General features: G+C 42.4%; 4 protein-coding genes and 1 pseudogene across 5 annotated transcripts; 4 read left to right on the top strand and 1 right to left on the bottom strand.

The window, feature by feature from the left end:
- Positions 1–2,007: 2,007 nt before the first annotated feature.
- On the top strand, positions 2,008–3,596 carry LOC120023828 (glutathione-specific gamma-glutamylcyclotransferase 1-like). Its single transcript, XM_038967946.1, has 3 exons — positions 2,008–2,518; positions 2,757–2,792; positions 2,979–3,596. Exons 1-3 carry the CDS (start codon positions 2,345–2,347, stop codon positions 3,342–3,344), a joined length of 576 nt encoding a protein of 191 aa, XP_038823874.1. The 5' UTR covers positions 2,008–2,344; the 3' UTR covers positions 3,345–3,596.
- A 25,819-nt stretch (positions 3,597–29,415) lies between these two features.
- Positions 29,416–32,486, top strand: LOC120023645 (rho-related GTP-binding protein RhoV-like). The gene is made up of 3 exons (XM_038967693.1): positions 29,416–31,188; positions 31,310–31,368; positions 31,487–32,486. The coding sequence occupies exons 1-3, from the start codon at positions 31,029–31,031 to the stop codon at positions 31,931–31,933; spliced, it is 666 nt and encodes a 221-aa protein (XP_038823621.1). The 5' UTR covers positions 29,416–31,028; the 3' UTR covers positions 31,934–32,486.
- A 902-nt stretch (positions 32,487–33,388) lies between these two features.
- Positions 33,389–43,474, top strand: LOC120023297 (annotated as a pseudogene).
- Positions 43,475–53,664: 10,190 nt separating this feature from the next.
- Positions 53,665–90,801, top strand: LOC120023450 (zinc finger protein DPF3-like). Of its 2 annotated transcripts, none has more exons than XM_038967471.1 (9): positions 53,665–53,746; positions 74,455–74,615; positions 74,925–75,032; positions 78,286–78,410; positions 84,329–84,424; positions 85,362–85,425; positions 87,007–87,132; positions 87,542–87,670; positions 87,775–90,801. In XM_038967471.1, the coding sequence occupies exons 1-9, from the start codon at positions 53,715–53,717 to the stop codon at positions 87,936–87,938; spliced, it is 1,005 nt and encodes a 334-aa protein (XP_038823399.1). In that variant the 5' UTR covers positions 53,665–53,714; the 3' UTR covers positions 87,939–90,801. The 2 variants fall into 2 exon arrangements, with proteins under 2 accessions (XP_038823399.1, XP_038823398.1); XM_038967470.1 differs by having other exon boundaries at positions 87,512–87,670.
- Positions 90,423–141,951, bottom strand: LOC120023449 (regulator of G-protein signaling 6-like). The gene is made up of 16 exons (XM_038967469.1): positions 141,862–141,951; positions 104,386–104,485; positions 102,119–102,169; positions 101,885–101,991; positions 99,462–99,513; positions 98,544–98,608; positions 98,041–98,117; positions 96,674–96,755; positions 96,272–96,346; positions 96,024–96,128; positions 95,692–95,864; positions 95,075–95,200; positions 94,632–94,818; positions 93,854–93,946; positions 93,244–93,303; positions 90,423–92,988 (listed from the first exon to the last, which is right to left on the bottom strand). The coding sequence occupies exons 1-16, from the start codon at positions 141,949–141,951 to the stop codon at positions 92,938–92,940; spliced, it is 1,494 nt and encodes a 497-aa protein (XP_038823397.1). The 3' UTR covers positions 90,423–92,937.
- Between the last annotated feature and the right edge of the window lie 2,228 nt (positions 141,952–144,179).

The following is a 144,179-nucleotide window of genomic DNA, read 5'->3' as shown; positions in this document are numbered from 1 at the left end:
AATGTTCTTAATTAACACCTGGGGGCAGTACACCATACATGGAAGGAAATTCAAAATGAGACAGACTGAAATTGACATTTTTACACACTTAAAACATTTAAAGTTACTTCCAAAATGTCTTTAAATACTTACAATGACAATTGGAATACTAGAGACTTTAAGAATCACAATGTCATAACAAACAATTTTGTAAAATAATAATGGCATCTGCAAAGCATGGGAAGGGAGTATTCTATATTTTATGATTTTGTGATGATATCAAATATAGTACATGGAATACCATTATCAGACTGTGTTGTCATTGGACCAAAACATAATTGTCCTAGCCAGAGGCCAATGAGGCTGAAGGTAAATCGCCTGCTTAAGAGTCATTCATTGACCATGTATGATACAAATGTATAGGGTGCTAGAGGCACCTACGAAGAGAACAGACATTTAGTGGGCTTTGCGAAGCTTGGATCTTTATGGCAACCCTATAAAGTCCACCTGGGGGCACTATAAAGCCCGTAATTTGTGGGCGGAGCAATACAATTGGCTGTCAGAAGTATAACAATGTAAATTTACTTTTAATCCGTCTGTCGGCATATTTCAAGGCATATGGTGGTGTAGTGAGATACCCGATGGGCTGGACGATTCTCTTCTCATCTTGAAAAAACGTATACTAAAAACGTGGAAATCAATCATTAACACAATGGAAAAATCTAATGATTTATTATTGAAATATTGAAATAGCATGGGTGGCCTAGTTAAATAAAGGTTAAATAATCAAATGTAATAAAGGTTACATAAAAAAATAAAGACCGAGAGAAACAAATTGATACAATTTAAGGCCAAGTGGAAACAATAATGCAGGCACTAAGGATGGGGGTGTGAGCATGCGGGTCTGGGCAGATGAGATGTAGTCATTGTGTGTGCGTCTGTAAATTGTTGCTCGTATGTATACGTTTGTATATGGAGTAAGAAAAAAAATGAATAAAAATATTACTTAAAAAAATACAATGCTTGGATCTTATTCTGAAAACTAATGCTTCTATTTATATCTAATTTCGTTAGCTGCTGCTGCTGCATTATCAGACTATATGACTCTAAATTATATAAAGGGAGATCCATTTTCACACAGGATTAAAATAGACAGGATTGCTGCTTTCCTTACTTTCCTGACCGTGCAGAGCAACAAGGCAAAACAGGATATACCAACAGTACTTCAAAGTGAGTAAACACAGATTTTTCACACACACTACTATCACCAACAACGTCCATGGAGGAATTGCAAGATCTCAAGCAAAGCATTTTTAAAGGATATACTTATTTCAACTCACAAGTTTGGACATTGGACAGCCAGTGAAACTGACAATCTACGTCTAAACCAGCGAGCATAATGTTCAAACATAAGGTTTCAACATCCTGTGAATGGGGCAAAAATAACTTGTCGTTTCTGATAATGTGGTACATACAATATCTTCTGACATACAATGAATGGATGGAAGAAGGAATGAATGAAGGAATGAATGAATTAATCTATTTTTCTGTCTCTTTTATGTGACTCATGATTATTAGACACCATTTTCAGTAAATCAAATACCTTCAAGATTGCATTTACAGTACATTGTACATTACTTCAAGTGGCACCTCAAGTGAAGACTAAATTACACACTTAATACATCCCCTTTCTTATCTGAACAGTTGATGCTCAAAATCAAAGTTGGCATATGTCCAGACAGTACAGATATCTCATATTGTATATTACTTCAAGTGGTGGTTGTAGTTGTCAGAGTCTGTTCAATCGTGAGATACAATGTCGCAACATTGTAACATTCATTCGAAAGTTGGATTCCTGAAAATGTTTTGCTCCCGAAAAGGATTCTGATTGGTCGGCTTGTACTCATAGTACGACCTATTATATGATATCATTGGTCAGAAACGTCTTGGTCTGACGTCCGGACACAACAAATACACGTGTCAGTAAACCAAGATAATGTAGCAGTAGGCTAGTACTTTAACGTTACATTGTCTGACACACCAAAACGTATTGTAGGCCTACTAATAGAAGTTGCACAGTGAGAGATACTAGGCCTATGCATCACTTCTTTCACATGTTATCGACACCTAGGGGTAGGCTATAATAGCTTATTATGCATCAGCAAGACTAGTCAACACTCCTAAGAAAAAAAGTCAAACGCGATGATAGGCTTTTATAGCGAATAGATTTGAAAAGTCTCATGCTTCGGAATGCATCTACAAAAAATGTGAGCTGCATCGGTAACATCTTAGAACAGTTATTTATTGACAGAAGAATATAGGCAACACTTTACATCTACTCTTACCTCAACCCTAACTAAACATAATGAAGCTTCTGGCTATTACCACATCAGAAAAATCCAGCCTGTGGATATTCGGATATGGCTCCTTAGTCTGGAAACCAGACTTCAAATACAAGAGGAGCAAAGTCGGTTATATCGAAGGATATAGTCGACGCTTCTGGCATGGGGACAATTTTCATCGAGGAGACAAAGACATGGTAAGTCTTTTCCTTCAGAAATGCAATTCATGTATTTGCTGTTGCTGTAGATTGACAAAATATTATCTTATCTCAGATCAAACTGTGGAGCTTCAGAAAGTGGGAAGTCCAATGAAAAGTCAAATACAAATCAAACTTTTTTAAGTCAAACTTTTTGGATATGGAAATGTCAGTGTAGTCTAACTGGAAATGAAATGGTTAAAAATGCTGACTGCATTTATCCTCATCCTGTCCACAGCCAGGTAGAGTGGTAACTTTGGTGGAAGATCATGATGTGAGTGGCCTTATTTCAAAACAACCCAGAACACACCTACAGCTCACATTTCTGTCTACCACGAATACGTTCTGTACTGTATGTTGCAAAATACATTGACACTGGTATAGTCCATCATGTTGATAAACAGAACTTGAAGTTGAAATCCTGTCCCAGTCTAATATCCACCTCTTCTTCTCGCTGCAGGCTTGCACTTGGGGGGTAGCCTACGAGGTCACTGACTCCCAGATGGAGGAGTCTCTGCAGTACCTGAATGTGAGAGAGGCTGTGCTGGGGGGCTATGTCACCAAGATGGTGGAGTTCACTCCCAGAGAGAAGTGCCAAGGGTCTCTGCTCGCCCTGGTCTACATCGCCACCTCTGACAACCCCATATACCTCGGGCCTGCCACTCCCACAGAGATAGCTGCTCAGATTGCCATCTGCAGAGGCAACACGGGACACAACATAGAGTACCTCCTCCGCCTGGCTGAGTTCATGAGGCTGTACTGTCCCGAGGTAGAGGACGACCATCTCTTCTCCATAGAGGCAGCCGCCCTGGCTCTGGTCATCTGAACTACCAGGGCCAGGGATACTCACATCTGACCACCGATACGACACTCAATCCTTACGACACTCGCTACGTTACTTGCTAATGTGAACAACGTGAAGACAATGACAATGTGAAGACATTGACAATGTGAAGACAGTGAGAGTCACTCCACCTCACAAAAAGGGTCAACATGTCATGATCACTGTTTGTTGTCCATTGTCAGTGAACGCCCATGACATTGACATTTTTTAAGCTGAAAGGGCAATGAGATTAGAATCAAGGTGCAGTATGCTTCTCTACAAGGTGTGTAAACATTCTAACTGTCTAATAAATATATTTCATTTATGGTAGCGGAAGAATAAATAATATTTTGGTTGTGTTTATGAAGGTCCTGGGTAACATTAGAATATGAAAAAGTCATTATATAAAATAACAAAATAGCATTTTAATTAGTTTGTGTTACTGTAGGCTATCTGTTGCCTCATGCTCAAGTGTGGAGCTCATGAAACAGTGGTTATTTAAGCAATAAGGCCCGAGTGGTTGTGGTATATGGCCAATATACCATGCCTAAGGGCTGTTCTTAAGGCCTGGACACAGCCCTTAGCCGTGTTATATTGGACATATACCACAAACCACCGAGGTGCCTTATTGCTATTATAAACTGGTTACCAATGTAATTAGAACAGTAAAAATACATGTTTTGTCAGACCCGTGGTATACGGTCTGATATACCACGGCTGTCACACAATCAGCATTCAGGGCTCAAACCACCCAGTTTATAATTTGAAATAGAGCACATCTCTTAAATTTTAAGTGTTATTTGGCAATGGAAACCTCAAAATGTGCTCTTACCTGCATGTGAAGCTGTAGGAGGATTTGACGTTTTGTGGCCTTGTTTATAATTTACTGTGTGTTGAGCTTGTGAGCTAGCTCGCGCTCCCGCTAGCGTTAGCTTGTGAGCTAGCTCGCGCTCCCGCTAGCGTTAGCACTACCGTTAGCATTTTGCATTGGAATGCATGACATTATAAATCAAATCACATTTTATTTGTCACATACACGTGTTTAGCGGATGTTACTGTGGGTGTAGCGAAATGCTTGTGTTTCTAGCTCCAATAGTGCAGTAATATCTAACAAGTAATATCTAACAATTCACAATACACACAAATCTAAAGTAAAGGAATTAAGAATATATAAATATTTGGACGAGCAATGTCAGAGTGCCATAGACTAAGATACAGTAGAATAGCATAGAATACAGTATATACATCTGAGATGAGTAATGCAAAACATTATTAAAGTGACTAGAGTTCCATTATTAAAGTGGCCAGTGATTTCAAGTCTATGTATATAGGGCAGCAGCCTCTAATGTGCTAGTGATGGCTATTTAGCAGTCTGATGGCCTAGAGATAGAGGCTGTTTTTCAGTCTCTCGGTCGCAGCTTTGATGTACCTGTACTGACCTCGCTTTCTGGATGATAGTGGGGTGAACAGGCAGTGGCTCGGGTGGTTGTTGTCCTTGATGATCTTTTTGGCCTTTCTGTGACATCGGGTGCTGTAGGTGTCCTGGAGGGCAGGTAGTTTGCCCACGGTGATGTGTTGGGAAGACCGCACCATCCTCTGCAGAGCCCTGCGGTTGCGGGCGGTGCAGTTTCCGTACCAGGCCGTGATACATCCCGACAGGATGCTCTCAATTGTGCATCTGTAAAATGTGTGAGGGTTTTAGGTGACAAGCCAAATTTCTTCAGCCTCCCGAGGTTGAAGAGGCGCTGTTGCGCCTTCTTCACCACACTGTCTGTGTAGGTGGACCATTTCAATTTGTCAGTGATGTGTACGCCGAGGAACTTGAAGCTTTCCACCTTCTCCACTGCGGTCCCATCGATGTGGATAGGGGGGTGCTCCCTCTGCGGTTTCCTGAAGCATGACTGTTAGCGATTAGCCATTTATTACCATTGCTCATTTATGGTGCTAGGCTATTTTCTATTCAATACACAGTACCAGTCAAAAGTTTGGACACACCTACTCATTCTAGGGTTTTTCTGTATTTATACTATTTTCTACATTGTAAAATAATAGTGAAGACATCAAAACTATGAAATAACACATATAGAATCATGTAGTAACCGAAAAAGTGTTAAACAAATCAAAATATATTTTATATTTGAGATTCTTCAAAGTAGCCACCCTTTGCCTTGATGACAGCTTTGCACACACTGGCATTCTATCAACCAGCTTCATGAGGTAGTCACCTGGAATGCATTTCAATTAACAGGTGTTCCTTGTTAAAAGTTAATTTGTGGAATTTCTTGCCTTCTTAATGCATTTGAGCCAGTCAGTTGTGTTATGACAAGGTAGTGGTGGTATACAGAAGATAGCCCTATTTGGTAAAAGACCAAGTCCATATTATGAACAGCTCATATAAGCAAAGAGAAATGATAGTCCATCATTACTTTAAGACATGAAGATATGTCAATATGGAAAATTTCAAGATCTTTAAAGTTTCTTCAAGTGCAGTCACAAAAACCATCAAGCGCTATGATGAAAGTGGCTCTTATGAGGACCGCCACAGGAAAGGAAGACCCAGAGTTACCTCTGCTGCAGAGGATAAGTTCCTTAGAGTTACCAGCCTCAGAAATTGCAGCCCAAATAAATGCTTCACAGAGTTCAAGTAACAGACACATGTCAACATCAACTGTTCAGAGGAGACTGCGTGAATCAGGCCTTCATGGTCGAATTTCTGCAAAGAAACCACTACTAGAGGACACCAATAATAAGAAGAGACTTGCTTGGGCCAAGAAACAAGAGCAATGGACTTTAGACCGGTGGAAATTTGGCCTTTGGTCTGGAGTTCAAATTGGAGATTTTTGTTTCCAACCTCTGTGTCTTTGTGAAACGCGGTGTGGGTGAACTGATGATCTCTCCATTCCCACCGTGAAGCATGGAGGAGGAGGTGTGATGGTGTGGGGGTGCTTTGCTGGTGACACTGTCAGTGATTTATTTAGAATTCAAGGCACACTGAATAAACATGGCTACCACAGCATTCTGCAGCAATACGCCATCCCATCTGGATTGCGCTTAGTGGGACTATCATTTGTTTTTCAACAGGACAATGACCCAACACACCTCCAGGCTGTGTAAGGGCTATTTGACCAAGAAGGAGAGTGATGGAGTGCTGCATCAGATTACCTTCTCTCCACAATCACCTGACCTCAATCCAATTTAGATGGTTTGGGATGAGTTGAACCGCAGAGTGAAGGAAAAGCAGCCAACAAGTGCTCAGTATATGTGGGAACTCCTTCAAGAATGTTGGAAAAGCATTCCAAGATAAGCTGGTTGAGAGAATGCCAAGAGTGTGCAAAGTTGTCATCAAGGCAAAGGGTGGCTACTTTGAAGATTCTCAAATATACAATATATTTTGATTTGTTTAACACTTTTTTGGTTACTACATGATTCCATATGCTATTTCATAGTTTTGACAAATAAAGAAAAACCCTTGAATGAATAGGGGTGTCCAAACTTTTGACTGGTACTGTATATCACTCATGCTCATTGTAATTATATTCATGTATACATTTCAACATTACTGTAATGTCTATTTGAGCACATTTGCCTGAGTTTCATGTACAGTATACAAGTCTAATAGGCTGTTTAGTCTATTGCCATGTGACTAGGCCTGATGCCTCCTGTAGTGTATAGCCCTTTCTGTTATATACGTACCTGTGCTAGCTTATACAGCCATGTCATTCATATTATAGCAGTGCAATAGCCTATGTTTTTTTTCTTCTCTTTCCTTTCAGGACCACATAGTTAATGTCAGTTCTCACTGGACATGATTCTCAGTTATCTGAACTGTGAGTGGTCAGATGTGTGTGTGAATGTGGACATCTTCTTCCATTAAACTCACCTTAACCTGGATATCCGCCTCATGCTTGTCCTGACCGGACATTCTGTAGTGATTGCTCCCGGCCTTAATAAGCCAGCACCTAAGATTTCTTATTACATTCATGGTCCTTCGATTCTTTACAACCCTACCCCTATTTTTCCATTCTCCTAATTTTAGTTTAGGTGACAAAGCAAGCAATGTACAGTATAGTGTAGAGAATCATTGTACCATCTAAGCCACTGTGAAATATCTTTTCATTAACCAAAAATATTGTATTTTCAGCTGTTTGAAGCTGGTGTACAAAACCTAAAGTACAAGATGCAAAAACTCAACTGAAGATCGGGAAGCATAGAAATAGCGCACATAGAAAAGATCTACCGCTTCTTAGACTTTCTTTCAATGAGAATGACAGATCTATAAGTCACATTTCTATGTAAATTTGGTTGGGTCACCCAAAAAGCTACATATTGCAGCTTTAATGTATACTTTGATTACAAAGCAGAAGTTAATCATACAGTTACCTTGCGTTGCAATAACGTTACTCCTAGGGTTTCTTACTATGAAGACAGAGGCTGGCTGATTGAAGAAAATATTAATAAAAAACAGAATATTTAACCTTTACCTGTTTCTGGTCTGACTTTAAAAACGGGTTTTGTTATAGATGAGTCATGCAAATAATTACACTGTGTGGAAATAAGATTATTGCATTGCTGAATGTATATACTATAGCCTTTCTATTTTTATATGAAGTCTATTTGCCTTTGTTGTTGAAGGAACAGGGATTTTTTATGCTTTTGTTTTTTAATCAACTGAACTAAATAGCATTGAACTTGAATTCTTACCAAGACACCCTGGTTCTTTCCAATTCAGTATGAGTATGTGATTGTGTCTCACGTGTTTCATTCTAATGGTAAAGGCTGCTTATTCAAAATCTATTCCAACTATGTAGATCATGTGCTGTTAAAGGATAGTGGGTTGGGTTAATAATCCCTTTTTCTCTCCTGATTTTCAATATATAAAGGCATCCCAATGCCTAAAGGTTATTGAATTCCTCAAGAGTATGTTTCCTTGTTATGTGCCAAAGCTCATAAACTCTTTTACTCTAGCACGCTTTTATATAACTTGGCCATATGCAGATATACACGCAGTTGTTAATGGTCTAGACCAGGGCTCTCCAACCCTGTTCCTGGAGAGCTACCGCCCTGTAGGTTTTCACTCCAACCGTGATGTAGTGCACCTGATTCTAATAATTAGCTAATTGATAAGCTGAATCCGGTTAGTTACAATTGGGGTTGGATTGAAAACCTACAGGAGAGGGGCACTCCAGGGACAGGCTTGGAGAACCCTGGTCTAGACTATTCTGTAGGAAAGGAGAGAAATGTGAGGTATTCTTTATTTCTATAATTCCAGTAAATAGTAAGCTCACAGGTCCATTAGAGTGCTTTTGGACTTCATTCAATCAAACCCACAATGCACAACAAAGTCAAACTGCATGGAGGAAAAGCACATTTTCACAAAAATCTTATTAGTTTCCCCCACTGAACATGTTCTGTCAGTCACATATTGCTGTCATTTTTGGTACAGAAACCATGTATTTTCTTATGTGAATGCACATCCTGACAATCCTGCAGTGCAGGTTTAATGGAGTTGCAGCTTAGATCACTCTATCTTGTGACCTGAACCGTTAACTTTAACAGCATACTCAAGGTTATGTAATACGTCAAATGTAGGTGTTTTACTGTAGGTCCATTAATCAGCTGTTAAATGGATGCCCAGAGTACCAGGGTTGGCAGGAATACTAAGATCTACATGGCACACTAGCCAGTCTTGTACAGTATGTAAACACTGTCTTAAAGCGACGAAAAACAACGACAAGGCATCCCTGCCACTTGTTTTGGTAAACAGCTGAGAGACGGGGCTAGGGAAATGTAACCCTTCTCAAATTCAGACAGCACTCCAGATGCAAGGACTGAGAGTGATGTCCACATGCCACATGAAGATATTGTTTGTTAAAAGTCTTGTTGAACAACAGAGTAATATAATAGGGTAAGCGCATGAGGGATTTATAAGTTACAGTATATTCTTCAAGAATCAGTGTGTATATCAAGAATTGAAAAGACCACTGTACAGATTCCCAGATCACAGACTGTAGCTTTAACATTTGGAGCACAGCATTACTGTTACCTAAACAGACCTGCCCTTTTTCTTATGCTCTAGCATTGTGAGGTGTCAGTGGCTACCAGGGTGCTATACAAATACACACCATGCCGGCAGTGTCAGTCAGTACATTCTGTTCCTGGGAGAGCCACTACACTCACTCACATGAGAAGTGCTGTCTGTGTGTTGAGAGTGAGACACAGGGGGCAGATGGGGTTCCCTTTCCCTGCATGTGGAGTTTGATCATGTTGTGAGAACACGTGCACACCCAACAGAGAGAGGTCTCGGCAGTACATATACATTTTGGGCTGAGCGACTTCAGTGGCACTCTGGTCAAGATTCCAAGAAAGCCCTCTCAAACTGGGTGAAAGGTTAGAGCTGTAAAAAAGGTGCTCTCTTCTAGGAAAGGCAAAGGCAGTTAAGATAGTATAAATGGAATTATAAACTGGGTGGTTCGAGCGCTGAATGCTGATTGGCTTACAGCCGTGATATATCAGACCGTATACCACGGGTATGACAAAACATTTATTTTTATTGCTCTAATTACATTGGTAACCAGTTTATAATAGCAATAAGGTACCTCTGGGGTTTGTGGTATATGGCCAATATACCACGGCTAAGGGCTGTATCCAGGCACTCCACATTGCGTTGTGCATAAGAACAGCCCTTAGCCGTGTTATATTGGCCATATACCACACCCCCTTGGACCTTATTGCTTAAGTATAGGCCTGTATGAAGAATTAGACAAATGGAAACTCAGTCAGCAGCAGCGTCTGATGAGACCTTATGTGACTGGACCCCTCTGCGTACCAATAGGCCTACACACTTCAAAACAGAGGCCAACAGCATATTCATATCAGAGTATGAAATCCTCTGCACTATTTTCAATCATAAGGCATAACTATCAGATGACTCAGGAAACAACAAAGCATGACATGAAAACCATTTGGGCTCTATTTACTAAGTGCAAAATGCAGTCGAGTTGACTCATAAATCCCCACCATAGTTCTAAACTGTTTTGAAAATATCCTCTGTAGTCAAAACACTTCAATTGGCTTTGGAAATAAAATAACCAGTTTGAACACCTGGATGTATGTGATACTTCCATGTTGTTATTGTAAAATACACTGCTCAAAAAAATAAAGGGAACACTTAAACAACACAATGTAACTCCAAGTCAATCACACTTCTGTGAAATCAAACTGTCCACTTAGGAAGCAACACTGATTGACAATAAATTTCACATGCTGTTGTGCAAATGGAATAGACAAAAGGTGGAAATTATAGGCAATTAGTAAGACACCCCCAAAAAAGGAATGGTTCTGCAGGTGGTGACCACACACCACTTCTCAGTTCCTATGCTTCCTGGCTGATGTTTTGGTCACTTTTGAATGCTGGCGGTGCTTTCACTCTAGTGGTAGCATGAGACGGAGTCTACAACCCACACAAGTGGCTCAGGTAGTGCAGCTCATCCAGGATGGCACATCAATGCGAGCTGTGGCAAGAATGTTTGCTGTGTCTGTCAGCGTAGTGTCCAGAGCATGGAGGCGCTACCAGGAGACAGGCCAGTACATCAGGAGACGTGGAGGAGGCTGTAGGAGGGCAACAACCCAGCAGCAGGACCGCTACCTCCGCCTTTGTGCAAGGAGGAGCACTGCCAGAGCCCTGCAAAATGACCTCCAACAGGCCACAAATGTGCATGTGTCTGCTCAAACGGTCAGAAACAGACTCCATGAGGGTGGTATGAGGGCCCGACGTCCACAGGTGGGGGTTGTGCTTACAGCCCAACACCGTGCAGGACGTTTGGCATTTGCCAGAGAACACCAAGATTGGCAAATTCGCCACTGGCGCCCTGTGCTCTTCACAGATGAAAGCAGGTTCACACTGAGCACATGAGCACATGTGACAGACGTGACAGAGTCTGGAGACGCCGTGGAGAACGTTCTGCTGCCTGCAACATCCTCCAGCATGACCGGTTTGGCGGTGGGTCAGTCATGGTGTGGGGTGGCATTTCTTTGGGGGGCCGCACAGCCCTCCATGTGCTCGCCAGAGGTAGCCTGACTGCCATTAGGTACCGAGATGAGATCCTCAGACCCCTTGTGAGACCATATGCTGACACATGCACATTTGTGGCCTGCTGGAGGTCATTTTGCAGGGCTCTGGCAGTGCACCTCCTTGCACAAAGGCGGAGGTAGCGGTCCTGCTGCTGGGTTGTTGCCCTCCTACGGCCTCCTCCACGTCTCCTGATGTACTGGCCTGTCTCCTGGTAGCGCCTCCATGCTCTGGACACTACGCTGACAGACACAACAAACCTTTTTGCCACAGCTCGCATTGATGTGCCATCCTGGATGAACTGCACTACCTGAGCCACTTGTGTGGGTTGTAGACTCCGTCTCATGCTACCACTAGAGTGAAAGCACCGCCAGCATTCAAAAGTGACCAAAACATCAGCCAGGAAGCATAGGAACTGAGAAGTGGTGTGTGGTCACCACCTGCAGAACCATTCCTTTTTTGGGGGTGTCTTACTAATTGCCTATAATTTCCACCTTTTGTCTATTCCATTTGCACAACAGCATGTGAAATTTATTGTCAATCAGTGTTGCTTCCTAAGTGGACAGTTTGATTTCACAGAAGTGTGATTGACTTGGAGTTACATTGTGTTGTTTAAGTGTTCCCTTTATTTTTTTGAGCAGTGTATAATGCGTCCTCAATAACCTACTTGTGTCCTCAATAACCTACTTGTGTCCTCAATAACCTACTCATGTTCTACTAATATGCAGTGGTGAAAAAAGTACCCAATTGTCATACTTGAGTAAAAGTATAGATACTTTAATAGAAAGTTACTCAAGTAAAAGTGAAAGTTACCCAGTAAAATACTACTTATGTAGGCCTCCCGAGTGGCACAGTGGTCAAAGGCACTGCATCACAGTGCTAGCTATGCCACTAGAGATTCTGGGTTCGAGTCCAGGCTCTGTTGTAGCCTTCCACGACCGGGTGACCCATGGGGTGATGCACACTTGGCCCAGCGTTGTCCGGGTTAGGGGAGGGTTTGGCTGGCAGGGATGTCCTTGTCCCATCGTGCACTAGCGACTAGTGCATTAGCCAGGCGCAGTGCACGCTGACACGGTAGCCAAGTGTACGGTGTTTCCTCCGACACATTGGTGCGGCCGGGTTAAGTGGGCATTGGATCAAGAAGCAGTGCGGCTTGGTTGGGTTGTGTTTTGGAGGACGCACGGCTCTCGACCTTCACCTCTCCCGAGTCCGTACAGGACTGGCAGCGATGAGACAAGACTGTAACTACCAATTGGATACCACAAAAAAGGGGTAAGAAAAAATTTAATAAATAATTAAAATACTTACTACTTGAGTAAAAGTCTAAAAGTATTTGGTTCTAAATATACTTAAGTATCATTTCAAATTCCTTATATTAAGCAAAGCAGATGGCACCATTTTCTTGTTTTTAAAATTTATGGATAGCCAGAGGCCCACTCCAATATTCAGACATAATTTACAAACAATGCATTTGTGTTTAGTGAGTCTGCCAGATCAGAAGCAGTAGGGATGACCACGTATTATCTTGATAAGTGCATACATTTTACAATTTTCCTGTCCTGCTAAGCATTCAAATTGTAACAAGTACTTTGGGTGTAAAGGTAAATGTAAGGAGTAAAAAGTACATTATTTTCTTTAGGAATGTAGTGAAGTAAAAGTAAAAGTAGTCAAAAATATAAATAGTAATGTAAGTACAGATACCCCCAAAAAACTACTTAAGTGGTACTTTGAAGTATTTCTACTTCAGTACTTTACAACACTACTAAATGTACCTACTAAAGGCAATATAAACACACTACACTAAAATATGAGAGTTTGTTTTCTAGTATTTAGTACCTTTATGCATCTGTTCTAAAGTCAAAACAGGACACTAAAAGGGCTAGTACAACAGGAATACAGTACAAGATGAATGTGTACATTCTCATGGACAGTAAACAGAGAGCAATTGCTCTGTTAGATCACTGATGAATCTTTACATGATGACCAGTTGGTTTTCCAGAATTGATTGAGCTGTCAAGCTAACAGCTCTTCGAAGACTTGATAATAAGGGATTACCAATCGATAGAGCTCTTACAAAACCTCCATGAGGGTTACTTGGAGGGGTAAAGGAGTGAAAACATGACCCAGGGGTCACTCAATTAGAACATAGGGATCAGGCATAGGCCATGTCATCATCCCTGACCATCTCCATTACATAACCACATGGCCCTAGCTCACTGTAAGTGGTCATTTAAGACAAAGTGAAAACCTAATCAAATCAAATAAAAAAATAATTGTTTAATGAGGGGCGGACATTTCTAGTTCTGAAACCCCTTTTTTTTGTCTAGCTTGATGTTCAATTGTTTCCCCTCTCACACCCAATGACTCCTGTTTTCCATTTTATGGTCATCTGACGTAGAAATATATGTCACACGTGCTCTGACCTGCGTGTGCATTGATTACAAAGAGCGTGCATTAAAAATGTTGAGGAGGAACAAAGAGCGTGCATTAAAAATGTTGAGGAGGAACAAAGAGCGTGCATTAAAAATGTTGAGGAGGAACAAAGAGCGTGCATTAAAAATGTTGAGGAGGAACAAAGAGCGTGCATTAAAAATGTTGAGGAGGAACAAAGAGCGTGCATTAAAAATGTTGAGGAGGAACAAAGAGCGTGCATTAAAAATGTTGAGGAGGAACAAAGGGCGAGGTCACACATACTGACAATAAAAACAGTCTGTTGGGTTCATTGTCTCTCAACGAGCAGGATAGGAGGCAAGCTCCAGAAACATTGTTCCTTGCCAATCATCCCCTCAGCCTCCACCTGCATGCAAATGTGTACTCTGGCTGAACCCCGACCCTTGACCGTCTGTGGTCAGCAGGATATTGAAGGTCACCCTGAGAGTGCTTTAAAGAGAAAGTGATTAGGGCACTAATAGAGTCTGGACACTTAAGAGCTACTGGTCCCCAATACTGGGGTAACCCCAAACCCCAAGGTCCCGACTAGTGTCCACTGAGGATCAACTGACCACACCACAGCCTGGTTCCACAGGACATGAGAGAAAAAACCCCACTAATCTAACACTTACAATGATGGCTAATGGGTTGGCAGAAAATCTGCAACCACCATATCAAAGCTAATGTGTTCATTCTTACTGAAAAGCTATATCAACCTTTTAGCTAACAGTACACAACATGCCCAAGCACACCAGAAAAAAGTCCAGCTCTCCTTTGTAACAGGGTCTGAGTCAGAACTTACAGTAAATCAAATCAAATCAAATTTTATTTGTCACATACACATGGTTAGCAGATGTTAATGCGAGTGTAGCGAAATGCTTGTGCTTCTAGTTCCGACAATGCAGTAATAACCAACGAGTGATCTAACCTAACAATTTCACAACAACTACCTTATACACACAAGTGTAAAGGAATGAAGAATATGTACATAAAAATGTACATAAAAATATATGAATGAGTGATGGTACAGAACGGCATAGGCAAGATGCAGCAGATGGTATCGAGATGGTATATGAGATGAGTAATGTAGGGTATGTAAACATATAAAAGTGGCTAGTGTTTAAAGTGGCTAGTGATACATGTATTACCTCAAGATGGCAAGATGCAGTAGATGGTATAGAGTACAGTACATAAGAGGGAGGCATGAATAAGAGAAAACAGAATGGAAAAAGAAGAGAGGTTGACATAGTACGTTGTCAGAGTACATTGAAGAGAGGGCAGATTATGGGTGACCTTTCCTGAAAGTCAAGAACATTCTATCTCCATTCTGGCATTCCTGGGTACCAACCCTTTGAGGACCACTGCCCACTTCTTATCCCACAGCAGAACTGAACGCTGGGAGAGGAAATAGTATTACCTTCAGTGGTCTTTCTGGCCACACATACAAGGTCTGGAACATTTCCCCTTTCAAGGGCCATCTCAAACTTGGAGAAATGCAGGCCTACGTGTTGTTGTTGATGGTTGATGCCTGATTGATGCCTGATTCTGCAAACAGAAACAAAAACCTAATAACAATCATCCATCATCACATGATAAAACCCAAACTTCAATCCATCCCATCCATCACACCTTCATACAGAGCACAGCACAACCTCTGGCTGTTATAATCCAATCTGTGGGGACCAGGGCTCTGGGGGCTGAGGCCTGTACCAGGAATGACCTGATTAGCCTACCAGCCAGACAGCCTCCCCCTGCTTCATTAACCCGACCCACCTCTGTGGAATGGTACTTTTACTGCTCTTAATTTCATTTCCCTAATCAAATTTTCACTCCGGCGCACCATGATCACCGCGTCTGGTTGAGGGGTGTTTTTGAGGCCTTCTAGTAAATAGCATTGTGAGATCATCTCTGGGAGGCCTTCTAGCTTTCACTGATAGATGGGGGGGAATCAAATCAATGTGTAGTAACCGAACAGTCTGAAGAGAGGGCTGATTGTGTGTTGGTAAACATTACAAAGACTACTGGACCATTTGGTACTCACTGAGTGACGCCCTATCATCAATATTGTGCAATGTTGGTTGTCAACACAAAGCAAACCACAGAGTGCTGACATGGAAAAAGTTTGAGTCTGCTTTTCCATACCACAGCTGGTTTGAGAGTTGTAATGGTAGACATCGGAAAATGTAGCACACACACACATATACTGTACATTCATGTTACACACACATCACAAATGCTGCTACTAGACTCTTATAATTATTGCTAAACACTGCACAATTTAAACAATTGCCCCCCAAAACATGTAAATATTGGACTATAAATTGTGGCTTCCTGTACAATACTTATGCTAAAATGTTTATTCTATTCTACTGAGCCATTTACTTTATGTTCATATTGTTATCTTTTAGAATGTATTTTTGTTGTTGCATTGTCGAGAAGGAAGCTGCAAGTAAGCATTTCGTTGGAAGGTGTATACCATGTGTATCCTGTACATACTGTATGACTAATAAAACTTGAAACTGGGGGAGGATGAGCTAACAGCTCATGAATAAGAGAAAAGAGGATGGAAAAAGAAGAGAGGTTGTCAGAGTACATTGAAGAGAGGGCAAAACATCCAGGGCCTTTTGATATTTGCTAAGTGAGTTTTGTACATAAGTGTTTACAGTGTGCATATGTCAGGGACATCTCTATCTATACCAAGAATCTTTGCCCTTTGGTGAACATAATTCAAGGGAAGTCAACCCCACATAGATATGAGTTATTGCTTGTAAATATTACGTAGAAGTACAATGTATGTTGCATTTCTCCTGAAGAGAGGGCAGATTATGGGTGACCTTTCCTGAAAGTCAAGAACATTCTATCTCCATTCTGGCATTCCTGGGTACCAATCCTTTGAGGACCACTGCCCACTTCTTATCCCACAGCAGAACTGAACGCTGGGAGAGGAAATAGTATTACCTTCAGTGGTCTTTCTGGCCACACATACAAGGTCTGGAACATTTCCCCTTTCAAGGGCCATCTCAAACTTGGAGAAATGCAACATACATTGTACTTCTACGTAATATTTACAAGCAATAAATAACATGTAATAACTCATATCTATGTGGGTTTGACTTCCCTTGAAAAACTCACTTAGCAAATATCAAAAGGCCCTGGATGTTTCCTGCCATTTTCTCTCAAAGAACAGGAAGCAGAGCCTAGTTTTCCCACAGACCAGCAGAGGTTGGATCTCAATGCCGTTCCACAGCGGTTCTATGTTGTACTTACAGAGGACAATAAAGGAGAAGCTAATCTATTGTGAGAGGGACTCTGTGCCGGGGTTTATTGACCTCCTAATTACATGTAAGGATCACAAAAGCCCTTTAACTGTAACTATGTCTGCAGATTGTTTCATTCATACCATGGGTTCAGTTCTTCAACAGCACATTTTCTATTTATCTAGCATAAAGCCTCACATCATTGGAAGCATAGAAAGTCAAACCACTGCAATTTGCAAGTGGTGTGGTTAGACAGTGGATTTGATATTGGCCAGAATTACTCTAATGCAAAAAAAGGATAGGCCGGGAAATGTAGCTTATTGTCAGCTAGGCATAGGCAAGGCACATCAGACTATTGACGGAGTTTCTTAGATTTAAACCAGGCTCATCTTTGCAGAGATTTAATGTTGGAACATTTCTGCACTTCAACAGTCATGACAGTTTATTCCTCCATAGCTGACAACATTTCCATAGTAATTCTGAATTTTTAAAGCTAATTTCCTGCAATTCTACACATATTGCATAGGTACATAGAGGAAAATGTACAGTTGTATAGCTAATCTCATTTATAGCTACTCTACACATTTTGCAATGAGGCTGAGATAATTTTGCCTTTTTAAAAGCTCATAGAGATCATATTAAATTACTAGAGGGGCTATGTCATAAAACTTTGACGGTCCAGAATGCAGTGAAATTGGCAGCTATATTAGTCAGGGAGACATCCAAACCAGTCTAATTGGAATGGCAGTAGAGGCATTATCACAATTGTACTTATGCAGGGAAAAAAAACAAAGGCATGTGAAATATCAGAAATAGTGAAACATAATTATTGTCAACCTAAAATATAGCCAATTACAGTGCATTCGGAAAGTTCTGAAGACTTTTTCCATGTTTTGTTACGTTACAGCCTTATTCTGAAATTGATTAAATAGTTTTTTTCCTTCATCAAATCTACACACAATACCCCATAATGACAGAACCAAAACAGGTTTTTAGATTTTTTTTCAAATGTATTCAAAATAAAAAACTGAAATATCACATTTACATAAGCAGTCAGACCCTTTACTCAGTACTTAGTTGAAGACTATTTAATTGGCAGCGATTACAGCCTTGATTCTTCTTGGGTATGACACTACAAGCTTTGCACACCTGTATTTGGGGAGTTTCTCCCGTTCTTCTCTACAGATCCTCTCAAGCTCTGTCAGGTTGGATGGGGAGTGTTGCTGCACAGCTATTTTCAGATCTCTCCAGAGATGTGAAATCAGGTTCAAGTCCGGGCTCTGACTGGGCCACTCATGGACATTCAGAGACTTGTCCCGAAGCCACTCCTGCGTTGTCTTGGCTGTGTGCTTAGGGGTCATTGTCCTGTTGGAAGGTGAACCTTTGCCCCAGGTCCTGAGCACTCTGGAGCAGGTTTTTATCAAGGATCTCTCTGTACTTTGCTCCGTTCATCTTTCCCTCGATCCTGACTAGTCTCCCATTCCCTGCCGCTGAAAAACATCCCCACAGCGTGATGCTGCTACCACCACCATGCTTCACTGTAGGGATGGTGCTAGGTTTCCTCCAGACGTGATGCTTGGCATTCAGGCCAAAGCGTTCAATCTCGGTTTCATCAGACCAGATAATCTTGTTTCTCATGGTCTGAGAGTCCTTTAGGTGCCTTTTGTCAAACTCCAAGCGGGCTGTCATGTGCCTTTTACTGAGGAGTGGCACCCGTCTGGCCACTACCATAAAGGCATGATTGGTGGAGTGCTGCAGAGATGGTTGTCCTTCTGGAAGGTTCTCCCATCTCCACAGAGGAACTCTGGAGCTCTGTCAGAGTGACCATCGGGTTCTTGTTCACCCTCCTGAACAAGGCACTTCTCCCCCGATTGCTCAGTTTGGCCAGGCGGCCAGCTCTAGGAGTCTTGGTGGTTCCGAACTTATTCCATTTAAGAATGATGGAGGCCACTGTGCTCTTGGGGACCTTTAATGCTGCATAATTTTTTTGGTGCCCTTCCCCAGACCGGACAATTCCTTCGACCTCATGGCTTGGTTTTTGCTCTAACATGCACTGTCAACTGTGGGACCTTATATAGACAGGTGTGTGCCTTTCCAAATCATGTCCAATCAATTGAATTTACCACAGCTGGACTCCAATCAAGTTGTAGAACCTTCTCAAGGATGATCAATGGAGACAGGATGCTCCTGAGCTCAATTTCGAGACTCATAACAAAGGGTCTGAATACTTATGTAAAAAAGGTATTTCTGTTATTTATTTTTTTAAACCTGTTTTATCTTTGTTATTATGGGGTATTGTGTGTAGATTAATGAGGGGAAAAAATGTTTTAATCAATTTCAGAATAAGGCTGTAACGTAACAAAATGTGGCAAAAATAGAAGCGGCCTAAATACTTTATGAATGCACTGTAATCATAAATGCAGTTTATTGGTTTTATACCAATTTTCTGTATAAATAGCCTCTAAAATATATGTAAACAGACCATAAATGTAAAAAAAAAAAAAAAAAAAGCTGAGAGTGCTATCATATGATACAATATCAGTACTTGTTGCATTAACAACTTGTCTAAGTCCTATCATCTACTGATTTCAGCCAGTGTATGACTGTGGATTGAGTGCCATTTTATGAACGGGAAGTTTGCGTATTAGCAGTTCATTTGAAAAATAATGTAGAATAATTTCTCTAAAACTGTCTGGCTAGTTGGCTAACAAACATATAGTGCAGATAAATTCTTCAAATTAATTATTTAACACAATATCTTATCACATCACTGGAAAACCATGGTTGACCAACTCCCTGACCGAAATGGCTGACCTTTGTCCCATCATAAGAAGGTTAATTTCAATTCTAGCATTGTAATTCCTAATTTTATTAGATCTGTTTTTGCAGGGAGTGTGTGGTACGCCAGTGCCTGGGTCATCTGTCACATGTCATTGGCTAGTGATCCAACATGCTGGGGTTCCTTTTTAACCCAACAGTCGTAGGAACCAGGCCAGCCATTGTATTGTTTTTCAATGTTTGCAAATAATATTCAGCCAACCTGACAACTACAGCTTGTTAAAACATGTACAAGCAACCTATTAAAGATTTAGCTTCCATTTTGAGGGTATTGGTTTGGCTTAACACCATGGGTTGTCTGGTGAGCTATGAGTGAAGCATAGTTTTCAGCATTAGATAGCTGAATTTGATAGAGCATCAACAATCTGTCTCCCTGACGATAAAAGCGTTCAAAGTGGGCTGCTTTGGTCCAACACTATCTTTTTCTCACAGGTCAAACAGTGATGCTAGATAATGCTGCGAAGACATCTGGTTCTCTATGTGGATTTCCCATTGATTTTCTGATCGTGTTTTAGCTTGGGTTCCTTAATCTATGCCCCATTCTCAGCCTCTGGAACCTTCTGATTCGGGTTCCTTGCCACGACTTTCATTCTTCACTTTTACCTAGCCAAAAAAACAGAGAGACATGTCTATGTCCAACGTTATCATTGCTGTGAGCTAACCTGTGCTTATCTCACTATCAATACCCCAGAGACCGAGATCTCACCCTTAACCCTGTAGGGCCTTGGCCAAATATTCTTGAGTCATTCTTGTTGAATTACAGAAAGCTATTTCCTGAAGTGATTAATGAAATCAGTCATCACTGAATTGCAGATATCAATTATGCATCTTATGTGTTTGTTTGGACTTCTTTATTCCTTTGAAAAGTAAAGTGCATGTTTTATAGTTTAAAGGTAATCAACAAATGTTGCCAGATTTTTCCTGTTGTTTTTATTGATGCTAATCATGCTTCAAAAGACCACATGTTGAAGCTTGGACTGATCTGACAGGGACAAATATAGATGTTTCAAAGGCCAAAATAATATTAGTTAAGTTTCACAAAATGCATCAGTTCAACAAATGTCCAATCTGATGTTGAGGCACTAATGACATGAAAAACTCTGGTCCCATGTGGATATTGTCACGCCCTGACCGTAGATTGCTTTGTATGTTTCTATTTTTTGTTTGGTCAGGGTGTGATGTGGGTGGGCATTCTATGTTTGTATGTCTAGGTTTTGTATTTCTATGTTTTGGCCTGGTATGGTTCCCAATCAGAGGCAGCTGTCTATCGTTGTCTCTGATTGAGAACCATACTTAGGTAGCCTGTTTTCCCACTGGTAGTTGTGGGTGGTTATTTTCTGTTTAGTGTTTGTTGCACCTGTCAGAACTGTTCCGGTTATTCCTTTTGTTATTTTGTATTCAGTGTTCAGTTTCGATTAAATAATATGCATCTTGGTCCTCACCTTCTTCCGATGAATGCCGTTACAGATATGTCATTGTACTGAGACTAACGTCACAACATTACTTTAATAAACCCGTTTTTGAAATCAAGGTCACTCTACTTCCAAATGTTGATATATAAAAAAATTGCAATGTGACATGATGGGGTATGATGGAGGGAAATATTAACCGAATAAGGGAAGGGGAAGACTGAAGACAGACCTCTGCCACCAGGGTCCCTCTCCTCTCCAGAGCTGACAGGCAGACAGACAGGGGTGGGATAGTGGATTCCTGGGGGATCCCAGAGAGCTGGACATCTGATCCACTGGGAGACAGGGATAAAACCAAACAATCTGGATTTCCCAACATAGGAAAAATCAAATGGAATTACATGGTCAGGCATGCATGTTAGGGAACATGCATTATGGGGACAAATGCTGTGGTGATGACAGGTAAGGACTATAGGTGCTTACATGTATGAAACTGGTTCCTTCCTTGGTGTTGTTGCAAGAACTACATTACATTTCACAATGGGCTTTACCACACAAAATCAGCTGACTAGCGCAACACCATTTAATATGACTAGTGCAGCAGACAGAGCTCACACTGTTAGACTTATGGTCGTAGAGGTGCTGACAGACAGAGGGAAGAGATTCAACTTCCCTCAGCTAAGAGAGGATCGCTCCAGCAGATCCAGGTGACTCGTGGGCCCAGAGTCCGACAGGAGAGACGCTCTAGAGTGTCATGTTCCAGGATATGCTAGGCTTGAGCTGGGAGACGCACCCACGAGGGGAACCAGCCCCCAGGACCCACTGAGCAAGACACTCCTCCACTCCCAAAGTGCTGACAGAGGACTGACAATGTTGCGGTCCAGAGATACTTTATGCCTACTGTGGTTTTGTTTCATTTGTTCAGATACAGTTTATTCTGTACAGTACAATATGATGGATGAGTTGTTTTTCATGATCCCTCACTAAGCAAGTGATCCAATATATTCCCATCTGAAACCTAACTCCACCAGCCTTAATACATTAAGGATGAAGCTACCTATGATATGGACCAAGCATGTAGGCAAATAGGCATTAATTTACCAACCTTCTAAATCTCCTATGGTCATCCAACAGGCAGAGTGATGAACATTAACCTTACTATTCGTTTTTTGACTGTTTTTTTGGATTAGGGAGTTTGTATTCGGGGACAGACCCCTGTGGCTTTCTCTTGAGGGCAAAGTGGGATTAGGGGACCTCCCTCCTCTTGGACCCCTGCCAAGGCTTAATGGAGATACACACAAGCTCGGGTGACCCCCAAATCAACACTTGGACTTTACTTAAACTGGGCCAACAAACAAGGAGGAATCATACTCTAGCGTGTGGGATTTACTATGAATAATTTCTGCTATTACTGGCGACATGTGAAGAATGTGAGCAACAGGGGAGATTCACAAAGGTCTTAATTCCCATGAATCAGTCCCGTTACTGAAGGAGCCAGGGAGGTGACCTGGGAAAGGGCTGTATCCTGTCTCCAGTGAGGGTGCAGAGGCAGACTAAGCCACTCTGGCCCTGTCAACATCTGGTACCTCTCTGCCTAACCATACACAGGATGTAATAGGCCTGAGTAACATACAGATATAGACCCTAACTGACAATTTAGTCTGGCTCTAAATATTCAGAACTACATTTGAATATTTTACTATTCAAGTGTAAAGTCTACCTTGGGTTTGGTCATGAAAAGTTCTGCCATGATCAAACACCCCTGGAGGAGTGCTATAGATCACGACACTCCTCCACTCCCCCCCTCTAGTTGGATGCCACTGGACCCAAACGGAAAGAGGATTCGCAAAAACATCATCACAGGGGGTCCCAGAAAAAGCTGTAATGGTAACCTATCTCCTTTGATGGAGGCGTGCTCTGCATATATTCAACATAGCACAGGCTTGAAGGGAACAGTTGCTTTCACTGATAGATTATTCAGGATAATGTACCCCACATATGCAAAGAGCTTATTTTCTACCCCATTTGACCCTATCTATGCCAGTGGAACGTTAATCTCCATTTTACGATATGTAATCTTTTAACACCTTTCTGATAGATATTCTATTGTGCTCCAATTCGGTCTAAGACGTGAACTTGGGTCAGTTACTGTGTTTACTATTTAACAGATTGTAAAGAATTGGTTCAAGTGTATTTAGGTTGGCTGACTGTTGTATATATTTTCTAAAGCTGCTTCACAGACCACAGCTTGGATAGCCCTGAGAATGGAGCCCTGTACACTACTGCACTGTAGGCTCTGTTATGGTGACCTGCAGATATCCATTCAGAGACCATTACTAAGCAGATTACTTCTTCAAATCTGTGTCAGGACATAGTTCCCATGTCTGGTGATGCTGATACAGAGCTGTGGAATACTAATGATTTTTATTTAACCTTTATTTTGACAGGGAAGACATATTGAGACCTAGGTCTCTTTTCCAAATGTGCCCTGTATAATACAATATAAAATACATATTAAACACAAAATATATACTGTATATATACATATAAGAATACAAAAACACAGTCATGGTAAGCACAAATAATACATCACATATCACCCAGAAAAACAGTTACATTCATCCATAAATATATCCCCAATCAATACTTTAAATTGCCCAAACGGCATCAGAATAGAAAGATGAAATGTATTTTGAATTTAGTTCCAGCAATATGGTGCATTAAAACTGAAAGCAGATTTACCTAGCCTGGTGGAGATCCTAGGAACCTCAAGAGAACCAATCCTGTGAACTGGTTAGGCAACTCAGGTGTCTATACTTCAACAGCAAACTTAGATAAGACGGAAGTTTGTAAACAAAAAGGTAGTAATGTAGAGATCTACGGGTCTTTAGCGAAGTCCAGTCAACCTTTTGATACAGGATGCAGTGATGAGTATCGAAGCTGCCGCCGGTAACAAAACGAAGGGCACTATGGTAGATGGCATCCAAAGGTTTAAGAGGAGTAGCAGGCAGCTACATTTCCTGCTGCTTAGAGAAAGGCAAGATTTGTTTCTGTAGAAAAAGCCAACTTTAAATCTTAGCTTTTTAACCAGCTCATCTGTATGTTTTTTAAACGTCAAATCCATATCAATTCACATGCCTAAGTATTTATATGCGGGAAAAGTTCCATCTGAGAACCATCTAATTTTTTATTTTACCTTTATTTAACTAAGCACACGTTTTAAATCAGCAAAGGATTCCTGCATAGCTATAAAACTGACTGTAGTTTTTACACAGCCAGATCAACAGTAGCATACAGTCGCAGCAGTATCATCCACATATAGATTAAGTTTACAATTTAAACCACACAGGAGGAATACAGAAAAGGTCAGTACAGTGTATCAAAAACATGTTTACAGTGACAGAGGCGTGGGAACTATAAACACGAAGCAGCTCTACACTGCAGTACAACGAAGCCTAACTGTCAAATCATCCTGAAAACAGAGTGCTGCTGACCCCTACAGCACAGGTCAGTATATGCAGCAAATAGCAATAAATAAGTGGACTCCATTTATACAAAAACTATTCTTTGTCACCAACTTCATGCAAGCTATATAATCACACTAAGCTTGCGGGCAGGTCAAAAATGTTAAGAGCAGCTATTTCAGAAAAGGGAAATTAGAAATCCAATGATAACGGTCTGTTTCCTGTGTATGGCAGCGTTACCTTGGATGTGGGAATGAGCCCTGTCAATCACTGATGGCAAAGTGCAGTATGGAGACTGGCTAACTGAGATTAGGAGACTGGTGATACCATGAAGAGATGTTGTCCTGCTACGGAGGGGAATACAATCCCTATCACTCACACTGCAGGTGGGAGAAAGAGAGGGGGAGAGAATGAGGAACAATGTCAAACAGGAAATAGAGAACTTACAACACAATGCTCCCAGAATTTCCTGCAGGCTTCAATAGATAAGGAAGTCCATCTAATTCAATATTTCCCCCCTAAATATATCCCTACTGTCCCAAGTCACATATTGTGCTTTCTGCACAGTAGGCATATACTAGGACATTGTGGTGAAACAACTTCATAAATACACAATTGTCCCTCACAGACTGAAAAGCCATCGTAGATATTCAATCAAATATGTGCATTCAAAATATATCTTATTCATTATTCTTATTAATTTATCATCAAATGATGTGAATCAGGTAAATCAAAATACTAAGAAGTTGTACTTGTAGTCTTTCATCAAGAGAATGATTGCATACACAACCTTGAGGGCTCTAACACATTTCAATCACCAGGCACAAGCGCAAGACCATGTAAACACCTGCAAGAGCTTGGTTTATGTGTACATCTGGTGCATGTATTTACGTTGTGTGCGTGTGCCTGGATCAAGTGATGAACAAACAGACCGTGAGAGTCACACACAGAGACCAGCGTTTTGAAGTCAGTTTAATAATACTTTCCTGTGGATATTTTGTCTCAAATTTCCAACAGCATAAGGATGAACCCAGTGGACCCCCAGCAGAGTAAGTACAAATGAAGTTCTGACTTGTAAAGGGACTGTTCGGCATTCTGGAATCTACATGTATATGTTAGAGACAAGTGTGAAGGCATTCGTGGAGGCTAACACAGGTGGTCCTCTATGTATCTGTCAGACTAGCAAATCACAACAGAGAAGATTCCACCACCGCAGTGGAACTTGGCACATGCTGCTGTAGCAGAGGATCCTGCGCCTGCATCTGACAGCTGTGCTGAGCAAAAAGCAACTGTCCAGCTGTTGACAGAGCCACAATGTCCACACAACTGAGCCATTTTTTTCAGAGGACAATCAGACCTGGGAGAGGAACCACAAACAGGTCTGGAACAGAGGGAGCAGGCCACACAAACAGGTCTGGAACAGAGGGAGCAGGCCACACAAACAGGTCTGGAACAGAGGGAGCAGGCCACACAAACAGGTCTGGAACAGAGGGAGCAGGCCACACAAACAGGGTTGGAGATGCAGAGATTATGGCTGACAGTGGAACAACACTGCCTTTTACGGAGACGGGTGACAGGCACACATTATAGGACTGCATGGCACAGTACATAGTCAAACTACAATAAGTAAATCAGTTGACATTATCATCTTGTAACAGGACAGTATGCACATCGAGTCATGTGAGCACCTTTCCAGTAAACTTTTAAACTGCATTCACAGGTCACCTAACAGGTGAAATATGTAGGCCTGGTTTAATAACTGTGGGATGCACTATGCGGAATAACAATAACAAAGATGCACTATGCGGAAATCGCTCCAGCATTACCTGATTGCTATAATTCTAATAGTTCGCCTAATTTCAGTTTATGTGACAAAACAAGCAAGTATAGTGCAGAGAATAATTGTACAATATAAAGCGCTGTGAAATATATTGTCCATAACCAAAAATATTGTATTTTCAGCTGTTTGAAGCTGGTGTACAAAACCGAAAGTAAAAATGAAACTTAAGAATGGGACGCATAGAAATAGCGCACATAGAACAGATCTACCGATTCTTAGACTTGCTTTCAATGAGAATGACATCTATAACTCACATTTCTATGTGAATCTGGTCAGGTCACCCAAAAAGTTACATATTGCAGCTTTAAAGGTTGTTGTTTTTATAGTTTGTTCTATTAGGACTTCAGCAACTAGAGCACATTGGATGTTGACCATAGAAATGTAAACAAACCATCTGTCCCAAAAAACCATCAGTATCATAGGTTGTAGCTAGATGGAGTAGGCCTACAGCTCCATCTAGTTATCGCGTCGGGGACAACAGTTGTTGACAACTGTAGCATTTTAGCTAAGCCTAACCCTTACTATTTTCCTAACCTTAACCTCATTCTCCTAACATGCCACGTTAATTATAATATCCTAACCTGCTACGCTAATTCTCCTAACCTGGTATGTAAACAAACCATCAGTCCTGAAAAACCATCAGTTCCTAACCTCCCTCTCCTAACCTGCTGTGCTAGTTCTCCTAACCTGCTACATCAGAGAGGAAGAGTTGAAGCGAGAGGCTCAACTCCGCCCACAATCTGCGATAAGCAGACCAAGTGGGATTGTTTGTATGGAGGTCTATGAGAGTGTCGATTTTGGTCAACACATTATGTTTTGGCTAATTTGCTACATGAGGCTTATTTGATCGAACAGAAGTATTATAATGCTTTGTAAACAACAGGTTTAGACAGTGAAATGCTTACTATGCTATAAATGTAGGCCTACTGATATAAGTGGACGCACGTGGCATTCCGGCAACGATTTTATATTCTTGATGGGCATTCCGAGTCTTTTCGGTGAGCCGGCACATTTGGATCTGTTCAGGTAAAAGAGACGACTAATTTGGCTCCCAAATGGCTTTTTGTTCAAAATGTTTAAAGATCGACCTAGAACCATGAAAAAAATCCACATCTCTAATGTAAAGCCCAAAAGGTAGCCTACAGTACCATTATGTCAGATTGTGAAACACGCCAAATTATTCGATGACCTGCAAAAAAATTCTAATAATTGTACTGAACAATCAGCGAGGACCTGATTGACGCACTCTCGCCACTATTTATTGTTTATGCGGTGAGGATTCACCCTCTTTAGATAATTATTTTGTCATTTATTTGCAGAAAAAAGTTGTTTTGAGCTAAAAAAGCAGCACTAGCATTATGCAAATCAGGGAGCCAAATGACGTCTCTTTCACCGATGTGATTCGGCTCCCGACGTTCACCAAAAAGATCAGTTCAAAATGAGCTGTTTTGTTCGCATCACTATTTTATAATGGAGTTTGGTCTGCTGTTTACACGCATATCTGACCTTTCATAAAATTGAATTCACCATTCATTTTCTGTATAGAGCCCCACAGCGGACATGTCATAATACCCATAAAACCTAGCAGTCAAACAGGGAAATGGTTCCAATTGTTTTTCCACCATTCATTTTTCCCACAGGGAATTTTAGAAACACTTTACACTAGTGTGACGTTTTGATAAACATGTAAATCTCTCTCGGACAAGATGACTTTTATCAATGTATTCACATCTATTTACTCTCAGATTCTAAAATGTTAATTAGTGTCAAAGTAGACTGCAAAACTACAAATCCCAGCAGGCTCCTGCACATCATCTCGAGCTGACACTTTTGTTAACAGGCATTGTGTCAATTTATAACTTGCACAAGACAGTTCACAGAATTGTCCTTTTAAATAAATGTACCCAATTTATTAATTTCTACATTTAACTAACTTTAGATAGTTAATCCTAAGATTCTTAACTTTGCCTCAATACAGCACTCATCCAGATCATCATGGCATTTGTAGTTCTTTATGATAGCTACATTAGCAGCTAATTAGTGTTACATTTTTTTTGGGGGGGGGGGGGGGGTAAATACAGACAAATATATTGATAAAATTCACCTTTTCCTAGAGAGATTTACAAGGTTATCAAAACGTCATGCCAGGGTAAACATACACAAAACACAGCCCTTATTTGAAATGTTTCTAAAAATCCCCTATGGGACAAATTAATGGTGGAAAAACGATTGGAACCATTTCTTGTTTGACCACTAGGTTTTATGGGTATTATGACTCTTATTGTTGTACCACAGATAGAACAACGAGACAGATATTTCACTAGATGTGTAATTGTGATTTCCACTCACTACCCAAATATGGTAGTGAGAGGAAGCCCACTGGAGGGCAGTTGGAGAAGATGGAACGAGATTTTGGTTGACATTCTGTACATTTTCTCATCAATTAAACATTTAATCTCAATAGTTTTCTGTTCCCAAAAATAAAATGTGTTATGAACAGAGTGGACTAAGTTTGTAGACTTTACCCGTGGCAAAAGTTTTTAAAAATCGCGCGGTTTAGGAGTGCAAAGGCAAATTGAGTTATTGCACATTGTACTTCAGAGTATGTTTTTACTAACGGAAATATGCAGATGTCTACTAGAACGCACCAATAGGATATCTCTAGCGTGCTTGGCTCTGCCCACCTCCTTGCTTCTTCTGCCCTCTATGACTCATTTGTTCCCATTTGAGACGACAAGCTATAGTCTATCTTGGTTTAGTTAGAAAACTATTTGGTCGTACTCAAACATCGTTTTAAGATTGGTTTTACTATTGACAGTTACAGCTGATTTTGGGGATGTATATCGATTTTATCTACTTAAATAGAAGTAATCTGATTCATTCGTTTCAGTCTTTGAATTGTTTCATCAAACTTTTCGCCGCCAGCTCCTGATATCAGGGCATAGAAACTACAATCGGTCTCCTGAATTAGCCTAGTGATGGCCCACATGCGCATTACGTTCGAACTCTTTTCTCCTCTTTCAATGGCTAAACTAGCTGGCTATGTTACTAACTATGCTAGTTTTCGTGCTTATTGTCAAACTTCATAAATACTGCACTCTCAACTTCAAACGCCATTGTTAGTTAAACAATAATGTAACCAATCAATTCGCCGCAAATAAACTTAAAATAAGTATTGTTTTGTTGAATAGTCATGACTTGTTCGAGGTATCTATTGCAAGACAACGGTGGCGAAGGACATCATTGCGTCTTGGCCGTAGGGTTAGCGTTAGGACGTTTCTGACTGGTCTTTGAACTGTGAGCCTCTCCCCGCTTCGTTCGATGGGATATGTAGTGATTTTGCTAACGCAGCCAGATATGTACAGTCTTGTATTCTTATTTTTTCCCCAACTGACTATCGTACTTGTTGATTAAAATTGACTTTATTAATTATGAGCAGTCCAGGAATGACACGAGAAAATAGCAACTCTACAGATCGCAGTGACTACAATGAATGGCTAAATTACTTCCGGACACTAAAGCTACTCCTCACCACTCTATTGGCTATAATGATCCCGCGTCCTCCCGCCTGCCTTCCGCCTTTGCAGACATGTATTTCCATTGTTAGAACGGTTAGTCGCCTATCTTATATCATAGATCATCTTTGGCTACGTTCATTCTCCTAACCTGCTATGTAAACAAACCATCAGTCCCGACAAACCATCAGTATCAGATATTAATCAAATGTTATTGGTCACATACCCATATTTATTTTAGAATACAATAGAACTCTCTCATTGGTAATTTGATTTGATGTGTTCACCTGACCTTGCAACTAATTTACCATCATTTTGTTTTGCGATTATAATTGGTCCCTGAACCCATAGGCTATTTCTGAAATATATAAAAGCCTCCTTCATTTATCTCTGTAAACTTCTAAAAATAGCCGAAACAATAAAGAAACCCTCATCAGCTTCCACTGGCCACTAAGAGTTGCTAAATTACCTTTTCACTTCAGTTTGTCTCAACTCATGCACCTTGGTCGGAGAGGTAGGTATGTGAACGATTTGATTTAGGTAGCCTTTCGCGCTGAAATTCATACAGTATCCAGGCCATCGATCCACAATGGCCCATATTTTGGTATTTTGTTAAGTGGCCGATGGCCGCTGTAGGAGTGACTATGCAAATCAAGCTTGTGAAAATAAGTTTGCGTTGAATTGAGGGCTGTAACTTGATTGGGCGGCATTGTTCGTTCAAACTGGAGGTGCCAAAGTATCCGCTACATTTGTTTCCACCATGTGCGCTTTGATGTAGGATGAGACAGTGATAGTTCTGTTGGATAAGAATTTAAACTTTTGCTGAAATTCCACCAGATAGTGAACGCAGTAGCGGAGATAAGATTATGCAGGCCCCTGATGATTTTCAAGAAAAGCACAATGAGCCAATCATTAGTTGTATGTTGGTTGGGGATGGTGCTGTGGGGAAAACCAGCATGATTATAAGTTACATCTCAAATGGATACCCAAACGAATACCGTCAGACGGCCTTTGACGTCTTCACCGGTGAGTTGCATTTTTGTGCATCCTTTAAATACTGTACCGTAACAATTTTCCTTTGGCAGTAATTTGGGCGAGTGAAAGAGGTTTCGAGAATGCATGTGGTGAAATGTGCTCTATTCTACAGGATTGGTTAGAATAGATGGGATTCCAGTACAAATCCAGTTGATGGACACTGCAGGACAGGTAACTAGGCCAATGCATGAGTAGGCCTACCAAATACATTATGGCAACACTAAATGTAGGCTACAGTGAATATATATTTATAACATGAATTAATCTGCCACTTCCTTGTTTTCTGCAGGAGGAGTTTGATAATTTTCGCTCCATGTGTTACAATCAAATAGATGTCTTCATCCTTTGCTTCAGTGTTGTCAACCCAGTGTCTTTCCACAACATCACTTCAAAATGGATCCCACAGATCCGCACCTTCAATTCTGCTTCACCCATCATTTTAGTGGGGACCCAGTCTGACCTCCGGCATGATGTTAGCATCCTTATCCATCTGGACCAGCTGAGGGTCAAGCCAGTGGTGAACTCCCAGGCCAGGCGTCTGGCAGAGAAGATCAGAGCCCACGACTATGTGGAGTGTTCCGCACTGACCCAGAAGAACCTCAAAGAAGCATTTGACTCTGCTATCTTTGCTGCCATCAAGCACAAGGCCTGTGAGAAAGCAAAGAAGCTCAAACTATTTGATCGTGCAAAGACTTTTTCTAGTGGGGGGTGGAAGAAGTTATTCTGCTTCATGTGATCCAATGGCATCACTACCTCAATACAGGACACAAAACCCTCTGCTGTTGAATATTAGGGGGTGGCAGTAGCAGTTGGATGGATTACTAAGAGTTAGTTATTCTGAACAAAAGTTGTCGGATATGTTGTGCTTATTGAAGCTCAAAAGCCAAAAGTTCCCACAGCAACCTGTGATAGCCTTCCACCATTGTATGCACTGTGGAAAGTCTTTCTTATTCACAGGATTCAGACAGCATTGTATTGCAGTTGGTGTCACGGCCTATTTGCGACCTGACTATCACTTTTCTAGCGTATACACTGCATAGTCAAGTATTTTGTTTGTAGGCTTTATAGAATGTGAATATCTTCTAGCCATATATGCTTCTTGTGGAAGCCACATGTTTCAAACAATGTTTGCTTTGTCGTTTTATGTCACGTTTACTTGTCTTGTTACACATTTCACTTTAAGTTTTAACTTTTTTGTTTATTTTAAGAAATTAGGAGTTTGTAAATGTGAAAATATAAAATCAAGAATGGGTTGGCAGGTAGCCTAGTGGTTAGAGCGTTGGGCCAGTAACCGAAAGGTTGCTGGATCGGATCCCCGAGCTGACAAGGTAAAAATCTGTTGTTCTGCCCCTGAACAAGGCCGTTAACCCACTGTTCCCCGGGAGGCCGCCATTGTAAATAAGAATTTATTCTTAACTGACTTGCATAGTTAAATAATGGTTCAATTTAAAAATATAAAGATAATGTAGATCAGCTTAGGGCCCTCATTAGAGTAGTTGTAGAAAATTATATTCACTAATGCCTTGGACCTTATATTAATTTACTGTTAACATGTGAGCTCCATTTTATGTTAAGGTCCATTGATCACTGAGGGAGGACAACAGTCTGAGGTAAATCCTCAAACGGAGGGAAAGACAGAGCTGAGAATATTCTCACCACAGAGTTTTGTTACCCAGCTCACAGACAAGGGACTACGGTCACCTGCTGTCACATTGAGGCTCCAATTTACAAGACAAAGCCTCTCCATTAAAGCTGTTCCCTTTGCCTTTGTAATATAGCAAATTGGTGTAAGCCTTGGAAAGAGGAAAGTCATAATAGATATATAATCGATTGCTGAGTACTACATCGACGTGCACAGTTGTTGGGTATTAGAAACCTTGTGCGTATTCATTTCGGAAACTGTTTAAGAACCAAACGAAACAGGGAGGGAACTACCTGAATTTGTCCAATAGAAACTTTTACGTTTGGAGTAAACTTCTGTTGCAAAACATTTTCGTTCCCTCCCTGTTTCGTTCCCTCCCTGTTTCTTTTTCGGCGTAATGATTACAGCCCTGGAAAAAAGCCAAAGTGCTTTGCTTAAGACGGAACATCTTTTTTATTTGTATGATAAGTGGTAAAATGAATGTGCTATAAAGGAGCCAACAATTGAACTACTGAGTGATTATACTATATAGCCTGCATACAAGGCCTAATGTGTCTACTGGATAAAGTTGTGTGTCATGTAAGGGTGGCTGTGTTCCTGGGGATCGGCAGTGTCCGGTGTGAGAGGGGCAGGTTAGTGTCCATGGTGTGAGAGGGGCAGGTTGAAGTGGTCAGAGTAGTGCAGAAGGTGTCCTATGCTGAGGCAGTGAAGAAATTTGAGGAGGGGTCAAGGGTGAAGGATCCTGAGAGGATCTAAGTGAGTAGTAGATTTGTGCCATCACAGAGGGGGATAGCCCAACGAGTGATACTGTATATGCTTCAGTAAGTTTGGTTTCTTAGCATTTTATAGCAATGGTTATCAACTGTACCGCAGAAATGGAACATAAATAACATAGATGTTGTGGAGGTAGCTGCAGAGAAGATTTTGGGTTTATGTGATTTGACTTCAGAAGAGTTACAGGGTGTGTTGAGTAGGGGTGTCTCCTGTCCTCCCAGGCCGTTTGCATGGGCAGGAGCAGATAAGATCAAAGTAGTGGAATGGAGAAGTGGGTTTTTAATGAGTATAGGTGGTAGCTGCAGATAAGTACCTGGGTGTAAGAGATTGTACTGCGGAAGTTATGTTTTGAGATGTTTATTTTTGTGAAATAGTGTGTGTGGTGCACATTTGTATCCCCCTGCCTTTTAAAAATGTTTATATAACACATGTAAAGTGATTGAACACACACTACCGCACAGTAGGTGGCGGCATGCATGAACAAAATGTGAGAATGCCATTATACCAAAGAAGTAATGCCGCTGCCTGAAGTTGTAATTTCTCTGAATTTTGTATTTCCTTAGCCTGCTGTGTTAACGAGACGTCTCATATATCCAATCTCTGGAGCCTGTCAAACTAGATAACTGCCTGCTGTCCTAGCACACTGCTGAGATCTGGGGTGTATTCATTATGCCTTGTAACTGAAACTATTTACACTTAAGAACCAAACGGAAGCAAACAGAGAAAACGGAACGCAACTGGGAGGGACCTACCTGAATCTGTCCAATGCAAACTCTCGTTTTCATTGTATAACATTTTCTGTTTGGAGTAAACTTTGTTGCAAAATGTTTTGCAACAGAATCGGCGTAATGAATACACCCTTGATGAACCTCTAACGTTTTCTGTTGGATCAATCAATCTGTCAATTCCTTAACATCGTCAAGGAGACCATTAACATGTATAGTGGGGTGAATCCCTGCTTTCTCTCCTAGGTAGTAATTAGCATTCTGATAACAATGGTTTCCTCACTCACAAAGGCTTCTCTAGTAGAAAACAATGTGGTGACTAGAAACTGTATCTGCAAAAGGAAAAATCATTATTTTGGAATATTAGTTATCAGTAAATATATATTTGATTATGGGAGATACTCCCGACACTTTTGTTTCCTTTAGGCTGTGTTGCGCACAAATCCAAATGATTCTGGTGGAATTGACTTGGAATGAAGGAGTGGTAAAATCTAGTACAAGTTAATCATCTTAGAAATGTCTGTGCTGAAATTCACATTCCCAGGACAAACATATCAACTTGATTTAAAAACAGCAAATCAAATGATGCCTCCATATGAAAAAGAGAACACACACACTTTTTGGGGTTAATCATAGCCTACTTTATTTTGGAGGGTAACCACAGCCACTAAGGTTAAGAAATATGGCTACGTTTACACAGGCAGCCGGATTCTGATCCATTTTTCCACATTGGTATTTTGACCAATCACAAAAGATCTCTTTCAGAGCTGATCTGATTGGTCAAAAGACCAATTTGTAAAGTGTTTGTGTGTATATATCAGAATTTGCATCATCTATTTGAAAGTGTATAATTCACTAAACTGTGCATGTGGGTTCGTGCTGCCAGAATTACATTATGGACATGTTCAAACCCACTGATATAATCAATCCATTGGAATTTCTTAAATTGAACCAAGGATTTGAACAATTAGTTATATACTGCCCTCTACAGGTGTGTTGATGTACTGAATCATACATACATTACTGAGTTTTTAGTAGTGCAAACATACACATTTTATAACAAATAGTTTTCGTGGTAATTCTGTCCACAGATTAACAATACATTCAGGTTGTGTAATCCAATATCTTAATGATAAAATCTGCACACTGCTGCTCATGCTCCCAGGTGATTTTATTTATAACATTTTGACCCTTTATCAGGCATCTATATCCCAGGTGGGGTTGGAAGGTCCTACATGTAGGGGAAGTACTCAGTGACATCACTTCCTGAAATGGAGGTAAAAAATATAAGGTTCACAGAATGAACATTTAATGTATCAAAATATATGATCATACACAAGGAATGTCAATATTTATAGTGCATTCGGAAAGTATTCAGACCCCTTGACTTTTTCCACATTTTGTTACGTTACAGCTTATTCTAAAATGGATTAAATTGCTTTATTTATTTTTCAAAAAAATGTAAAACTGAAATATCACATTTACATAACTATTCAGATTCTTTACTCAGTACTTTGAAGCACCTTTGGCAGCGATTACAGCCTCAAGTCTTCTTGGGTATGACGCTACAAGCGTGGCACACCTGTATTTGGGGAGTTTCTCAGATTTTTCTCTGCAGTTCCTCTCAAGCTCTGTCAGGTTGGATGGGGATCGTTGCTGCACAGCTATTTTCAGGTCTCTCCAGAGATGTTCGTTAGGGTTAATGTCCGAGCTCTGGCTGGGCCACTCGGTGACATTGAGACTTGTCCCAAAGCTACTCCTGAGTTGTCTTGGCTGTGTGCTTAGGATTGTTGTCCTGTTGGAAGGTGAACAGTTGCCCCAGTCTGAGGTCCTGAGCGCTCTGGAGCAGGTTTCCATCAAGGATCTCTCTGGACTTTGCTCCATTTATCTTTCCCTCGATCCTGACTAGTTCCCCAGTCCCTGCCGCTGAAAAACATCCCACAGCATAATGCTGTGGCATTAGTCCCTCTAAGCATTAGGGGGACGTTCATTGAGGTAAAACTTGAGGGCCGCCATGTTTTCCATGAGTTTGCCTACAACTCCAGCACCTGCGGAAAGTACCTGGATGTGCAAATGTTCTTCAGCTTTTATGTTTATTTATATTAATGCAAATAATATCAATTACAAATTTGATAGATTTATGACTACAACGCTAACTTGTTTTATTCAAAACAACTGATTTTCCCAGCATGCGCATTATACCCTCCCCTGACCCTCAACTCGAAATAATCTGATCAGCTGATTTTAACATGCAACAACATAGCACTCAGAAATCCGCAAGGAGTGGGCTGGTGATGAACTGAACAGAACAATGACAAAGCTAGGAATGATTTCAACGCAATAACATATTTTAAAGACTTCTGAAACGTATTGTGCAATTTTTCTTCTTGTAATGAAACAGCAGGGAGCAGGTCTCGAACCCTCAACCTTCTAGCCCAAATTCCAGCTCGCTATCGACTGTGCCGCAAAAGCATGCTCAAGCGGCAGAGTCGAAATCCACGCTTATAAACCCAGGGTCGTTACAGTATGTTTTATTTTGTTGACGGAACCGCTGTTATCCTAGCATTTGGCTATGGTTATTATTGACGTGTTTACCTGAACTGGCTAACTAGCTTGGATAACACAGCTAACTTGAGCTATTTCAGACAGGGCGATTCGGATTTGTGTAACTTTAAACATATTATTTAGTCCGACGAAACTTGTTATTGTTAGGTTGTGTCACATTGACGGAATAACGTTGTTTTAAACAACATATTGCTTTAAATGTCTAGCTACAGGCAGCTAGTTAATGTACTGTTATATTTTGCACAACTAACATTAAAGTAAGGCAGCTGTAAGCTAGCTAACGTCACCTAGGTTTTCTTTTCGAGCTAGCCAGCTACTGTAGCTAACACGGTTAGTGGTTTGTTTGATTCCTGCAAGTAAATTAGCTCAACAGCTGGCTAGTTCTTCCAACTGTGGTTTAAAATATTGGTGCCAGTTTGCACATTATGTATCAGGGAAGTTCTCTTGCCAAACACTTGCTTTATTGTGTAAATTTGAATTTTCTGCCTTACTCTGCTGTAAGAGTAATTGTAAAATATCTATTGTAAAATATCTATTTCTGGCACTTAAATTTGATTTAGGATGTGTTCGGGCGATCTTAAATTCAAAGCATTGTCAGATTGTCCGTTCTTTAAATTCAGAGTGTTTTCGTCTCGGAGCATTCAGAGCGCACGCTGGACGCTCAGGTGGATGATTAGGGTTGATCCGAGCGTTGTGACCTCACAACGGCAGTCAAGCACCCATGCTAACTGGCTAACGTTGGCTAGCTTGCTAGCTACTTCCAGACACAAACGAGAGAACACCTCACTCTAACCATTTTACTCGCCCTAGCAGAGCAGGTTAGGTTGTTTTCATGTCATCCAGTGCGTTGGTGACTTTCTGTGCTGCTGGAAACAATTTAATTACGCTTTTTTTGCCGACATTTACCGATACCGGCCATATTCGTTATTCTGCGCTCTGGCACACTCTGACGGGAGTGTTCTGAAATTGGAGTAGAGTGAATTTACTAACGCACCCATAATTTTTATGAAGCCAGTCATAAAGATAGTGTATTTTATTGTCAAGAGAAGGTTGACTTAAAATAGCCAGAACATATTCAACCAGATTGCCTCACTGTAATGTTACTGTGTTAGAAATTACATTATTTTGACATTATAATTGTGTTGTCTAATAAGCTTTGAAATTAGTAGTGGACCTGAACCTTTTTAAAGGTAAAAGGAGCACCATACAACCTTGTTAAGTCTACTTGCATCAAGTTGTCTATGTTCAAAGGATTGTGTAGCCTATATAGTGTAACAGTTTAACTTTAGTCCGTCCCCTCGCGCCCTGACTCGGGCGCGAACCAGGGACCCTCTGCACACATCAACAACAGTCACCCACGAAGCATCGTTACCAATCGCTCCACAAAAGCCGCGGGCCTTGCAGAGCAAGGGGAACCACTAATTCAAGGTCTCAGAGCAAGTGACGTCACCGATTGAAAGGCTATTAGCGCGCACCACCGCTAACTAGCTAGCCATTTCACATCCGTTACAATAGCACAAAATATGGTCATGTGTATTTATTTTTAAATGTAAACTTTATTTAACTAGGCAAGTCAGTTAAGAACAAATTCTTATTTATAATGACGGCCTACCTGGGAACAGTGGTTTAACTGCATTGTTCAGGGGCAGAACGACAGATTTTTACCTTGTCAGCTCGGGGATTCAATCTTGCAACCTTTACGGTTACTGGCCAAATGCTCTAACCACTAGGCTACCTGCCGCCCCGTTATCAATAAAACAAGTTGATTTAATATTTATTTTCACTCTGCTATTGGGAATATTTGCCACAGGTCTCTCATCAGCTGCCAGAACTGCAAACTCAGCTTGTGCCAACAGTGTCTGAAAAGCACCCACAATGGAGGTAACAAGAAGCACTAACTCTGCCTATCCTCCTCCACCCAAACCTACAGAGGTCTACTCCCTCCCTGTGCCGGAAACCATAGAGGTCAAATCAACCCCTCAATTTAAACCTGCAGAGATCAACTTAAGCCAAATGGTAGATGAGGCAGAAGTCCCGAAGGCAAAACTTCTGGAGAAAGTCTTCAGTTTTCTTCTGATTGACGCAAACGAGGCGATGCAGGTGGGTAGTGAAGGGAGTCAAAGGCCTTTGAGTTTTTGTGTCCTGTCAGTTTTGTATCCAACCAAAGGGTAATTTTATTTCAATCACTTTTTGACCACACCCCTTTTTTGATTTGAACATTTTCCACAGTGCATTCGGAAAGTATTCAGACCTTCACTTTTTCCACATTGTGTTACGTTACATCCTTAACTATTCATTTAATCTATTTTAGATTTTCTCGTCAATCTACACAAGTTTTTACAAATAACTGAAATACCTTATTTACATAAGTATTCAAACCCTTTGCTATGTGACTTGAAATTGAGCGCCAGTGCATCCTGTTTTCATTGATCATCCTTGAGATGTTTCTACAACTTGAAGAGAGTCCACCTGTGGTAAATTGATTGGGCATGATTTGGAAAGACACACACTTGTCTATATAAGGTCCCACAGTTGACAGTGCATGTCAGAGCAAAACCCAAGCCATGAGGTCGAAGGAATTGTCCGTAGAGCTCCGAGACAGGATTGTGTCGAGACACATTTCTACAGCATTGAAGGTCCCCAAGAACACAGTTGCCTCCATGAACATCTAATCAAATGGCTACCCAGACTATTTGCAATGCCCCCCCCCCCCCCCCCCCCCCTTTTTACGCCGATGCTGCTCTGTTATTATCTATGCATAGTCACTTTAATAACTCTACCTACATGTACATATTATCTCAATTACCTTGACTTAACGGTGTCCCCGCACATTGACTCTGTACCGGTACCCCCTGTTAATAGTTTCGCTATTGTTATTTTACTGCTGCTCTTTAATGACTTGTTCCTTTGATTTTGTATTTTTTCAACTGCATTGTTGGTTAGGGGCTTGTATGTAGGTCTACACCTGTTGTATTCGGCGCATGTGACTAAAATTTTATTTTATTTTGATCATTCTTAAATGGAAGAAGTTTGGAACCACCAAGAGTCTTCCTAGAGCTGGCCGCCCGGCCCAACTGAGCAATCGAGGAAGAAGGGCCTTGGTCAGGCAGGTGGTCAAGAACCCGATGGTCACTGTAACAGAGCTCCAGAGTTCCTCTGTGGAGATGGGAGAACCATCCAGAAGGATAACCATCTCTGCAGCACTCCACCAATCAGGTCTTTATGGTAGAGTAACCAGACAGAAGCCACTCCTCAGTAAAATGACAGACCGCTTGGAGTTTGCCAAAAGGCACCTAAAGGACTCTGACCATGAGAAACAAGTGTCTCTGGTCTGATGAAACCAAGTTTGAAACTCTTTGGCCTCCATGCAAAGCATCACGTCTGGAGGAAACCAGGTACCACTCATCACCTGGCCAATACCATCCCTATGGTGAAGAATAGTGGTGGCAACATCATGCTTGGGGATGTTTTTCAGCGGCAGGGACTGGGAGACTAGTCAGGATCAAGGGAAAGATGAACGGAGCAAAGTACAGAGATCCTTGATGAGAACCTGCTCCAGAGCGCTCAGGACCTCCGACTGGGGCGAAGGTTCACCTTCCAACAGGACAACGACCCTAATCGCACAGCCGAGACAACGCAGGAGTGGCTTAGGGACAAGTCTCTGAATGTCCTTGAGTGGCCCAGCCAGAGCCCGGACTTGAACCCGATCAAACATTTCTGGAGAGACCTGAAAATAGCTGTGCAGCGATGCTCCCCATCCAAGTTTGAGAGGATCTGCAGAGAAGAATGGGAGAAACTTCCCAAATACAGGTGTGTCAAGCTTGTAATGTCATACCCAAGACGACTTGAGGCTGTAATCGCTGGCAAAGGTGCTTCTGAGTAAAGGGTCTGAATACTTACGTAAATGTAATAAAACATTTTTTTTAAACAGTATTGCATGTAAAATTGAGTATTTTTTAAATCCATTTTAGATTAAGGCTGTAACGTAAGAAAATGTGGACAAAGTGATGGGGGTCTGAATACTTTCCGAATGCTCTGTTGACCCATTTAGCATACCCACCATACCATAAGACGTCCATGTTTTCATCACTGGAAAAGAGAAACTGTTACATTTTATATTGAAAACTTACACTCAGGATGGTAAAAAACAAATTAGGGGTACGTTTTAAATGTAGACTTATGTCAACCACCCTGTATTCAAGAGTATGCTGTTTCAACTGGAGACACATCTGAGGGCGGGCACAACACAAACACTTCAGATTATGTAAATTAGGGTCTAAACTACAACATACGAAAACCTTTATTATTTGATAAATACATGTTGGAAGAATTTATAGTATAGTTTGACAACCCTGATTTTAAGTTTTTAAATGATATCAAACCCAACTGTTAATATTTTCATTGATTAAGAAATTGATTTCTTATGCTATGGTTGGGTTTGCAAAATGGGTCAACTTTAAGCACCTCTTTCTCCTGAATATTTTGGTATTCAGGTCCAAAACGTCACTTTCTGACCACTTCTACCATGGGCAACTACAGTATGTATGGAAAGATTCGTTCAAATCAAAAAGGGGTGCAGCCAAAAAGTGATTGAATTAAAATGTAACGACCCTTTTGTGAAATGAATTCACCTCATCTGCCAACACTACTCCCTGTTTTTAGATAAAGGACGAAGGTGCGTCTGTGAAGATATTTAACTGCAAGCCCAACAAGCTGATCAAGGTGGTGTCCATCTTCGGCAACACAGGAGAAGGAAAATCCTACACTCTGAACCACACTTTCTTCATGGGCAGGGAGGTGTTCAAGACCTCCCCCCACGCAGGAGTCCTGCGCGGTGGGGGTGAGGGCGGCATTTGACCCCATCCACAAGGTGGTGGTCATCGATACAGAGGGCCTACTGGGTAACAGCTCCAACCAGGGCCACAGAACACGGCTCTTGCTCAAGATGCTAGCTATCTCCGACATCATCATATACCACGCCGACCGCCTCCATGACAACCTTTTCAAGTTCCTGGGCGACGGGTCGCACGCCTACCTGAAACATTTCACCAAGGAGCTGAAGGCCACTACTGCCCGCTGTAGCCTGGACGTGCCTCTGTCCACCCTAGGGCAGGCCATCATCATCTTCCATGAGAGCGTCCACACCAAGCTGCTGGGCTCAGGTCAGCGCTAAGAAATACTGTAATCAACACTGACCATAGTGTACACAAATCGAACATTGGTGTGGTTACTTTCTGCTCTCATCAGTCTCATTTTATTTCACCTTCCTTGACAGTGGAAACATTAGGGATACAGTATATTCATCCACATTGTCATGAGTGTTGCTACAGAAGATCATATTACATGTAATTTGATAATTTTGGGTGTAGAATCTCTACTCACCCTGCTGACCCTTTGACACGCTAAGACTAGTAATTGTCATTCCAACAGAGCTGTTTTGAAACGGTGTGACCAGTTAGTTGGCCAGTCAAGCAGTTTGAGTAATCTAGTATCATTTTCCTTTCAAAGTATGTGGCTGTTATACTGTACAAATTGATTTTCTATCCATTTAATGTTTCCCTTTAGAGTAAAATTTGACTTATGTCTTAGAAATCATTTTTGGTGAGGCACCTTCCATCTCAGTTTTGATTGATCTAGAAAAGGTTGAAGACCCCTGATCAAAGTGATCTGAAGTGAAATGTCCTTTTATGAGGGGTTATATATCAACTCAAAGTTAAGTCTGTCTTCTCATCCTATTCCATTTGATCACCTTTTTGTTCTCTCATTCTGACAGGAAACTCCTCAGTCTGTGGATTGGCTGCTGCTTGAGCGCTTCAGGAAGCTGGGCCGTTTCCCAGAGGTTTTCAGCTCCATCTTGTACCACGGCACGCGTACCTGTAGCCACCCAAAGGACTTTGGTGGCCTGCAGCACACCCTGGAGCAGCTGCTGGACAACAACTCCACCCGCTTCCCAGTCGTCTTCTTCAAAGCCCTGCAGGTAGTAGACATTATAGCTCAGTCATCTGGCTGTAAACTGGTTTCAAACATGCTCACATTTACATAAGGCAAACACTGAAACCATGACAGTCAAATAAGGGTGTCAAGCTGTGTTCAAGAATGGAATGTTTTAGCATTTCTGTCTACTGGAACATTTGATCTTCATTAAAGGGGTCTTAAACTCAAGCACATACAAAGTTACAAATGTTGCTATTCAATAGGTGACCGTTAGTTTTACTTTCACACTCTTTGAACAATCTAATCAGACTACATCAATGTAACTACTGATCTGTTGTTCTTCTCTGTCTATGGCCTAAGTGAGTGCTTCAATGGGGAGATTTCTGATGAGCTCATAGCCCACAACTGCTTCTTCCCTGATGAGTACTTCACCTGCTCCGGCCTCTGCCTCGTTTGCGGGTTAGTGCTCTGTTTCCTTCTCTTCAATTATTTAATTCTCTCCATCTCATGCCACTGACTATACGATGTACAAGTGACGTCATCCTACGTCATACTTCCGGGTCCTTCTACACTGTGTGCCTACTCTCTCTTCAGGCCTGGTGAAGGATGCTGCGCGTCTTGCCTACTGGGTGCCTGACCACATATCTTCTCCTGCCACATCTGCCATCGTGACTTCACTGCCAAGCTGTCAAAGCACCACTGTCGCGCCTGCGAGCAAGACGTGTGTGACGAATGCTCCCCAGAGCGTCGGCCGGTCCCCTTGCGGGGCTGGGACCACCGTGTCCGTGTTTGTGCAAACTGCAACCAGAAACCTGGCGACCTTTAATGGGACTGGCCCTCCTTCCTCAGAACACTGGACTGAAGGTTTGATTTGGGTATGCATGAACATCCATAGATCCCATTTTTAAACCGGTCTGTTTTTGTCAACATCAGGTTTAGATTTAGGATATTTGGTCTGCAAATAGCATTTCAGGTAACTGTTTCTGTGTAGACAACCTCTTTGGTATACATGGAGGTAATGGTTGTATGAAATTATGCTAGAAGACTGAATTCAGGATTTTAGATATGGAAAATAAACTTTTGTAGAAAACGTTTGTTCAGCTTGAAAGTCTGAGAGATGCATTGCCTTTGAGGTGTTGTGAGGTAGTCTGGGTACCAGTCTCTGTAACATTCCACTCCTTGTAAGTCATGTCATGAGCCAAATTGGCAAGTGACACGGCATACAAGGAGTGGAATGCAATAGCTGAACAGAGAACCCTGGGGAAAAAATCTGTACTTAACCTCATTATTTAATTCATAATGGATGGTATTTTTGTAATGTATCTGACCATTTCTGTTACTTGATGTGCATTATGCAACTAGAATTGAATTGAGTGGCAGTTACTTCCATTTGTTTGAATCTTGTTGAGCTTCTGTTTGTTGAACACGCAGATTCTCCTTTAACCCAGTTTAACATAACAAACGCAAGCCTACAGATCGCCATAAGCATAGGCTGATTGGACAATGAACTCAGCATTTCAGTTTCAACACATTTAATGATTTCTTTTGAGCCAATTGCTTCTGTGGCATTATTTGTCATCCACGCTAAAGACTGCATTGTCAAATAGATTGCATGTTTGTTCTTTCATATTTTGTGCTTTTTAGTCATTGAGATGTTATACCTCGTTAAGGGAGTTTTATGGGCTTTTCTGAATAACTTTTTGGTAATTTTATTAGCTTTTTTATTAGCTTTTTTTTTTACTGTAATCTGTTCTTTGCATACGACACTTGGATACGCACAGTCAGCTGGCATTTTTACCTGAACCATGTCACATCTTTGATGGTTATATGAATATGTGGCTGAAATGTAGTTAAAGCTTTAATTAATCAAATAACTTCTTTATATCCAGATCTATTGAAGTGTGTTTTGAAAGAGTAATTTTAAAAGTTCAACCAGGGGAACAGTTTTACCTGGATGCATGCTATGCATGACAGTAGACATTACCTTTACATTGGAGTTTGTAATAAAAAAATAAGTATAGACAAATAATAGTTGTCCTGTAAGAATTTGATATAATTGTCATTTTGGAGTGTTTTGTTTGAATTTTTTACTTTTGTCTAAGATGTAACCCTGTATAGAAATGACAATGAATCTGCATTGGCTGCTGTCAAAATGTTTATCTGGTTGAATGTCATTGTATAAAACTGATGTCTGTGTTGCACAGAATAATAGCCAGATAATGTAATTTGTCCCCAGCAAGTCCTGTTTCCAAAACCCATTACTTGAGATGAGACGCACCTTTGTGACAGAAATTAAGAAAATATACTGAATTCTTGTATCGACGCTCCTATTGTCGACATAAGAAAAGGTATGAAACACTATATTGTGCTCATATTAAGTGTGATAAAGTGTGGGTGTTTGCATATTCACAATGTCTGTTAGTGGTGGAATAACTTTAAGACTTCATATTATTATTAAAGTTGTATCAGCTCATGGCTGTTTATAATTATTGGGGGGGGGGGGGGGGGGGTTATTTAGTCAGGTTCAATTTCTAATGAGATGTTCCCTGCAATGTTTATATGTTGCATTGGGGGAAAGAAAGCACAATATCTTTGAGAAGTCTATAATTTACTCAGTTTTGAGCTCAATTGGTATCAAGAGACCTAACATGTTCCAGGAAAACCTTCTGCCTACATCACCAGCCTGTACCGTTGACACCAGGCAGGCTGCGTCCATGGACTCATGCTGCTTACGCCTAATCCTGGCTCAGGTACCGGGACCAGGCGATGTTTTTCCACTCAATTGTTCAGTGTTAGTGAACTGGTGCCGCTTCTTGTTTTTAGCTGATATGAGTAAAACTCAATGTGGTCGTCTGCTGCAATCTGCCATCATCCGTGATGAGCATGGTCTATTGCAACAGACAGATGTTTTTCTGCGCCGTTATTTGTCTGTTTGTGGCCCGCCTGTTAACTTGCAAGATTCTTGCCATTCTCCTTTGACCTCATCAAGTTTATTTCGCCCACCGGACTGCCGTTGACTGGATGTTTTGTTTGTACCACCATTCTTGGTAAACCCTAGACACTCGTGCGTGAATAGCCCAGGAGGCCGGCTGTTTCTGAGATACTGGAACCAGCGCGCCTGGCACCAATGATCATACCACACTCAGTCGCTAGAGACGCTTAGGTCACTCGTTTTGATCATTCTCACATTCAATCAAACAGTAACTGGATGCCTGTCTGAGTCGTGTGGCTTGCTATATAAAGCAGGCAGTCTGTAGGAGTGAACCATTTTCTTGAAGGGGGTGGTGTACCTAATAAACTGGTGTACATTGTCAGCATTCAATTTTCTATAATATACAGGGAGAACCCTAATCATTTTGACAGTTTACCCTATAGGCCACAGGTCCGTGTATGTTTCGTTATTTAGATTTCTAAGGCAAAACGGAGTGGAAAAACAGATTAGTTTTTCAAATTCAAAGATTAAAATCTGAAATCAACTCGTGTAAAAATTGGACATGGAATAATGGAAAACTAAATGTATACAACTTTTAGATTTGTTTTTTGTTCATACACGGAGTACACTCCCCCTCATAGAATATTCTCAGGGCTTAAGGGGGTTACAGCCTAAGTAGGCAGCACAAAGAAAGGAATAGACTATGAAAGTGACTGGAAGATAAAAAATAATGTTAGCTAACCCTTTTTTATTTTAGATCATTTGTTGGGCTGGAATTTCTCCTGTTGTCATTTCAATAAGTGTTTGAAAAATAAGAAAACAAAAGTAAAAGTTGTGATACAAACGTCTGACTGCCTCTTTATAATGCTTCGTGTTTGTGTTTAATACACTTGTCATCTGTAAATTCAAGGTTCTACTGTACATTCAAGTCTCAAATGGACTCCAGGGTTAACTCCTGTTCGCTACTGCTGTCCAGAGGACTTTAAGAGCTACTACATGCAATTGAATTAAATAGGCCTTTTTCTGAAATGTTAATATGAATGGCAAAAACCTTTGTTTATATCCATGAAAGGACACATTGAGGTTGTCAATACTGATTACTTTTAGGATTGCATAGGACAGGGCATGAAAATACATTTTTGGAATCATTTTGTGCTTTTTGGACCAAGAAACAGGTTTGAGGAGTCTGAATCAGAATGATATTCCCTATAATAAAATGTAGTCAATAGACACAATTCAACATTAAGACAATTGTGTCATTTCCACAATTACAAGTAACTTTTCATATAATGGGAAGTTGATCAGGTGTCTGGTCCTCAGTAGCTGCATCTGCTGACGACACAGAGGGACCAGATCAGTGATCCTAGATCAGCGATGCTACCCTGAGACACTCTGATCTTCCTTGATTTGTATGTGTGTAAGTAAGTGGGGCGGGGAGAGGAGTGTACTGTAGGTGTGTGTGGTGGCCTGGCTGGTCATTTGTTAGTGGGCTGTAGGCTCAGGCCTTTGCCTCTATTTAACATATGTCTGGCAGTAATTCTGAAAAATATTTATTTTATAGCAGAGCTTGGAACTCATAAAATATTTGGTTTTGGATCACAGGTAAAATGCTGCAATTACATTCACTTGTATTACTTATCTAGTGAAGGAAGGGAGGTAGGGGAAGGTTATTCTGCCAAACCCATCTACACCCATTTATCCACTCTCCACCCACGTTCCATCTATCAAACTTTTAGTAAAAAAACAAACACTTGAAGCAAATTTAAACATTGAATTAAACTGATTTAATCAAAGGGAAGTTGAAACAAGTGAGAAATGTTTAGTATGAGGGGAATAAAATAGTTGATTTGGCAGCCTGGCATTGGTGCTAGGGTTGGACAGTATCTAGATTTTCATACCCTCATACCGTGCCATCCCGGTGTCGTGTCTTTGCTATGCCGGATTAAGTGATGTGAAATGCTATTTTATAAAATAATTTCTCTAATTAATATTACCTGAATAAACTAATCATGTAAATGTAATTGTTACGAATCCCTTTGGCTCTACAGTCTAGGGGGGGGATGGCAACGAGACCCGTAACATAACTCATGCAAATTATAACAGTGAAAAAGTAACAGCGAGAACAAATAACCACAGACAACTTAAAATCTACCGTCAAACACTCATGGTTTATTTGTAAACACACGGTAATGGGGGAGCGGGAAAAGGGGCTGAGCTGGACCCAAGGAAAGAAATAATAAGCATTCAAAAACACCCCTAAGCTAGTCTACCTGCTTCAACAACAGCTAGCTAACTAACCAAAAATACAGAGGGTGGTCCACCCAGTTCTAACTAGTGTATTTAGACAAAGTTTACCTACGGGTAGTGTATGCCCATGGGCAACTTGTCTTGGTACCCCCTTTCCCACAATCAAACAAACAGTCAAACACCATAACCAAAACAATACTCACAGGTGGGACAAAGTGACCTGTAGGTGTAAAAACAAACGAGTGCTCAAAGAGAGATATTGCGAGATAGACACACAAAGAGATCGATCTCTAGAGAAAAAAAAACTGAATGGGTTTTTAAACCAAGGGAAAGGGGTTGTGATAGGGTAATGGAAACAGGAGGAGGTGTGTCTGATGACTGATTGGTGACTGATTGGGGATTGATGATTGCCACCTGTGAGGGGAGAAGGAGAGAAAAGAAACACACAGGATACACACACACAGGATACCTGTATCCGTAACAGTAATTAACTAGAAAGTCGGGGCACCACGGAATAATGTTTATAGAGCTGTTATCTTCTGAATAAACTCTTAAAGACCTGGTAATCGTTTATATCAATAACAGTCAATTATTAATCGTCACCTTATTCAGTCTCATCTGAACGTCGTAGAATTCTTGGTTATCTTCACGAACCCTGGCTAACAAGTTGAATCAGCAATACAACATTTGGTTTAATTATTTATTTACTAAATACCTAATTAATCACACAGAATTACATATACACAGGATGGATCATACATTGAGTACTAATTATGTCATAAAAGGAAACGTCACTAGCGCCAGAACCGATATGATGGCTGGTTACACAAAGAAAGGGGGTTCGGTTTGAATGAAAGTGCAGGAAGACTAAGGAACGAAAGGATTGGGTCTCTATCGGACCTTATGAAGCTATGCTATCGTAAATACAGAATCTTATGCATTCTAAATATCCGCCCATTTGGAAAAGGAAAATGCAAGAAATATTTACTCTGAACTGCGCTCCGATAGATTGGTCGTAGATGGAAGGCTGGGTTACCCAACAGAGATCTCTTGTCCTTTGAAGAATATGTCTGGTGGTAGAACGGATACGTTGTAGTACCGTCGTCGTGTGGTAGAACGGATACGTTGTAGTACCCTGTCTTTCTGAAGAGGTTGTCCGTCCTTTCCTAGCCACGCACATTTACAGCTGCTGCTGCTAACTCGACATCTGGGATGTATCACTTCTTTAGTGAATAAGAGTTCAAAGTTCATACCAAGTTGCCATACTATAAGCTCATGCTATATTCTGGCTGGTATAGTCGAAATTCATCCTTCCAGCATGTCGATCGTCACCTCCACGTTGAAATCGCCCTTTTTAATGTATGTACAGCAGTCCTCACGTCACCGGGAACACAATGCTAATTTCGTTAGGTTGTTGTCGTTCAACCTTTCGCAACCAGAGCTCACGCTGAGGTTGGCTTAGTTCTGTAGTTGATATTAGCCCTTTTAACGTACGGACAGCAGTCCTCACGTCGTCGGGAACATAAATTAACTTTCGTCAAGGGGCTTTTGTAGTGGTGGAGAGAAGGGCGTGTTTCATAGTTCACAACCAATGTCTGTTGGGCGGGGCCTTTGAGTGAGCAGAGTTTATTTTTATGAAAACAATTCTCTCATTTAGAAGCTAAAATTACATGTCATCTTTTCACAAATAGCTTCATATTTAAACATTTAAATTGCACAACAATTTCATGTGAATCTGATAACTAGAATGTGTAGACTTTCCAAGATACAGTTAATGTCATCCTGTCATTCGTAATAATGTCTCAGACAACAACTGATCTGACATCATATTCTTTAAGTACGAACGGATATTTTCAACTGGTTGGATTACCGAAATATGGTTCCGTTCCACACCCTTTTGATGTTACCAGACTCTTTCTATGTTAACAAAGGGCTTTCCAAGAGTCAAATCTGTATAGTAGAGAGAGGAAAGGGGGAAAGGTATTTATGGGGGTCATAAACCTCACCAACAGGGCAACGTCATGACAACGGGATATACGGTATTACTGGTAGTGCACTTAGCTAACATTAGCAAGTTAGCAAAACCCAGCAGGAGAGCGTCAGGGTCATCTATAGGCAATACCACACAACATGAGAGAAATGGAGAGACACACCTTGAGATCAGCATGCCTAACAGGAAGTGTAAAGAAGGAGCTTTCCTTGAAGGATGGGGAAGGAGAGTCTCAGCTGAAGTCCAAGAATTCTGATATGTTCTGTCCAGTTGTCCCTCAAACAGGCCTGCAGGTGCCAGCAACCAGCTTACATAGCATCTGTGAATGATCTGTGAGGATTGTCAAGACAGAGAGAAAGAGAGAGAGAGAGAGAATTAACAGTTGATTTGTGATTGTTTATTGCACTTGCTTTGGCAATGTTAACATATGTTTGCCATGCTAATAAAGCCCTTTTGAATTGAATTGAGAGAGAGTGATAATCACTGTTGAGCATTCAATTTAAAATAGTGTTAAACTGTTCTAGAGTCATATTGTCTCAGCACAGTAGAGTACAGCAGGGTTAGAGAAATATGCAGATTTACAGTCATGGGGACAGGATTATTGCTTCTCATCAGGGTGTGGTAGGAGGCGGTAGTGCATGACCTTGAGAGCATCATGTCCACTTGATAGAGCTGAGTGAATGGTCCTGTGTGTGTGTGTAATTGGTTTAATTATTTATTTACTAGCAAACTAAATGGTAACACAGGATAAACATACACCCTTAATACATTAGGGAAAGGTCCCTAGCGGAATGACACAACATATGGTGGCTTGTTACAAAGAAGATGAAGAGGGAGAGAGAGAGAGAGAGAAAGAGACACTTATCATTGATACATTTTAGGAACTATTCTCACAGTAATCATATACTTTGCACACAAACCGCCGCCCATTTGGAGTAAGAAATCATGAATGTGGGCTCCCGAGTGGCGCAGCGGTCTAAGGCACTGTATCTCAGTGCAAGATGTGTCACTACAGTACCTGGTTCGAATCCAGGCTGCATCACATCCGGCTGTGATTGGGAGTCCCATAGGGTGGTGCACAATTGGCCCAGCGTTGGCTGGAGTAGGCCGTCATTGTAAATAAGAATTTGTTCTTAACTGACTTGCCTAGTTACATTTTAAAAAAGTAATACATTTTTTATTTACGTTTAAATGCCTTCGTTCGCTGTGGATTTCTGTTGGAACCAGCCCTCAGGAAGGGTGTTGGGCCTTTCAGTGGCACGCTTGTAAGGCTCTGATTGTCCAAAAGGGGTCCCCCGTCTTCTACTGTTGTTTACTCTGGAAGATACTCCTTGGAAGGTAGGCTAGCCAGCCGTATCAACGGTTCCCATTGGTGATGAGGGTAGTAGAATACGTTGATTTGAGAAGAGTAGTAGAATAGGATGGTTTGAAGAGTAGTAGAATAGTCCCACGCTTTTCTAGATATTTTACTTAGGACAGCTAATCAGCCATACCGTGATTGTCCGGTAGGTGAGCTTTTCGCCTCTACCTCGCGTTGATATTCAGAGTTCGATCCACTTTGGATGTGAGCTACAGCTACACTGGTCTCAATGTTAATTTCTTTACCGATCCTTTCATGCACTCTTGTCGAGAGGGACGGTTCCGTCAGGCTGACACTCTCTCTGACCTCACTCTGGGCGTGGCTACTTACTGTGCAAAGTTTATAGGAGGCTAATTATCCCTTATGGCTCCTAAAATCATATTCCTGTCTAAACAAAAATACTTTAATTATTTTTCATATTTCATGCACAACGTAAAGGATGGAGACTTCATACTAGTGTTTAGAGCATTGGGCCAGTAACCGAATGGTTGCTGGATCGAATCCCCTAGCTGACAAGGTAAAAATCTGTCGTTCTGCCCCTGAGCAAGGCAGTTAACCCACTGTTCCCCGGGCGCCGAAGACATGGATGTCGATTATAGCAGCCCCCCGCACCTCTCTGATTCATAGAGGTTGGGTTTAATGCGGAAGACACATTTCCGTTGAATGCATTCAGTTGTACAGCTGACTAGGTATCCCCCTTTCCCTTACATGTAGTGTATATACTTTACAAGTTACACTATTTCCTTTATAACACTTTTAATGACATCACAAAATAACAACCCATATGACATTTTTATTCTTTAGCTCGCCTCTGACCATTCCCCACATTCTCTGTTAGGAATATTGTTTCAGTATTTGCTTTAGAACGTGTTAGAGCTTCGGCGGGAAAAGTCTCTGGAGACAAAGAAACATTCCTGTGTGAATTTGGAGAGGGATGTTCTCTCTCCTTGATTTATAACAGGGCATAAGGTGTCAACTCCTCCCCACCAGGTCCCTCCTCCCCCCCTCTGTGGGTGAGAGAGGGTCTGGTTACTGTCATCCATTGCCAAGCTGACCTGACCCATTCGGAACTTCACAGGACAGTCATGACAACCCATACCAATAAAAAGGCTTATTTTAACTTACTGTATAGGCAGATTAAACTACATGAAGTTCATGGTGATCAGCTAAAATACAGTACTGTGCTTTTCTCCTGCGGGAACAGTCAGATTTCACACACACACACACACACACACACACACACACACACACACACACACACACACACACACACACACACACACACACACACACACACACACACACACACACACACACACACACACACACACACACACACACACTATAGCTTAATTGGATATTGTTGTTTGTGTAAGCAATACAGATTTAGGATCTTAATTTGATCACTCTTTTGTTGCTGATAATTCTGCACAGTAGGTTATGCTAAATTGTAGTGTATTCAAGGCTTCAAAAGGCTTCTAAAGTTTGTAATTCCATTTTAAAATGCCAGACTTGAAAAATGTATCAACCCCTACAAAATGTTTTCATTAATTAATAATCTAAATTTCCTGTTGCTGCAGGATAATTTTTCTGCTGCAAACTGACTCAAACTAAGATCCTACATCTGTAGCTAAGTTATCTATGCAAAGTGCCAATTATTTCCAGTAACTGCTCTTCATTATTACTCTGTCAATAAACACCATCAGCTGACAGAAGATCTAGCTAAGTTAGCTACAGAAAGTAATGGAGAAATCTCACTTTTCTGCAGTAGCTCTGGTTGGGCAATGGGTAGCTCTGGCTAGCATGACTATAGCCAGTAACCAGTTAGGGCTAGCTGGCCACTGGCTAACTAGCCCTAGCCAGCCAGCTAATGCAAGACAACTTTATTCAGTTGTTGTTGAGTTTGTTATATTGGCATGCTAACTTCATAATACGTTCCTGTCACACTCACACAGTCTACTATTTTCTTTGTGCTGACAGCCGAGGCTGTAAACACAACCCCTAAGCATCATGAATATTCTATAAGGGGGCGTGTACTTCCAGGTGTGAACAAAACCAAAATCAGAAATGTAATAATAGATGTTGTTATTTGTTTTCCATTATTTAATGTCAAATTCTGACACTATATCTGAGAAAATAAGTTGATTTCCGATGTTCGTTTTTCTAATTCAGAAACGAAAAACACGAAAAACGAAATACAGATCTTTTTCGTTTTTTCATTCTCCGTTTTGCCTCGGAAATTAAAGTAACAAAACCTTCACGGACCCACCCCGAGCCCTGATTGGTTGGTTTTTCGTAGGTTTCACTCAGAACTGCAAGACGCTGATATTGCGTTACAGTTTAGCAAAATGGCGGCTGTCATTCAGAACCCACTTAAAGCGTAAGTAAATTAACAAATTGATTAAATTCTGTTGTGTTACTTTGTTGCCAATACTTGAATTACATGGAACCGTACTTTTAAGCAAATACAAGACGCGTGCAAATGAGGGAATAATGCTGTCGTAACAATTTGTGTATTTCTACTTGCTGAGCCGAATTAATGTGTCAGTGCTTTCACCGAAGTAGACTGCTTAGTTTATTAGACATTTCTGCATATTATGGTTTACAATCTTATGTGTGATATGCGGATTATCCCATGTGTCATACTAATTGCGTTTTAGGCCTGTAACCTCAACATGATCATTTATTGACTCATTTGAACCGATTCTTGAATATATCTGAACGTTACTTCAAAATTTAGCACAAAAGTGTTTCAACATGCACTCTGCTATTACGAGGACGAGTGAAAGACGATTGCAAGAATTTTCCATATTTCCGGAATAACATTGACATCCCGAGTCTTTTATAGTTGGTGTGTATTGTCGAGATGTCAACTTTGGCTGAGCGCAGACGTGACCAGGACCCGGTAGGTAGAGCAAGGCAGGAGGCATTTTACATTTGCATGCCTTTCCGCCCGAAAGCGAAGTGACAGCAATGCGAGCCCCGGAATTTCCGTTGGAGATAGCCCTATGCATTTTGTAAAGTGCCTGTGCAGTTAAGTTTTATCCTATCCTCTGTGTGCTCACTAATGAGTCAACAGTATTTATCCTGTTTTGTCCGTGACGCCATTTTTTTCTATTAGAGCTTATATTGTCAGATAATATATATATATTAGCCCCCCAAAAAAACAATTGCCAATTTAGAAGTTTTTAGGCAAGTTTGTATTGAGTGATGTTGCCACCTCATGTACATTTTCTCAGAGAAATACAAACAAGGCCTACTGGTAAGTCATTTCTTTGTTGCTACCCATGTTTGAGCACTGACAGACTGTTTGTAGGAGAGTTAAGGTATAACCAGACCTTTTGGAACGTGCATTAGAGATGGTGAGACTTTCTGGAGGTGAAGAACAAGGGATGTAACTTGACTGTGCCTTTAAGTGGAGGACTGGTGCAGATTAGCCAGGTCCATGATCCTGGGCCCATCTGTCAGGACATGCTCTGACCAGGAGGAAGTGTTGGGCACAGGCAGCAAGGCAGGAGACCATCTGCTCTTCTGTAGAGGTACCCTGGCACCCCCACGGGCCCTACAGGATCAGGGAAGCGTGCTCCTCGCCCACCACTTACGTATAGATGCATCATTATTTTACGCTTACGACTACATAAACGAGCTTGAAGAGCTCTACCACTGACGAGCATAAAGGATGGTCTTGTTTAATTTCATGGCTGTGGTGGTTCCCAGTTGGCACAAAGTAGCGTAGTTTGAGACTGTGCCATTTTTATCAATTTTGTGGGACTCATTTCCTTTAAACCACTTTACCCTTGTATCCAACAAGATCAACCTAATCATTCTACTTTGCCTGAATGGGCTGCTTCTTCATCTCCTAGAGGTTTTAACATGTATAATGTCTCCTCGCTATAAGCTGTGCTTAATGAAGTGTTTCAATCTGCTATAATTAGCTACTGTTTCGGGTTTCAGACTTCATCTCACACATTTGTCAGATTATAATTAGTCACACTTGACACTAATTGGATGTTGCTCATGTGGACCAGTTTGACCTTTTTTTAATCAAGAGTATTCTCCTTTGAGATGAGGCAAATGAATTGGAGTCTTCTTGGCTTTGTTATAGAGAAGGATATGGCAATCGTGGGTGTAGCCAAAGTGTTGCTCCTCCCACACTGTGTGTGTTATGCATGGGAGAGTGATGGAAAGGGACAAGGGGCTCTTCAACCTACTGATAAAATGGAACTCAAAATATTGAGTCTGTATGTGCACAGGCCATGTGTGTTATTGGTATTCTTTATCAAGATGACTGTGAAATGGCTTTCTTGCTAGAGTCGATGTGTTCGATAGGAAACAGTCTCTCTCTAGACCCTCCCCTCTTGCAGGGCTGCAGCAATGGCTTCCTGTAAAGCTCAGATGCACCTGCAAAGAGCGAAGACATTTGCCTGAACCGATCGCAAAAGGCAGAAGTATCTGAAGAAAATTGGTATTCTGAAAAATGTGTATTTTATTGCCCTTTGTCAGCCTGTAGAGTATCAAGGTAAAGACAACAAGATTGCTTCTAACTGTAACTCCAGCCCTCATAGGCCCTAAGCTAAAACTCTTGGGGTTCCTCAAATGTAGTGTAAAAGACAATGGAATTTATGTTCCGATTTAAGCTACTGCAGATCGCTTGCCTGGCCTCCTGAAAACTGTGGGTTGAGAGGTCATTCTCTTTTATGCAAAATGTGCGTTTATGTAATGCTCACACTAAGGGCTGGGCACAGATATGACACCCCAAACCGTTGACAGGAGCACACTGATAGAGGAGGCCCCAGCAGCCAAGAGATTTGCTTTTGGTTTCCCCCCCACTCACATCTGTAAGATAGTGTGTATGCTCTTGAGGTAGGCCTATCCTTACTGTAGCTCAGTTGCACACAGTGTCTGTCTGGTTAGCTGTGGTATGTCTTTTACAGTTGGAATAACCTTCCAACCACTTCAATGTCACAAAGGCCCTAAAAAACAAACAGTTGAAAAAAATAACTTATTCAAGAGGGGAAAAAAAGAGAGAGAGCAAAGACATGAGTAAGTGTTAGCAGGGCCTCGCTCACCTACTGTGCTCTCAGACGCTGATGCTCGTCACTCATTATGAGTGTTAGAGAGATCTCTCACCTAGGCCACCGCACCTGCTGCTCAGGGCACTGAGGGCAGTGCACTCGAATGAAAGAGGGCAGGAAACTGAGACAGTTAACACCTCATAACTGAGGGAGCTATCAACATTCCTTTCGCTGCTTGTTTTTCTATCCCCTGGCTGTTTTTTTTGTCAGACACATTATCCTCTACTGAAGCTTGACGGAAGTGATCTAGGTACAGCATTCAGATTCACATGACAAGATAATGGCTACTGTAATTTGTGGGGTAGTTTTAGGCCCATTTAGGGCCAGCACTTTTTAAGTAGTAGCCTAATGATTGTATTGTTAACAGGTACAACACACGTATGCCATACAGCAGTTACAATCTTGAAACATGATTGAGGTGCCATGACATGTTACAATTTCCTGTGCTGCTCAGAGGCTGTGTAGGGCCATAAGCAAACAAGAAAATGCTCATCCAGAGGAGGTGCTCCTAGTGCTCCTCCTTATTTTTCTCAGTTTTAATTTGATTTTTTATTCTTAATACAGACAGAACAGGTAGAGGGAAAAACACACATGTATCCCGTACCAGATCAAACCCACACCAACCCCCCATGCTCCACCCTAAATAAAGCAGGCATGATATAGAATTTGAGTACTACAAGAAACAAACAGAATATAATCAAACAAAAAGTAAAGAAGAGTAAAAATAGTGATACAAATTTTAATTTGTGTTGGTTTATGGAGTTGTGAAATTAGCTGGGTCCATGTCTTCTACAAAGGATATGAAAGGTAGCCAGCTATTATAAAATGTAATTGCAGATCCCCTAATGGAGCAGTGCATTTTCTCTAGCTTGAGGTGTTGCATGCCTTCCTTTATCCATTGGAAACTGATCCTTCCACTTAAATAGTATAAGACATCTAGCTAGAAGACTAGTAAATGACAGCATGTTTGCTATATAACTATTTAGAGGAGGTGCCACTTGTAAAATGATATACAGGCAGAAGGTTTCATAGGTCTCTCCAGTATCTTAGAAAACTTCTCAAATTGATATCCAGAAATCTTTAAATTTCTGGCATGTCCAAAACATGGCAGTAAAGTAGCAGGAGCCTGCTTACATCGGTCACAAGTGGAATCTATTTCTGGTCTAATCGTGGATAATTCTGCCTTTGACCAATGTTGTGGCCGGTGATTGTAATGCAGGGAAACACAACTCTAGATCACCTTTACTCCACACAGAAACACATACAAAGCTCTCCCTCCAATCTGACCATAACTCTATCCTCCTGATTCCTGCTTAAAAACTCACAGGAAGTACCAATACGGAAGTGGTTCGATGAAGCGGATGCTAAGCTACACAGACTGGAATATGTTCCTGGATTCATCCGATGTCATTGAGGAGTTTACCACATCAGTCACCGGTTTCATTAATAAGTGCATCGACTATGCCATTCTCACAGTGACCATACGTACATGTAGGGCTGGGCGGTATACCGTATTTTATGATATACTGGTATTGATGCACGGACCGGTTTGGGTTTTTACTTTACCTTCTATGATGGTATTTTAATGTTTGGTTTGTTAAATGTGTTACACCGTGTGTAACATCCATTTTTATAGTTTACTTCTCTACCTCAGTCATCTCTCTCCATGGCTTTCCACACAGACCTAGCCCCGCCCCCTGTCACTCAAGGAGCGCATTTGTTTTTCCTTGACCACAAGACACTTGCGTTCAGTCTGCATGGTCAATGCAGCAGATGGAACATTGTTGATGTCGACAATACTGTTTTCACTATGCTTCTTAATATAAATCCACTAGTGTTCTATAATTACACTATTAGTTTGTGTTTCTTACATCTTCAAACAGATAGTTTAGCAAGTTGGGCCTAAATGTTAGCTGCTAATCGCTAGTTAGCTGGCTGGCAAGCTAGCTAGCTAATAAATGTACTGAGTCAGAGCAAACATAATTAGCTATGCAGCCTGATTTAATACTAGTGATGGTGTAGACCTAAATCAGCATGTTGTTTATGCAACAGTGTCTTCTAAATCAAAGAGGAATATGCAAATTGTTCTCAACTGGCCTACCTGGTTAAATAAAGGTAAAATAAAAAAGGATTAATGTGTTAGCTATATGAAGTAGCTAAGAGAAAACAACATTTAATATAGCCAAAGATTATAGGGTCCCCTAGGAAACACTTACCAACACTTTGGTGCCTACTCTGTCACAATAATTCCTCCCTGGCATTTTCATTCGTTGTAATGTAAAACACTGTATTCAAAGTGGCCACTATTATATTCTAACTATAGAATTAGAATAATCATTCTATTTCCATGATTCCAACAGTTCACCCAAGTGTTTTGCTCTAAATCGCAAGTCAAATCTCAATTGCAACATTTGGTTAAAAATATGGCCTAGATTGTTTGCCTGTATCGTGCAGCCCTACGTGGCAGTGTGGAAATTATCTCAATTGAGTGCAGGAAATGCAGAAAATTATTTTTGGTTGAATTGAACAGTAGAAAACAATCAGAATGGAGAAAGCCATTGAAATCACTTCGAATGTATGTGTTTTTACCCTAGGGTCACGCACAAATCATGCCGCAAATTTAGAACTTAAAAATTCCATCATACTGTAAATTGTTATTATTATTTAATATTTTTAAATACCGTGATATATTTTGGTTATTTCACCGATGCCTACGTACATATTAGAGGTCGACCGATTATGATTTTTCAACACCGATACCAATTTATTGGAGGACCAAAAAAAGCTGATAACGATTTAATCGGCTGATTTTTATATATATATTTGTAATAATGACAATTACAACAATACTGAATGAACAATGAACACTTTTATTTTAACATATTATAATACATAAATAAAATCTATTTAGTCTCAAATAAATAATGAAACATGCTCAATTTGGTTTAAATAATGCAAAAACACAGTGTTGGAGAAGAAAGTATAAGTGCAATATGTGCCATGTAACGTTTAAGTTCTTTGCTCAGAACATATGAAAGCTGGTGGTTAAATATTCCCTGTTCTTCAATATTCCCAGTTAAGTTTTAAGTTGTAGTTACTATAGGAATTATGATGCGTCGACTATTTCTCTCTACTATTTGTATTTCATATACCTTTGACTTGGATGTTCAAATAGGCACTTTAGTATTGCCAGCCTAATCTCAGGAGTTGATAGACTTGAAGTCATAAACAGCGCAGTGCATCAAGTATTGCTGAGAGCTGCTGGCAAACGCAGTAAAGTTTGAATGAATGCTTACGAGCCTGCTGCTGCCTACCACTGCTCAGTCAGACGGCTCTTATCAAATATCAAATCATATACTTAAATATAATATAATAAACACAGAAATACGAGCCTTAGGTCATTAATATGGCCAAATCCGGAAACGATCATTTCAAAAACAAAATGTTTATTCTTTCAGTGAAATACGTAACCGTTCTGTATTTTATCGAACGGGTGGCAACCCTAAGTCTAAATATTGCTGTTACATTGCACAACCTTCAATGTTATGTCATAATTATGTAGAATTCTGGCAAATTAGTTCGCAACGAGCCAGGCGGCCCAAACTGTTGCATATATCCTGACTCTGCGTGCAATGAACGCAAGAGAAGTGACACAATTTCCCTAGATAATATTGCCTGCTAACATGAATTTCTTTTAATTAAATATGCAGGTTTAAAAAAATGTTACTTCTGTGTTTTGATTTTAAGAAATGCATTGTTTATGGTTAGGTACATTCGTGCAACGATTGTGCTTTTTCGCGAATGGGCTTTTGTTAAATCATCACCCGTTTGGCGAAGTAGGCTGTGATTCGATGATAAATTAACAGGCACCACATTGATTATATGCAACGCAGGACAAGCTAGTTAACCTAGTAATATCATCAACCATGTGTAGTTAAGTGATTATGTGAAGATTGGTTGTTTTTTACAAGATAAGTTTAATGCTAGCTAGCAACTTACCTTGGCTCCTTGCTGCACTCACATAACAGGTGATCAGCCTGCCATGCAGTTTCCTCGTTGGAATGCAATATAATCGGCATCCAAAAATGCCGATCACCGATTTGTTATGAAAACTTGAAATCGTCCCTAATTAATTGGCCAAGCCGATTAATCGGTCGACCTCCAGTACATATCCCAACCAGAAGCCATGGATTACATGCAACATCTGCACTGAGCTAAAGACGAGAGCTGCCGCTTTTTAAGAAGTAGGACTGTAGTCTAAACGCTTATAAGAAATTCCGCTACGACCTGGACTAGGATCGAATCCTACTACTCCAGCTCTGACGCTCATTGGATGTGGCAGGGATTGCAAACTATCATGGCGTAAGGTAGTGTGTACGCTTATTACTGTGAAATTATTAACGGTACCACTTGCTATAAGTTAGCAAGAAATTATAAAATAATTGTAACTAAGGCAATGCATTCTTGGAGACATATATTTTACAAAAACAAAGGAGATTTTATTTAGAAATAACCAGGGTAAAGCAATGAATGTACAGGATGAATGAATAATCAAGATTGTGATGGCAAAATTATGTACTAAAGAGAATAAATCACACAGTTATTATTGATATTTCAGAACGAAACTAGGCAGGGATTATATATGATAAGTATAGCTATTAATCATAAAAGTAATAGGTTGCACGCTCGCATTCAAATCGGAGAAAAGATTGCTGAGATTGATCTGGATACTCTTAAGTATATCCTGTCTGGAACCAACGGTCTTCAGCGAACTCTCCATGGTGTAGAGTCCAGACCAAACCATTTCAATAGTCCAGTATCTCAAGGTCCCTGCGCGTGGTAGTCCTTGGTGGTTCATAAATGACAGCAACCATACGGCTGGTCGCTGTCCGAACACAAGGATTGGTGTTCACACATTCAGAGGTGAGGCTCCCTGTCAGGAGAGCTCGGGTTGAGGGGATAGTTCCTGGGGCTGGGTCAGCCCCCATTCATTGCCTGCAATGTTCTGTGACTTATGCCAGGTCATGCGTTAATCAATTGTTCACATACAGTTGAAGTCGGAAGTTTACATACACTTAGTTTGGAGTCATTAAAACTAGTTTTTCAACCACTCCACAAATTTCTTGTTAACAAACTATAGTTTTGGCAAGTCGGTTAGGACAGCTACTTTGTGCATGACACAAGTAATTTTTCCAACAATTGTTTACAGACAGATTATTTCACTTATAATTCACTGTATCACAATTACAGTGTGTCAGAAGTTTACATACACTAAGTTGACTGTGCCTTTAAACAGCTTGGAAAATTCCAGAAAATTATGTTGTGGCTTTAGAAGCTTCTGATAGGCTAATTGACATAATTTGAGTCAATTGGAGGTGTACCTGTGGATGTATTTCCAGGCCCACCTTCAAACTCAGTGCCTCTTTGCATGACATCATGAGAAAATCAAAAGAAATCAGCCAAGACCTCCACAAGTCTGGTTCATCCTTGGGAGCAATTTCCAAATGCCTGAAGGTACCAGGTTCATATCTACAAGTAATAGTACACAAGTATAAACACCATGGGACCACACAACCGTCATACCGCTCAGGAAGGAGACGCCTTCTGTCTCCTAGAGATGAATGTACTTTGGTGGAAAAAGTGCAAATCAATCCCAGAACAGCAAAGGACCTTGTGTAGATGCTGGAGGAAACAGGTACAAAGTATCTATATCCACAGTAAAACGAGTCCTATATCGACATAACCTGACAGGCCGCTCAGCAAGGAAGAAGCCACTGCTCCAAAACCGCATAAAAAAGCCAGACTATGGTTTACAACTGCACTTGGGGACAAAGATCGTACTTTTTGGAGAAATGTCCTCTGGTCTTATGAAACAAAAATAGAACTGTTTGGCCATAATGACCATCGTTATGTTTGGAGGAAAAGGGAGGATGCTTGCAAGCTGAAGAACACCATCCCAACCGTGAAGCACGGGAGTGGCAGCATCATCTTGTGGGGGTGCTTTGCTGCAGGAGGGACTGGTGCACTTCACAAAATAGATGGCATCATGAGGATGGAAAAATGTGTGGATATATTGAAGCAACATCTCAAGACATCAGTCAGGAAGTTAAAGCATGGTCGCAAATGGATCTTCCAAATGGACAATAACCCCAAGCATACTTCCAAAGTTGTGGCAAAATGGCTTAAGCACAACAAAGTCAAGGTATTGGAGTGGCCATCACAAAGCCCTGACCTCAATCCTATAGAAAATTTGTGGGCAGAACTGAAAAAGCGTGTGCGAGCAAGGAGGCCTACAAACCTGACTCAGTTACACCAGCTCTGTCAGGAGGAATGGGCCAAAATTCACCCAACTTATTGTGGAAGGCTACCCAAAACGTTTGACGCAAGTTAAACAATTTAAAGGCAATGCTACCAAATACTAATTGAGTGTATGTAAACTTCTGACCCACTGGGAATGTGATGAAAGAAATCAAAGCTGAAATAAATAATTCTCTCAATCATTATTCTGACATTTTTCATTCTTAAAATAAAGTGGTGATCCTAACTGACCTAAGACAGGGAATTTTTTACTAGGATTAAATGTCAGGAATTGTGAAACTGAGTTTAAATGTGTTTGGCTATGGTGTATGTAAACTTCCGACTTCAACTGTAAATAGAGGATCCTTTGTACACTAATGTCTTCCACTGCCTGTTTGAAGACTGATCGCACAGATATCAAACCGTATACTGTTTGGGTGTAAGGGTAATGGCTGTTAATTGTCAGAAAAGCACACACATTAAAAAAAAAAAAATCATTACACACATCTCAACACATTTAGCCATGTTATTTTCAGTCTGTTTATGCAGTTTGCTTGAGGAAATAATTGTTTGTTCCACTTTTTCATGCAGTGTATTGTCCTCCAATGGAGAAGTTCTTTGGCTAAGTCTTTGTCATCATCACTCTTCGTCAGAACTTAGCTGTGTCCATGTCTCTGGCAGATGTCTGAGTACCCTTGTTGCTGATGGGAGGAGCTTTGATGTAGACTAGAGTTGTAAGATGAGCAGAAGAAGGGAAGGACGACTGCTGGGAGTGCTTCCCCTTTCCTTTGTTCTCTGGCCAGTGAAGAGGTCCATGTGTATTCTTATTGCAGATGTGTTAATTTGACCATCCTCTACAACTGATTTCAAATGAAAACCCAGCCGTGAGCCTACCAAATGAGCTAAATGCCTTCTATTCTGGCTTCGAGGCAAGCAACATTGAACCATGCGTGAGAGCACCAGCTGTTCCATACGACTGTCTGTTCATGTTCTCCGTAGCCGATGTGAGTAAGACCTTTTAAACAGATTAGCATTCACAAAGCCACAAGGCCAGACTAATTACCAGGACGCATACTTGGAGCACGTGCTGAACAGCTAGCAACTGTCTAGACTGACATTTTCAATCTCTCCCGGACCCAGTCTGTAATTACTACATGTTTCAAGCAGACCACCATAGTGCCTGTGCCCAAGAACGCAGTGGTAAGCTGTCTAAATGACTATCACCTCGTAGCCTAGAAATGTTTTGAAAGGCTGGTCATGGCTCACATCAACACCATCATCCCAGACACCCTGGACCCACTCCAAATCACATACCGCCCCAACAGATCCACATATGACGCAATCTCTATTGCAGTCCACACTGCCCTTTCCTACCTGGACAAGAGGAACACTTATGTGAGAATGCTGTTCATTGACTACAACTCACTGTTTAACACCATAGTGCCCTCCAAGCTCATCACTAAGCTAAGAACCCTGGGATTAAACACCTCCCTCTGCAACTGGATCCTGGACTTCCTGATGGACTGCCCCCCAGGTGTTGAGGGTAGACATCAACACATCCGCCACACTGACCCTCAATACGGGGACCCCTCGGGTGCGTGCTTAGTCTCCTCCTGTACTCCCTGTTCACCCACGACAGTGGTAGGCCTGATCACTGATGACTATCAGACAACCCATAGGGAGGAGGTCAGAGACCTGGCAGTGTGGTGCCAGGACAACAACCTCTCACTCAACGTCAGCAAAACAAAGAAGATGATCGTAGACTACAGGAAACGGAAGGTCGAGCACGCCCCCATTCAAATCAACGGGGCTGTAGAGGAGTGGATTTAGAGCTTCAAGTTCCTGTGTAAACATCACTAAGGATCTATCATGGTCCACACACACCAACACAGTCATAAAGTGAGCATGACAACGCCTCTTCCACCTTCAGGAGGCTGACAAGATTTGGTATGGGACGGGCCCTCAGATCCTCAAAGTTATACAGCTGCACCATTGAGAGCATCTTGACTGGCTGCATCAGCGCTTGGTATGGCAACTGCTTGTCATCCGACCTCAAGGCGCTACATAGGGTTGTGCGTACAACTCAGTAGATCACTGGGGCCGAGTTCCCTGCCATCCAGGACCTCTACACCAGGCGGTGTCAGAGGAAGACCCTAAAATTGTCAAAGCCTCTAGCCACCCAAGTCAGACTGTTCTCTCTACTACTGCACAGCAAGCATTACCAATGCACCAGGTCTGGAACCAACAGGACCCTGAACAGCTTCTACCCCCAAGCCATGAGACTGCTAAATAGTTCTTTAAATCTAGTCGATACTAGAACATACATTTTTGTACTTTCGGTACTTCTGTCAAATGTGTCTCACGGATCAACTATCAGTGCTGCTGATGTCCCCCTTATAGAGCAAAAGCACTGTGCCTGCTCCTCTTAGCCTTCACTGGGAGTCTGGGCTGCATCACGTCAGCTCCCCACTCATGCCGCACAGAAGTTAACACACTTAAATAATGTGATAAAGCATTTAGGAATGTTGAAACTGTTAAGGCCAGCATCCCGGAGTCACATCTTCACTGTTGACGTTGAGACTGGTGTTTTGCGGGTACTATTTAATGAAGCTGCCAGTTGAGGACTTGTGAGGCGTCTGTTTCTCAAACTAGACACTCTAATGTACTTGTCCTCTTGCTCAGTTGTGCACCGGGGCCTCACACTCGTTCTATTCTGGTTAGAGACAGTTTGCGTTGTTCCGTGACGGGAGTAGTACACAGCGTTGTACGGGATCTTCAGTTTCTTGGCAATTTCTCGTATGGAATAGCCTTCATTTCTCAGAACAAGAATAGACTGTCGAGTTTCAGAAGAAAGTCCTTTGTTTCTGGCCATTTTGAGTCTGTAATCGAACCCACAAATGCTGATGCTCCAGATACTCAAATCGTCTAAAGAAGGCCAGTTTTATTGCTTCTTTAATCAGAACAACAGTTTTCAGCTGTGCTAACATTATTGCAAAAGGGTTTTCTAATGATCAATTAGCCTTTTAAAATGATAAACTTGGATTAGCTAACACAACGTGCCATTGGAACACAGGAGTGATGGTTGCTGATAATGTGCCTCTGTACACCTATGTAGATATTCCAGTAAAAATCTGCTGTTTCTAGCTACTATAGTCATTTACAACATTAACAATTCTACTAGAGGTCGACCGATTCTGATTTTTCGATACCGATTATTGGAGCACCAAAAAAAGCCGATGCCGATTTTTAAAATTATTTTATTAATTTATTTATTTATAGTATATATATATATATATATATATATCACAAAAGTGAGTACACCCCTCACATTTTTGTAAATATTTGACTATATCTTTTCATGTGACAACACTGAAGAAATGACACTTTGCTACAATGTAAAGTAGTGAGTCTACAGCTTGTATAACAGTGTACATTTGCTGTCCCCTCAAAATAACTCAACACACAGCCATTAATGTCTAAACCGCTGGTAAACAAAAGTGAGTACACCCCTAAGTGAAAATGTCAAAATTGGGCCCAAAGTGTCAATATTTTGTGTGGCCACCATCATTTTCCAGCACTGCCTTAACCCTCTTGGGCATGGAGTTCACCAGAGCTTCACAGGTTTCCACTGGAGTCCTCTTCCACTCCTCCATGACGACATCACGGAGCTGGTGGATGTTAGAGACCTTGCACTCCTTCACCTTACGTTTGAGGATGCCCCACAGATGCTCAATAGGGTTTAGGTCTGGAGACATGCTTGGCCAGTCCATCACCTTTACCCTCAGCTTCTTTAGCAAGGCAGTGGTCGTCTTGGAGGTGTGGGTGAACAGGCAGTGGCTCGGGTGGATGTTGTCCTTTGATCTTTTTGGCCTTCCTGTTACATCGGATGCTGTAGGTGTCCTGGAGGGCAGGTAGTTTGCCCCCGGTGATGCGTTAGGCAGACTGCACCACCCTCTGGAGAGCTCTGCGTTTGCGGGTGGCACGGTTGCCGTACCAGGCAGTGATACAGCCCGACAGGATGCTCTCAATTGTGCATATGTAAAGGTTTGTCATCTGTATCCCAATTAAATCGGAAAAACAAGGTCTATAAGTCTATGCATGAATAGGCCTAGGCTACATCTTGATTTATCCAATTTATCAATAGAGATTTACTATTCAAATCAATTATTACTGTTATGTCGTTAGATTGATTAAAACAAACAAAAATTGATTGTATAATTCATTCATTAATGCATACTTGGCTGTCTCTGAAAAATGTTGATGTAAATATTTTTCAAATATAATGATATTAAACTCATAAAATGCCCCTACAATTGAGCAGTAGCTGACTTTATCTGTCTGGATCAAGTGCCATTTTGTGACTTTGGTTAATATGCCTTTTTTTGCAGTGGTATCGATTTGGTATCGAGTATTGTGATGGTATCGAGAATCGTGATACTAAACCTGGTATCAGTATCGAAGTCAAAATTCTGGTATTCTGACAACACTACTCGGTACTGATACCCATTGTCTATATAGACAATTTATCATTACTGATTGTGTATTTATTACTTTTATTATTATGTAATATTACTTTTCTTTCACTGCATTATTGGGAAGGGCCCCTAAGTAAGCATTTCACTGTTAGTCTACACATGTATACGAAGCATGTGACTAATAAAATTTGAGGCCAGGTTTATAACCTTTGAATGCACGTGTGATCTCACTGCTCTGACATTTCCACAAGGCCTAGAATAACATTAATAATGCCAATCACTACTCACTGACTTTGTTAGTTTATAACATGATGATTTTTCCAAGATGCCATCCTATCTGATGGTTAGGTTAGTCTTTAAGCTTCATTCTCTCTCTCTCGTGACTTCTCTTACGCTCTCTCATGCGCTCTCCTTGCCTTGTGTACCTGGGACTGTTTACTCTTCACAACCACACACGCAGGCTCTTTCCCAGAATCCTCAAACACTGTGGCTTTCTCGAACTGCGGAGCCTTCCTTTATGTGAGGGACAACATTCCAAGCATGTCTGTTTATTTGCTGGAAGCTGTCTAATCAGGGAATTAGGGAGAAAGAGGATAGGGTCGTAGGATAAGGAGAGAAGGCAGATTTTGGCTTTTTTGCTCGGCCTAAGCATGTCTCTTCTCTGATCAAGGCTGGGAGAGCTGCGACTAAAGCGCCTCCATTAAGTGTTTGTCTTATCAAAATGGCTGCCTGTGGGTATTGTAATTGAGAACATGTGGTGAAAATTAATTACAGCTATATGTGTTGTTGCCATGTTCAAGAAGCTGTCTGCCAGTGGCAGGCCCAACTAGGTAGACCTTTGCAGAGGCAAATGTTGCTGTCTTAGATTCAATATTCATCCTCATTTGATATAATCAAACCTGTCTGTGTGCTAGAGGCTCTGCTTTGATTAATTAAGCAGGATAATTACCGCATGTGGCAGAGACTGAAGGTTTGAATGTGAAATTTCCTCCTTTCACAGCAAATATTAACATTGACATCCTAAGGGGCTGCCAAACTATCACCGGCATTGATAAAAGCTTCTCAAACTACAGGGTCATTGATGATGATAGTACTGTCTATAAATCTGTATACGTTAGTCATGAGTCTTTGAACACATTCCTATTGTGATGCCCTAGCCTAACCCAATCATCCCCTTCATTGATTCAGCGCCCTAAATAGAAACCAAAGCTCACTACTGTGTAGAATGTCATGTGACCGTCCCAGCAGCCCAAAGGTCATGACGCTAGGCTATATGAAAGTCACTTCGGTCTCTGCAAAGAGCAATGTAAGCATCACACGGACGACGATATTCAGCTAAGTCACATTGTTTGTCCATGGTAGAGCCACTCCAATCAGTGAGTAAAGATCCTGAGAATAGTGTTTGTTTGATTCTTTGATTGACCCTGGTGATTAACATGATTAACGGTTGACTGTAATCATCATTTGCATTTCTGCTGGTTGCTAGGGGACAGCCCTTAATCCTCCATCCCTGATTGTATGCAGACCGATCAGGAGAGAGGGTGAAGAGGTGGAAGTATGCTTCCAGAATGTAGCCGATACCAACCCTGTAGTGTTTTCCACAAGCACATGGAGTAGCCAGTCAAATAGAAAAAGTAGCCAACCAGGCTCCACCCATTTTTTTTTTTTTTCCAGAACAAGCTCTATTTTGGTGGCCTTTGTTACATTCTGAATGTATTTTCAACAAACAACTATAAGGAAATGGCACTAATCAAATGTTTTCACACTTACTGTAGACTAGGTTTCCATCCAATTGGCAACAGATTTTCATGCGAATATTCTAAAACCTGCTTTTAAACAATATGCGTGTTTTCCCACCAGAGATGTTTCCAGCAAATTGCCACACTGTAGATAAAAGGCTGTGCTTGATGACGTTGTGCACATACCTTTTGCCTTTAAATTCCCATGTACCGAATAAAAAATAACTTAAATGAGTTTCCATCACATTTTGAAATCTCCTGATGGTTTTCTCACAAAAAAAATTGAGTTTATATAGCGAGTTTGCCCAATCTGGTATTGGCACGTGCGCTTTAGCCAATAGCGCTATCTACGTGATGAGATTATTATTATGGACAAAAGAGCAAGATTATTTTTCAAACGGCAGCCAAGTATCGACTATCATGTCACCAGAATAAGGCCCTCAATATTTATTGGAAAGGAGCATCAAACTAATCACCTTGTACTTTCACCACCCTGTGAAGTTAATTTATTTCATTTGTAGCCTAATAAACTGCATGCTTTCCTGATGAGTCGTAGTGGGAGGACCACACAACATCGCGTGACTCCACGTTTACTTTGATATGATGGTTATTTTATCAATATTTGCACATTTGTAGCATAATTAATTTTACAGACACCAAAATATCACACCTTGTCTAGTGTATTTTGTTATGTCGACATTCTGAAAGTGAACCAAAAATGTTTCTGTTTCCGTCAGGTCTCATGACATTTTCTTTCTCCGATGTACTTTACTTGCATAAAAAGGTGGGATGGAAACCTGGTTTGTATTACTTTCATCAGCTGTGGTACAATATGATATAAAACACAGGATAAACATATCTTAAAGAAAAATTTAAGCCTTTAAAGAATCCTGTATGTGTCTGCTGACTAACACAGGCTTGGAGCTTACTTTTTAAGAGGCATTTTGTCAGCTATCTGCAATACAGGTATGATTGAAGAATGAAACAGGTGTTAAACATTGGCTTTGCTACACAGAAAGCAGCTGTTCACTACTCCATTGTCAACACTTTGAAAATACTATATACAGTGCATTCTGGAAAGTATTCAGACCCCTTCAGTTTTCCACATTTACGTTACAGCATTATTCTAAAATTGACTAAATAGTATTTTCCCCCTCATCAACCTACACACGATACCCCATAATGACAAAGCAAAAACAGGTTTTTAGAAATGCTTGCAAATGTATTACAGAAAATGGAAATATTGCATTTACATAAGTATTCAGACCCTTTACTCAGTACTTTCTTGAAGCACCTTTGGCAGCGATTATAGCCTCGAGTCTTCTTGGGTATGACACTGCAAGCTTGGCACACCTGTATTTGGGGAGTTTCTCCCGTTCTTCTCTGCAGGTCCTCTCAAGCTATGTCAGGTTGGATGGGGAGCATCGCTGCACAGCTATATTCAGGTCTCTCCAGAGATGTTCGATCGGGTCCGGGCTCTGGCTGGGCCACTCAAGGACATTCAGAGACTTGTCCCGAAATCACTCCTACATTGACTTGGCTGTGTGCTTAGGGTCGTTGTCCTGTTAGAAGGTGAACCTTTGGCCCAGTCTGAGGTCCTGAGCGCTCTGGAGCAGGTTTTCATCAAGGATCTCTGTACTTTGCTCTGTTCATTTTTCCCTCGATCCTGACTAGTCTCCTAGTCTCTGCCGCTGAAAAACATTCCCACAGCATGATGCTGCCACCACTATGCTTCACCGTAGGGATTGTATTGGCCAGGTGATGAGTGGTGCCTGGTTTGCTCCAGTCCTGACGCTTGGCATTCAGGCCAAGGAGTTCAATATTGGTTTCATCAGACCAGAGAATCTTGTTTCTCATGGTTTGAGAGTCCTTTAGGTGCCTTTTGGCAAACTCCAAGTGGGCTGTTGTGCACCTTTTCTACTGTGGAGTGGCTTCTGTCTGGCCACTCCAACCTAAAGGCCTGATTGGTGGAGTACTGCAGATATGGTTATCCTTCTGGAAGGTTTTCCCATCTCTATAGTGGAACTCTGGAGCTCTGTCAGATTGACCATCAGGTTCTTGGTCACCTCGCTGGCCCATGCTCTTGTCTCCCTATTGCTCAGGTTGGCCCTGGCGGCCAGCTCTAGGAAGAGTCTTAGTGGTTCCAAACTTCTTCCATTTTAAGAATGATGGAGGTCGCTGTGTTCTTCAATGCTACAGAAATTTTTTGGTACCCTTCACCAGATCTGTGCCTTGACATAATCCTGTCTTGGAATTCTACGGACAATTCCTTCGACCTCATGGCTTAGTTGACCGTGCATGTCAGAGCAAAAACCGTGGGACCTTATATAGACAAGTGTGTGCCTTTCCAAATCATATCCAATCAATTGAATTTACCACCGGTGGACTCCAAGTTGTAGAAACATCTCAAGGATGATCAATGGAAACCGGATGCACCTGTCTCTAGTCTCATAGCAAAGAGTCTGAATACTTATGTAAATAAGGTATTTCTGATTTCTTTTAAATTTATTCTAAAAACCTGTTTTCTCCAATGATTCTGGGGCTTTGTGTGTAGATTGATGAGGGAAAACATGTATTTAATCTATTTTAGAATAAGGCTGTAACAAAACAAATGTGGAAAAGGGGAAAGGGTCTGAATACTTTCCGAGTGCACTGTAGGTCACGTGCTTGCAATGTTTCACGTAACGCAAGGGTTGAGGGAGTAGGTATTGTTTTTCTTAAAGAAACTAGGTATTTTGGTAACAACTTTTCAGTCAAACAAAATGGTTGTAATTATGTTGCAGCTTCAGGGCGGACAGCGCGATAAACACTTGCTGTGCTGTGGTGCCTGTTCACTGCAGCAGGGAGGAGAGCGAGACAAGTCACACAGGCACTCCCTGTCATTTGTAGTTTTTGTCTCATTTGTGTCTTAATTATTTAATCGAACAGTGCGCTTAAAGCATCAGACTAGCTCAGTGCGTTTACTGGATTTTATTCAAGCACATGGGGTGTGTCTATCTTTATGGGGCGGCAGCGTAACATAGTGGTTAGAGCGTTGGACTAGTAAACGAAAGGTTAAGTTCAAATCCCCGAGCTGACCAGGTACAAATCTGTCGTTCTGCCCCTGAACAAGGCAGTTAACCCACTGTTCCTAGGCCATCATTGAAAATAAGAATTTGTTCTTAACTGACTTGCCTAGTTAAATAAAGGTAAAATAAATATCTATGGAAAAATACATGTTAAAACATTTCGATCAATCAATTGGTCAAAAGAATAAAATAATTTTTGGGGGGGAACAACCCGAAAAACCTGTTGAAGGTTTACTTTTAAATCCCTTTCCCTAAGCTCAGCGAGTAGATTGATGGGCACTTATTTTTGCTTTGGACAGCTTGCGTGTGCTTGGTGAAGGCATCAACTCATGTACCTCTCGAAGTTGGAACTCGAGCGTGATTGTGCTTGAATGAACGGCTAATCATATTGCTCAAATACAAATAGCATGACATTTATGCATACAGTCTTCAGTGGTTGATTACGATAGAGGAGGTAAATGTTGAACTGGAATGCAGCAAAGCGCCAAAATGTTGCTGGCCCTTTTGAGCCAGTGACTGACGAGATCCACTGGCCCAGCACGTGTTTTTACTGGCCCAGGACCAACGGGCCATCATTAATGTCCGACCCTGCACGCGAAAGAAAATAAATTAATGTGCCAGAAAACAATAGGCTAAGTGGATTTCGAGTCTTCGTTACGACATTATGGGACGTGCAAATTCATGCTCTTTCCCTCCTTGTAAAATTTTTGGACTGCAACCACCACGCACACACCCAGGTACTGAGAGGCGGGACAGACAGCAGACTGTCAAACCAGCAGTGTTTTCCTGTCATCGCTCACTTTGACTGACAGGTGGTTGTCCTATAAATAGGTCACCAGAAGATGCAAATTGTTCGTTCTAGCAAGAGCGGGCTCGGTAAGATTTTGTCTGACTAGCAGCCTAGTTAAATGGTAAAAGTACCCGGCTGAAAATGGGTCTGTAATCGTTTGTATAGCCGACTGCCGGCGCTAGTGGAAAACACTGGTTTACATGGTTTATAATCTGTCTGATCAGAACCTTTATGCACATCTAGGGCTGGCACAATTACGTATACGAACAGCTGACTGAAGACACGGGGATGGCCGGGCATTCCATCGGTTGAGTCTGTTAAGAGTCCATGTTACCAAATAACAATGTGATAACTTTGTTGCTCCTTGCTGACACAAGCAAGGTGTTGCAGAAAATGAGCACACAAAGGTGCAAGTAAGGTGCAGCAGCAGAACACAGAAATATAAATTATTGTAGCACATGCAGAGGGGGAAAAAATGTCTGTCTATTAAAAAAAAAAAAGATATATGCTATTCAAACGGTTATTATGGAGACCGTGGTAATTTGACTGGCCGATTACTGTCATCCAAAATTCCATGACAGTCACAGCCCTATGCACTAGGGATGGGCATTTGAAATGATTTTCACTATTCTAATATAATTTTTTGGGGGGTATATCCAGACAGTCGAAATACATGTTTTATTTATATATAGAGATTTTTACTTCAATGGGGATTTGCTCCTGCGACTCAGGAGAGGTGGTGCACTGCTTGATGTTTCAGTACAGACGGGTGTGGGAGGGGCGCGAGAGGAGCAGGTGGCGGTGTGTCAGGCATGGAAGGGGAGAGCGAGTGAGAGCGGGGGAGCTAGAGAAAGTAGACAGACCGACCCGTACAAGTTAGAAAAACTTGTTGGTGCGATAGGTTATCATCTCATAAGGTAGTGTCTGTCTTGGCTGCATCTAATTGATGTAAAGACGCTAGCTAGCTACACTAGCCAGCTAAGTTAGTAAGCCTGCTTGCTAGCTAGCAAGGCTAATTTAATATTTTTATTTGTTCCCTGTGTCCTTGTCTACAACTCTATTCATATTAATCAACAAGCCTACCTGTTGGTTGATCATTGTAGCTTTCTCCTTCTCATTCCATATTTGTAATTCCATTTTCCATTGACTAGAAATCACCCACTTTACTTGCTACACATGGAGCCTCTGACAGTAGTGCTGCTTTGATTGGCTGACAATAACAAGCTACATGCGTGAAAAGTGTGGACTACTATTCAAATGACCGCGCCCATCCCTACCATGCACATCATTCCTCCATCTTATAGTTTGTATGTGTAAGGTTTATGTTTATGTAAGCTAGTCTCAATGGCGGAATTTGTGACAGTCACATGGAAACTTCTATCTTCCCCTGCTGAGTGTGTGTGTGTGTATATATATATATATATATATATATATATATATATATATATATATATATATATGGTGTGTAGTGATGTTTCCAGTAGTCCACGGTGGTCAGTGAGTCATGGCTAAAATGAATTGTCTGGTTAACCACTAATTTGGCCATTGGGCCTCTTTCAGTATCTTTACCAGCCGCATAACCAAATGCCTGTCAGTGCCAACCACAAGTGGTGTTGACCGGTCTGAATGGTCTCCCTGCTGCAGGTTGGGTGACCAGTTCTACAAGGATGCCATTGAGCAGTGCCGCAGCTACAATGCCCGCTTGTGTGCTGAGCGCAGCGTGCGCCTGCCCTTCCTGGACTCCCAGACCGGCGTGGCACAGAACAACTGCTACATCTGGATGGAGCGCCACCACCGCAGCCCTGGTGGGTAGAGATAGAAAAGCATGATGGCTGGCGCTCTGGTTTACTAAAACTATCATTCACTTGTTGAGGTTTAGTGGGTAATGTCATCTGTATCTAAATATGTCCCTCTGGCCACTACAGCTACAAACATGTCTATATAAGGATATCCAATAGTGTTTATGTTGCCTCCAGCGAGAACCCTTCATATATACAACTGCATAAGAATATTGAGTTCACTCTTTTAGGGTCGCTAAGCAACACATTATGTATCAGGCTGGGGGGGAGTGAGAACCGTGTGGTGTATTCTTCAGTTCCTGTCTGTTTTTATAGGGGTGGCTGCAGGTCAGATGTATACATACCCCGCCCGCTGCTGGAGGAAGAAGAGGCGGCTGCACACCTCCATGGACCCTCCGCTGCGCCTCTGTGGCCTCCAGCTAGGTAATAGAAATCCCCCCCCTCCCCTCACAAAACTCCTGCAACTCTCTGCTGTGTCTCATCACCAGTCAGTCCAGTGCGTTCATCTCCCATTCTATTATCTTGTTATTATTTATGATCTGGAATCATTTAACTGAAAGCTCATCATTCAATTTCAGTGTGGAAAGCAAACAGCCTGCTAGTCACTTTTTATCAAATGAGAAGTGCTCCGTTCAGTGAACGAGTAAACTTGTTTTGTGAGAACTAGAACATGTAATCAAATTTTAGCCTGCTCAGCTGGGAGGAGAAGGACAGGAATCACAACAGACTGCATTTAATAAATGTTACGAAAAATTTAGTTTTTCGCTACTCTTCATAAGTTCCTGAACATTTTCTCACAAACTCGCTCACTCTATCACCCACTTCTATTTATTTTTACCCATTCATTCCTACACTCCCACACATTAAGTCACTCTGCCCTACACTCACACTTCCTATTGTAATATTTTCACTGAGCCTCACTTTGCTCTTCTCTACCTGTCACTAAGACACCCTGCTCGAACAGTAACACTGTGTAACACACATTAAGTCACTCTGCCCTACACTGTGTAACATACCAGTGAATGTGATCTGTGCCCAATAGTGGGGCACTAGCTGGCTCTGCCTGGTTTCTCCAGACTCCACTGGGAGAGTGCCTTCTCCTGTAGCTGGGCAGAGGTAGCTATCGCTGCAGCCAGCCGGAGTTAGTGCTGCTTGCTGGCTGGCTGTCTGACTGGCGGTGATAGAGGGAAACTTGGGCTGCATGCAGAATCGGTTCCCTGCTGCAGGCTGCCTGCTCTATTTTTAGCCTGCAGCTCCCAGGGGGGAGGGGCTGTCTAGTCGCTGAGAGTTGAAAGTCAACATGTGCAGACACTGGTTAGGGGCTCCGGTGTGGATGAGCCCTCAGAGTTGCTAGCATATGGTAGTTAGAAGAGGGAGGCAGGCAGGGGTATGCACGATCTACTTAGATCCTCACCACTCATCAACTGCTGCATGTTAGCATTCAGCTCAGGGAGTGAGACTGCTAGGTGATTTCACTTGGTGAGATGAGTGTCTGAAGGTATGATTAAAAAGATTAAGTTGAGGCTTTGAAGTCTGTCCTCTTAACATCATGAGGCTACTGCTGAATGAAATACCCTTCAATGAAGAAAGTGTGAGTATGATCTCCAGGCTAGACTGACTACCAGCCAATGTTAGTCTTTTCTCTCATCCACACTGTTTTGACCTCTATCACAATACAAGAAGAGAACTCTATGGAACATTTACATTAAAGGGACAGTTCACCCAAATCACAAATGTACCTATATTTATTGACAGTTACAGCTTTGCATTAGCATTGAGTGTAAAAAAAAGGGCAGGTCGTCCCTATTTGCATGCTCCAAATAGCAAGCCCACATTAGCCTACCTTTGAAACACGGCAGTACACATTGGATTAAGCCATCTTTCATCAGCTGAATAGAAACATAAGCTATACAGAGAGAGTATCTCACCTCCCTAATGAAGGGATTTGGCGTTTATAGTGATGCTTTCAAAAATCAAGCAATTTGTATGTTCCCGGGAAAGACTAAATGCGGTGCTGCCTGTCAGTGTCTTTAGTTACTGCTATACAGTTGTGGCCAAAAGTTTTGAGAATGACACAAATATTAATTTCCACAAAGTTTGCTGCTTCAGTGTCTAGATATTTTTGTCAGATGTTACTATGGAATACTGAAGTATAATTACAAGCATTTCATAAGTGTCAAAGGCTTTTGACAATTACATGAAGTTGATGCAAAGAGTCAATATTTGCAGTGTTGACCCTTTTTCAAGACCTCTGCAATCCGCCCTGGCATGCTGTCAATTAACTTCTGGGCCACATCCTGACTGATGGCAGCCCATTCTTGCATAATCAATGCTTAGAGTTTGTCTGAATTTGTGGGTTTTTGTTTGTCCACCCGCCTTTTGAGGATTGACCACACGTTCTCAATGGGATTAAGGTCTGGGGAGTTTCCTGGCCATGGACCCAAAATATCGATGTTTTGTTCCCCGAGCCACTTAGTTATCACTTTTGCCTTATGGCAAGGTGCTCCATCATGCTGGAAAAGGCATTGTTCGTCACCAAACTGTTCCTGGATGGTTGGGAGAAGTTGCTCTCGGAGGATGTGTTGGTACCATTCTTTATTCATGGCTGTGTTCTTAGGCAAAATTGTGAGTGAGCCCACTCCCTTGGCTGCGAAGCAACCCCACAGATGAATGGTCTCCGGATGCTTTACTGTTGGCATGACACAGGACTGATGGTAGCGCTCACCTTGTCTTCTCAGGACAAGCTTTTTTCCGGATGCCCCAAACAATCGGAAAGGGGATTCATCAGAAAAAATGACTTTACCCCAGTCCTCAGCAGTCCAATCCCTGTACCTTTTGCAGAATATCAGTCTGTCCCTGATGTTTTTCCTGGAGAGAAGTGGCTTCTTTGCTGCCCTTCTTTACACCAGGCCATCCTCCAAAAGTCTTCGCCTCACTGTGCGTGCAGATGCACTCACACCTGCTGGCTGTCATTCCTGAGCAAGCTCTGTACTGGTGGTGTCCCGATTCCACAGCTGAATCAACTTTAGGAGATGGTCCTGGCGCTTGCTGGACTTTCTTGGGCGCCCTGAATCCTTCTTCACAACAATTGAACCGCTCTCCTTGAAGTTCTTGATGATCTGATAAATGGTTGATTTACGTGTAATCTTACTGGCAGCAATATCCTTGCCTGTGAAGCCCTTTTTGTGCAAAGCAATGATGACGGCACGTGTTTCCTTGCAGGTAACCATGGTTGACAGAGGAGAACAATGATTCCAAGCACCACCCTCCTTTTGAAGCTTCCAGTCTGTTATTCGAACTCAATCAGAATGACAGAGTGATCTCCAGCCTTGTTCTCGTCAACACTCACACCTGTGTTAACGAGAGAATCACTGACATGATGTCAGCTGGTCCTTTTGTGGCAGGGCTGAAATGCAGCGGAAATGTTTTTGGGGGGATTCGGTTCATTTGCGTGGCAAAGGGGGACTTTGCAATTAATTGCAATTCATCTGATCACTCTTCATAACATTCTGGAGTATATGCAAATTGCCATCATACAAACTGAGGCAGCAGACTTTGTGAAAAATCATATTTGTGTCATTCTCAAAACCTTTGGCAACGACTGTACTTTGATTGATGTGACGGGCGGCTCCCGGGTTTGTTTGATTTATTTGTGTGTTTATTCCTCTTTATCCAGATGGAGGACTCGCAGGCAAGGATGTGATTCCCACACAGGGCACCACGCTGGAGGCTCTTCTCAGAGGGGAGGGCTTAGACCAGAGGAACAACTCAAAGGACGAGGAGAGCCTCTTAGAGATCCAGGTGGGTTATAATGAAGTTTTAACCCAATGGCTTATGAGCATAACAGAACTCCCTGGAACAGTGTATAAGGGCTAGGGCTGTCCCCGACAAAAAAAGTTCTTGGTCATCCGAGAGTCGTCCTGTTCTTTCAACCAATCCATTGGTCGAAATTTTTAAACTTATTTTTCTATATATAGACAGACATACCCTATGTGTTTGAATAAAATAAACTACATATGCACTGAGCTTGTCTACTTAACCACACTGTTTGATTAAATAGTTAAGACACACAAATGACTCCAAAGAGCCCGATGGTCACACTGTATTAAAAAAATTATCCTCCCTACTGCAGCGAAAAGGCACCACAGCAGTGTTTTTTGCTAAGCTGCAACATAATTCCAGCCATTTAGTTTTTCATGTTTCTGACTGAAAAGTTATTTTACCGAAACCTCAAATTACTTTAGGAGAAACATTCCCTCAACCGTTGTTCTCTTTACGTGAAACATGTAAGCATCGCAGGCATGTGTCCAATATGGCCTGAGCTATAGCCTGTCATCATGTAAAAAAATTGGTTATAACAAACTCCGAACACAGTAATGTCGCCTGCAAAATGGATGTGGAGGACGTCGAAAACTGAATGTTTACTGGTTGCTCAGGAGGAAAAAGGGAAGTCAGATGTGTGGAAGACATTTGACTTAGTTGTGGGAACTACTACAGATCAAGAAAAAGGAGCATATTTGTGCAAACGTTGCTTTTAGATTACAATATTATACTTTATTCTGTCCATTTGAAACAGTGTACGCAACAATAAATAAGTGTACCAGAGAGTCTGCGAGCGTTGCAAAATATACATGTTATTCAATCATTGCACCCACACTGCTCGCGGGCGTCAGCGACTGTCTGCGTGGCTAGGCGCTAAAATAGAAGTCGGTTCTATTTGTGACACTCAACGCGCTGCAAATCCGGCGCCTTCCATCTCATTAGTTTTTAGAAGCATATACCCACGTGGGTGATTGAAAGATGAACTTAGGTCCACACTCCGGCAGGTTGTAGTAATGTTGGTTGCCAACCGCCATATTAAGTCCAAAATATGAATAAGAAGACGAAGCTTGAAGGAAGGAGGAGAACCTAATTACTGTTTTATCTGTGGAATTGTCGGAGTTGAGGACCTTGTGCATTTCAGGTAAAATAACAACCCAATGTCTATATCCCAGGACAAATTAGCTAGCAACAGCAAGCTAGCTAGCTAAATTGCCATAAATGTTTAATGCTTTTCGACCTGTCCCCAAATTAATATAATTCGTTCGGCGTTTGGTATTTTATTACGATCCCCATTAGCTGTTGCAAAAGCAGCCTGTGTGTCCTGATCGTGTCTGGTGTGGGGGAACAAAATCAACATGCGCGCGGTGGCGCACGCAGGCGGTTTGGTCAGCATGTAAGTAAGTTACGGTATTAAGACTAAACAGGATGCGCTCTTAGGCCTACAGCTCGATGGTGGTTATACAAGGATACTATACAAAGCCTACTAATGATAACAACATGACTTATTATTATAATGATGATCATAATTGTAATAACAATAAGGAGATCAAGAAAAAGGAGGGTATAGGAGTAAGAGCTGCACGCATATTATATAAATAAAAATGTATTTTAGGGGTGACAGGTAGCCTAGTGGTTAGAGCGTTGGACTAGTAACAGAAAGTTTGCAAGATTGAATCCCCGAGCTGACAAGGTAAAAATCTGTTGTTCTGCCCCTGAACAAGGCAGTAAGATTAAGAAATTGTTCTGAACTTCTTGACGCACGGATCCCTTTAGCGGGATCATTTTCATCAACAACCGCTGAATTGCAGAGCGCCAAATTCCCCAAAAATTGCTAAAAATATTTCTATTCATGAAATCACAAGTGCAATATAGCAAAACACAGCTTAGCTTGTTGTTAATCCACCTGTCGTGTCAGATTTTGAAAATATGCTTTACAGCAAAAGCAATCCAAGTGTTTGTGAGTTTATCGATCACTAGACAAAACATTAAGAACACCTAGCAGCAATGTATATTGGTCACGAAAGCCAGAAAAGCAATAAAATTAATCGCTTACCTTTGATCTTTGGATGTTTGTACTCACGAGACTCCCAGTTACACAATAAATGTTCCTTTTGTTCGATAAAGATTATTTTTATATCAAAAAACCTCAATTTGTTTGCCGCGTTATGTTCAGTATTCCACAGCCTTAGGCAGGTCATCAAGGCTTGACGAAAATTCCAAAAACTATCCGTAAAGTTCGTAGAAACATGTCAAACGTATTTACTAATTCAATACTCAGGTTGTTTTTAACATCAATAATCGATAATATTTAAACCGGACGGTAAACTATTCAATACTGGAGAGAAAGAAAATGTCGAGCAACCAGTGTCGAGCGCATGAACTAATGTAAGGACCTCCGTCTATCCACTGACGCGTTTTGATAAATCCCGCTCATTTTTCAGAATAAAAGCTTGAAACTATGTCTAAAGACTGTTCACACCCTGAGGAAGCCATTGGAAAAGGAATCTGGTTGATATCCCTTTTTAAATGGATGAAAGGCAAGCAATGGAACAGTGATTTTTCAAAATAAGAGTCACTTCCGGGTTGGATTTCCTCAGGTTTTAGCCTGCAAAAATCAGTTCTGTTATACTCACAGACAATATTTTGACAGTTTTGAAAACTTTAGAGTTTTCTATCCTACTCTGTCAATTATATGCATATTCTAGTATCTGGACCTGAGAAATAGGCAGCTTACATTGGGAACGTTATTTTTCCAAACATAAAAATTCTGCCCCCTAGCTTCAAGAGGTTAAAATCCTATTAGATTTATTAGTGTTGCACCATTATTTTTACATACAGTGCATTCGGAAAGTATTCAGACCCCTTCCCTTTTTCCACATTTTGTGACGTTACAGCCTTATACTAAAATTGATTTTTTTAAATTAAGACCCTATAATGAGTTTGCCAAAAGGCACCTAAAGGACTCTGACCATGAGAAACAAGATTCTCTGGTCTGATGAAACCAATATTGAACTCTTTTGCCTGAAGGCCAAGCACCACGTCTGGAGGAAACCTGGCACCATCCCTACGGTGAAGCATGGTGGCCCAGCCAGTGCCCGGAATTGAACCAGATCAAACTACTCCGAAAATACTGTGCAGCGATGCTCCCCATCCAACCTGATAGAGCTTGAGAAGATCTGCAGAGAAGAATGGAATGAACTCTCCAAATACAAATCAAGTGTAAAAAGAAAAGGGGGGGTCAATGTAGATGATCTGGGTGGTCATTTGATTAGTTGTTCAGCAGTCTTATGCTTGGGGGTAGAAGCTGTTAAAAGAGCCTTTTGGTCCTAGACTTGGCGCTCCAGTACTGCTTGCCGTGTGGTAGCAGAGAGAACAGTCTATGACTTGGGTGACTGGCGTCTTTGATACTTTTTTGGGCCTTCCTCTGACACCGCCTAGTATATAGGTCCTGGATGTCAGGAAGCTTGGCCCCAGTGATGTACTGGGCTGTACGCACTACCCTTTGTAGCACCTTATGGTCAGGTGCCGAGCAGCTGCCATACCAGGCAGTGATGCAACTGATCAGGATGCTCTCTGGTGCAGCTGTATAACTTTTTGAGGATCTGGGGACCCATGCCAAATCTTTGTCTTCTGAGGGGGAAAAGGTGTTGTCGTACCCTCTTCACAACTGTCTTGGTGTGTTTGGACCATGATAGTTTGTTGGTGATGTGGACATAGAGGAACTTGAAACTCTCGACCCGCTCCACTCCAGTCTCGTCGATGTTAAAGGGGGGCTGTTCGGCCCTCCTTTTCCTATAGTCCACAATCGGCTCCTTTTGTCTTGCTCACATTGAGAGAGAGTTGGTTGTCCTGGCACCACACTGCCAGGTCTCTGACCTCCCTATAGGCTGTCTCATCGTTGTCGGTGATCAGGCCGACCACTGTTGTCTACAAACTTAATGAGGGTGTTGGAGTTGTGCTTGGCCACGCAGTCATGGGTGGACAGGGAGTAGAGGACGGGACTAAGCACGCACCCCTGATGGGCCCCACTGTTGAGGATCAGCGTGGCAGATGTGTTGCCTACCCTTACCACCTGGGAAGTCCAGGATCCAGTTGCAGAGGGGTTTAGGCCCAGGGTCCTTAGCTTAGTGATGAGCTTTGTGGGCACTATGGTGTTGAGCACTGGGCTTTAGTCAAATAGGTGTTCATTTTGTCCAGGTAGGAAAGGGCAGTGTGGATTGCGATTGCATCATCTGCGGATATGTTGGGGTGGTATGCGAATTGGAGTGGGTCTAGGGTTTCTGGCATGATGGTGTTGATGTGAGCCATGACCAGCCTTTCAAAGCACTTCATGGCTGCCGACGTGAGCGCAGGTTACCTTCGATTTCTTGGGCACAGGGACTATGGTGGACTGTTTGAAACATGTAGTTATTACAGACACGGTCAGGGAGAGGTTGAAAATGTCAGTGAAGACACTTGCCAGTTGGTCCGCGCATGCTTTGAGTACACGTCCTAGTAATCCATCTGGCCCCACGGCTTTGTGAATGTTGACCTGTTTAAAGGTCTAGCTCATATCAGCTACGGAAAGCGTGATCACCCAGTCGTCTGGAACAGCTGGTGCTCTCATGCATGCTTCAGTGTTGCTTGCCTCGAAGCGAACACAAAAGGCATTTAGCTCATCTAGTAGGCTCGTGTCACTGGGCAGCTCGCGGCTGGGTTTCCCTTTGTAGTCCGTAGTAGTTTTTAAGCCCTGTCACATCCGAAGCGCGTCAGAGCCGGTGTAGCAGGATTCAGTCTTAGTCTTGTTTTGATGCTTTGCCTGTCTGATGGTTCTTCTGAGGGCATAGCGGGATTTCTTATAAGCGTCTGGATTAGTGTCCCGCTCCTTGAAAGCGGCAGCTCTAGCCTTTAGCTGGATGTTGCCTGTAATCCATGGCTTCTGGTTGGGGTATGTACGTACGATCCCTGTGGGGACGACGTCATCAATGCACTTATTGATGAAGCTGGTGACTGAGTTGGTAATACTCCTCAATGCCATTGGATGAATTCCGGAACATATTCCAGTCTGTGCTAGCAAAACTGTCCTGTAGCATGCGCGTCATCTGACCACTTCCATATTGAGCGAGTCACTGGTACTTCCTGCTTTAGGTTTTGCTTGTAAGCAGGAACCAGGAGGATAGAATTAGGGTCAGATTTGCCAAATAGAGGGCGAGGGAAAGCTTTGTATGCATCTCTGTGTGTGGAGTAAAGGTGGTCTAGAGTTTTATTTTGCTTTTTCCTCTGGTTGCACGTGACATGCTGGTAGAAATGAGGTAAAAAGGATTTACATTTCCCTGCATTAAAGTCCTCGGCCAATAGGAGTGCCGCCTCTGGATTAGCATTTTCTTTTTTGCTTATGGCCTTATACAGCTCATTGAGTGTGGTCTTAGTGCCAGTATCTTTTTGTGGTGGTAAATAGACGGCTAGAGTTACAATAGAGTTACATTGTGTTGTTTAAGTGTTCCCTTTATTTTTTTGAGCAGTGTACAATTTCAGTATCACATGTCTTAGGGTGATGAACTGTGCCATCCCCATGGCTTCTACAATGGATTTGTGCACTGAGACACCGCAAATCAGACAGAAAACCCCCCCCCAAAAAATGGACTGCTCCACTAAAGAAATCTCGGTTGACCAACAGCCTATCGACCAAACAATCGACCAGTCGGCTAAATGGGGTCAGCCCTTATAAGGGCATACTGTCATAACGTGCTCAAATATGCAAATAGCAAGTATCAGAGGTTTATAGCCTTATCATATTTTATTACAGCCATCTATCCTGGACACATTTTATTACCTTATTTTATACTTCCTCAGACAGTCAGGCAGTGTCTTTGCCCTCTAGACAAGAGGGAGATCTCTCTATTCCTTTTTCTCCACAGAGGGTCTTGGAGGCTGACGCAGCTGAAGATGCTTACCATGACGATGAGGACTATGACGTGGACACCCCCAAAAAAAGACACAGAGGAAAAAGCAGGGTAGGTGATCCACAGAGACATACTGTACTGTAGTGAACTACTCCTAATGCACATGACTACCCTAGTTAATAATTCATTAATGGATTCAGTCCCTCACTGGTACTATATTTGCATTCATTATCTGGGCATCTGTGCTGTGAGGACTTCCTGTTTTCTGAATACCACTCAGTGCTAGAGAATGATCTGAATCAATTCATTATAATGCATGAAATCATCTTGGTACCATGGCTAAGTGCGATTGTATTTATACTGACAGAATTACATTATAGATTAGTATTTTTTTCCCCATCACAATCCAGTCATAAGCTTTAAAAAATACCTGTCCTGAGAAACATTTCCTTTATACAGACTGTTACTATGACATTGATGACAATGGAAACAGACGACCTGTAGCTATGAACTACCATCTCACCTATTATCCTGCCAGCCAGTTGAATGCACCTGTAGAAATTTGCTTATCTGTTGGCTGCTTTCTTTGCAAGTGAAATTTCACTTACATTTATTTTATTTCCAAAATGTAAGTTATTTTACAAATCACCTTCCCCCTTTCTATTCTCTGTCATGTGTATCTTTCCACCAAAAAAAACTTTTAACAAATCATAGTTTCAACTAATGGGGTAGAAATATATCCTACCATATACAGTTGTTGGCTGGCAGGAAAGATGTCAGTTTGATTTCACAGGTATTAGTGTTTGCCTGTTAATATTCTCTTGATTGGGCTGGGTCTGCCTTTATGAGGTGGTAACTTATCGGTTGGACATTTTAGTTTAGTATGATATGGGATTATACTGTAGGTTTCCTTTTCAATTGCATGACACTTTGTTGTCATGTACTTCTGCTTGCCACTTTCCTTGAATCACTGAGTCTCTATGGCTTCTGCTGGCTTAGCACTGTGGTCTCCTTGGTCACCATGGTGATGGTGGTTTTGTCCCCACAGGGTCGGATTTCAGGCCGCAGGAGGACAGACATGGATGACCAGGACAAGCCATATAGCTGTGACAGTAAGTAAATAAGTCAAGTAATGATCAATCTCCCTCACATATCGTATCAAAAGGTGCATTATGATATCATCCAGTCATGAGACATTTGATCTCCATTTCAACTGGTTGGTTTTGTTAAAGACATTCTCCTGAAGAGAGCTGATGGTACTACCATGTCTCTGTAAGCTAGTTAAACAGTATATTTTAATCATAAAAATGGATATTGATTTCTCAGGTCTGGATGTCTTTCTACAAAGGGATTAGGTGCTGTGGTGCCCTCAGGACAGCATTTCAACCATCTAGCCATCAGGTCTTAACTCAAACTAAATGAAACCCTAACATTTCAACCATCTAGCCATCAGGTCTTAACTCAAACTAAATGAAACCCTAACATTTCAACCATCTAGCCATCAGCTCTTAACTCAAACTAAATGAAACCCTAACATTTCAACCATCTAGCCATCAGGTCTTAACTCAAACTAAATGAAACCCTAACATTTCAACCATCTAGCCATCAGCTCTCAACTCAAACTAAATGAAACCCTAACATTTCAACCATCTAGCCATCAGGTCTTAACTCAAACTAAATGAAACCCTAACATTTCAACCATCTAGCCATCAGGTCTTAACTCAAACTAAATGAAACCCTAACATTTCAGTACTATGTAGATAAGTCATTCAAATCCCCCTTGGAGAACTCACACATTTATCAGAGCCATGTGTGTTTCCACTTGCTTCTTACCAGAGATGAGAAGCACAGAGGAGACAGCGTTGTCACTGTCTCAGGTAGTCCAGTAGGCATGGCATTTGCATGTGGAGAACCTAGGCAGGAGTTCTGGATGTTCTGTTGTTGTGGTGACTTTCTGAGTCGGACATACTCATGCCATTTTTTTTATTTTATTTTTGCTTTGTGTTTTCTCTATTTCAGACAGATACAAACAAAAGCAGAAGTCAAAAACAGCGACCTCTGGTATCTGAACTTGTTGCCTTTTACTGGTATCTTAGTAAATTTGGATTTGTTTGTAGTTGATGAGTATTCTCAGTGATCTTAGTGGTGTACTCTATCCATTCTCTAAACAATGAGTCCATGTTGTGTGACTCTTGAAACACTTTTGTTCCCACATCAGGTTTATGTTTCTCCTGATTGTGTTCCGTATTACTGAGGTGTGAACCAGTTCCCTGTATTTTCATACTTTTCCCCAACAGATAAGCTAAGCTCCACAATTTGGATCCTATCAGTCTATTTACAGAACTCAACTTGTTGAAATTCTCGAGGCATGTTCTGTTAGGCTACAGATATGACCTTACTGAGCATACTTGAAGATGCGATAAAGCCATTGTGCAACAAAAATGACATGAATGCTCAAATTGGGAAAACATACTGACACTACCAGTGTACCTAATGTTGAAATGGATCCTAATGTTTTCAGTGCAGTGATGGGAACATTGTGATGTAAAGGTCTTTTTGAATTTTTACCAAATCCCTGTGTGTCTAGCTCTGAAAGTGGCACATAAATGCAATTCGTAATTTCTCTGTGTTGATAGACACGTTCTAAGAAGGGAAGAACTGAGTGTTTTTGTCTGTGTTTTGTGCTCTCTCAGTCTGCGGGAAGCGTTACATGCACCGTACAGGGCTGAGTTACCACTACACCCATTCCCACCTGGCAGAGGAGAGGGGGTCCGAGTCCTCCCGATCACCCTCCGCACAGCGCTCTGACCGACACAAACGTAAGGCACGCAAACTGATATTCATGGCCTCTAAAACGTGTCTCTTCTGGTTTCACCATCCACAGAAATAGAAATATACAGAGAGCCAATGTGTGTTTTTAAACATCATGGCTATTCCTAGTTTGCAGTTTGCATATTCATGTGAGCTTTGTTGCAGTCAATTAGCTAAAGTAGGGATAGCTATAGGTGTAACAGTGCATCAGGTTTACCTGCGCCTCATGGCTAACCACCTCCCCTGGGCTGTCAACATGTGATTTCTGTGTTCAGTGCAAGTTCACTAGCCCCATTTTTAACCAACAATGTACACAAATAATGTTTAGGTCAGCCCTGTCTGAAGACTTTGAAAACATATTTTTTCATGAATTTTGTTCATATCTAGTTGATCCAGCCTTCTGGTCATCCTCTGCAGGTCAGAAGGGTCCAGGTAGTACTGCCATTACCAATAACTACTGTGACTCATGCCGGTGCACCCCAGGCTCCAACAAGCAGAGGGGTAAATCTGGGGAGAGGGGTCCCTGCGCAGTCTGCCGGTGCTCCAGTGAGTACCCTGCTCTGCTACACAGCATCCAAAACCATGACTATGACTAAGCTGTACTGTAGCTGTTATGTGCTACCATCATCCTGTCATCTTGTTGTTGCCAGCTGGCCGCCCAGAAGAGAAGGAGGACAGCAGGCCGTTTGCTGGGGCAGAGGAACTGTTTGGCACCACCTCGGAGAGTGACACGTCCACGTTTCACGGCTTTGAGGACGATGAGCTTGAAGAGCCCTCGTCAAACGGCAAGGGGACGCCCAACCGATACAGATAGAGAAGAACTTTCTAGGTTTAAAGACTATTTTCAATATGGATAACCTCTGGCAAAAGTCTGCTGCTTCTTTTTAAATGTTTTTATTTAAAGTGATTATTTCAGGAGAGAAATGCAAGAAGTGTTATTTTGTTATCTACTGAACCTTGTTTAATAATTTATGAATGTGTTTTTTTACATTAACTTTGAAAGCAACTGAAGGTGTCTCTAGACAAATGACTTGCTCCCTATGTGAAATGGAAAGAAGAATTTATTGGATTATTTTTCCACTGGAGCGGAAAAGGCATATATGTTATGAAAAAACACTGGAACATGTGGATATAATTATGCTCTTTTTGAGATGATTTGCCAGAGAAAATAAAATCCAATAATTTAGTTAAATGACAATGTCTGGATGAAGAATGAATGTCAACGCAAACCCTTCCCTCGACTTGTTGATGTCACTAGAATCACCATGCAGTTTGGAAAGACTTCCACTGCTTCATCCTCTGGATTATAATAATGTGAAAATGCAGTGGTGTGAATTAGGGTTATACCAGAAGCAGGGCATGGCTAGCTGAAAGGTAAGCACCTAGGTCCTATTCAAACATAGTACAGTACTTTCTCATTTAAATACAAGGTATATTCTTATTCCATCAGTTCATGCCTTGCATTTGCCATCAACAAAGATAAAAACAACTGTTGGTTTTATGCCAGCTATTTTGGAGAGTGTGACTCCACGATCTGACCCATTTGTCTCTGTTGTAGGAGTACCATGGCATGAGGACCCAGGGGGCTTTGCAGCCAGTGAGGGGAGAGGTTCAGGACCCTCACCTGGGCCTCCACACACCCCTTCACTGGGCCCAAAGACCCTATCCATCTGACAGTCAGCCACCAAACAGCCATCCGTCCGACAGCTATAATGCCAGCCTGCCAGCGACCACATAACTTAATCCTCCCTAACTCAGATATTTTCTCTTTTTGAAGAAATTTCCCCCCCTGAGAATATGTATTGTTTTCGTCCTCTACGGCTGTGGCCACCATGCCCAGCCGGCGGGATCCAATGTGACACTGAGACGTCATTAACTTCATCACTGTGCCAGCCTGCGACCCAGGCAAGAAACCAGCTCTGACAGCCATGATGACCCAGTGACCTCACTGGAACCACCCTGAACTTTAACCTCTGCCCCTGTCATAGCGGCGGTGCTGGACTTCCTCTGTCACTTATACAACAAAACCTCTGGACTACTTAGACATTCTCTTACTCTTTTTAATGTCACTTGAGCGGGCCAAACAAATCAAGAGCTTGCTTGAATCCCTTTCATCCTGAAGTTAGAATCATGCTATGTTCCTTTTGTTTTGAACACGATATTGACAGATTGGGTTGTTGGTGTCATTTTGGTGAGAGGTGGATATTTTATTATTCTGTTTGTTCTGGCTTTGTTTATACCTCTGTCTTTCTACAATACCTACTTCTACTCAGGCGTATGATTTGTACTGCTGTTGATTGTTCTTCTCTGCATCATGATGCATTCATTGTCAGCCACTGTCCCCTGCCTGCCTCATGTGATTGTATCCCTATGGTTTAGTCATCACAATAACACGTTTAGTGAAATCAGCTTTAACAAATCACAGTATTCTGAACTGTGCCCAACCAAGTTCATGGGCACATTACTCCATATTTTCTCCTTCCTCTGACTCGCTTGTCAAACGCTTTTGTCCAGAATCACTTACATGGCATGTGTGCATAATGCAAGGATAGTTGCTTACAATTGCAGAAGGAGTCTTTAAGCTGTAAAACAATGTTATTTTTGACATTTGCTTTTAAGTGCTATATAGCTACGTTTACACAGGCAGCCCAATTCAGATCTTTTTTCTACTTATTGTCTTTTGACCAATCACATCAGATCATTTCCTATCAGATATTTTGTGTCTTAAATGTTGACTAGACACTCACTCACATAAACATTCTTAACACTGAATGCCCTCAGGGACCCTTTCATCCACAGTTTCTAGGACTTCTATGGAGAATTATTTTGGTAATCAACAACAACCTCCCCATCAATTACTGAGTTTCCATGGTAATCTCAAAGGTCTTAGGTTGTCGTTTAATATGACTAACTTGGTTGCTATTATGGTCATTGTTTTCTCTCACTGGTGACGTCCTCGAACAAACAGCATGATACAGTATACTTCCAAACAACACTTCATGGAAGTCAGTGATGTCTGTCTGTATAGAAACAAGTGTCATCACCACCAATCATGTAATGGTGCATAGCTTGTATACCTCATCAAAGAGTCAAAGACACAGCAATAACCCCAGAGCTCTTAGCAAGCCTTCCTGAGTTAGGAAGCACAGGGGTCGGAATGGAGCCAAGAGATTAAATGGACTTGACCAGTCATTTTATCTTCAACTGTAAATAACTCAAATCGAGAGAATTAAGTCTTTGTTAAACTATTTTTATTGTATTGAAAGAAAATAAAGAATGAGACTCTGCCCCCTCTGGATATTTGGAGATGTTTTTCTGCGGTCCTATGTAACACTATTGTAGTAATTACAATGTTACTACCTAGTTATCACATACTGTAAATGAGAGGTCACCATGTAGACAGAGGTCCAAAGGTTTTATTATTTGGTGCCCACAAGATACCAGGTGCATGGGTATTTTACATTGATAATAGTCATCTTGCTGTTTGAGAAACTAGAAGCACAAATTCCCTGGATATGTTACATGCATAGTAATGTGCCCATACCATAAAATGTGCTTTTAGATAATGGAAATCTATAGAGTCAATTTATATACAATGCACTCTGTACATACACTATTGTGTTTGTGCCGACAATATTCTTAAACACTGACTCAATAAATTAAGCATCTCTACCTTACAGTCGAGGTTATCAGTTTATGATAATCATAAATATTAACCAGTACAGTGCATTGCAGCAACTCTAATTGAAACAATTATTGAAATAATTATCTCAGTATTTCAAGAACTTGGGACTATAACGTTCTATCTGAAAAAAATATGTTTCTGATATAATTGGCTTTAAAGTTCCGAACCCTTTGGTCTCAGCAATTTTTTATTTTTTATTATTTTTAACTTCACATGAATTGGGGTATTTAGATCACTATATAGATAGAGAACGCTGAACAGAACTATGTCAATAACTGAATTTTGACAATGCAGATTGAACATTATAGTACCAAGCTCTCGATTTGTCTTTCATAATATTGTCTATGGCATAACTGTGTACGCAACCAATAAACTTTGATCTGAGTTGATCATGTGTGTGTCCCCCCCCCCCCCTCACCACACGAGGGAGTTGTTGTTGTGCTGTGAATGATACCCTCTTCTAGCTCAGGTCTTTGGGAGGGTAGAAGAGGTATCATGTACTGTATGATCCAGTTCCAGGGGTGGATGTGGATGCAATATATCAGTCAGGTGTATCTCATGAGTTTGTCCTTTCAGCAGTGATACTCCTGTTCTGTTCAGTGGTGGGGATCGAGGGCACTTCCCTTTTGTTTGTGTTTGAAGATAGAAGAAGAACCAAGTAGCCTGCTGGGTCTCTGTTCACGTGACTTTTACTCCCCAGCTCAGACTCCCTAAACTCCATTTCGCCAGAGCATTTTCCCTAACAAGCATGCACACTGTTTGGCAAATATAACAATGGCTTGCAACATATGATGAGCACATACACATCTCTCTGACCCAAAAACTGGACTATGGATAAATGACTGAGCATGTAGGTAATGGTTTACATTGACACTCATGCAACAGAAAGGCTAGTACTGAATAAAACTGAATTTCTTGGGCTGTTAAACGTTATACTGTAGGACACCTATGATTGCGGGGTAAAATGAGGCCCTGGTCTCAATGGGTTCCCCTGGTTAATAAATTATTTTACATAAATAAATATTCCTGCCACACCTGTTAGGGCAGGCCACCATGTTCCACAGAGGTTGTGCATGGTGTTTACTCTCCATTAGATGGTAGTGATGCAGGGCTATTTTCATTAGGGGCCTGTAAGGCATGTGAATGTCACTTAAGTATCTGACTGATCAGATGTGGCACTTATTTGGCATGAATAGGTCCAGAATCATATTTAAACCACACGATGCCGTGTAAAATACTAAATAAGGCTGAAATCACAAATTTATAAACTCATCGACATTATTGACATTTTCCATAAGGGATAGGGTTTTGTAACATTAAAGCTATCTATATTGATTGAATCAAATGGTAGGTGTTCTAGAGTGTATGATCGTCTATGTAAAATACTAGAGCTTTCTTGTCCAGGTCTCCTTTGAAGAATAAGCCATTGACCTCAATTGGACTTCATGATTTCAATCAGTAAAAATACAACCCCAGCATGAATTCTAAACAAACAAAATGTTTTGATGAAACATGCAATGATTCATTGTAGATTCTCTATCAAGGCCTTATACCTACTCTTGGAATGTAATGAAGCATGGAGAATTTCCCTCAAAGTTTCTTAACCGGTCTTCTATAATAACAATTATAATACCTTAGATTTATGGGCAAATAAAAAATATATTCCCAATCACTGCAAAAATAATAGGTTTTAAGTTTCCATCAGTAAACAGGATTATACGGTCTACTGTATAAGAAAAAATATGATATAGATTTAGATAGATTTTAAAAAGAGATTTGTTATCCTGCTGTCTTTATTGCTGACTGCCTAGTGAGGGCAGATGGAACTGTATATTTATATATGTATATACCCCACTATGACTCTTTGAGCTTGTATGTAGCCCCACTGTAACCGTGTGTGTCTGTGTGTGCTTGTACTGTATGCATGCCATGTAGTGAGTGGGTCAAGGCCCGCCCTGGCTGGCATGATCCATTCCTCTGTGGTTCTGTGAGTATTCCTAACCCCAGTTCTGCATGGTACTGTCTGTAACCCTTCAGAACAGAGCCTCCTGCCCCAGCACGCCCCTCTCCCCACATGGTCATGACCCCTCCAGGGGTGTCTCTCTATGCCCCTCCTGTCCAGGCAGTGTCAGGATGACTGCATCAGCCCTGTCAGCCGCTTGCCCGTCAAAGACTTACCCTGGAAGATGGAAACAAACTTTACTGGCTGGGTTTCTGAAAAATCATGCAGTCTGTGTACATTGCTGTGCCAAGAAAGTACTTAGACTAGCTATCCCTGCCAACATGTTGAGCACTTACCTGTCCTTTTCAGAATTTTTAAAGAAATGCAAGTCAAAGACCTCTGTACTACTAGCCGTCACAATCATTTTGACCTTGAAAAAGGTCTTCGTTGGGTCGCGTGCCTGTGTTCCAGCCCTAGTTTCTAGTAACTTACCACACTGCGGGTGAACTTCTCCAGGGAGGTACGGCGGCCCTGCTCACTCTCTGTTTGTGACTAGAGGCAGGGTGGTGTGGAGGTTGGGTGGGGGTGAGAAACGGTGAGAGACACGGGGAGGGGAGGAGATGAGGCAAGGTTAGAAGCGTTTCAAGGCAAAACACATTTTAGGCCATGAAGCCAGAAGCAGTGGCTGTGGTAGAGAAGCTAGGGACCAGGCCAGCAGGGGGAGTGCCTTTTCAGGGGACTAGATAACACAGGGATGCTGCTCACCAAGAGAAGATGATGCTTTGATCTGCTGTGGTGCTGATCATCCTAGTACACAGTATAACAGCACTTGCTTTATTTTCTGTTTTAGAGAGCCGTGATTGTATGTATAAATCTGAAGGAGTCAAAGAATATAATAAGTGACAAAAATAATCAAGCAAAGGTAAGCTAATGTCTCAGTTTAGATGTAAATAGAGATATAGTATCTGTAGAAAGTGTAGATTTTATTATAAATGTATCCTCTTCCAAAAAAAGGATGGAGTGCTTTCAAACATATTTAGTAAATGCATAATATCCCAGGTGGAGGGTGTGACTGATTAGGGTTAGTTATAGTAGAGCTCACCGGCTTCTTTCTGGCTAGCAGGAGGTCCTGATAGATGTTAGATCTCAGGAAGCGTGCATAGCTGTCACTTTTCATCAACTTGAAGATGTGCTCCTGGAGAAAAGGGAAGAGGTGGTGATGATGATGGTCGTTGGGGGGGGGGGGGGGGGGTGTGTGTGTGAGAGAGAGAGAGAGAGACAGACAGGGAGAGATGAGATTATGTAAGAAGGCACGGGGGAGCTGAATGTTGACCATGCGTGCTAACATGAAGGGACTAAGGGAGGGAGGGAGAGAGGTACGGAGGGTGGGAGGGAGGAATCTCCCGAGACAGGGCTGAGTGAACACAGAGCCATCCACGCTAATGCACCATCAGGCAGTCGTCCTCAAACAAAGCTAATACAGTTTGAACCTAAGGAATCTATGATGAATGCATGGGCTATTCATAGGCATTACTCGGCCCATTAGGCCCTGGCTAACATAGCAAGCCTAAAAAGACAACTGAGCTGAGTTTCCACATCCGTTTTTCAGAGGAAAAGGAAGCTAGGTTGAATGAACTGTATCCCTGAAAACCGAATACATTCGGTTGTTTGCAACTACGCTAAGGGTGGGCCCTGGCAACCACAGATTCTTCACCGCTGTTCACTCACTTCCTTCGCACTCCATCTATCCATCCACACCCCTCTCAGCTACCAATGTGCAGGGGGTTTACTGTATGTGCAGTAGTAGCAGCAGTATTGACTGTGTGTGTGGGCGTGCGTGCATATGCGTTTGTGTGCATAGGGGAGGTTGTGATACATACCTGTGCGTCCTCATAGCTGTATCGTCCAGGGTCTTTGAGGTTATAGCTGGTGCGCTCATAGCTGTGGGAGTCCAAGTTGATGGAGCTGGGCGCTCCCTCTGCCAGGAACTCCTGCCAGATCTCCTGGGCCCTGGTTGCCACGTTCTCCAGGGGCCTCCGCTTCAGGTCCTGCACTGCCAACCAGAACCTAGCCAAGGGGCACAGGGAGGGCACAGCCAATAGAGATCAGTGTCTGCAGCATTCACTTCCCATTATTATCTGCCAGGAGAGGAGAGCTCCCCACTGTGGACATTCAGTGCAGTCATTCCCTTAATCTCATTACCGACACTCAAAAGTCTCTATCTAATGGCCTGGGGAATTGAAATGGATGTGAAACAGTAGAATGAAAGCGGATAGTGACTGTGTATCACTGTGAGCTGTCCCTGTAAGGCTCTATCTCTCACCGGAGGTTCTCTGAGCTGAACTCCGACTCCAGGAACTTGAGGAACGCTTCCTGCCCTGCTGGGTCCTTTAGGGCCTCCTCCAGAGAGAAGCCCCACTTCTTCACACGGTGCTGGCTGGGGTCCCGGCTGCTCACAGGGAAGAACGGAGAGAGACAACCATGATGCCTTTCAGACTTAAAACAGACCTGGTTAACTGTGCAAAGCTGTCATCAAGGCAAAGGGTGGCTATTTGAAGAATCTCAAATCTAAAATATATTTTTGGGTTACTTTATGATTCCATATGTGTTATTTCATAGTTTTGATGTCTTCACTATTATTCTACCATGTAGAAAATAGTAAAAATAAGGAAAAACCCTTGAATGAGTAGGTGTTCTAAAACTTTTGACCGGTAGTGTGCATTACATTGTGGTTGTGGATGCTGTTTAAAATGTTGATTGCATAGGGAAAGAAAGAGGAGCTAGCCATTGGGCTATCATGACATTTCAGCCAGCACCTGACAGCACTAACCCTCTGCCTGACCCCACCAGTCATTTGAAGACTGATTGTGTTGACTAGTGATGTCTGTGCATGGTGTCCATGGTGCCTATAGCCTCATGCTGCCTCCCCAATGAACCCACCTAGCCTCCAGGTCCCAGAAGGTCATGTCATCGCTGATCCAGGGGTTGGATGGTTCAATAGTTGACGCCAAAGGATCGTAGACCATGAACTGTTCTGTGTAGCCCATGAGGCTGTCTGCTACTTTGGACATTTTCATACAGTGTCTGTCCAGCTGGATGTTCAAGAAGGAAATCTGAGGGAGAAAATAATTAACGATGGCAGAATAAGATAGTAGCGCATTACTCAGAAGTGAGCTGGAGTTATGATTGATGAATGAGACAGACAGACAGCAGGAGATAATGTATAATGGCGGTGTTAGTAATGACCTGTCAGGAGCATCACAGTGTGTTACCTCCTTCTGCACGTCCTCTCTGGTGGGCTTCCTGGCCGGCTGGGACGGGAGGGACTGGTGGACTGGACTCTGAGTCTGGGTGTCGTCTGTTACCCCATACACCGACTGGACAGGGACAGAATGGATATACATGTCTGTTATTGCTTATACGCTCACCCTCAACACAGGCACGCGCCGCACAGAACATATACATACATACATACACAAACAGAGAGACCACTCACCACTTACAACGCCTAATTCCTTACCTTTTTCACCCTCTGTGGATTCTTCTCTCTCCGGCACTTGCGAATGTCCATCTCTGTGGTATTTACACAGCCTGGCTGTAAGAGAGTTAGTTTCTAGGTCAGATTATAGTGGGTCACCAGGCAGTATCCTGCCCTAGCCTGGAGGCTAGACTTCATTCAACATTACAACCACAGAGGAGTTGGATAATACAGAATTGGGATCCTGTCTAATTCAGGCTAACCCAGGCCACACTATACAACTAGACTGATAGAACCCTTTATTGTTCTAACAGTAGAGCCCTATGGTACTTTCACTGTAACACTCCCTGTCCTTTCATCAATCATCTCTCCAGCCCTCCCTCAGACCCCAGAACCACTACCTCCTCTCAGCTCACCACCAACTCCCCTCAGCCCTCAGCTCACCACAGGGCGATGGACGTCCCAGAATGCCCTCTCTTGGCTGTCCAAGATCTTCCTCTCAACCTTGTCCTTCTTCCTGTCGATCCTGAGGGTAGACGACAGAGGACAGAGACAGGTAAATACTGAGGGTAGGGGACAGAGGACAGAGCCAGGTTGATACTGAGGGTAGACGACAGAGGACAGAGACAGGTAAATACTGAGGATAGGGGACAGAGGACAGAGCCAGGTTGATACTGAGGGTAGACGACAGAGGACAGAGACAGGTAAATACTGAGGATAGGGGACAGAGGACAGAGCCAGATTGATACTGAGGGTAGACGACAGAGGACAGAGACAGGTAAATACTGAGGATAGGGGACAGAGGACAGAGCCAGGTTGATACTGAGGGTAGACGACAGAGGACAGAGACAGGTAAATACTGAGGGTAGACGACAGAGGACAGAGACAGGTAAATACTGAGGATAGGGGACAGAGGACAGAGCCAGGTAAATACTGAGGGTAGACGACAGAGGACAGAGACAGGTAAATACTGAGGGTAGACGACAGAGGACAGAGACAGGTAAATACTGAGGGTAGACGACAGAGGACAGAGACAGGTAAATACTGAGGGTAGACGACAGAGGACAGAGACAGGTTGATACTGAGGGTAGATGACAGAGACAGGTAAATACTGAGGGTAGATGACAGAGGACAGAGACAGGTAAATACTGAGGATAGGGGACAGAGGACAGAGCCAGGTTGATACTGAGGGTAGACGACAGAGACAGGTAAATACTGAGGGTAGATGACAGAGGACAGAGATAGGTTGATACTGAGTACACAGGTAGACGTGTCACTCTTATTTAGAGACCCGAGGAGGGTAAAAGCTCGAAGTGTAGGTCACAACCTGTCTCATTGCTTCATCAAGCAATCTGTGGTATGGCCGCTGGTAGGGTACAACTCTTACATAACTGACATTTTCTGATAAGTGCTTGGTGGCCTATTTCTCTCTGAATTTAGCAGAGCTTAATGTATAATCTCTTACCTCTACCTAACAACAGTAAATACTTAGTGCTCAGACTATAATCATTTGAAAGGTTCATCATGACCTTTTTTAATTTCCTGATATCGTGTTGAATAGACTGTATCTGATCTGCGCTGTGTTTACAAATGTCAACCAGCAGATGGAGGCGTAATAGAAGGAACATTGATAAAAGACAAAGATTAAAAGGTCACCTAGAAAGTAACCTAGGGGTATACATCTGACTCTCTATAGTCATCTGCATCAGTGAATGAGACATAGGGAGTACACTGACATATGGCACAATAGACAACGTATTAAAACCACAATATGTTGTGTATGTTCTTTTGCCTAGTTACTGTCCACTCACTTGACCTGCGCCTCAGCTTGCATGAAGATGAACTCCCACTTCCTGGCGAAGGCCCTCTGCAGTCGAGCCAGGTTCTCCTGTAAGACCCCCCAATCATAGAGATATGAGGGGTGAGAGTAAACCAGTAAACGTTCTTAGGTAATTACATTGCTATAATGCATAACTCTCTTACTGCATAAAGCTAGGCATCTCAGCTTAATCAGCAAGTAATATCACGGCTGTTGTAATTTGCACGTAATAATGGCATCTGCTCGGCACATGAGCAATGCAAACATCTGTCATACCTGCACATATTCACTGAAAATACCTTTTTTTTATGTGGGGAAAACAACACTCTGACCCGACCACCAAACCTATAGAGCATGAAATAGACTAGAGCTCAGTGGCATGGCATGTGATCTGAGAGAAGCTGTAGGTATGTAGATGATAGCTTTGTTTAACAGGTCTGTAGTGTATAGGTAGTGTACTGACGACAGTTCCAGTAGGGTGAATAGGGCACTCACAGCCTCGTAGTCAGCTAGCTCCAGCCTGGCCTTGTTCTGCATGGTGCGCTTGCACAGGTAAATGGCTGCAGAGGAGAGAAGTAGTCAGTTACTTGCTGTTGCTTGGCAGACTTTTTTGTGACATTGCCAAACAAATGCCACAGATGATGCATCAACATTTGTGTGAGTGTAGTTTATCTCCTGTAAACAAATGCCACCCATTCAGTTTCCACCTGAGTAAATCTCTACTGATCAGAGTGTTTTGAGCAATATTTAATGAGACCGTTGGCATCTTTTGTCATTTACACTATCAGGCTGGAGAAATGTCATGCAAACATGAAAGCCTGGAGATTTAAAATATGTATATTTTTTTATTTAACTAGGTAAGTCAGTTAAGAACAGATTCTTATTTACAATGACGGCCTGCTTTGTTCAGGTGCAGAACAACAGATTCTTATCTTGTCAGCTCCAGTATTCGATCTAGCAACCTTCCGGTTACTAGTCCAACGCTCTAACCACTAGGCTACCTGCCGCCCCGTGTGTCACCAGGGGCGGCAGGTAGCCTAGTGACAAAATAACACCCCTATACCCTGGATGGCTAATCTAGCGCTGCAGGCTTAGGGGTGAGATGAGATCCTCCTGGACAGATAGTGGGATGCATTACAGAGTGCATCCATCAATCAATAATGGGTGTGAGACAACATATCCATAGTCTGTGTTTACACTGTTGGCAGGAGGATATGACACAGTCTGGGCCAGACACTCTGCACTGAGCAGGGCTATAGGCTAGGCTGGCTGGGAGTGGGGGGGCATCAGGGGGGGGAAAATGAGGGTTTATGCACGGATAATTACATCTCAGAGGCAATATTTAGACACATTTTGATCGGAGTTCAGTAATATTTTTCAAATTCCACCCCTAGGGACCCCAACCTAACATACCATAGTCTGTGTTTTCAGGTTCCCAACAATTAGAGGGCCAGAAGTATGGAGCCTGAGGAGGAAAGTGGAGACATCATAAAAGTATTCATCGTCTTAAGAACATTTAAACATCCAAGCATCTGCCCTCTCTATAGTTTTCCTAATGTTGATGGAGACAGTTTTCCTCTCTAGCAGCAATGTTTGAAGTAAACTGATTATTTTATTTCTGTTTCACTCAGCTAGCATTGCTTTTATGTGGATCTGAATGTCAAATAATGAGGTTTTAAACATATTTCGGAGACCCAGTTTTTTTGAAGATTTGAATATGCATGTTGTGTCCAGTCCACCCTGACTCATAGCCCTGACTTCTGTTGAGACGAAGATGCTGGAGAAAATACAAACCATCCAAACTCTCTGTACCTACCTTTTCTTCTCTAAGAACATTAACAAGTTAAAAGAAGATGAGTGACCTGATGATCAATGACCTTCTTGTGCTCTGCATAACTATCTAGGGAAGAACGGTAGCTATATTCTCCATTCATATTTCATCAACTATTGCAATTGATATTTCAGATTCACAGTTCATACATAGTGCATAAATAAATTATTTCTCAGATCTATCGTGCATTCTTAATGACGGGCGGAATTAGAACATAGAGATGTTCCACGACACGATATTTCATCTCCAATATCACTCATAATTAGTTTCAGAACAAAAGGAAATCAAGATGAATGAGATCTGAATATGTGTCAGAATCGACACATCTAACAGACAGGTTAACGTATACTTTGCTGCTGAATGAAGATTGATAGATAAACAGAGATTCATCTACTCTGTCTATTACCAAACTGCTTCAATAACATTTTATGACGTGAGTCTGCTTGCCCTGAAACATCAGAGATTTGTCTCAAAGCACAGCAGGAAGTTGTCATTAAAAGTGGGGCTTCCAAAAAGACACAGCAGCTATTTATAGCACAGTGTACCCACACAGCCTCTGTGACTCCTCAGTGCTGGCACAGACACATAAAACATATTCAACAGGTCATGCAGGTCCTCTTTTAAATGGCAATGATGACGCTCGCTTGTTGCACCATGACATAGCATCAGAGGAAGGGTATTTTTAGTTCTATTGAATACGGGTGACACACACGCACACATCCCCTTCCAGAAAAAAATGACATAATGTGTTTTAATCTGAGGGAAAAGAAGTGTGGCTAAATGGACTCTCTGGTAGATTGGGGGGGGGGGGGGGGGGGGGGGGGGCTGACACAGGACAAGTGCTGAGGAAGAGAGGAGTGCCAGCCCAACGCTTCCCAAAGAGAGCTGCTTTAGCCTGCTAATCAGTCAGCCATAGTGACTCATTCTTCTGGAGCCTTTTAGCAGGACCAGGAACCATTCCGCCTCCACTACACTGTAACATACTTTACTGTACTGTATGTCATGATGCACGGCCCTGACAGTACAGTAGATTACCTCGAGGACGGAACAGCAATGCCAGTGTAGCGACGTGTCGTTTTAATGTCTTATGTTGAACATTGTGGAACATCCTTTTTCTGTCTGTCTATAATGCTGAACTTTTATGGGCTACTGACTTCTTCCAAGCTCTCAATTCAATTCAAAGGGATTTATAGGTCAGGAAAACATATGTACAGCTCAATACAACACTGGGGCCAAGCTTCCTGCCATCCAGGACCTATATATTAGGCGGTGTCAGAGGAAGGCCCAAAAAATTGTTAAAGTCTCCAGTCACCCAAGTCATAGACTGTTCTCTTTGTTACCACACGGCAAGCGGTACCTGAGCATCAAGTCTATGTACAAAAGGCTCCTTAACAGCTTTTACCCCCAAGCCATAAGACTGCTGAACAATTAATCAAATGGCCACCCGGACTATTTACATAGTAATAAGTGTACACACTACCTTACACCAGATTGCGGGACGCTGTGAGTAGATCTGTAACACTGTACATTGTGCCTCTCCAATTGGTATAATCTATTATAGCAATATTGATATCTATATTTATTACATAGTGATAATACTCAACCATATCTCAAGTGATTTAACCACAGGTTAAGGGAGTAAATTATGGCAGTGAGAGGAGACTGATTAGGCAAACATTTCCAAAGCGGTGGGTCCAGACTGATTACAACGCTTGACCTGTATAGTGAGGATCAGACTACTAGAGGAATCTCTCACATCAGTGGCTCTGTTAGAACATATTCTCCCCTGGTTATTTCTGCTTTAGAGCGTAAAGTGACCAGCCACAAGGTAATGAGGCTACTGTTCTGTTCTGGACAGTTCACAGGGATCATTTATCCACTCCTTTGCCTTCGTGTGATAATGGTCATGACACATGTTATGGATGGTGATTTGGACAGTAAATCCAGTTTAGGACCACTAAGGATGGTAGGTATACTGGTGCCTGAAAATACCATGGTAGCTTACCTGGAAGCGGTATAAGGTCCCATCATCTTTGAGAGTGAGGACGTGGTCGGAGATGGGGAAGAGGTAGCCCTGGGCAGCGATCAGGCTCCCTAAATGGATGGCTTCAGCTGTAGGACCGAGAACAGGATACTAACGCTGAGTAGAGAAAAATGGCTTCCCTTTTTAATGCTTGAGTAGAGACTGAGAACAGCGGTCAATCCCTGTGAAATATGGCTGTGTACATAGCAGGCATACCTGAGTCCTCAATTGAGAGGTTTTTCACCAGCCACAGCACAATGTCTGCTCCTGGTATTCAAAAGAGAAGAATGGTTGACAGTGACATTGAAATAGCGTTGTACACACAGAAAGCCTCTACACAAAAGCTGCAACAGTCCTTGAGCTGGTCTCCCCTTAACAATCTATTACTTTTAGCTTACAGCACAGCTACAATACTGACATAGTCGACCAATCAGCCTGTTATCCAACCTTAGTAACTTTTGGAAAAAATTGTGTTTGACCAGATACAATGTTATTTTACAGTAAATAAATTAACAACATTCTCCAGGGCAGCTGTCCAGGTCCTTTACTTTTTCAATCTTTACTTATGACCTGCCACTGGCTCTGAGTAAAGCCTGTGTGTCTACTGTATGTATGCGGATGACTCAACACTATACACGTCAGCTACTACAGCGAGTGAAATGACTGCAACACTTAACAAAGAGCTGCAGTTAGTTTCAGAATGGCTGGCAAGAAATAAGTTAGTCCTAAATATTTCAAAAACTAAAAACATTGTATTTGGGACTAATCATTCACTAAACCCTAAACCTCAACAAAATCTTGCAATGAGTAATGTGGAAATTGAGCAAGTTGAGGAGACTAAACTGCTTGGAGTAACCCTGGATTGTGAACTGTTATGGTCAAAACATATTGATGCAACAGTAGCTAAGATTGGGAGAGGTCTGTCCATAATACGTCTAAAATAAAGCGCTTCTCTGCCTTCTTAACAACAATATCAACAAGGCGGGTCCCTAGTTTTGTCACACCTGGACTACTGCCCAGTCGTGTGGGCAAGTGCCACAAAAAAGGACTTGGGAAAATTACAACTGGCCCAGAACAAGGCAGCACGGCTGGCCCTTAAATGTGCACATAGAGCTAACATTAATAATATGCATGCCAATCTCTCATGGCTCAAAATAGAGGAGAGATTGACTTCATCACTACTTGTTTTTGTAAGAAGTATTGACATGTTGAATGAACCGAGCTGTCTGTTTAAACTACCAGCACACAGCTCAGACACCCATGCATACCCCACAAGACATGCCACCAGAGGACTCTTCACAATCCCCAAGTCCAGAACAGACAATGGGAGGCGCACAATACTACAGTACATAAAGCCATGGGCACAAGGAACTCAATTCCACGTCAAGTAACTCTCACAAGCAGTAAAATCAGATAAAAAAATATATATAAAAAATACACCTTATGGAACAGTAGGGACTGTGAAGAGTCAAACACACAGGTACAAACACACATAACATACACACTATACACACATGTACACCTGGATTGTTATAATAGAGTAGTGACCCGAGGGAACACACTTAATGTATTGTGAAATCTGTTGCAAAATGTATTTTAGTGTTTAGAAATGCTATTATAATGTCTATTACTGCCTTACTTTTTGCTGGACCCCAGGAAGAGTAGCTGCTGCCTTGGCAGCAGCTAATGGGGATCCATAATAAATATAAATACAAATGCCCTTAGCTAAGGCTGAATGTGGCATAGCAGGTGTTTGCAGGAACAATTCAAACGGAACAATGTGATCTTGGACTAACAATAGGCAGGAAACCAGGTATTTTGTCTAACTCCTGGACAGCAACATATTTGGCATAATGTTAGCACTTGGCAGTGAGGAGTGAGACTGAGAGAGTGAAGTGTGACACAGCAGGCCTAGGGAGACATGTGAGGTGGTGAGTCACACTCAGAGAGCATCCCTCCACCCACTCCCCACCAGCCCCATAGATACTGTTGACTCTGTTGACTCACAAGCTAACACACATACACCAGCCAGAACTGTCTTACTCACTCACACTGCCCCCTTAAACCATGTCACCCAACACACAACCAGCCACACTGCATAATGACAAGGGCAGCAACACACCAGACATCACATCAGGCTTCTCTGCCAAAACCTTACGGGCTGAGACTGCCTCATCTGTCCCAAAGAGGCAGCAATTCAAATGAGCCTGAAAGGTCATATTTGCTTTAATGATTCTGACTCCTCTCTCTCTGCTGAGCCACACTGAGTCATATCTCTCTCTCTCTCTCTCTCTCTCTCTCTCTCTCTGCCTCTCTCTCACACACACATGCTGAACATGCAGCAAGCACACACACACACACACACACACACACACACACACACACACACACACACACACACACACACACACACACACACACACACACACACACACACACACACACACACACACACACACACACACACACACATAGCTGGTCACCTGATACCACACTGGGGATCTTGGACAGGAAGCTCTTGACAGTTCGGATGGCCACCCCTCCTGCCTTCTCATCCTGTATCCGCATAATGACGTCTTCAATCTAACAGGGAGAGGAGAAACAACACAAGTGATCAGGGTTAGAGCACGAACTAAAACATCCACAGTTTCTCCATAAAAAGTATTCATTTTCATATTATAATCCAATGGTGATGGGGATTACTTGTGTGTGTGCTGTGGCCTGCAAAAAAAGGTATGTTTATTGAGCCCCACAGTTCCCACGGTAACAAGGCACTCCAATGGGTAGACGTTGAGGAAGGCTGTCAGAGTGATTCCTCAGAGGCTAAGATAAACATCACACCTCAAATGCACGGCAGACAGTGAGCACCCCACCACATCACACATCAGCAGCCTAAAATTAGGCATGGCCGCACCGTGCTCGCAACTCACGACTCATTACAAAGACAGGAAACCACACTCCTCCATGCAAACATACACACACACCCTCTGGAAAACAATTCCCCTCACTCTGCAGTCAGCCAATATCACTCGCACTGACACATTATGCACACATTTATAGCTCCATGCAGCAGAGGTTTGCGTTAAGGTGGAGAAGCTTAATAAGGGCTATGTGGTGTGAAAACCTTGGCCTGGTTTTTACAGTCTCTATATGTCAGGTCAGGTATGATGAGACTAGGATTAGTGTGTAAGACCTGATCTGCCAATGTCACACCAGAAGGCTCCCAAGCACCACAGCCTGGGCTGATGGACTCTCAGACCAGAAATTCACACCAAATGATTTAGTACACTCAGTATTATCCAGAGCCCACCTCACCCTTTGCTCACTGGCCATTAAATCCTTCATTTCGTGGCACACAAACACACATACACACACTGACTGTAACAATGCTGATTATGCTTGGATGAATTCAGAAGCCTGATTGTGTGCAAAGCATATTTGATTTGGCTGCTCCCTTCACTTCCCCATCTCAGAACAATAATCTGTATTTATCTGCACTGTTAAATGGGAGATGGCATGGTAGTCAGGAGTCAGAAACCATCAGAAAACACTCTTCATCAGTCATTTGTATAGAGCCCTATAGGGAACAGTGATAAAGTCAAGCAATTCTCTGTTGTGTGCCACTGCCATTCCAACATGTTCCTGACCCCCTTCTCTTCCTCTCCTCTCATCCATCATTTGAACTGACACATTTGCACGTGTGAATTAGCTTCAGGATTTCATCTCTGAGCAAGCAAGCGCACCAAGAGCCAACTGCCTCCTCTCCTCAGTGGCTGCAGCAGGTTGCAGTTGCACGGCATGCCTCAGTACTGTGTACTCACAAGGACAACTATAGAGATGTGCAGTATTCTGGCCAATCCAATTCACACGCCAAGGACAGTAAAGTAAGACTACACAGCTTTTCAACAAGTGTAAACATTGCTCGCTAATTCAACAACCAGGAACAATCACAACTTAGTAGACACATCAGCATGTCTGTCTATGGCTATCATCTCCTTGCCAACCAGCTAAGTGTTAAGTAGATGACGCAGACCCTCAAGTCATCCATTTTATATTTAAAAAAAAAATATATATATTTCACCTTTATTTAACCAGGTAGGCTAGTTGAGAACAAGTTCTCATTTGCAACTGCGACCTGACCAAGATAAAGCAAAGCAGTTCGACACATACAACAACACAGAGTTACACATGGAATTAACAAGCATACAATCAATAATACAGTAGGAAAATCTATATACAGCATGTGCAAATGAGGTGGGATAAGAGATGTAAGGCAATAAATAGCCCATGGTGGCAAAGTAATTACAATATAGCAATTAAACACTGGAATTGTAGGATGTGCAGAGAATGAATGTGCAAGTTGAGATACTGGGGTGCAAAGGAGCAAGATAAATAAATAAATACAGTATGGGGATGAGGTAGATTGGATGGGCTATTTACAGATGAGCTATGTACAGGTGCAGTGATCTGTGAGCTGCTCTGACAGCTGGTGCTTAAAGCCAGTGAAGGAGGTAAGAGTCTCTAGCTTCAGAGATTTTTTGCAGTTCGTTCCAGTCATTGGCACCAGAGAACTGGAAAGAGAGGCGGCCAAAGGAAGAATTGGCTTTGGGGGTGACCAGTGAGATATACCTGCTGGAGTGCGTGCTGCGGGTGGGTGCTGCTATGGTGACCAGTGAGCTGAGATAAGGCAGGGTTTTACCTAGCAGAGACTTGTAGAGAGCCAGTGGGTTTGGCGACGAGTATGAAGCGAGGGCCAGCCAACGAGAGCATACAGGTCGCAGTGGTGGGTAGTATATGGGGCTTTGGTGACAAAACAGATGGCACTGTGATAGGCTGCATCCAATTTGTTGAGTAGAGTGTTGGAGGCTATTTTGTAAATAGCTTCGCCGAAGTCGAAGATCGGTAGGATGGTCAGTTTTACGAGGGTATGTTTGGCAGCATGAGTGAAGGATGCTTTGTTGCGAAATAGGAAGCCGATTCTAGATTTCATTTTGGACTGGAGATGCTTAATGTGAGTCTGGAAGGAGAGTTTACCATCTAACCAGACACCTAGGTATTTGTAGTTGTTCACATATTCTAAGTCAGAACCATCCAGAGTAGTGATGCTGGACGGGCGGGCAGGTGCGGGCAGCGATCGGTTGAAGAGCATGCATTTAGTTTTACTTGCATTTAAGAGCAGTTAGAGGCCACGGAAGGAGAGTTGTATGGCATTGAAGCTCATCTGGAGGTTAGTTAACACAGCGTCCAACGAAGGGCCAGAGGTATACAGAATGGTGTCGTCTGCGTAGAGGTGGATCAAAGAATCACCAGCAGCGAGAGCGACATCATTGATGTATACAGAGAAGAGAGTCGGCCCGAAAATTGAACCCTGTGGCACCCCCATAGAGACTGCCAGAGGTCCGGACAACAGGCCCTCCGATTTGAAACACTGATCTCTATCAGAGAAGTAGTTGGTGAATCAAGCGAGGCCGTCATTTGAGAAACCAAGGCTGTTGAGTCTGCCAATCAGAATGTTGTGATTGACAGAGTTGAAAGACTTAGCCAGGTCGATGAATACGGCTGCACAGTAATGTCTCTTATCGATGGTGGTTATGATATCGTTTAGGACCTTGAGCGTGGCTGAGGTGCACCCATGACCAGCTCGGAAACCAGATTGCATAGTGGAGAAGGTACGGTGAGATTCGAAATGGTCAGTAATCTGTTTGTTAACTTGGCTTTCAAAGACCTTAGAAAGGCAGGGTGGAATATATATAGGTCTGTAGCAGTTTGGGTCTAGAGTGTCTCCCCCTTTGAAGAGGGGGATGACCGCGGCAGCTTTCCAATCTATGGGAATCTCAGACAAAACGGAAAAGTGTCACGGTTTTCTAAAGTAGAACCCAGAAGCAGACCAGGACAAGGAGAGTAGGACAAAGGTGAGTATTTATTTACAAGTTTAAACGTAGAGGTAGAAAGATCCAGGTGGCGGAGCGGGCAGCGGAGGTGAGTTGATGGGAGTGAATAGGCAGATCCAAGGGAGTAACAGAAGCCACCGACGACCAGGCAGGGATGGGGTGAGTGTTCCGGGTGAATGACTGTAGACAGAACAAACGGAGGTAAGTTCAAGGCAAGCAAGACGTACAAAACAACAAAACAAACTCTATCAAACTGGAGGCTGATACGCTGGCACAACATACTGTTCATGGCTAACGATCCGGCAGGGAATGGATGTCAGGTTAGAGTTTATGAAGTGGAGGGGTGATGATCAGGACCAGGTGTGCAGATAGCTGATGGGATACAGGTGCGGGTAATCAGAGATCTCCCAACTAGCTACATCGCCCGGCAACCAGACAGGGTGCATTCCAGGACACCGGAAAAACACTCCAGGACAGAACACAGGCAAAAACAGACTCAGGAAGCGGGATTCGTGACAAAAAGAGGTTGAACAGGCTAGTAATAGGGGTTGCAACAATTTCGGCAGATCATATTAGAAAGAGAGGGTCCAGATTGTCTAGCCCGGCTGATTTGTAGGGGTCCAGATTTTGCAGCTCTTTCAAAACATCAGCTATCTGGATTTGGGTGAAGGAGAAGTGGGGGAGGTTTGGGCGAGTTGCAGGGCTGTTGACCGGGGTAGGTGTAGCCAGGTGGAAAGTATGGCCAGCCGTAGAAAAATGCTTATTGAAATTCTCAATTATTGTGGATTTATCGGTAGTGACAGTGTTTCCTAGCCTCAGTGCAGTGGGCAGCTGGGAGGAGGTGCTCTTATTCTCCATGGACTTTACAGTGTCCCAGAAGTTTTTTGAGTTTGTACTACAGGATGCAAATTTCTGTTTGAAAAAGCTAGCCTTAGCTTTCCTAACTGCCTGTGTATATTGGTTCCTAACTTCCCTGAGAAGTTGCATATCACGGGGCTATTCGATGCTCATGCAGAACGCCACAGGATGTTTTTGTGCTGGTCAAGGGCAGTCAGGTCTGGAGAGAACCAAGGGCTATATCTGTTCCTGGTTCTAAATGTTTTGACAGGGGCATGCTTATTTAAGGCATTTTTAAAGAATGACCAGGCATCCTCTACTGACGGGATGAGGTCAATGTCATTCCAGGATACCCGGGCCAGGTCGATTAGAAAGGCCTGTTCGCTGAAGTGTTTTAGGGAGCGTTTGACAGTGATGAGGGGTGGTCGTTTGGTCGCAGACCCATTACGGACTCAGGCAATGAGGCAGTGATCGCTGAGATCTTGGTTGAAAACAGCAAAGGTGTATTTGAAGGGCGAGTTATTAGGATGATATCTATGAGGGTGCCCGTGTTTACGGATTTGGGGTTGTACCTGGTAGGTTCATAGATAATTTGTGTGAGATTGAGGGCATCAAGCTTAGATTGTAGGATGGCTGGGGTGTTAAGCATGTACCAGTTTAGGTCACCTAGCAGCACGAGCTCAGAAGATAGATGGGGGGCAATCAATTCACATATGGTGTCGAGGGCACAGCTGGGGGCAGAGGGTGGTCTATAGCAAGCGGCAACGGTGAGAGACTTGTTTCTGGAAAGGTGAATTTTTAGAAGTAGAAGCTCGAATTGTTTTGGTACAGACCTGGATAGTAAGACAGAACTCTGCAGGCTATCTCTGCAGTAGATTGCAACACCACCCCCTTTGGCAGTTCTAAAATGTTATAGTTAGGGATGGAAATTTCAGGGTTTTGGGGGGTTTTCCTAAGCCAGGATTCAGACACGGCTAAGACATCCGGGTTGGCAGAATGTGGTAAAGCAGTGAATAAAGCAAACTTAGGGAGTAGGCTTGTAATGTTAACATGCATGAAACCAAGGCTTTTACGGTTACAGAAGTCAACAAATGAGAGCACCTGGGGAGTAGGAGTGGAGCTAGGCACTGCAGTTCTTGATTAACCTCTACATCACCAGAGGAACAGAGGAGAAGTAGGATAAGGCTATAAGAACTGGCCGTCTAGCACGTTCGGAACAGAGAGTAAAGGGAGCAGGTTTCTGGGCACGATAGCATAGATTCAAGGCATAATGTACAGACAAAGGTATGGTAGGAAGAGAGTACATTGGAGGTAAACCTAGGCATTGATTAATGATGAGAGAGAGATATAGTCTCTAGAGACGTTTAAACCAGGTGATGTCATTGCATATGTGGGAGGTGGAACAACATGGTTGGTTAAGGCATATTGAGAAGGGCTAGAGGCTCTACAGTGAAATAAGACATTAATCACTAACCAGAACAGTAATGGACAAGGCATATTGATATTAGGGAGAGGCATGCGTAGCCAAGTGATCGTATGGGTCCAGTGAGTGATTCGGCTGGCTGGGGACACAGCGATTCAGACAGTTAGCAGGCCGGAGATAGCAAGCTAGCATAAGGGCCTTAGATGGACGTCGCGATGGGGAAAGTCTGTTTTGCCTCCTCGTGTGGTGACGTCGATAGACCAGTCGTGGAATTAGTAGGGTTCCAAGTAGCAGAGGGGTCCAAGTCCAATTGGCAAAATGGGTATAGTGGTCCAAGAAACTGGCCAATGAATCAGCTAACAGTCCAATATGCTCTAGATAGCTAGCAGGCCGCGGTTAGCAGAATGGGCCTTCAGGGGACGTTGTGCCTGAGGGGCCTGTTGGGATCCGGCAGTAAAAGGGGTCCGGATATTGTAGCCGAGGAGTGGGTTTCAGGAGTAGCCCAGGAGCCCTAGCCGGGAGATGGGTCTAGCATGGGCTAGCGCCAGGCTAGTTGGTGCTAGCTCCGGGACGGAAACGTTAGCCAGGAGTAGTCAACCCGGGTTGCGGTTAGCTAGCTGCCACGATCCAGATGAAAAGGTTCAGAGTTTGCGGTAGGAATCCGGGGATATGGAGAGAAAAATAGGTCCGGTATGCTCTGGTTTGAAACGCGTTGTACGAACTGGCAAGAGCTTTCCGAGCTAAAGGTTAGCTGATGACCGCTAGCAGTGGTTAGCTGATTGATAGCTGATAGCTGATAGCTAGTTAGCTAGCTAGCTTTAGTTGAGGTATTCCAGTTCGGAGGTAAATAAAAATACTTTATAAAAAAAACAGATCCACACCACATTGGGTGAGGCGGGTTGCAGGAGAGTATTTTGAAGTTGAGGTTTAGGAAAAATATTAAAAAGAATGTGAAGAAAAGATATAAAAAGATATATACATGGGACACGACAAGACGAAGGACAAAGACGTCTGACTGCTACGCCATCTTGGAACAAAAAATATATATATACCTGAGCAACACATTTGAGATGCGTATGGATTTAATAATAGCCCCATAATGTTTCAGACAGAGGAGAGGAGGAGAAATAGTGAGGCAAGACAATTACAATTCTCTCACCATGAGTGTCTTCATATGAATTATTAAATGAAAGCTCATCCACAGAGAATTACTGCCTTTACACAGACTGTGCTGTTGCTGTGCTGTTGATACCTCTTCACAGACTGCTCTTAGAGAGAGAGAGAGAGAGAGAGAGAGAGAGAGAGAGAGAGAGAGAGAGAGAGAGAGAGAGAGAGAGAGAGAGACCACACTGCATCAACTCTGTATTTTCAGAGAGAAGAAACAAAGATTTTACAGTATGCTACAGTAACATTCCTGTCTTTAGCCTGTGTGTTGTGAGCAGAGACATTTTAGAATGGCACAATCAGTCCAACCATATTTACTGCCTTCCTGTGTATGAATACAAACCTTGAGACAAAACAATAGGGAAAAAGCTTGGAAACCATTTCCATTTGGTACAATGCAGTGCCACGCCACACACCCTACGAGAGTCAGTGAAAGGATTGAGTTATTTTGTTCTTGTGTAATAATGGACCTTGAACTCCATAACAGCATTTAAAATAACTCGTTATCTCCCTATAGGATGACAGTGGACACGAAGTACTTGGCAGGGGTACAGAACCTTGCCGTATCTTTTCGCTATGGAAGCTAATGGTGTTTGCAGCTTGGTGTGGAGGGCTTTGAGAGCTGAACATTCCTGCTAGCAGGCGATAACAGCACTTTACCCCTCTGCACTGAGCTCTATAAACGGCAATCGCGCGCGTGTATGTATGCGTATGCGTGTGTGTGTGTGTGTGTGTGTGTGTGTGTGTGTGTGTGTGTGTGTGTGTGTGTGTGTGTGTGTGTGTGTGTGTGTGTGTGTGTGTGTGTGTGTGTGTGTGTGTGTGCTGGACCCCGTTGTCAACAATCTCTCTTATCAGTGAGGCTACTGAGGGACCATGCTGCTGTCAGGGGAGTGCCACCATTTCACTCAGCCAGACGCCCCGGGACGCTCCCTGACCAGCCATTACAGAGTGGAGTGTGAGGGCCCAGTGGAGGTAACAGGGTCAGGCACGTGTGAGAGTGGCTGTTTGGACCTACAGAAGCCTAATGATGCTAGAAGAGGCTCAATTTATAAACACAGAAACACCATGAGGACTTGTGGTACCGTGTAAGCTGTGTGGTTTCGATTACCAACTGGAGTTTCTATCTCATTGAAACAGTGGTTTCAGTTGAAATAATGTCTGTAGGGAGCTATTACTGGATACGAGAAAGAACTACATTTCCACCAACCAGGATGTGTTTAAATACCGGTCATGACAAGAGCCTTTGCTCAAATTGTGACTAATACTAACTACAGTACCTTAAATCTGTAAATGGTGCTAGACAAGCTAATAATAAGATAATAAAACCAGAAAAGTCTCCCAAAATGAGGCCTTGATAAAAAATGTATAAGGCTGTAATAGAGCATTAATGATTCAACAGCCGTCACCTCCACAGACACACTCGTCATTGACATTTATGGCTGTGAAAGTTGTGATGGCCAATCTGAAAACTTTTAAGACTGTTTTCTGACCTACTTTCTGCTAAATGATGTTCTCTGTACTGCTCAATTAACATATGAGCAGAGCCCAACAATTTGAAATATAGAATAGACTTCTGATAATATTGGATCTCTTTCTACGTGCAGTGAGAGTTCACAGACCCAGTACATTCTTCTGACTTGCTCTGGATATCTTCATATGGATTAGTGCATGCTTTCTAACAGTCCAAAGCCATCACAATGAACTGTTTATGGAGCAAGTACCTTTTAGGCAAGAAATCAAACACTTTTTTTCCTCCTAGGACCAGCCAGGCATCACACTGTGGGAATAGCAAGCTGATATCTAGCTTGGTGCCAGCTGGTCTGGTCTGCTCTAGGGATGCAGGTGTGAATGAGGGCTGCTGGGGTAGATAGAGTCTCCCTGTACCCTCTATGGTCCAGAGGGGGGCCTGCTGCAGGTCTAATCATGAAGAGGAGGCTCCGGGTGTTAGGGAGCCGCTCCTGGATTTGTTTCACCAGGGAGAGAAACTGTGACAGCTACTGGGACAACCCTCACATGCAGCAGGACAAGCAATGACTGGAAAGGCCAAAACTGAAGAAACCAAATACACACATACAGTATACTTTACACTCACTCACACCTCCCTCCCTTTGCTCTATTCTAGTGCTTAAGGCAGTCATTACGAAACCCATGTACCTGCTCAAGCCATTACTCTTTTTCCTTCTGACATATCAACAATGTAGAATGTCTTGAAAACAGAAATGCATTAATTGATGAATGTGTATTGGAAATAGTCCCATGATAATTCTCAACAGGATACATCTCAGTTATGTGTATGTTTTCAGTGTTTTATGACAGTATGTTCCTGTTACCAAGCGGAACATTTTGCACCTCACTGAAGCCATTTTCCTCCACCAACATAGCTAATCCTTTTGATCACTGGAAAGCCTGGATTGTACTGCAAACACATCAAAATGAATCTTTCAGCGTAGAGAAAAAGCATAATCACTCAAATCCTGGTTGGGATTTAAGCTCCAGAAGGTGAAAATCCATATTCTACCACGTCCTTGCTGTTTCATTGTTCTGATGAGAGTCTTTGGGTTGTGGTTGTTGGCACACAATGCAGGAGGAAGTTATGATCATGCACTGTAGCATAAGATAACTCATTTCAGGGGGGGCATTGGGCTTCTGAAAAAGAACCCTCAGCCATGTTTCCACAGCTAAGACTGTGACCGCTTCTGCAATACTCAGTATGTTGAAAATGTATTTATTCATATTAAAATCGAATCCAGACATTGTTACAGCGACAGGCCAAACTTTTAGAAGTGAGTCTGAGTCACATACTCTGCTCAGGCAGTTCATCTGTAGCACCTTCACATTGTCACAGGCCGGGCATCAGCAGTTTTCATTGTTAACTTTTCAGCCAGTAACCTCAGTGGTCATTCAACATTCTGAGCCTGCTCTGGTAAAATGGGGCAGAGGTGCAGCATACTGAAAAAGACCCAATTAGCTGCAGCTTGATTGACTGTTCAGCCTGCAGGCCTACTGGGGCCGAGATCCACAGGAAAAGCCCAAGTGTGAATATGTGTGTGATTCAGAAGGCCTACATGGTCAAAGTGTTGATGGCAATGGGAGTTGCCTGCTTGGGCCAGTTGGAGCTCCCTTGTTAAAGAGGCTAATAAGAGACTAATAAGAGACTAATAATGGCGCCGGAGGAGATGGCTGATGTTTTACGGGCTCCTCACCAATTGTGCTTGTGGTTTTTCACATTATTTGTAACTTATTTGTAACAAGGCCCAAATCCCCGTCATGAAGAAGAGACAGAGATATTGGGGATGTAGGTCGGGTTGCCTTGTAAGGATCCGACGGCAAGTGGGTAAACCGCCTCTACCATCAGTTCTATTAGCCAACGTGATTGGATAATAAACTGGATGAGCTCCGATCAAGACTATCCTACCAACGGGACATTAAAAACTGTAGTATCTTACGTTTCACCAAGACGTGGCTGAACGACGATATGGATAACATATAGCTGGCTGGGTTTTCCGTGCATCGGCAAGATAGAACAGCTGCCTCCGGTAAGACAAGGGGTGGCGGTCTGTGTCTATTTGTCAATAACAGCTGGTGCACAAAATCTAATATTAAGGAAGTCTCAAGGTTTTGCTCGCCTGAGATAAAGTATCTCATGATAAGCTATGGACCACACTATTTACCAAGAGAGTTTTCATCTACATTTTTCATAGCTGTCTATTTACCACCACAAACCGATGCTGGCACTAATACCGCACTCAGCAAGCTGTATAAGTCCATAAGCAAACAAGAAAATGCTCATCCAGAGGTGGCTCTCCTAGTGGCCAGGGTCTTTAATGCAGGGAAACTTGAATCCGTTTGACCTCATTTCTATCAGCATGTTACATGTGCAACAAGAAGAAAACAACTCTAGACCACCTTTACTCCACACACAGAGACACGAACAAAGCTCTCCCTCGCCCTCCATTTGGCAAATCTGACCATAACTCTATCCTCCTGATTCCTGCTTACAAGCAAAAACTAAAGTAGGAAGTACCAGTGACTCGCTCAATACAGAAGTGGTCAGATGACACAGATGCTAAGCTACATGACTGTTTTGCTAGCACAGACTGGAATATAATATTTCAGCTCCCGATCTGCGCAGCGGTATAAGGCACTGCATCTCAGTGCTAGAGGCATCACTACAGACCCTGGTTCGATCCTGGACTGTATCACAACCAGACATGATTGGGAGTCCCGTAGGGCGGCGCACAATTGGCCCAGCATTGTGACGGTTTGGCCGGGGTAGGCCGTCATTGTAAATAAGAATTTGTTCTTAACTGACTTGCCTAGTTAAATAAAATATTATTTTGACGGCATTGAGGAGTACACCACATCAGTCACTGGCTTCATCAATAAGTGCATCGATAATGTCATCCCCACAGTGACCGTACGTACATACCCCAACCAGAAGCCATAGATTACAGGCAACATCCTCACTGAGATAAAGGGTAGAGCTGCTGCTTTCAAGGAGCGGGACTCTAACCCAGTCGCTTATAAGAAATCCCACTATGCCCTCCGACAAAACATCAAACAGGCAAAATGTCAATACAGGACTAAGATTGAATCCTACTACACCGGTTCCGACATTCGTCAGATGTGGCAGGGCTTGCAAACTATTACGGACTACAAAGGGAAGCACAGCCGCGAGCTGCCCAGTGACACATGTCTACCAGATGAGCTAAATGACTTCTATGCGCGCTTCGAGGCAAGTAACACTGAAGCATGCCTGAGAACGCCAGCTGTTCCGGACGACTGTGTGATCACGCTGTCCGTAGCCAATGTGACTAAAACCTTTAAATAGGTCAACATTCACAAGACGGATTACCAGGACGTGTACTCCGAGCATGTGCTGACCAACTGGCAAGTGTCTTCACTGACATTTTCAACCTGTTCCTGACCGAGTTAGTAATACCAACATGTTTCAAGGAGACCACCATAGTCCCTGTACCCAAGAACACCAAGGTAACATGCCTAAATGATCCATAGCACTCACGTCTGTAGCCATGAAGGGCTTTGAAATGCTGGTCATGGATCACATCAACACCATTATCCCAGAAACCCTAGACCCACTCCAATTTGTATACCGCCCCAACAGATCCCCAGATGACGCAATCTCTATTGCACTCCACACTGCCTATTCCCACCTGGACAAAAGGAACACCAACGTGAGAATGCTATTCATTGACTACAACTCAGCGTTCAACACCATAGTGCCCTCAAAGGTCCTTACTAAGCTAAAGACCCTGGGACTAAACACCTCCTTCTGCAACTCGATCCTGGACTTCCTGACAGGCCTCCCCCAGGTGGTAAGGGTAGGTAAAAACACGTCTGCCATGCTGATCCTCAACACGGGTCACCTCAGGGGTGTGTGTTCAGTCCCCTCCTGTACTCCCTGTTCACCCATGACTGCATGGCCAAGCACGACTCCAACACCATCATTAATTTTGCCAACGACACAACACTGGCAGTGTGGTGCCAGGACAACAACCTCTCCCTCAAAGTGATCAAGACAAAGGAGATGATCGTGGACTACAGCAAAAGGAGGGCTGAGCACGCCCCCATTCTCATTGACATGGCTGTAGTGGAGCAGGTTGAGAGCTTCAAGTTCCTTGGTTTCCACATCACCAACAAACTATCATGGTCCAAACACACCAAGACAGTCATGAAGAAGGCATGAAAATGCCTATTCCCCCTCAAGAGACTGAACAGATTTGCGTGGGTCCTCAGATCCTCAAAATTTATACAGCTGCACCATCGAGAGCAACCTGACTGGTTGCATTACCACCTGGTATGGCAACTGCTTGGCCTCCAACCGCAAGGCACTACAGAAGGTAGTGCTTTCAGCCCAGTACATGACTTGGTCCAAGCTTCCTGCCATCCAGGACCTCTATATTAGGCGGTGTCAGAGGAAGGCCCTAAAAATGGTAAAATACTCCAGCCACCCTGGTCATAGACTGTTCTCTCTGCTACCGCATGGCAAGCGGTACCGGAGCGCCAAGTCTAGGACAAAAAGGCTTCTCAACAGCTTCTACCCCCAAGCCATAAGACTCCTGAACAGCTAATCAAAAGGCTACCCGGACTATTTGCATTAACCTTAATTAATTACCTTAATTATTTTTTATTTTGCTTATTCAACCTTTATTTAACTAGGTAAGTCAGTTAAGAATAAATTATTATTTTACAATGATGGCCTACCCCGGCCAAACCCTCCCCTAACCCGGACGATGCTGGGCCAATTGTGCGCCGCCCTATTGGACTCCCGATCACGGACGGTTTGACCCAATTACCTCGACTGGCCTGTACCAGTCCCCCTGTATATATATTTTTATGTAATTATTTTTTACTTTAGTTTATTTTAGTAAGTACTTTCATAACACTTATTTTTCTTAAAACTGCTTTTTGGTTAAGGGCTTGTAAGTGAACATTTCACTGTAAGGTGAAATACCTGTTGTATTCAGCGCATGTGACAAATACAATTTGATTTGATTTAATTTGATTTAATATAGGCGTGTAGTGGGAGAATGGGAAGGAAGAGGAGGGTTTACATGGGCTTTAGTTTCCATGGCAACGTTCATAGAGATGAGGGGAATGGAGCAATTAAAAGTTTGTTGAATTTCTCCCTACATGGGAATAGAGCCAGATAGACTCAATTTACAATTACCGATCAGGCCTGTAGAGAGGGATAATCTAGTCAGTAGTCAGCACTCCCCTTTGAAACACAGGGATGAAGAGAAACAACATGAACACCAGAAAAACATCCTCCCATGCAATCATCTGTTGTTACAGACTCAATGGGTTGCATGAGTGCAGACAACACAAACAAGCATTTGAATCCCTCAGTCACAATGAATGGTTCACTTTTAGAACTAAGATTAATTTCAAGAGACACAATTATATACAATGACAGATGTACTTGAAAAGCATGAGCAATTCCAGGATAGAAACAAGAAACCCTATAATATCCTATATCAAGACCAACACAGCCAATGCTTTGGGTTTCATTCACTAAAACTGCAGTCCATCTATTGAAAACAACTGCTACGGGTGAAGGGTCATAATTTGATCACTCCAGTCAAATGATCAAAGACTTCAAAGACACGCCTAAAAACAATGGGTGACCTAGCACTCTGCTGCCTCGGCCCCTGGCTCTTATTATGATAGCTAAATAGTGCACAATTTAAACACTTGCACCCAATCCCCCCCTTCCCCAAAACATGTGTAAATATTGGACTATAAATTGTGCTTTCCTGTATTATACTTATGCAAAAATGTATTCTACTGAGCCATTTACTTTATTTTTGTATTCTTATCTTTTATTATTTCTAATTGTTGTTGCATTGTCCAGAAGGAACCTGCAAGTCAGCATTTTGTTGAACGGTGTATACCATGTGTATCCTGTACATACGACTAATAAAACTTGACACTTGTATTCATGGTCTAAAAAGGCTTTTATAGTTTGTAATTTCAACTTTAAAATGACTTGATTTGCCCTAACGTAAAATGTATCAACCTCTACAAATAATGTCCATTAGTTATAATCCACATAATAATTAGCATTTCCTGTTGCTGCATTTCCTGTTGCTGCACTTTCCTGCTATAGACAACTGACTCAAATTAAGATCCTACATCTGTATTCTTCAAGGCACTTAGGCCAAACAAACACATCCTACACCATCTGCATCCTGAGTACCAGTGGGACTCCAGAGGGTCTGTAGTCTAATAAGGTCCCCTGACTTTACCCCTGCACGGTAATTGGGGAAGAAATGCTATAGTGAACCCTTATTGCAGTGGGGTAATGAACGACAACAGAATAGTTAAAGTGGGAGTGGTGGCACTGGAAGAAGAGTTGCCCTGCTGCTACTGTGTCAGTTTTGCTTGGTTAGCACTTTACAAAGTTTCTCCACTTACAACATGGTGACACAGAGAGATTTGAAAATGACTGCAAGGAAGTAATTTTTTCTTCACATTTCACCACCAACACAGTCCTTAATCTGAGCCAAAATCACAGTCAATCACTCACTTCCAAGCTGCATCCATTCGTCTGCACTCTCTCCCTCTGTGTCTGAGGCAAAGCCAAGCTACTAAAATGTGAAAGTTGTAAGACAGAGAGCTTGACAACAGGGTGGCTGTGGCAGACGGATAGAACTGTTCTATTTTCAGAAGGTAAGGCAAGGCAAGCTGCACAGAGATAGATAGATTCTCTATGTGGGCATCAGATGGATCACGGCCACCCTGTACTGATACCAATTTAGCTGCTGCAGTCAGTGAAGCCCACTTTCTCTCTTCATTAGCCCTGTCTGGATGAGAATAAGGGGTGTATAAGAGGACCATGCTGGTTCGGATGCGTACGCTTTGTCGTGATGTGCTCAACATAAAAAGCAACAACTGAAATTATCTATCTGGAGTGACTGCGAGATGAACAATGTATGTTGTTATACAAATAGGAGACAACATACTCACAGCTGAGACAGAATCAGTTACAGACTGTTGTTATTTTCATTGTGGTATCTCAACATCTTTACATCCAATCCAAGTCTAATTTCTGGTCTTACTGATATACCAAATAAATGCACAGGGTGGGTTCATGAAGCTTAAGAAAACCACAGTATGCATTATTCATTTTTGACTTTGCAATGCGGACATTGAGTGCCTCAGGGTCTTTTCCTGTCTGTCACTTGGTTGTGGTGACTAGGTTAGTGGGAAGATGGTTTCCTTAGGCACTCATCTGACTCATCTACATCTACATGGACCTACTTGTTCCTTATGTGAGAGAAGGAGGAATTGTATTCCTTCATTACAGAGTACACTACTCCTTGGGTGCTGGAGGGAGGACAGGACAAGCAAGGCCCGTGGGCTGCAGTGTGCCATGCGCAGAGAATGCCATTTTTGTGTTATTAGACAGACTCCTTGAAGTTTTTGGTTTGTTGGAACAGATGGTATTTAACTAATTTGATCAAGCTCTACTTATTACTGAAATGACTACTGACCAGTTACTGTCCTGTAAAGTAGGTATCTTCACAGCAGATACAAATGCTTGCTATGCCTTTTCTCTAGCCTGTCATTATTACTAATGCACAAAACAGTGTCTGTTATGTCTGTTCACAGCTGTCTAGTCAGAGTGTTATAATGAAACGACCAGAATATTGCTGATGCAGTGGACACATTGACATTGTGCACCAAGATGTATGGTCAGTTTATTCCTGACCATATGTAACGGATGTGAAATGGCTAGCTAGTTAGCGGGTACGCGCTAGTAGCGTTTCAATCAGTTACGTCACTTACTCTGAAACCTAGAAGTAGTGTTGCCCCTTGCTCTGCAAGGGCCGCGGCTTTTGTGGAGCGATGGGTAACGACGCTTCGTGGGTGTCAGTTGTTGATGTGTGCAGAGGGTGCCTGGTTCGCGCCCGGGTCGGGGCGAGGGGACGCCATAAAGTTATACTGTTACATTGATGCTGTTGACCCGGATCACTGGTTGCTGCGGAAAAGGAGGAGGTTGAAAGGGGGGTGAGTGTAACGGATGTGAAATGGCTAGCTAGTTAGCGGGTACGCGCTAGTAGCGTTTCAATCAGTTACGTCACTTGCTCTGAAACCTAGAAGTAGTGTTGCCCCTTGCTCTGCAAGGGCCGCGGCTTTTGTGGAGCGATGGGTAATGACGCTTCGTGGGTGTCAGTTGTTGATGTGTGCAGAGGGCCGAGGTCGGGGCGAGGGGACGTACTAAAGTTATACTGTTACACATACATGCTCATACATGCTCATTGGATGCTAACAGGTCATTGGTATTTCAAGGGTTAAAATAACAGCAAAAGGTGTTTAAATAAAACGGTTTGTTTCCTGCTCAGGGATGATGCGATGCCTTCTCTGGTTACACTGAAAATGAATGTGCGTTAGGGTTGAGCCACCTCCACGGCGCGCACACACACACACACACACACACTCAGTTTACCAAAGTCTTGATATACAGGGATGTTTTCTCTTTTTTTCTCCTGATGTTACCATTATATGAAGCCATCTGTTTTTAATTCACACTAAACGACTCTCATGATAAAGTACCATGTACAGTCCCTGTCATGGATAGAAGAATACACAATTGCCACACCCCAAAATGATGCTGTCTTCTATCTTAATCCTTAATGTCTCAGAGCACACAGGCAATCAGTGAGGTAATGGCCCTTGACCTTTAAGACACGCATGGATTATCTGTCATGGCCCTTGCCCTGATAGAGTGAAGGTTTTTATGGCTTCATGAATCAATGGTCCCATTCCTTTCCCCCACAGTGTGACAACCTTCCTCTATGCAGCACTGTGCCTGTTACCTGTATCCTGTGTTTGGCCCTCCAGAGTGTTACTAGAACATTCCCAAATTAAGAAGGTAGGATGCTGCTCTGACAACAGGGAGACAAATTGAAAACGTCTGTTCTGAGAGAGCCAAGGAGGCTCACCAGTGCATCACTAGGGGAAATGTCCACTGGCTCCCTCAGTGACATATAGATACTATTAGGAACCCACTCAGCTGTCGGAGAGCAACATGAACCCACCAGGACCAATGTAGCAATGTGCAGAGTGTGCTTTATAAGGAATGAGCAACTTATTTTCTGAGAACCCCCCTACTTCAATGAGAGCTGAACTCAATAATGAGTGCAGAACAGTGTTTTAAAAGCTCATATTTCCTTACAAGTTTGACATTCTACCTACTTAGAGCCACAGAGTACTAGAGTCACTAGCATTGCTCACCTCAGATGAGGTTGTATCTGTCCCCTTCCCGGGGGATGGCTGGCTCCTCGTTCTCCTGACAGACAGAGGGGAAGGTTCAGTGGCCTTTGTCACCTTGTCATCCTCTCCCTGCCAGGCCACTTATTATGATCCTCTAATGGCCTTTTAATAACCACATATTAGCCTGGAGGTATTTGATGGTAGGGAGGCTATTTGATTGAATCAGAGAGTGAAAACAAGTGTTTTATGATTGGGATATGTTACATGCAGCAGGCTACAGCCGCCGCCTCCCTCTAACACAGCCCTGTTGCCTGTCTGTGATTGGGGGGATGTTCTAATGATGGAATAAATTAGCAATGTGGTTTGGAAGATATATTTCAGTAATAATACACTGCTCAAAAAAATAAAGGGAACACTTAAACAACACAATGTAACTCCAAGTCAATCACACTTCTGTGAAATCAAACTGTCCACTTAGGAAGCAACACTGATTGACAATAAATTTCACATGCTGTTGTGCAAATGGAATAGACAAAAGGTGGAAATTATAGGCAATTAGCAAGACACCCCCAATAAAGGAGTGGTTCTGCAGGTGGTGACCACAGACCACTTCTCGTTCCTATGCTTCCTGGCTGATGTTTTGGTCACTTTTGAATGCTGGCGGTGCTTTCACTCTAGTGGTAGCATGAGACGGAGTCTACAACCCACACAAGTGGCTCAGGTAGTGCAGCTCATCCAGGATGGCACATCAATGCGAGCTGTGGCAAGAAGGTTTGCTGTGTCTGTCAGCGTAGTGTCCAGAGCATGGAGGCGCTACCAGGAGACAGGCCAGTACATCAGGAGACGTGGAGGAGGCCGTAGGAGGGCAACAACCCAGCAGCAGGACCGCTACCTCCGCCTTTGTGCAAGGAGGAGCAGGTGGAGCACTGCCAGAGCCCTGCAAAATGACCTCCAGCAGGCCACAAATGTGCATGTGTCTGCTCAAACGGTCAGAAACAGACTCCATGAGGGTGGTATGAGGGCCCGACGTCCACAGGTGGGGGTTGTGCTTACAGCCCAACACCGTGCAGGACGTTTGGCATTTGCCAGAGAACACCAAGATTGGCAAATTCGCCACTGGCGCCCTGTGCTCTTCACAGATGAAAGCAGGTTCACACTGAGCACATGAGCACATGTGACAGACGTGACAGAGTCTGGAGACGCAGTGGAGAACATTCTGCTGCCTGCAACATCCTCCAGCATGACCGGTTTGGCGGTGGGTCAGTCATGGTGTGGGGTGGCACAGCCCTCCATGTGCTCGCCAGAGGTAGCCTGACTGCCATTAGGTACCGAGATGAGATCCTCAGACCCCTTGTGAGACCATATGCTGGTGCGGTTGGCCCTGGGTTCCTCCTAATGCAAGACAATGCTAGACCTCATGTGGCTGGAGTGTGTCAGCAGTTCCTGCAAGAGGAAGGCATTGATGCTATGGACTGGCCCGCCCGTTCCCCAGACCTGAATCCAATTGAGCACATCTGGGACATCATGTCTCGCTCCATCCACCAATGCCACGTTGCACCACAGACTGTCCAGGAGTTGGCGGATGCTTTAGTCCAGGTCTGGGAGGAGATCCCTCAGGAGACCATCCGCCACCTCATCAGGAGCATGCCCAGGCATTGTAGGGAGGTCACACACACTACTGAGCCTCATTTTGACTTGTTTTAAGGACATTACATCAAAGTTGGATCAGCCTGTAGTGTGGTTTTCCACTTTAATTTTGAGTGTGACTCCAAATCCAGACCTCCATGGGTTGATAAATTTGATTTCCATTGATCATTTTTGTGTGATTTTGTTGTCAGCACATTCAACTATGTAAAGAAAAAAGTATTTAATAAGAATATTTCATTCATTCAGATCTAGGATGTGTTATTTTAGTGTTCCCTTTATTTTTTTGAGCAGTGTATATACCTATCTTTCACACTATCCAGGCCCCACTCAGTGTTGAACAGTATGATTGTCTTAGCAGATAGCAGTCCCTATCCAGTGCTGGCTGGGGCCAGCAGCACAGCAGCAGCCAAACAATCAAATGTATAGTTACTTATGAATCTTTTATCATTTTACTTCAGGGGAGAATAAAACAAACAATCTATCATGTCAGTGGAGGTGGATTTTGCTACTAGAGCAATACACCCCCTGCATTATTGAAGACCTAACCCACTGAGACATGAGCCATGCTTTGTGATCTAATATCCTGCTACTATATTTCAAAATGAAGTGAAATGTCATTTTTGTATTTTTCTATCTGGTAGTCGTATCTGAGCGTGGCAGCTGCTTGTAATTCAGTGAGTTACTGTGCAGGCAAAATGCTTGGCCATACCTGCCTCAGGACCCAATTATCTTGTAATTTTCCTTCTAAAAAGGCCCCTGCTTAGGGCCATATTCCAGGAAAGGAATTGGAATCTTTCTCTCCAAACACAGATAAGCTATTAATGCACCAAGAGTTAAGGACATGAAAGAGATAAAAAGGCAAACATGTGACTCTGAAATGTGAAATGTCAAAGACTCCCAGAGCAGAGCATGTTTGCTGATGTTCCTGTCAGACTGTGGAAATGAGGCCTGTATTTCTGGGAGTCAGTTTTCATGGTAGAGAAAACTCATCCCCTAAATGCCATATCGGAGTAATGTTGGGTAGCTGTTACCTAAACCAGAGTGAGCTGAGTTGATAGAATTTAATTTCTGTAGAGATTCAAAATCTCCTAATGTTATGCATACTTCTTATTATGCAACAATATTTAGATGGATCATTTTGCATGTTACATTTTAGTCATTTAGCAGACGTTCTTATCTAGAGCGACAATTAGTGCATTCATCTCCAGATAGCTAGGTTAAACAACAACATCACAATCGTAGTGAGTACATTTTCCCTCAATGAAGTACTTATCAGCAAAGTCAGTGCTAGAAGACAAGTGCCACTTCTTTTTTAGGGGTTGAGTATAGCCTGAGGGTAAGGAAGGGCCCTTCCCCCTAGGCAAGCACCAGGGTCTTGAAGATGATGTGTGCTTCGACTGGAAGCCAGTAGAGTGTGCGGACGAGCTGGGTGACATGGGAGAACATGACGGCGGGCTGCGGTGTTCTGGGTAAGTTGCAGGGGTTTAAGCGGGGAGCCCAGCCAACAGAGAGTTGCAGTAGTCAAGATGGGGGATGACAAGTGCCTGAATTAGGTCCTTTGTGAGGAAAGGTTGTACTCTACGGATGTTGTAGAGTATGAGCTTCCAGGAGCGAGTCACTGCTTTGACATTTGCAGAGAACGACAGGGTCACACCAAGGTGCTTTGCACTCTGGGAGGGGGACACCGTGGAGTTGTCAACTGTGATGGAGAGGTCTTGGAGCGGACTGGTCTTCCCGGGGAGGAAAAACAGCTCTGTTTGTTCGAGGTTGAGCTTGGATCCTGCTGTACACAAGTTCACAGGGGGTTGCGGCCATTTCATTCTAAAAACAGATATACTGTCATCTGGGCACAGAAAACAGTACCTTTTGTAGATGCTGCATGTTACGTTGCCATTTAGCTCCAGATCAAACTAGTCTAGCCAGTGGTTTTCAGCCAACAGAAGACGTTGGGCTTATCGCAAAATGTGTCCCAGACAAGATTTTGCACCTTAGTACCTTAGCTGAATCATATTATTCTTTAACCAACATCAAATAATTGTCTAATTTACACAGTTCTTCTAACACAGTGCTGCTCTGGTGGTGCTGTGAACTCAACATCCAGCAGTCGTTCAGGGAAAGCTTACAGCGCTGTTCTGTTCTGGAGATGCTTTTTTCTCCACTCCCAGAGTGAATAAGTATGTGACAGCATCGCAGAAGCAATTAGGGCTTTAGGGGATTAGCAAAGTACAAAAAAGCCATGTAAAGCAAGCAACAATTGAACACACAGTTGTGCTATCAAGTTAAAAACTAAAAGGTTGCTCAGTGAAAAATACACATATGTTTATAAATGTGCATTTGTTGGTAACTCCATTTCTGGTATGTCATCAGAACATGGGAATAACCATTTTAGCTTCTTCTCGTGTTTCAGTCTGACTGCAGCAGAGCCCTAACTCTTCTCTGTTCTGGGCCGTATTGATTCACATGATTATTGTGTGCTTAAAAGCTTTAGGGCTCTTTTTCCGCCTTCCCTCTGACCTTATGAAGACTAATATCCACTTTAAGTTAATGTAGGCTCAAATTCAGGGCTTTGTGCATTTCAGAGTCTTAGAAAATGAGCCCCGTACCAGGTAGAGGTAAGCAGTTTTGAGCCATTGTGGGTTTACTGAATGTTATTTAACCTCTGATAGATTCTGTACTTAGTTCCCAATGTAATATCTTTGTCTTTATATCATGTAATAGGTCATCAGTCAAAATTAGATAATGCCTTCTATGTTCCACAGTCTTTAACTCCCTCCAGGAGAATGGCTTCCCTTTGTAAGGAATTTCGTTGCACTGTGGAATAAATGTGGTGAGGCATTTGAGATGAATATTCTGACCACAGCCTTATGAGTTATTGACAGACCAATAAGAGTGAGATTCTGTACACATTAGTCCTTGGTGGTTAGTTGAGGTCTGTGTAAAGACTCTCTCTCTGTTGAGGTTGACAGCTATTTTCCAGACAGAGAGAGAAACAACGTGAGAGACAGAGAGAGGGGGAGACAGCCAGAGAAAGAGAAAGATAGAGAGCGAGAGAGAGAGAGAGAAACAACGTGAGAGACAGAGAGAGAGGGAGACAGCTAGAGAAAGAGAAAGATAGAGAGCGAGAGAGAGAGAGAGAGAGAGAGAGAAACAACGTGAGACAGAGAGAGAGGGAGACAGCTAGAGAAAGAGAAAGATAGAGAGCGAGAGAGCGAGAGAGAGACAGACAGAGAACATGATCGTGTGGTTTCTAACACTCACATAAATGCCAGATAGTTTAACTTTCTTTACTTGAAAATCTCAATTTACCTTTGTCTGCCTACATGACACTGAGGACAAGACTTAATATTAAAATATTCAAGCTGGTTATGTATATTCTATTTGCTGCAGGTGGTTGTTATACAACTGTAGTCATTCAACTCTGACCTTATACCTTGTCTTAGCAACATGGATCAGGTATGGTGATATTGTTTTCTGGGACAATAGCTTAAAAAGGGATACATGATTGAGAACATTCTAATCACCAGGCCAGGTTGTATTTCTTCCTGCTTGCCTTTTCCGCCATTGAGCTGTGGCTTTCTGACAATGAGAAACACAAGAAGCTAAACCACGCAGAACGGTTCCAATTGGGTGAGCTGTCAGTGAATCCTGGCGGGTAATCAGCTATTCTGATGCAGGTCCATGAACCCAGGCCAATAGTCTGGCCCTCTGAGGGCTCTCCAGGAAGACGAGTTGGCTGTGGTGATTAACATTTGCGGCTGGTGACTCATCCATGCTTCGCCCTCATCAGACAGACAATTACAGAGACCCTCCGACACTCCAGGAACACCACAGTCCATCCTTACCTTACAGACCAATGTTATCCTGACCTGATGACTTGTTCTATATGCTGCAAATGCTATGTTGAAGAAAACTAATCTGCATGCCTCAGATCGTCATCAAAACAGACATGAAAGGAGAGCAGATGGTGATATGTTAAGTTACTGAAAGAGTTTTACATGATCAACACAATATTTCCACAACGTTATTCTGTGACACTAGTGAAACACAGCAATATTAATTTTGAACGCTAGGCCCACACTGGCTTACTGTCAGATGCAAAAAGCAGCCATCCATTGTCATGCTTGACCCAACATTAAGTGTGTGACTATATTCTCTCATTGTTTATCTGTGAACTCACATTCTTCTTCAAGCCCCTCTTCCCTATGGCTTTGAGGAGGCAGCATGAGTAGCCTGCAGTCCCAGGCATCACTGGCTACGAGTACAACACAGAAACAGCAGAGTGAAAATCTACTGGAGCATTTAGCAAAAACACCGTTTTTTAGACCACGACTTCCAGAGGTTTGAAAGTGTCTGTATTGAAGTCGGTGCTGCATTGGAAGCTGAAACAGACTAACAGAGGTTTGAATGTGTCTGTATTGAAGTCGGTGCTGCATTGGAAGCTGAAACAGACTTCCAGAGGTTTGAATGTGTCTGTATTGAAGTCGGTGCTGCATTGGAAGCTGAAACAGACTTCCAGAGGTTTGAATGTGTCTGTATTGAAGTCGGTGCTGCATTGGAAGCTGAAACAGACTTCCAGAGGTTTGAATGTGTCTGTATTGAAGTCGGTGCTGCATTGGAAGCTGAAACAGACTTCCAGAAGTTTGAATGTGTCTGTATTGAAGTCGGTGCTGCATTGGAAGCTGAAACAGACTAACAGAGGTTTGAATGTGTCTGTATTGAAGTCGGTGCTGCATTGGAAGCTGAAACAGACTTCCAGAGGTTTGAATGTGTCTGTATTGAAGTCGGTGCTGCATTGGAAGCTGAAACAGACTTCCAGAGGTTTGAATGTGTCTGTATTGAAGTCGGTGCTGCATTGGAAGCTGAAACAGACTTCCAGAAGTTTGAATGTGTCTGTATTGAAGTCGGTGCTGCATTGGAAGCTGAAACAGACTAACAGAGGTTTGAATGTGTCTGTATTGAAGTCGGTGCTGCATTGGAAGCTGTAACAGACTTCCAGAGGTTTGAATGTGTCTGTATTGAAGTCGGTGCTGCATTGGAAGCTGAAACAGACTTCCAGAGGTTTGAATGTGTCTGTATTGAAGTCGGTGCTGCATTGGAAGCTGAAACAGACTAACAGAGGTTTGAATGTGTCTGTATTGAAGTCGGTGCTGCATTGGAAGCTGAAACAGACTTCCAGAGGTTTGAATGTGTCTGTATTGAAGTCGGTGCTGCATTGGAAGCTGAAACAGACTTCCAGAGGTTTGAATGTGTCTGTATTGAAGTCGGTGCTGCATTGGAAGCTGAAACAGACTTCCAGAGGTTTGAATGTGTCTGTATTGAAGTCGGTGCTGCATTGGAAGCTGAAACAGACTAACAGAGGTTTGAATGTGTCTGTATTGAAGTCGGTGCTGCATTGGAAGCTGTAACAGACTTCCAGAGGTTTGAATGTGTCTGTATTGAAGTCGGTGCTGCATTGGAAGCTGAAACAGACTAACAGAGGTTTGAATGTGTCTGTATTGAAGTCGGTGCTGCATTGGAAGCTGTAACAGACTTCCAGAGGTTTGAATGTGTCTGTATTGAAGTCGGTGCTGCATTGGAAGCTGAAACAGACTTCCAGAGGTTTGAATGTGTCTGTATTGAAGTCGGTGCTGCATTGGAAGCTGAAACAGACTAACAGAGGTTTGAATGTGTCTGTATTGAAGTCGGTGCTGCATTGGAAGCTGAAACAGACTTCCAGAGGTTTGAATGTGTCTGTATTGAAGTCGGTGCTGCATTGGAAGCTGAAACAGACTTCCAGAGGTTTGAATGTGTCTGTATTGAAGTCGGTGCTGCATTGGAAGCTGAAACAGACTTCCAGAGGTTTGAATGTGTCTGTATTGAAGTCGGTGCTGCATTGGAAGCTGAAACAGACTAACAGAGGTTTGAATGTGTCTGTATTGAAGTCGGTGCTGCATTGGAAGCTGTAACAGACTTCCAGAGGTTTGAATGTGTCTGTATTGAAGTCGGTGCTGCATTGGAAGCTGTAACAGACTTCCAGAGGTTTGAATGTGTCTGTATTGAAGTCGGTGCTGCATTGGAAGCTGAAACAGACTTCCAGAGGTTTGAATGTGTCTGTATTGAAGTCGGTGCTGCATTGGAAGCTGAAACAGACTAACAGAGAGGCTCCATTAGAAGAGCCAAATATTGACTGGTAGAATACAGTAGAATATGTTTGACTGTGGCAGGTTCACTGAGCCTCACGTTGCTCTACTTCCCTGAGATAAGGTAAAATAGCCACAGACTCTGTGATCTAGTGCAGGGTTTCCCAAACTCGGTGGGGGGGGGGGGGGAGTCGCAGGACCGAAACCCTGATCTAATGGACGGTGCAACTCTCCAGTCCAGAGCTTCATTCAGTGTGCCAACAGCACCGCAGGCCCACAGAGAGGCTTGCCAATCACATGCCTAACTGTCAGACATCCCACTGTCAGACCAGAGAGGATTCGGTCCTTTCACCCAGGCAGGCCATGGAGAAATGACGAGAGCAACTGTTCTGTTTACACGTCACACACTAAAGAACAGGGATTTCAAATCAAAGATTTCAGAGCCCACCTGATTATTGATTTGATTGCATTTCAACTGATTTTAATATGATTGAAAGACAAATCATCTTCAACTCTATCCCTATGAGGTGGAGGTTGTCATCACTGTTTTTGCACACCCAATTGCTGGGGATATCTACTGTAAGATGGTATTTAAGACATGTTCCATTTACCCTACTCTGGAGTAGGTGGGTGAGGTGCGACCTAGGGGGGTTGTGAGGCATGCAGCAGTTGGGGCAGCGTGGTGCCTGATTCCTCCCTACACCCCCAACCCCCTCTGACCAACCTCCCAGCGGTGAGCTCTGCATCACCATAAGTACATATGGAACCCCACGCATCGGCCCTAATGAGCACGATAAACATCTCCTGCATTATTTAATGTGCTCCTTTTGACTGCAGTTGACTTGTAGTACCAGTACAGACGGAGAGAGGGCAGAGAGAGAATCCTCACTGAGAAGATGTCCCCTAGCTTGCTGGAGAAAAGCCCTTCATTTCTTCACAGTGTTTTCACTATCGAGTGGTGAATCCTTTAACGGAATACACACGGCAAATTATCCAAGAAAAATGTTGTTTTAGCAAACCTCCAGGATTATTTGGGGATATCTGCATAATTACAATTTGGATGGGTAAAATAATTCTCAGAAAGTCCAATACAGACTAAAGAGAGGGAGCGTTAGTGTTGTGTGACAGTTTGAGATAGCCTTTATAATACAACAGTATCAAAACTGAAATATGCAGACAGTTTGGAGACCAAGCCTGGCCTCGATACACAAGCTTTAGCGCAATCGTATGAGTGACACCATACCAGCACTTCTGATATGCCTGCCTTGGCACCAGTGGACACGCTTGTAAAACCATTCATGCTTGATAAAGTAGCGGTATGCCTCATACCCAGCACTACAGTTGACAACCAGTGTGTCCATTTGGGTTGTGTTATCTAAAGTGCGTACAGGAACCGTGAAGAGGAGCCAGTGGACACCTATGGTGGGGAGAGTCTTATGAGATATACTGAGTACTGAGATATCCTCCACTATCCTCCCCTATCCCAGAGGCACTTAAGGGTGAGTGGAGAGTGATTCATGGTCAGTGCAGGCAGACAGGCCTCCATCCTCAGACCTGCTACAGTGTAGAGCATGCCTGCCTGTGTCTCTGGCCTTCTCTTACTCACAGCTGGGGGTAACAAATAAATAATCCTAAACTGAGCCAAGTCCTTCCTGTGGTGAGATAATGGATGTGGGGCGGGGGTAAGGTGAGGTGAGGGCTGCTCTATAATGTCTCCTGTTCATCTGTGAGTAGAAGCTGTCGCTGAGGCTGTATTGGATACATCACATCACAGAGAGAGTGATGGGTAATACAGTATGTTTGACACAAGGTGCTGTATAAAGATGTGTACTTTTTGGTCATTCCCTTCTTTTTTTTTCTTTTTTTCTTTAACCTTTATTCATCTAGGCAAGTCATTTAAGAACAAATTATTATTTACAATGACAGCCTTATTGACTGCATACAGTAAGCGATCTCAGTTTTATTTAACTGTAAATCCAACTTTTGAGGACACTAGAGACAAAAACATCACAATTTACCGTCACATTAAGGGATAGAAATACCAGCCGATGAGAATAAATGTGTTCTACATGAATAAAATAAAGTAGAGGAATGAAGTCCCCATGGACTCAATATTTCTCTTCAGTTATTAATGTTGGACAGAGGGGTGGAGATGAGGGAAGGCACTGAGAGAGAGAGAAGAGAGAGAGAGAAGAGAGAGAGAGAGAGAGAGAGAGAGAGAGAGAGAGAGAGAGAGAGAGAGAGAGAGAGAGAGAGAGAGAGAGAGAGAGAGAGAGAGAGAGAGAGAGAGAGAGAGAGAGAGAGAGAGAGAGAGAGAGAGAGAGAGAGAGAGAGAGAGAGAGAGAGAGAGAGAGAGAGAGAGAGAGAGAGAGAGAGAGAGAGAGAGAGAGAGAGAGAGAGAGAGAGAGTAAACAGTATGCTCGCCGATTCCATGATTCAAGCCATTCATTCTGCTGTGTAATATGTTGTAAAACATGAATTCTCATGTGCATTGAACTGTAATGACCTTTAGGTCTCAGATGGCTGGTAAAACATAACAGCTGGTTAAAATATTAGTAGCATCACTTGACTGTGACTATTATATCAGTTGGAGTATACTTTATATTTAAATCTTCTCATCCTAGGGATACAGGCTTAAAGCAGCCTGAATAGTCCATCCACCAAGCAAAAGAGCGTTCACATTTAAAGCTACAATATGTAACTTTTTGGGCGACCTGACCAAATTCATATAGAAATGTGCGTTATAGATCTCATTGAAAGCAAGAACAAGAAGTGGTAGATCTGTTATATATGCGCTATATCTATGCTTCCCGTTCTTAAGTTTCGTTTTGTGTCTTTTACTTTAGGTTTTGTACACCAACTTCAAACAGTTGAAAATACAATATTGTTGGTTAAGGAAAATATATTTCACAGCAGTTTAGATGATACAATGATTCTCTATACTATACTTGGTTGTTTTGCCACATAAACTGAAATTAGGTGAACTATTAACATTTTTGCAACCAGGAAATGGCGGAGTGGTTTCTGCATAATGCACCTTTAAAAGAGCTGTATTTTTAAAAAGTACACACAGTAGGCTATGTGTTGTGTTGGAACAATAACTTTAGGCAGGGTGCTGAATTGACTCATCAACTAGACCTCGGCAGGACTCATTTCAGTGTTAGTCCCTCACGATCAATATTTACACACTAACAATTGTTCAAGAAACATCTGTATTGGAGGTTTATAAGACCATGCAGAGCACATCTATACACTCACACTTCAGGTACAAATGGGGTAACAACATCCAAATCAAACAGAGATGAAACACAGAACCAACACTTGATTGTCTTTAGGCAGAGAGAAAGCATCCCATGAGTCCCCGGACAACAATAGTTGTGTATACAGCAAGCCACTGCCACAGAGAAGAACCCAGAGTTAGAGCAGAGTCACAGAATAATGAGGGGGAGACACATTTGTCCTGGGGACTGGAGATCTGACTTGTCTATTAATAGTCTATTAATAATTGCATTTTCCAGCACAGCAGAGATCCTTGTCACAGGCTGGTTTTCACACAGCTCCCGCCACTTGCTTTAATTTGTCCTCCATGTATTGCCTTAAACATGCCAGACAGAGCAGACAAAACACACAACGGGTAGGGGCCATTAAGCAGGACAGGTGTGTGTGTGTACGTGTGTACGTGTGTGCATGTGTGTGCATGCATTACATATTGAGCTCTCTCACAGAGGTCTTGCAGCAATAAGGTGTGCCACAGTTATGGCATTGTTTTGCTTCAACAATTCCTCTCTGAGAGAAAATTACATTGAACAATTAAACAATAAGCCAGAGGAGGTGTGGTATATGGCCAATATACCACGGCTAAGGGTTGTTCTTAAGCACAACGCAACGCAGAGTGCCTGGACACAGCCCTTTAGCCGTGGTATATTGGCCATATACCACAACCCCCTGAGGTGCCTTATTGCTATTTTAAACTGGTTACCAATGTAATAGAGCAGTAAAAATAAATGTTTTGTCAGACCAGTGGTATACCACAGCTGTCAGCCAGTCAGCATTCAGGGCTTGAACCACCCAGTTTATAAGATACAATACAGCGCTGCCAAGACTAGACAGGATAAGCATTCTCCACTTTCTGTGTAGTCAGGCTTTCTGTAATGGGTAAATTCACAGTCAGTTTTGTCTAACTGCACATCCAGGTTAATATTATTGCAATTCGCTCTCAACAAAAGAAAGTCTCAGACATGGCCCTGAAGTCAATACATAGTCCTACCAATTACAGCTTCACAGCTACAGAGACTGGGGTGAAAACTCTGCATGATGATTTCATACCGTACCATTAGTGGGCTATACTGTGACTGGCCGTTGTTCTTTGCATTAGGATAATGCATTTCTTCCGGCTGAAGTGTGACCAGGCCTAGGGGACGACGGCAGCAGAGCATATTGATAACCATCTGGTCCTCCCTCAGCACCATCTCACACTGACTACACCAGGCTGCCTGCCCAGAGGGCCATTCAAATGCAGAGCAGCTGGGCTAGAGTACACCGCCACCTCAACCTCAACACTGCATCACACATCACATACCCAGCATCACACATACCTCAGCATCACACATACTCAGCATCACACACACATAGAATCAAAGATACAGAGCAATTAGAGATATGAAGCATTGGACATACAGATAATCAGTGATAGAGGGAGTCTGTGGTGTTGTACCACCATCAGAAACACAGAAATTCAGAGATCTTGTAAGGTCTCTTTGATTCAAAGAAATCACTCATGTCTGTCTGTCTGGTCTGCGAGACTCTTGATATCTTTAGCATCTCAGACTGTCTATGCTACTCTATCATAGCTTCGCTTTCACACAGGTACTTGTTCGTTTTCTTTTTTGTCAACGTACTTCTTCAGTGTCATTCATAAAGAAATGTCATTCATTGCTGCTGCTCGAATGGACTTCTTCTCTTCTCTCACTTCCTTGGCTTCTCTCTGAAGAATCTCAAGCGGGGCTAGACTCCTGCTTCTTTTACATTTGTATACACAGGGCATTAAATGTCTGCTCTGTAACAAGAAAAATTAATTTGAGTTCATAATATGCATGACACATTGCAAAAATACGATGCGTATTATGCATAAAACTGACAAAGTGTAATCATCTTTGTATGGGGTATGATGGCAGTTAGCTACTTTCTCTATGACCATTGGCTCAACTTACCAGAGGGCAAACATTTTGACTATTCTAGGTTAAGAACCTCATATTGCAGCTTATAGAGACCCCAACTGATGTATAAAACACTCTTAAAGCTATCTACTTTGATTTAGATACAAGTATCTTGAAACCTACAACACAATAAATTCATTTTGACTTGGTGAAAATCCTTTTTTGGAACCTAACTTGCTTACCGCTTTTTCAATGTGGTTTCATCCTTCACAGACTCCATTATAAATGTTGTGTATGGTTTCCTAGAAACAAGGGATGGCTCAACTAATCCTTTGGCTCAACTTACCCCTCTCTCCCATATATACTGTACAGTGCTTTCATAAACTGTTCATACCCCTTGACTTTTTCCACATTTTGTTGAATTACAAAGTGGGATTAAAATTGATTTAATTGTAATTTATTAGTCAATGATCCACACAAAATACTCTGTAATTTCAAAGTGGAAGAACAATTACATTTTTTGTAAAAATATATACAGTACCAGTCAAAAGTTTAGACACACCTACCCATTCAAGGGTTTTTCTTTATTTATACTATTTTCAACATTGTAGAATAATGGTGAAGACATCAAAACTATAAAATAACACATACAGAATCATGTAAAAAAAAAGTGTCAAACAAATCAAAATATATTTAATATTTTAGATTCTTCAAAGTAGCCACCCTTTGCCTTGATGACAACTTTGCACACTCTTGGCATTCTCTCAACCAGCTTCACCTGGAATGCTTTCCCAACAGTCTGAAGGAGTTCCCACATATGCTAAGCACTTGTGGGTTGCTTTTCGTGCACTCTGCGATCCAACTCATCCCAAACCATCTCGATTGGGTTGAGGTCGGGTGATTGTGGAGGCCAGGTCATCTGATGCAGTACTCCATCACTCTCCTGCTTGGTCAAACAGCCCTTACATAGCCTGGAGGTGTGTTGGGCCATTGTCCTGTTGAAAAACAAATGATAGTCCCACTAAGAGCAAACCAGATGGGATGGCGTATCACTGCAGAATACTGTAGTAGCAATGCTAATTAAGTGTGCCTTGAATTCTAAATAAATAACTGACAGTGTAACCAGCAATGCACCCCCACACCCTCACATCTCCTCCTCCATTCTTCACGGTGAGAACCACACATGCAGAGATCATCCGTTCACCTACTCCGCGTCTCACTAAGACACGGTGGTTGGAACCAAAAATCTCAAATTTGGACTAATCAGACCAAAGGACAGATTTCCAGCGATCTAATGTCCATTGCTCGTGTTTCTTGGCCCAAGCAAGTCTCTTCTTATTGGTGTCCTCTAGTAGTGGTTTCTTTGCAGAAATTCGACCATTAAGGCCTGATTCACGCAGTCTCCTCTGAACAGTTGATGTTGAGATGTGTCTGTTACTTAAACTCTGTGAAGCATTTATTAGGGCTGCAATTTCTGAGGCTGGTAACTCTAATGAACTTATCCTCTGCAGCAGAGGTAACTCTGGGTCTTCCTTTCCTGTGGCGGTCCTCATGAGAGCCAGTTTCATCATAGCGCTTGATGGTTTTTGCGACTGCACTTGAATAAACTTTCAAAGTTCTTGACATTTTCCAGATTGACTGACCTTCATGTCTTAAAGTAATGATGGACTGTTGTTTCTCTTTGCTTATTTGAGCTGTTCTTGTCATAATATAGACTTGGTCTTTTACCAAATAGGGCTATTTTCTGTATACCAACCCTACCATGTTACAACACAGCTTAAACACATTAATAAGGAAAGAAATTCCACAAATTAACGTTTAACAAGTCACAAATGTTAATTGAAATGCATTTCCGGCGACTACTTCATGAAGCTGGTTGAGAAAATGCCAATAGTTTGCAAAGCTGTCATCAAGGCAAAGGTTGGCTACTTTGAAGAATATCAAATATCAAATATATTTTTATTTGTTTAACACTTTTTTGGTTACTACCTGATTCCATGTGTTATTTCATCATTTTGATGTCTTCACTATCATTCTACAATGTATAACATAGTAAAAATAAAGAAAAACCCTGGAATGGGTAGGTGTGTCCAAACTTTTGACTGGTACTGTATATATGAAAAATAAAACATGAATATATCTTGATTAGATAAGTATTCAACCCCATGAGTCAATGTTTCACTATGATCAAAGGGATATTCAAGTTCATGCAACTTATTATGTGACTTGTTAAGCAAACGTTTGCTCCTGAACTGTTCGCCACTATGGCCTATTTATTGCCTTAACTCCCTTATCATACCTCATTTGCACACACTGTATATAGCCTTTTCTATTGTATTATTGACTGTATGTTTGTTTATTCCATGTGTAACTCCGTGTTGTTGTTTGTGTCGCACTGCTTTGCTTTATCTTGGCCAGGTCGCAGTTGTAAATGAGAATGTCACGACTCCCACCGAAGGTGGCTCCCCTGCCTGTTCGGGCGGTGCTCGGCGGTCGTCGTCGCCGGTCTACTAGCCGCTACCGATCCCTTTTTCCTTTTCTGTTGGTTTAGTCTTATTAGTTGCACCTGTTCCTTTTTGTGTTTCTTGATTTTTGTCTACTTAAACCTGTTAGGCCCTCTTAGGTTTGTGCGGGATTATTTGTTACTCTGTTGGTTGTGGATGTGTTTTCGTTTTTTTGTTTTCTCCAGACTGTTTGTCCTGTGTTTGGGCTGGTCAGTGGTATGCGCCCTGTATTTGGCGTGACCGTTTGTGCCGGAGAATAAATCATTACATTTCACCGAACCCTCTGCTCTCTGCGCCTGACTCCTACCCACCACTCCTAGTAAACCCTGACAGAGAACTTGTTCTCATCTAGCCTACCTGGTTAAATAAAGGTGAAATTCAAAAAATTAGAAATAAAAATAACAAAGGGGTTGAATACTTATCGACTCAAGATATTTCAGCTTTTCAATTTTTGTTAATATGTACAAAATTTGAAAAACATAATTCCACTTTGACATTATTGGGTATTGTGTGTAGACCACTGACAAAAAAACTAATTTTAATCCATTTTAAATTCAGGCAGTAAGACAACTATCACGACTCCCAACGAAGGTGGGTCCCCTGCCTGTTCGGGCGGCGCTCAGCGGTCGTCGTCGCCGGTCTACTAGCCGCCACCGATCCCTTTTTCCTTTTTGTTTAGTTTTGTCTTATTGGTTGCACCTGTTCCCTGTTTCGTTTCTTGATTTATGTCTATTTAAGCCTCTTAGGTCCGCCTAGGTTTGTGCAGGATTGTTACTCTGTTGGTTGTGGATGTGTTTTCGTGTTTGTTTTCTCCGGACTGTTTGGTCCTGTGTTTGGGCTGGTCTGTTTTATGCGCCCTGTATTTTGGCGTGACCGTTTTGTGCCGGAGAATAAATTATGATTTACCGAACCCTTTGCTCTCTGAGCCTGACTCCAACCCACCACTCCTAGTAAACTCTGACAACAACAAAATGTGGAAAAAGTCAAGAGGTGTGAATACTTTTTGAAGGCACTTCAAGTAATATCCCTGTAAATCTGCTAATCCACAATAATCATCTGACTACTGTTGTTGTTGTTGGTGATTAAAATCTGAATATTCCTGCAGGCAGTTCCCTGTTCAACCAAAGCAGCAGGACTTGTGTAGCATAAGCTAGCTGTCAGAACATAATGCTTCAAGTCGTAGAATTGAGAGGAATTACGTTTTAAAACGCTTACAGTGTCCACTGTAACATATAATAAATGGCACAGCCCAGGTGGTGTTCCACAACATGACAGCCCCTTGTAAAACATGTAAGATCCTGGAAAAACAACTTTCAATAAAACATTCAAAAGCATTTCCATGTAAACTCACAAAGTCCATTTCTATAGCATCAGTAGGCAATAGGACACCTGTTATCAGAGCAGAATGCCTGCAGCTCAAAGGGAGCTGAATAAGGAGCATGAAAAATACATTCATACAAACATGTGATTACTGAGGCCCTCATCGGGAAGCATTGGCAGCCCTCAGGCCAGGCAGCAATTTAGTGTCTGAATCAGAATACATCAGCCAGGAACAATCAGAGGCTGGAAAAGCCATCAGCAATCTATGGAGGGTGAATATTTATGAGAGTGAAGTGTGTCGGACAGCTACAGATGTAGGATCTTAATATAAGCTAGTTTGATACAGCTGGAAAATAAGCCTGCAGCAACAGGAAATGTGAATTGTGTAGATTATAAATAGTGGGCATTTTTGTACGATTTGATACCTTTTTATTAAGGGAAAATCAGGTCTGAAATTTCAAAGTGGAAATTACAAACTTCAGAAGTCTTTTTAAACCTCAAATACACCACAAGGTATGTCCTACATTGTAGGAAAGTTCTCCTGCAATATGGTGATCAAATTAAGATCCTACATCTGTAGATGTCGTACTCTAAGAGCTAAAGATGTCTCCATTTGCTTCAATCTTCATTTCATTGCAAGGCTTCATTTGATCGCAAGGCTGCAGGCCCAGACGGCATCCCCAGCCGCGTCCTTAGAGCATGCGCAGACCAGCTGGCTGGTGTGTTTCCGGACATATTCAATCAATCCTTATCCCAGGCTGCTGTTCCCACATGCTTCAAGAGGGCCGCCATTGTTCCTGTTCCCAAGAAAGCTAAGGTAACTGAGCTAAATGACTACCGCCCCGTAGCACTCACTTCCGCCATCATGAAGTGCTTTGAGAGACTAGTCAAGGACCATATCACCTGCACCCTACCTGACACCCTAGACCCACTCCAATTTGCTTACCGCCTCAACAGGTCCACAGACGACGCAATTGCAACCACACTGCACACTGCCCTAACCCATCTGGACAAGAGGAATACCTATGTGAGAATGCTGTTCATCGACTACAGCTCAGCATTTAACACCATAGTACCCTCCAAACTCGTCATCAAGCTCGAGACCCTGGGTCTCGACCCCGCCCTGTGCAACTGGGTACTAGACTTCCTGATGGGCCCCCCCCAGGTGGTGAGGGTAGGTCGCTCTGGATAAGAGCGTCTGCTAAATGACTTAAATGTAATGTAAATGTCGGTAACAACATCTCCACCCCGCTGATCCTCAACACTGAGGCCCCACAAGGGTGCATTCTGAGCCCTCTCCTGTACTCCCTGTTCACCCACGACTGCGTGGCCATGCACGCCTCCAACTCAATCATCAAGTTTGCAATTGACACTACAGTGGTAGGCTTGATTACCAACAACGACGAGACGGCCTACAGGGAGGAGGTGAGGGCCCTCGGAGTGTGGTGTCAGGAAAATAACCTCACACTCAATGTCAACAAAACAAAGGAGATGATCGTGGACTTCAGGAAACAGCAGAGGGAGCACCCCCCTATCCACATCGACGGGACAGTAGTGGAGAGGGTAGTAAGTTTTAAGTTCCTCGGCGTACACATCACGGACAAACTGAATTGGTCCACCCACACAGACAGCGTGGTGAAGAAGGCGCAGCAGCGCCTCAGGAGGCTGAAGAAATTCAGCTTGTCACCAAAAGCACTCACAAACTTTTACAGATGCACAATCGAGAGCATCCTGTCGGGCTGTATCACTGCCTGGTACGGCAACTGCTCCGCCCACAACCGTAAGGCTCTCCAGAGGGTAGTGAGGTCTGCACAACGCATCACCGGGGGCAAACTACCTGCCCTCCAGGACACCTACACCACCCGATGTCACAGGAAGGCCATAAAGATCATCAAGGAGAACAACCACCCGAGCCAATTGTTAGGTTAGATTACTCGTTGGTTATTACTGCATTGTCGGAATTAGAAGCACAAGCATTTCGCTACACTCGCATTAACATCTGCTAACCATGTGTATGTGACAAATACAATTTGATTCGATTTGATTGTGTCGTGTCTGACATGTAGAGCCACTGTCCAACATCTCTGTACGGCGTGTGACCACATTAAACCACATTAAACCTGCTAATGTTCTGACTGCTCATTCAGGTGGATAGGAGAAGTGGAGGCTTGAGGGCTAAGTGGTCATTCTAGGAACTGTATTTCAGCACTGAACAAGGCACAGGATCATGTCAACTCTTCATTATCATTATAATCATGCTCGGGGGACTTCAATCAGCTAAAAATGTTTTCTTGAACCATGTCATCATCCATCCTCTACTGACTCCATTTCTTTTATCAAATCATTTGTTTATCTCTCCCCACTATTAAATAGTCATTAGCAAAAATGACAAAAAATAACAGAATGGAATTGGATCTGTCAACTCTTTGCTTTAGTTTTTCCATCATCAGCACATTGGGACAGGTTTTTGAATGGGCCTGCCTGTGCCGAGTGGCTCCAGAGAGAGCAGACAAGCCCAACCCTGGAGGAACAGCTACTTCCTCTGAGTCCCACACTACATCATTACCCATGGTGCAGCTCATCCTCTCCTTTTCTCTTCTCTCCTCTCCAATCAAATGACAGGCATTGAGACTCAAGTGCCTTAGGGATTGTATAATTACCCTTGACACATAAAGGACTTTTTCTCCCCCAAACCCAAACTGATGGAGAGCTTATTAAAACTTCAGAGGGCTGCAGAGTGCAGACAGTCTGCCGGGCTGCCAGAGGAAGGTTATTGTGGCCATTGTGGGTCCCGTCAGTGACTGTGTCTAAACCCACAGAGTTCTAAACCCACAGAGTTCTAAACCCACAGAGTTCTAAACCCACAGAGAGAGGGTTTAGAACATGTTCCATTACCTGACATTGGATGTGGCTCTTCCTGTCATATTCATATGGTTCAGACATTGAGATGGAACTGTTCTAGACATTGGGAGAGAGATGTCAGGAACCACTGTGAGATTCATTACTGTACCAATCTACATCAGAAACAGGCAAATGATATCGCTCCATGTCTTTCAATGGATACCTACATTGGGTGCTTACTTATAGAGTCCGCACCTTCTTGTAAATTATAAAATTGTCCTATACCATGTTATATGGGCTGTCAGAGAAACACATACCTTTCTATAAACTATCATGTTGGGAGAGTCCTCCTCAGGATCTGTTGTCCCCACACCCTGTTGTCCCAGGTCTCTGGATGCCTCCGCCATGCCTGCTGTGTCCTAGGCTCAGGAGGCTGCATGGGTATAGAGAGACAGGAAGCAGAGGGGAGTTAGAGGAGAGGACCAACATCACTGTCAAAAACTATTCATCATATATATTCATTTATTCAGGTTGTCCAAATAGACCATTTTTGATAGTTCCTCACAGCAATGCATTCACTTGGTTCAGATATATTGGAAGAGTTTCATTCCAAAACACTGTATATCCATTTTCAGAAATGTTGGTAAATTAGATTTTGTTTTACAGAGAAACAAGTAGTACTGCTAGGTTTTACACAGTCAAATGTAACAAATAACAAAAAAAATTATAAAGAAATATTAAAATCACACATTATATATATTTGTTTTTATATAATTCAATACAGTCATATGAGATCTGTACGTAAAACATTTACATTTGACATTTTTGTCATTCAGCAGATGCTCTTATCCGGAGCAACATACAGTAAATGCATTCATCTTAACATAGCTAGGTGAGACAACCAAATATCACAGTCAAATATACAGGATACGAACATTACATTTCAGCTAGAAACACATAATTAAAATAAATGTCTATGAATAAAAAAATCGGAGAACAGTAATATTTTACACACACATGAAGGTACCAATAAGCAATCATAATGATGAAAAAAAACAAATGTGAAGATAAAAATCAATAATAATTTGCTCTTCTCTCAGGTGACAACACCTCTCAAAACACAGCCCGATAACAAAGCCTTGGCAGTAATGCAGCACAGTGAAATGAATATGAACTAGCTAACTAAGCCAAGAAAAATGTCAAGCCTGTAAGTCAAAGTGGCAGTATTCCCTTGCAACAATAATGTATAATCGGGCATTGCACAGCATTCCACTGATTAGCTATAGATACTCAATGGTGTTCAGGACATGAATGAGTCAGGAACTGTAAATAGGAATGATAATAGGTAGACAGTGTGTTGTGCATATCAGCACTGACCTTGCTGATAACTTCTTTATTGAGGAAAAATGTACTTATTACGACTGTGATATGTAGTTGTCTCACCTAGCTGTCTTAAGATGAATGATGTCTGCTAAATGACTCAAATGTAAATGTAAAATGTAAGTGATGTGCAATAAGCATGTTGCTGGATACACTAGGCCACTATAGTTAAAACCTTGACCATTTGCACAGCTAAGACACCATTAGCCACACAGTGTGCTTCACCTTAGATCAGGCTTGCCAGTCCTGTGTACTCTCATGATATAAGGATTAAAATTCTACCGTAAGCGATTATACATGACCTCCATTCAATATCCATCCCACTACAGCTCTCTCTCTCTCTCCCTCCCTCTCTACAGGATGATTCATTCTGTTTAACTAAGGATTTTCATAACTTCACAAGGCTACAATCGTATCCACCTCCAGTTGAGTTATAGTGTGTATCAGATTGGTATAAGCATTTGTAATCATCCATCAGGCAGCGAAAAAGAGAGGATTACATAATTTGACACATTCATAATTTTGGAGTAGCCCTACATAGAACAGACAGAGAGGATAAAGCTTCCAGGAACAGTTTTATAAAAAAAAAAGCCTTATCATACGCCTGACTGGGCTTTTCATTTTAATAACTATTTGTGTTCCACTACCGGAAAGTCTCATAGGTTATTGTGGTTTATCTGAAGGGAGGATACACTGTGTGTAAGACACACTACATTCTGAAACAGCAGGGCGCATGCTTTACAAAATGACATGAAATGAAATGTTCATATATAGTATGAATCAGTAAAACAACATTTTGTCAGAGAGCAGACACTGGTGAGTGAGTTTCAGTACAATTACATAATTGTGTCTTGAAGTGTGGCCACTTGCTGCATTGTAATCCACAACTAACAGACTATAATGGTGAGAGAATTGGATTGAGATTGAATACCTTCAATAGGCGACTAGCTGCACAGCACTAGACACGCACGTTTGTGTTGAGTATTCCATAGTAATGATTTCAACTGTTGAGCACATAAAGATCATTATGCTATGGAGCAGGAGGGAGTAATCATGCACATGATGGTACTATCAAGCCCCTTCTGATCCAGTGTTGTTATTGCCACCATGATGATGGATCGAGGAGCTGTCTGCAGCCCGCATTGATTAGCAGAATGTCTAAGTAACCAGGAGTTCATAAACTAAGTTTACATCATATCATTTGATCAATTTCTCCTACTATTTGACATTCTGTATGAATCATATGACACCTACA

This window comes from Salvelinus namaycush, chromosome 28 (genome assembly GCF_016432855.1).
Source record: "Salvelinus namaycush isolate Seneca chromosome 28, SaNama_1.0, whole genome shotgun sequence".
NCBI lineage: Eukaryota > Metazoa > Chordata > Actinopteri > Salmoniformes > Salmonidae > Salvelinus > Salvelinus namaycush.
Note: the sequence above shows the minus strand (reverse complement) of the source record. Positions and strands in the feature narration are given on the sequence as shown.

Excerpts from the sequence above, each read along its gene's own strand:
- LOC120023645 (XM_038967693.1), top strand. The coding sequence starts at position 31,029 with ATGCAGGCCCCTGATGATTTTCAAGAAAAGCACAATGAGCCAATCATT. Across the intron at positions 31,189-31,309 it reads GGCCTTTGACGTCTTCACCG|GATTGGTTAGAATAGATGGG; the intron begins GTGAGTTGCATT and ends TCTATTCTACAG. Across the intron at positions 31,369-31,486 it reads TGATGGACACTGCAGGACAG|GAGGAGTTTGATAATTTTCG; the intron begins GTAACTAGGCCA and ends TGTTTTCTGCAG.
- LOC120023450 (XM_038967470.1), top strand. The coding sequence starts at position 53,715 with ATGGCGGCTGTCATTCAGAACCCACTTAAAGC. Across the intron at positions 53,747-74,454 it reads ATTCAGAACCCACTTAAAGC|GTTGGGTGACCAGTTCTACA; the intron begins GTAAGTAAATTA and ends TCCCTGCTGCAG. Across the intron at positions 78,411-84,328 it reads AGAGCCTCTTAGAGATCCAG|AGGGTCTTGGAGGCTGACGC; the intron begins GTGGGTTATAAT and ends TTTTCTCCACAG.
- LOC120023828 (XM_038967946.1), top strand. The coding sequence starts at position 2,345 with ATGAAGCTTCTGGCTATTACCACATCAGAAAAATCCAGCCTGTGGATA. Across the intron at positions 2,519-2,756 it reads ATCGAGGAGACAAAGACATG|CCAGGTAGAGTGGTAACTTT; the intron begins GTAAGTCTTTTC and ends TCCTGTCCACAG. Across the intron at positions 2,793-2,978 it reads CTTTGGTGGAAGATCATGAT|GCTTGCACTTGGGGGGTAGC; the intron begins GTGAGTGGCCTT and ends TTCTCGCTGCAG.
- LOC120023449 (XM_038967469.1), bottom strand. The coding sequence starts at position 141,951 with ATGGCGGAGGCATCCAGAGACCTGGGACAACAGGGTGTGGGGACAACA. Across the intron at positions 102,170-104,385 it reads GATCCCCAGTGTGGTATCAG|GAGCAGACATTGTGCTGTGG; the intron begins GTGACCAGCTAT and ends TTTGAATACCAG. Across the intron at positions 93,947-94,631 it reads ACAGCTATGAGGACGCACAG|GAGCACATCTTCAAGTTGAT; the intron begins GTATGTATCACA and ends CCTTTTCTCCAG.